This window comes from Heloderma suspectum, chromosome 1 (genome assembly GCF_057233095.1).
Source record: "Heloderma suspectum isolate Gila_16-S chromosome 1, 16-S_ref, whole genome shotgun sequence".
Taxonomy (NCBI): domain Eukaryota; kingdom Metazoa; phylum Chordata; class Lepidosauria; order Squamata; family Helodermatidae; genus Heloderma; species Heloderma suspectum.
In genome coordinates this window covers 415,993,026-416,137,204 of record NC_139458.1, presented here as the reverse complement: position 1 = coordinate 416,137,204, position 144,179 = coordinate 415,993,026, and the positions used below count along the sequence as shown (strand labels likewise).

At 44.8% G+C, this 144,179-nt stretch overlaps 2 protein-coding genes across 2 annotated transcripts; one reads left to right on the top strand and one right to left on the bottom strand.

The window, feature by feature from the left end:
* Window positions 1-6,568: 6,568 nt before the first annotated feature.
* On the top strand, window positions 6,569-68,905 carry MRPS5 (mitochondrial ribosomal protein S5). Its single transcript, XM_084829089.1, has 11 exons — window positions 6,569-6,660; window positions 22,457-22,594; window positions 26,043-26,168; window positions 30,116-30,349; window positions 34,777-34,811; window positions 53,277-53,367; window positions 56,393-56,439; window positions 57,327-57,384; window positions 58,941-59,003; window positions 66,102-66,238; window positions 68,348-68,905. Exons 1-11 carry the CDS (start codon window positions 6,588-6,590, stop codon window positions 68,570-68,572), a joined length of 1,227 nt encoding a protein of 408 aa, XP_084685215.1. The 5' UTR covers window positions 6,569-6,587; the 3' UTR covers window positions 68,573-68,905.
* Window positions 68,906-92,331: 23,426 nt separating this feature from the next.
* MAL (mal, T cell differentiation protein (MAL blood group)) lies at window positions 92,332-131,111 on the bottom strand. Its single transcript, XM_084829115.1, has 4 exons — window positions 130,950-131,111; window positions 99,433-99,600; window positions 95,060-95,185; window positions 92,332-93,303 (listed from the first exon to the last, which is right to left on the bottom strand). Exons 1-4 carry the CDS (start codon window positions 131,034-131,036, stop codon window positions 93,229-93,231), a joined length of 456 nt encoding a protein of 151 aa, XP_084685241.1. The 5' UTR covers window positions 131,037-131,111; the 3' UTR covers window positions 92,332-93,228.
* Between the last annotated feature and the right edge of the window lie 13,068 nt (window positions 131,112-144,179).

Below are 144,179 nucleotides of genomic sequence, written 5' to 3'. Positions count from 1 at the left end.
CAGGGTGGCCATTGGCTCTCCTTGACAGGAAGGGCTATAACAACTTCCTCTTTAGGCTGGGACTTCGCTAGGGCAGCCACTTGCACATCACTAAAATAGAGGACAAAAGTGGACACTGATTTGCATAAAATTTGCATGTGATAATTTAGAAGTATAGATATAAATTTAGAATAATTACTACCTCACTGTAGTGGGGGAGGCTGTGACTACATGAGCTGTGTGCCTGCTTAGTCTGCCATTCCGGTGCTAACTATCGACGGCGGGGCAACTTCAAGGCCCTGGTGATCTCCCTTCTTTTGTTTCTCTGTCTTTCAGCCAGGCCTAGACTGGATACAGCCCTTCAAATATGGGACACCTTCAAACAGAGGCCTGTCCTCTGTAAAGTAGGACACATGGCCACTCTAGTGTTGCCTGAAAAGGATGGTCTTTCCTGGCTTGACAGCTGCTTGTGCTTCACTCAGGCGACTAGGGGCTTCTCCACATTTAGTGGAAATTGCGCAGCCTTACCGGAGCGTTGTTTTCCGGAATCTTCATGGGTTTAACAATCAGCAAGACCCACGCCCGCCCCCACACTCTTGTTTTTGCCAGTTCCCCTCCATACGTTTCATTGATACTGCCAGCAGATGGTACTGTTTTATCGCATGGTTTAGGTTTATTGCCGCATTTAAGGTGATTTTTAAAATGGTGGAATGCAGTTGTTTAGAATGATGATGGGAGGGGGAGATAATTTTCAGTCTTCCAGTACTGCTTTAGAATCCACTTTCTTTGTTCTTGACTCAAGTTCGCTGCCATCATTCACAATATCAGTAAAAAAACATAACAAAAAAAGTAAACAACTGTATACCTACTTAAGGGCCTCACTCCCCTCACTCTCTACACTTAACTGATTTAACTGTCACTCCCTGTCACTCACTCTTCCCAACTGTCATTCTGACTCCACCCACACATCTTCTACTCACACATTCTCTCCCCCTCCCATCAACATTCTAAACAACTGTATACCTACTTTTGGGGCACTCTGTAGAGGAGGGACTGTAGCTCAGTGGCAGAATTCCAGATTTACATGCAGAAGGTCCCAGGTTCAACCTCTGTCATCTCCATTTCAAAGGGTCAGGTAGTACATGATGGGAAAGGCCTTTGTCTGAGAACCTGGAAAGCCTCTATCAGTCTGGGTACAAAATACTACGGATGTCAGAGAAATCCGCTGCGGATTCAAATGAGGCCGGATTCTTTGAAATCCGGCCTCAGGAATCCGCAGTGGATCGGGACCACTTACCTCCACTTCAGAGGACTGGAGGCGGAACAGCACTCGGCTGCTTCTTGCCAGCCAGAGCCATTCGCCTCCTCCCTGTCCCTGCCGATTGCCGTGTCTTTTTTAAAAAAAATGGCGATAGGGAGGATGTGCCCATAGACTTATATGCAAATAGAATCATGAAACTTGCGTATAAGTCTATGTGTCCATAGGCTTATACGCAAGATTTACCGCTCTATTTTGCATATATGTCTATGGGCACATGCGATCAGCAGGATGTGCCCATAGACTTATACACAAAATAGAGCTGTGAATCTTGTGTATAAGCCTATGGACACATAGACTTATACACAAGATTCATGACTTTATTTGCATATAAGTCTATGGGTACATCCTCCCAATAGCTTTTTTTTTTTTTTTTAAGACATGGGAATCGGTGGGGACAGGGAGGAGGCAAACAGCTCTGGCTGGCAGGAGGGAAGCGCCCCCAAGCCAGTCCCGTCCCCCCCGGAATCTGAGCGGAGTAGAACTGCTCTGGAGGATTACGGGGGAGGGGGAACAGATCGCCTCCCCCCACCCACGGATTCCCCACCGGAACAGACGGTGGGGAATCTGTACACCCCTACAAAATACTGAACTAGATGGGCAAATAGTCTGGCCCAATATAAGGCAGCTTCCTATATTCCTATATCATCTGCAAAAGAGTCTTCCCTGTGGTGGCACCCTGACTTAGGAATACCCTCCCATGGAAGGTAGGCCTGGTGCTAATATTGTACTCTTTTCAGCACTGGGTTAAAATTTTAATAATTTGTCCTGGCATTTTAAATTTGTATTTTTAGCTGGTTGAAAAGAGTGCCTCTCAATTTTACTGTATTATGCTTTATACTGTTTTTATCGTAATGGTCATCCAATTGTTACGTGTACCACCCTGAAATCCTCTTTTGGATGAAGGAGTGCTCTATAGACTTAAAAAATAAATAAATGGATTGTCTGAGCAAATACAACATCTTTTAATTTGGCTTCACATTTCTTCTTTAATCTCACAACAACACTGAGAGACAATAATCAAGTCCCTGGGCATGGTCTGAAGGCACACAATGCAGTAATTTCTTTGAAGCTCAGCGGGTCTGGGCCTGCTCAGTATCTGGATGGGACCCCATTTGACAATGCCACCTTCAGGCTTTGGAAGGCCGTGGGGCAAGGTTCCTCAGTGGGCCCCCTCCCACAATGAGCCCACCTTCTCACCACCAGCGTCGCCAGCTGCTATTGCTTCTCATTCTCTTTCTCATCATTGCTACCGCTTGCTTGCTTGCTTGCTTGAGAGGCAGAGAGCCCGCGAGCAAGTAGGCAGTGGCATCTACCGCTCTTCCTTCTCACCATCACCATTGTCTGGGCCAGGGCAAGAAGCAACTGAATAAGCAGGTTGCAATGGTGAGGAGGAGGGGCAACTCCAGGGGGCTCTTGTCAATGGGCCCCTGCTGGGCTGTGGGCCCTCGGCAGGTGCCCAACCATGCCTACCCTTGGCGCCAGCCCTGCATACTATAACTCTCAAACCACTTTACTCTGCAGAAGTGTTGCAGAGTGTTTATACTGGTTGTGTGGTGTGTATATCACCTGGGGAGGGGCCATAGCTCAGGATGACAGAGCACCTGCTTTGTATGCAGACGGTCCCAGGTTCGATCTCCTGCTTCTCCAGGTAGGGCGAGGAAAGAATCCTGCCTGGAACCCTGGAGAGCCATTGCTGCCGGTCAGTGTTGACAATACTGGGCTAGATGGGCCAAGATGGTCTGACTCAGTATAAGGCAGCTACCTATGTTCCTATATCCACATGTGATCATTTCTTGCTCTTGAGTCCTGGTGTTTTTTTTCCAGGCTGTAAATTGATAGAAGAGAAGGGGGTGGGGACTGAATAGATGGTCATGCTGAGCAACATTCAAGCAGTCGTTTCGATTTTAAATTTTTCAAATGTTAAAGTATTTAGGGTGCAATCCTATGGCCACAAGACAGCAACTAGACGGCCATAGGATATGCCGTTTTCTGAGAACCGACTTCCCCCCACATCCGCGCTGCCTTGCAAGAGGAGTGTGGAGCGGCTGAAAAGGGCTGGGGGCGTTCCGGGGTGGGGAGAGTGGATCTGTGTGTACAACACATCCTATGTGTTGTACAGCAGCCTCCTCTCCCACTCGGCCCCCCTATGGCTAGACCGCAGAAATCGGCTGTCTAGCAGAAAAAACAGGGCAGGAGAGGAGCGGAGGGAACAATCCCCCCATGCTTCTCCTGCTCCCTTTGGATAGGCGGTCGCCTCCGAGTTCAGAGGCGGCCGCCTATCTAGAAAGGATTGCGCCCCTAGTTGAGTGAAGTTACAGAATGGAAGAAGTGCATTATGTGAATTATTACCAACCAGTGCCAGCTCCAAGTTTTTGAGGACCCTTGGATAAGGCTTCCTCAATGGGCCCTTCCCTCAGTGAATCCGCCTTCTCACCACCATTCTCATGCTGGCTGAGGCATGCTGGGAGCCTTTTTTCTGTCTAAACATGCATAGCATTGAGCCCTTAAACAGCCATTCTTACAGGCTGGGGTGGGGGTGTTATATAACTAGTTTGTAACAGTTACTGAATTCTGAACATCAAGCCGATTTCCCCACAGGTTGCCAGTTATGTCTATCAGAGCGGAAGCTTAATTAGATTTGTATAATGTAAGACTGCTTATCTGAACTGAATAATTGAGGGTGTGCAACAAAAGCAGGAAAAAATATCTGGATATAATTTGTGATGGGCAAATTGGTTTTTATAATCACCTTGCACTGCAGGAGTTAGATACATTTTAGCACTGGCACTGAGGTTATTGCAGCATAGATAAATTCGAAGGGTCCAGGACAAGGAAGATAACCTCAGGTCTCCCATCAGTTTTCTGACAAAAGAAATGTTATCTAACAGAAGGAACAGAGAACATTGTAGGGCAATGTAAAGGTAATGAAAGACAGGATTTGGGGAGTACCGCTCAACTCAGTAGAGCAGGGAAGAGACTCAGGGCTGTTACTTGTGACCCAACTTCCCCTGAGTGGTGAGGAGTTCTGGGGATGCAGTATTGGGTAGTTACAGTATGCCGTCAGGACCAAAACAGGAATGTTTCCATAAGAATGCCCCATCTATAAAGTAATACTGCAAGAGTGCAAGTAACTTTTGTATATAATACAGATATTATATAGAGTGTTTCCAAATGCAGCTTTTAATGTGCAGTCACGCTGCCTCATCCACGGAATTTTTCAGGAGCTCCAGGCAATTGTAGCCTTCTATTCGTAACCCTCCCATGTTTTCCCATCACTTCTTCTTCTTCTTCTTCACCATGGAAAATTCATTAGTTAGGAAAATAGCTGCACAATGCCTTCTGATTACTGGGGCTAGGACCCCCACTGACTGGAAGCACCTTCTGCAGTAAGAGAAAACACAGGAAGAAGTTGTGGGAAAACACGGGAGGATTACAAGTGGAAGATGTCACTGTCTGGACACACACATGGACACACACACAGACATAAAATCCTGTGAATGAGGCAGGGCAATGGTGCCATAAAAGCCTCCCCTGGAAGCAAAATCTGCACTAGGAACCCTCCATCTCGAAGTAGAATCGTAGAATCATAGAACAGTAGAGTTGGAAGGGGCCTATAAGACCATCGAGTCCAACAAAGTACAGTCTTTGTTTCGTATAGGTTTACTCTGAAGTAACACCTTGGGAGCATACTTTGGAGGTCTTGAACATCTAGGGCAGGGGTAGGCAAGCTAGTGCCCTCCAGATGTTTTGGACTACAACTCCCCTAACCCCTGGCTATTGGCCATTTTGGCTCAGGCTGATGGGAGTTGTAAACCAAAACATCTGGAGGACAACAAGCTGCCTACCCGATCTAGGAGCTTTTCTACATGACACATTTATTGTGTGCTGTCATTCCCTACTCATGGTTTTATAAGGGTTATTTAGATGACATCATGACCCTCCAGTTTCCTTTCTGTTTGTAAACAGCACCTTCTGTGAATGTTTTTAAAGCAGGAAAAGTGCAGTAGTATTTCTGAAAGCAAAAGAAAACGCTGTTTCCACTTTTGTGCCTGCTATTCCGCTATACTGCACTGTTAGCTAGAGGTTATGTAGTGAAAAAGCAGGAAAGGAATTGCAGCTTGTGGAGTGCTGGGATCTCAATTCTGGAATGCAACCAAAAGTACAGTGGATTAACAGCCTCATGTAGAAAAACCCTATGTGTTAAAGTAATTTTAGCCCGCCTAAGGAGGAAAACAAAAGCACCCACTACTGTCCTATGAAATAGGAACAGGAGTGGGCAGCAGGGAGTGGGGGTGGGGTGGAGTGAAGACAACATCAGACATCTGCTCCTGGTCAACTGGTTTTGCTTTCAGTCAGTGTATACTTTTTACTGTATCCATTGTGTTGCATACGTTTTGTTTGCCGCTATGAAGACTGCAGTCAAAAAGCGGAATAGAAACATACTAAGGAGATAGAGCTCTCCCCTGGTATTGGTAAAGGAGAGCATGACGCTGTACAAGCATTACTGTGAAAGTTGGCCTCTAGCTCAGGGGTGGGGAACGTGTGGCCCTCCAGATGTTGTTGGACTGCAACTCTCATCATCCCTCACCGTTGGCCATAATGGCTAGGGCTGATGGGAGCTGCAGTCCAACAAGTATCTGGAGGACCACACGTTTCCCCACTCTTGCGGTCCAGCTCTATGATCTATGTATTAATTAAAGAAGCAATTTGATGCATGTTTAGACAGAAAAGAGCCCTACAACTCCCAGCATTCCCCAGCCAGCATGGCTGGCTGCCCTAAATAAAAAAAGCAAATTGGTATCCTCTTACGCTTTTTTTAAATTATTTTTTGGTGATGCATAAGTGGTTTTGCTAGTTGTTCTCTTAAGGTGTACTTTTTTCTGTCTAAACATGCACAGGATTGCGCCCTAACTTGGATTTTCTACATTACTTTCCGAGCTCAGAGCCCTACGCGTGAGGGGCGGGGACTGCCTCGGTGCTTTCAAATCGAACCCGGAAGTGACACCAAAACCGCATGGGACTGTAACCCTTTGAGTGGATCCTAGCGCCTGGATTGCCTTTGCTGTGCAGGCAGCGGAGTTTGGGTCCTAACGGGAAGCCCCCCCCCCCCCCGCCGCGGGAAGGAGAGTCTGTCTTCAGCACTGCCTGTCGCGCTGACCGACTCGCGCGGCGCGTCGAGACGTTTTCGTCTCCGTTGATCTGACGGCCGCCGCTGCCCGGGAGATCCTTCAGGGGCGGGGAGAGGCGGCGGCACGAAGTACGGCGGCCGAGAAGGGACGGTGCAAACATGGCGGCGGCCATAGCGGCGGCGGCGGCCCAAAGAGCCTGCAGCGCCGGAGCCCTCAGAGCCGCGTGGAGAGGTGAAGCGCCCGCTCTTCCGTCGTGCTGCTGCGGCGGGGCCGGAGAGCTCTCGGCGCAGCTCCACACGGGAGGCCGCCCCGCGCTCCTCGGCCCTTCGCTCCTCCCGCCGTTCGGGGGTCTGCCTTCGCCGCCCCGTGTGCTCCTTTGCCCGGGCCCTTGACCCCCTGCTACCGCCCGTCCGCTGGTGCCCTGCGTGCGGTTCTAGGCGTAGCCCAGATGGTTGTTGTTGTTCAGTCGTGTCCGACTCTTCGTGACCCCATGGACCATAGCACGCCAGGCCTTCCTGTCCTGCGCTCTCTCCCGGACCGTGCTCAAGTTCATATTCATTGCATCGGTGATGCTTTCCAGCCATCTCATCCTCTGCCGTCCCCTTCTCCTTTTGCCTTCAGTCTTTCCCAGCATCAGGGTCTTTTCCAGGGAGTTTTCTCTTCGCATTAGGCGGCCAAAATATTTGAGCTTCAGCTTCAGTATCTGTCCTTCCAATGAGCACTCAGGGCTGATTTCCTTTAAGATGGACTGATTTGACCTCCTTGCAGTCCAGGGAACTCGTAAGAGTCTTCTCCAGCACCACAGTTCGAAAGCATCAATTCTTCGGCGCTCACCCTTCCTTATAGTCCACCTCTCACAGCCATACATTTGTTGTTCAGTTGTTCAGTCGTGTCCGACTCTTCGTGACCCCATGGACCATAGCACGCAAGGCCTTCCTGTCCTGCGCTCTCTCCCGGAGCGTGCTCAAGTTCATATTCATTGCATCCGTGATGCTATCTAGCCATCTCATCCTCTGCCGTCCCCTTCTCCTTTTGCCTTCAGTCTTTCCCAGCATCAGGGTCTTTTCCAGGGAGTTTTCTCTTCGCATTAGGTGGCCAAAATATTGGAGCTTCAGCTTCAGTATCTGTCCTTCCAATGAGCACTCAGGGTTGATTTCCTTTAGGATGGACTGATTTGACCTCCTTGCAGTCCAGGGCACTCGTAAGAGTCTTCTCCAGCACCACAGTTCGAAAGCATCAATTCTTCGGCGCTCAGCCTTCCTTATAGTCCAGCTCTCACAGCCATACATTACTACTGGGAAAACCATAGCTTTGATTAGACGGACCTTTGTCGGCAAGGTGATGTCTCTGCTTCTTACTATGCTGTCTAGGTTGGCCATAGCTTTCCTCCCAAGGAGCAAGCTTCTTTTAATTTCATGGCTACAGTCACCGTCTGCGGTGATCTTGGAGCCCAAGAAAGTAAAATCTGTCACTGCTTCCATTTCTTCCCCTTCTCTATGCCAGGAAGTGATAGGGCCAGATGACATGATCTTAGTTTTTTTAATGTTGAGTTTCAAACCAGCTTTTGCACTCTCCGCTTTCACCCTCAACAAGAGGCTCTTGAGATCCTCTTCGCTTTCTGCCATTAGGGTGGTATCGTCTGGTATCTGAGGTTGTTGATAATTCTCCCGGCAATCTTAATTCTGACCTGTGATTCATCCAACCTGGCGTTTCTCATGATATACTCTGCATAGAAGTTAAATAAGCAGGGTGACAATATGCAGCCTTGTACTCCTTTCCCAATTTTGAACCACTCGGTTGTTCCATGTCTGATTCTTACTGTTGCTGCTTGAGCCTCGTACAGGTTTCTCAGGAGACAGGTAAGGTGGTCTGGTACTCCCATCACTTTAAGAATTTGCCAGAGTTTGTTGTGATCCACACAATCAAAGGCTTTAGCATAGTCAATGAAGCAGAAATAGACGTTTTTCTGGAATTCTCTTGCTTTCTCCATGATCCAGCGAACGTTGACGATTTGATCTCTAGTTCCTCTGCCTCTTTGAAACCCCGCTTGTACTTCCGGTAGTTCTCGGTTCGCATACTGCTGAAGCCTAGCTTGTAGGATTTTGAGCATCACCTTGCTGGCATGTGAAAGGAGTGCAATTGTGCGGTAGTTTGAACACTCTTTGGCATTGCCCTTCTTTGGAATTGGAATGTAAACTGACCTTTTCCAGTCTTATTATTATTATTATTTACATTTCTATACCGCCCAATAGCTGGAGCTCTCTGGGTGGTTTACAAAGATTAAAAACATTAAAAATACAATATACAGAGATTAAAAACCATTTACATAAAAAAACACATGAACAGACAATATACACAAAAGAAACATATACCTAAAACTACTTCAAAACAAACAATCTCAAAAACAAACAACCATTGCCATAAGACATTCCAGTATCAATTAAACACTTATCACATACTGTCGAATGCCTGGGAGAAGAGAAAGGTCTTAACCTGGTGCTGAAAAGATAACAATGTTGGCGCCAGGCGGCCCCTGTTGGGGTGATCATTCCATAATTTGGGGGCCACCACTGAAAAGGCCCTCTCCTTTGTTGCTGTCTTCCAAGCTTCCCTCAATGTAGGCAGCTGGAGGAGGGCCTTCGATGCTGAGCATAGTATACAGGTAGGTTTGTGTCAGGAGAGGCGCTCCATCGGGTATTGTGGTCCCAAGCCGTGAGTGTTGAGTGTTCCAAATTTGTTGGCATATTGAATGCAGCACTTTAACAGCATCATCTTTTAGGATTTTAAATAGCTCAGCTGGAATACTGTCATCTCCGCTAGCTTTGTTGTTACTAATGCTTCCTAAGGCCCACTTGACTTCACTCTCTAGGATGTCCGGCTCAAGTTCAGTGACCGCACTATCATGGCTATCAGGGACATTCAGATCTTTCCTGTATAGTTCTTCTGTGTATTCTTGCCACCTCTTCTTAATCTCATCTGCTTCTGTTAGGTCCCAGCCTTCTTTGTCCTTTATCATGCCCGTCTTTGCACAAAACGTTCCCTTGAGATCTCCAATTTTCTTGAAGAGATCTCTAGGCTTTCCCATTCTGTTGTTTTCCTCGATTTCTTTGCATTGTTCATTTAAGAAGGCCTTCTTGTCTCTCCTTGCTATTCTCTGGAACTCTGCATTCAGTTGGATATCTCTTTCCCTTTCTCCCTTGCTTTTCGCTTCCCTTCTTTCCTCAGCTACTTGTAAAGCCTCATCAGACAGCCCCTTTGCTTTCTTGCATTTCTTTTTCTTTGGGATGGATTGAGTTGCTGCCTCCTGAACAATGTTATGGACCTCCGTCCATAGTTCCTCAGGCACTCTGTCTATCAGGTCTAATCCCTGAAATCTATTCCTCACCTCCACTGTATATTCATAAGGGATATGATTTCGGTCATACCTGAATGGTTTAGTGGTTTTCCCTACGTTCTTCAATTTAAGCTGAAATTTTGCAAGAAGCAGCTCATGATCTGAGCCACAGTCAGCTCCAGGTCTTGTTTTTACTGACTGTATAGAGCTTCTCCACCTTTGACTGCAAAGAACATAATCAATCTGATTTCGATATTGACCATCTGGTGATGTCCATGTGTAGAGTCGTCTCTTGTGCTGTTGGAAAAGAGTGTTTGCTATGATCAGCGTGTTCTCTTGGCAAAACTCAATTAGCTTTTGTCCTGCTTCATTTTGTACACCAAGGCCATGCCTGCCTGTTAACCCGGTGATTTCTTGACTTCCTACTTTAGCATTCCAATCCCCTATGATGAAGAGGACATCTTTTTTTGGTGTTAGTTCTAGAAGGTGTTGTAGGTCTTCATAGAATCGATCAACCTCAGCTTCTTCGGCATCAGTGGTTAGGGCATAGACTTGAATTACTGTGATGTTGAATGGTTTGCCTTGGATTCGTACTGAGATCATTCTATCATTTTTAAGATTGTACCCCAGTACTGCTTTTCCCACCCTTTTGTTGACTATGAGTGCTACTCCATTTCTTCTAAGGGATTCTTGCCCACAGTAGTAGATATGATGGTCACCTGAATTAAATTCGTCCATGCCTGTCCATTTTAGTTCGCTGATTCCCAAGATGTCGATGTTCAGTCTTGCCATCTCATGTTTGACCACCTCCAGCTTACCTTGATTCATTGATCTGACATTCCAGGTTCCTAAACAATATTGTTCTTTACAGCATCGGATTTTCTTTTCACCACCAGACACATCCACAGCTGAGTGTCCTTTCGGCTTTGGCCCAGCCGCTTCACTCTTTCTGGTGCTACTTGGAAATACCCTCTGCTCTTCCCCAGTAGTATATTGGACACCTTCCGACCTGAGGGGCTCATCTTCCGGCGTCATCTCTTTTAGCCTTGTGATACGTTCCATGGGGTTTTCTTGGCAAGAATACTGGAGTGGGTTGCCATTTCCTTCTCCAGTGGACCACATTTTGTCAGAACTCTCCACCATGACCTGTCCGTCTTGGGTGGCCCTGCATGGCATAGCTTATGGCTTCACTGAGTTACGCAAGCCCCTTCGCCACATCAAGGCAGTGATCCATGAAGGGGGTAGCCCAGATGCTAGCAGCTAAATCGGAAAGGCTGTGGAGAAGATGGACAAGGAGGCATTCTTCTCCCGCTCCCATAACGCTAGAACCTAATGGGGTCACCCCGTGAAGCTGATCGGTGGGAGATTCGGGACAGATAAAAGGAAGGACTTCTTCGCACAGCACAGGGCTGCCCTATAGGATTTGTTACTACAGGGCGTGATGGTGGCCGCCAATTTGGATGGCTTTAAAAGGGGATTGGACAGAAGGCTATCAATGGTCACTAGTCCTGATGGCTCTGTGCTACCTGCAGTATCAGAGGCAATATGCCTATGTACACTAGTTGCTGGGGAACATGGGTGGGAGGGTGCTGTTGCACTGATGCCCTGCTTGTGGGTTTCTTGTGGGCAGCTGGTTGGCCACTGTGAGAACAGAATGCTGGACCAGATGCGCTCTTGGTCTAATCCAGCAGGGCGTTTCTTATATTCTTATGTCATGTTCGGAAGTCTGTCATGCAGAGTGGGGCTTTATGTATGTAACAGTGGCAAATTGTAGGGTACTTAACCCACAATTTGTCACGATGCATGCCTGGTGCATGCCGCCACAATTTTGAATAGGCAGCCTCTATTTGGAGGTTACATATTCAAAAAGGTGGCAGCACAAAACCCCAGCAAATCCCACCACCCCTGACACTGAGTTGTCTGGTTTGAACCAGCAGAGACCCAATGTTTATGTAGTTCTGTTCAGTGATGTGGGTTTTCTGGAAAATTTTCCAATGCATCTTAGGTTGTTTTGCATAGGGTCATTTGAATAGGAAATCTTTCTGTTTGTATCAGAAAATGTTCTGCTGCCCTAGGGAGATCTAATTTAGCATGTTTATTTAACTTGTATTTAGTAAACTAAGCTAAAATAAAGGACGCCAGGTTAATTTTTTGACCCAATACACTGCAAGTATTTGACCTGAAATATTTGAGGGGGGGAAATGAAAGCACACTTAGGATGCAATCCTATAGGTTGCGCCCTTGTTAGATGGAAGCCTCCAATCTCGGAGACTTCAGCGCCTTTCTGGGCTGCAGCTAGTAGGGTGGGAGGAATGACAGAGGCGATTCTCATCTCTCCGTCCTATTGTTTGTACATTTTCCTCTAGACGGGCCTCTGAGTCTATCTAGAGTAGCCATGGGGGTGGGGCTGGGACAAGGGAAGCCATAGAAAACATCATATCTTGGCCTTTCCCCTCCCCACGCACCGAAATGCCCCCTTTCACACTTCTTGGAGTCCCCCTGAGACTGGTTTTGCGAGCTTGGAAAGTAGCCAGCGGTTTTTTTAGGCATCAGCTGCAAGGTGAGGGATCGGATCCTGGAGTCCCCCTTCCAAGGTCAGAGCAGTGTGTATGGCCTGGAAGGGCGGGACTCCAAAGAATCCAATGGTCCCTGGGGTGCTCTCCTTGGACCATTGCTCTCTTAATGTTTATTAAATGTTATATTATGTTAAAAAAAATATTGGAATACTGGTAAAAATTTAAAAACAATAGCATATACTTCTCTTACATTGTTTAAATGTAAAACACACATGCAATGGTACTGAAAACTGTTGACACATTAATTAATTTTAGCAACCCAAGGAAATGTGCATGATATCCTAGCAACCATTCATCTACGTATATCAACAGAGTTCAGCTTACTTCCACTAAGGTTGTTGAGGCATCTTCAGTTTTGCTGTGACTATTTATTTGTTCCATTTCACTCTGAGACATATATGTATTTCAGGGCGCAATCCTATTCAGATATGTCATACAAGCATTTCCGCCCTCCCCACCCCAGAATGCCCCCAGGCACACCCCTTTTCAGCCACTCCATGCTCCTCTTGCAAGTGTGGTGGATGGGGCTGTTCTGCGCTGCCTCTGGGGCAGCGTGGAAGTAGGGGGAGGTCGGTTCTCTTGGGAACCAACCTCGGAGCACGGGCTCTGAGGTCGGTTCCTGGAAAACCAGATATCTTATGGCCGTCTAGCCGCTGTCTAGCGGCCATAGGATTGCTCCCTCAGTGATATATATGTATTGTCTCACATACATGCTAAGGATAATCACCTGAAAAACAATAATTACAACTTTGAAACTACCAAGCTTGCCTAATATTGTATTTACCATTGACATACATTCATTTTTACTAATGAACTTGTGAAATGGTAACATGTCAGCAGAAAAACAAAGCACTGGAAAATTTTCCACCCCACATCAGTAGGCCCAGTGTGTCGGATGCATTGCACCCTCCCCTGGCTAGTCCTCCGTACTTCCTGCCTACCATAATGAAGGGCATTTTCCTGGTTTATTACAGAGGTGTGACTTAAATTTTCCTTTTTAGAAACTACGTTTTTAGCCAGACACTAATTGGGAACTTCATTATATTAAATGCAAGGAAGTATTTTGGCTTTCATGTAGGGGTAATTCATACTTTGATGTAGCATTAATAATAATAATAATATTTAATGCATATTAAGTACCTAAACAATTAGGCTGTATGGGCAATAGTACAATGATCTCAAAGTCTGAGCTGCCTTCCCTTGGCCAACCTAACCCCTAAAGGGCATCCTTCAACTATATGAACCAACCCGCCCATTCATTGTCATCATATGAGGCCCTGCTCCAGCCCCTGAAGCTAGCTAAGACAGCATTCTTGGAAGGAACCCATTTATGGAATATGTTCTCCCCAAAGAAATTTGTTTGGCTTCTATCTCATCGTTTAGGTGCCAAGTTAAAATCATTTTATCCCCTTAAGCTTTTGAAGAGTAATACTTCATTGCCTTTTCATTTTGTTGCATCAAGTGCTGTTGCTCTCTTATGTATCTTTATTCGTTCAGCTTTTTTAATTTATGTGGATTTTATTTGACATTATTTTATTCATATTTATTTTTTAATATTTATTCTTACTGTTTTTATTAGTAGTTTAAAAGGTGCAGAAAAGGGCAAACAAAATGAGCAAGGGCTGGAGCAACTCCCCTGTGAGGAAAGATTGCAATGTCTGGGATTGTTTAGTTTAGAAAAATGGTAAGTATGGGGAGACATGATAGAAGTGTACAAAATTATGCTTGGTGTGGAGAAAGTGGATAATAGTAGAATCTGCAGTCATCCCATGGAGCTGAATGGCAGGAGATTGAGAACAGATAAAAGGAAGTATTTCTTCACACGGTGCATATTTAAATTATGGAATTTGCTACCACAAGAGTTAGTGATGGCCACTAACTTGGATGGCTTTCCAACGGGCTCACACAAATTCATGGAGGAGAAGGCTGTCAGCGGCTACTGGTCATGATGGGTAGATGTTACTTCCAGGATCAGAGGTAATATGCCTCTCAGCACCAGTTCGTAGCGAATGGGGGCGGGGAGGTGCTACTGCACTCATGTCATGCTTGTGGGGCTCCCACAGGCAGCTGGTCGGCCACTGTGTGAACAGAATGCTGGATGAGGTAAGGCTTTGATCTGATTTAGTATGGCTCTTATGTTAACATCCAAGTAGTCCATCTGAGACATGTACATTTTTATTTTGGATTGGAAGCTGCCTTTTGGTGGAAAGATTGGATAGAAGTGTTTTAAATAAATATACAAACAGGTGTGCATGCCACCTCTTGTGTACATTATTACAAAATGGGCCAAAAGACTCCTGGCTGGCAGGTGATTGCTTAACAGGGGCCATGTTTTGAAATGAGCAATGGATGAAGGGCAGGCAACATTGGCTTAGTGCACAGGCTCCTGTGTGAACCGGTACAGATAATTATATACATGGCCACTCAGAAGTCCCATTGCATTCAGTGGGGTTTTCTCCCAGGTATGTGTAGGATTGCAGCCTTAAGCTCCCTTTTCCCACTCCAGCCCTGCACCCTGTTGTGAACAGAGGCTTTGAGCATCTCAGTCACTCGCTCCAGGACACATGCAAAGTCCTCTTAGGCTGAAATTGCAGGTGAATTTCAAAGTGCTCTAGTCACTTGGGAGTCTTCCTCCACTTTGGTTAACACACATTACCAGCATTCACAAGTTATGCTATTCCCTCCAGCTAGGGTTGGAGAAGGCACGCCCCACCTGCCTACATCAGCATCTATTTAATTGTCAAGGCTTTCTTCCAGCCTTTTCAGGAAACTGACATTGGTGAAAGAAATGCTTTCCTAGTCCCCACAGCAGAGGTAGGCAACTTGTGGCCCTCCAGATGTTTCAGGCTACAACTCCCATCATCCCTCACCAACCAAAACATTGGGGGGACTGCAGTTAGCCCACCCCTTCACTGCAGGGGAAGAAGCTCTATCAGATGGCCGTCTTCTTTTTGAGACTATTGTTAGGAAGAAGTTGCTGATGAAAGAATCCTGGTTTTCAACAGACTCAGTGTGTAGCCCAATATAGCTTAGCTGCCTCTGTGCTATAGACTTCAGTATACTTAACCTACAGGGAAGAGAGATTAATGTGAGGAAAAAAGCCATTCCCAAATGTGTACAACCCTGTGGGAAACAAGTGGTGTGTGGAGGATTATAGATTTGCTTGAATGCATCTGTTTACAAGTGGCACAAATAATCCAGGAAAGTTGGAATACAGTTGAAAATCCACCTTCCTGCATAAGCAGATCAGGTTAAAAACCTGGTAGAAGAACATTTAAAAATGCATTTGTATCATTTGCACATGCATAACCAAAAGTGGGAGAGGGGCTCAAAAGCCCTTTAACTTAGACAGTGAACTGTGCACTAGAAAGTATCTTGTGTACTTGGTAAAAATGGGGGCTTGTTGTTAGGACTTGAACCTATGCTGGCAGCTGGATTAGACCTGAGGCTGTCCCTATAGCTGGAAAACTGCCTGCCTTAGAACATAAGAGCCATTCTGGCTCAGACCAAGGGTCCATCTAGTCCAGCATTCTGTTCATAAAGTGGCCAACCAGCTGTTGACCAGGAACCCACAAGTAGGGCATGAGTGCAACAGCACCCTCCCACCCATGTTCCCCAGCAACTGGTGTACGTAGGCTCACTGCCTCTGGTACTGAATGTAGCACATAGCCATCAAGACTAGTAGCCATTTATAGCCTTCTCCTCCAGGAATTTGTCCAACCCTCTTTTAAAGCCATCCAAATTGATGGCCATCAGTACATCCTGTGGTAGCAAATTCCATAGTTTAACTATGCATTGCGTGAAGAAGTACTTCCTTTTATCAGTCCTGAATCTCCCACCAATCAGCTTCGTATGATAACCCTGGGTTCTAGTATTTTGAGAGAGAGAGAGAGAGAGAGAAATGTCTCCCCATCCACTTTCTCCACACCATGCATAATTTTGTCGACCTCTATCGTGTCTTCCCTTAGCCTCCTTTTTTCCAAGCTAAACAGGCCCAGCTGTTGTAACCTTCTCTCATAGGGGAGATGCTCCAGCCCTTAGATCATTTTAGTTGCCCTTATCTGCACTTTTTCCAGCTCTACAATATCGTTTTTTAGGTGTGGTGACCAGAACTGTGCCTTGCTTTAGCTAGCAACCTTTGCCAAAGAATGTTAAACCACGTGGAGAGGCTTGACTTCTTTCTTAGAGTGACCTGCTATCAAACTCTGAGGCATCTCTAAGCTAGGATTTTCTAAAAATAAAGGACACCCATTATGTTGTAAGGTGCTGTCATATTTTGAATTAAGGGGTATTTGAGCAATTGTGTCCCTGAAATGAGGTAACATTTTGAAGCAAATGCAGAGTTGTGATTAACCGGACCGGACAGTTCCTGAGGGTCTTGTTTAATGCATGTGTTCTCTTTTGGAATACAATTCACTTTTTCCTGTTTGGTTTCTGTTCAGATACAAGATAAGAAAATGTAAGGTGAAGGAATTTGTTGCCTACTAGAAGATAGAATTAATAGGTCTGGATGTTTTTAGAGCTGCAGTCTTGCAGCTTAATCAACTTCCTGTATACATTAACTTTCTGGGAACATTGTAGCTATTTCAGCCCAGGGTTTTCCATCCAAAATCCTAGCAAAAGGATTTAGGGATGGGCAGAGGGAGTGTGTGTGTGTGCCCCTCGTATGATTATTCATGAGCCGTAACTATTTCCTTGGCCACCTCACTAGTCCTACATATCGACTTGGTTCGCACCTGACAACAACCCTGAGTATGGGTTGTTGTTGAATTGTGGGTTGTCGTTATGTGCGAACCCTGCACTTAAGTTTAACTATGGGTTGTTAACCACAAACAACCCTGAATTCACAACCCAACAACAAACCTGGGTTCTTTGTGGTTAATAAAACCATAGTTAAACCATAGTTAAACTTCACACGTAATCACAGCCCATACGAACCAGGCCATACTCAACCCTGAATCAGCCTGTGCTCTGGATTGTCATTACATGTGAACCAGGTCTTTGAGGGGCTGTTGATATAAACCAGTGGTTTTCAGTTGTGTTTCAAAGAATCCCAAGGTTTCTTGGGTGCTTAGCCATACTGCCTCCAATGAGAAGGTCAGCAATGACAGGCATACTTCCCTCAGTGATAGGACAAGAGGCAAGCATATCAATAACATCTTGAAAATGTTGAGAATATGGATCCTGTCACTGAAAACACTTCATGGTGCCAGTTTAAGAACAGTTCATAGTTTTCTGTATTAAACTTATACATAGACTTACTTCACACGTAACGACAACCCAGAGTATGGGTTGAGTATGCATTGTCATTGAATTGTGGGTTGTTGTTGAATCATGGATTGTCATTACATGCGAACCCCACGTTGTAGTTTAACTGTGGGTTGTTAACCATAAATCTAGAGTTCACAATCCAATAACAAACCATGGTTTCTCTTTCTCAAGGGTTACGTGTGAACCAGGTTATAGTCTATGTTGTCAGTACATGTGAACCAGGCCATAGTCTTCCATAAAACTGCTGCCAATGTGCTGGGGTGAGGATGTTTCTAATCCTGCCAAGTAAGAATGCTGAGGGGGGTCGATTACTGTGTATTATGAGGCTTACAGCCCAATCCCATGCAGAATTAGGCATGCCTGACCCCACTGAAAACAATGGGCTTAAGTATAGGATCGCCTGTTAGCATGAACCCATTGAAAATGGCACCTAGATTGAGGTTATGGTGATATGAACATGCTTGTAATTGGACTGGCAAGTTAAAAGGTCAGAGCTTGATTAACAACCATTCTTTAATTGGTTGACAACACTAGTTAAGACTAATGATGATGATGACAACTGTGGTTATTGGTTGTGTAAACAGCTCTGAAAGTAGGTACCTACTAGTGTTATAACTCTTGTGTTTATCGTCTAGCAATCGCTTTTCCTTCTAATTGGCTTTATATGCACTTGCCCATTCTCATCCAGTTGAAATCAATTTCTGTATTGAACAGCTTTTGTGCACAGTTGTCTTCACTTTCTGTTTGCTGTTCTGATATTGAACTCTTTCTTGGAATCAATTTCTTCTTCTCCTTCATGATAATTCTCTTGAAATAGTTTTCACCAAATCCTGGTTTCCCTCTGTTAGGTCCCAGTAAGGGTCATGTTCCAGGTAGCATGCAGATATTTTCTTGATAATAAAGACAACTGTAGTCTATCCCTCCCTGCTGCTTTCCTGTACTAGATATGTGGGAGCCCCAGTGTCAGATTATCATTCATCCATAGAGCACATTGGATGGCCTTGGGCAAGTAACTATCCCTTATCTAACCCATCTTCCAGGATTATCATGGGAAAGTTTCAGAATTTGAAAACATCTCGGCCAGACAATAATTTCTAGGGTTCATTCACATCAAATAGAAGCCTGCATTGTGTTTTCCCTAGATGCCATCAGAATTTGTTATGTTATTAGGTGTATTGGTGACCTGATACATTCCAGATATGGGTGACTGTGATAAGAATAGCAAAAGTCTTGGTTTAACTGGAACATGGGAAACCAGGTCTGACTATTGTCCATTTAGGCCAGTACTGCGTAAGCTGACTATGATCTAGCTGAGCTCCTTTTTTATATGGAGATGCCAAAGATTGCACCTGGGACCTTTTGCATGCAAAGCCACTGAACTATGGCCCCTCCCCTAATAGAGCTACAGAAATGATAACTCTATTGGAACGTGGACCTTTCATTTTGCATAGATTATGACCACCAGGAGACCTTATCAGCCTCCCTCAGTGGAAGGGTGAAGGGCGGGGTAGGAAAGGACCCTGATTGCTATGGTTGGAAAGCCCCAGAGCATCAGGCTGCAGAGACTTAGAAACAGTTAATTATTTTAAATACATGAACCTTAAAAACGTAGATCTGGAAAGAGGTGAGGTTCACTGGGAAGGAAGAACATGGTCCTTCTAGAAGGAAAGTGGGAAAATGTTTTCTCTTGCCTGCAGCCAGTGCCCTTCCTCGGTCAGAGGTATAATGGGCCAGGACCTTCAGATACAAGAAGAACATAGCCCAAGACATTCATGGAGAGCCTCCACAGGTACAGGAGGCTCTCCAGACTGTTGCCCTACACGAGTACAAGGCGATTGAAACATGTGAGGAGGACTCTTGAGCACTCCTCCTCACCTGTTGATTCTACACAGAATAAGAATGGCTGAACAGGGCTAAGGTAGCCATTCTCATCTGAACAGCGAATTCGCTTTAATCACCCTAGCGAACAATGGCAACTAGTCGTGGTGTCTATATCCTAACTCCAGGATCAGAGGCAGCATACCTCTGAATGGCAGGTCCTGAGGAACAACAGAAGAAGGGGGCCATTGCCCCCTTGTCCTGCTAGTGGGCTTCCCAAAGGCCTCTGGTTGGCCGCTGTGGGAAACATATCACTGGACTAGGAAGGTCTTTTGTCTGATCTGCACAACTCTTCTTAAGTGCTTTAACTCCTGTGGTGCTCTCACTGAGAGAGGACTTGAAGGAAGGAAGGAAGGAAGGAAGGAAGGAAGGAGCTGGAATATTGACTCCTAGTTCTCGCCGTCAGGGCTGAAGTAGACAGTTGCGTGCAACTTTCCCTTTCCTTCAACAAAATTAAGCGGCAAAATGGTAAGAGGAGGAGAGCGGCTTAATTGTTTTTTTTGCCCTCCAGCTGTTTTTCTGCTGAAAATCACCTTCTGCTGAAAATCACCTCTGCCATCCCCTTCTCCTTTTGCCTTCGATCTTTCCCAGCATCAGGGTCTTTTCCAGTGACGTTTCTCTTCTCATTAGGTGGCCAAAATATTTGAGCTTCAGCTTCAGTATCTGTCCTTCCAATGAGCACTCAGGGTTAATTTCCTTTAGGATGGACTGATTTGACCTCCTTGCAGTCCAGGGGACTCGTAAGAGTCTTCTCCAGCACCACAGTTCAAAAGCATCAATTCTTCGGCGCTCAGCCTTCCTTATAGTCCAGCTCTCACAGCCATACATTACTACTGGGAAAACCATAGCTTTGATTAGACGGACCTTTGTTGGAAAGGTGATGTCTCTGCTTCTTACTATGCTGTCTAGGTTTGCCATAGCTTTCCTCCCAAGGAGCAAGCATCTTTTAATTTCATGGCTACAGTCACCGTCTGCGGTGATCTTGGAGCCCAAGAAAGTAAAATCTGTCACTGCTTCCATTTCTTCCCCTTCTATATGCCAAGAAGTGATGGGGCCAGATGCCATGATCTTCGTTTTTTTAATGTTGAGTTTCAAACCAGCTTTTGCACTCTCCACTTTCACCCTCAACAAGAGGCTCTTGAGATCCTCTTCGCTTTCTGCCATTAGGGTGGCATCATCTGCATATCTGAGGTTGTTGATAATTCTCCCGGCAATCTTAATTGCGACCTGTGATTCATCCAACCTGGCGTTTCTCATGATGTACTCTGCATATAAGTTAAATAAGCAGGGCGACAATATGCAGCCTTGTCGTACTCCTTTCCCAATTTTGAACCAATCGGTTGTTCCATGTCCGGTTCTTACTGTTGCTTCTTGACCCTCGTACAGGTTTCTCAGGAGACAGGTAAGGTGGTCTTGTACTCCCATCTCTTTAAGAAGTTGCCAGAGTTTGTTGTGATCCACACAATCAAAGGCTTTAGCATAGTCAGTGAAGCAGAAATAGACGTTTTTCTGGAATTCTCTTGCTTTCTCCATGATGCAGCGAATGTTGGTAATTTGATCTCTAGTTCCTCTGCCTCTTCAAAACCCAGCTTGTACTTCCAGTAGTTCTCGGTTTGCATACTGCTGAAGCCTAGCTTGTAGGATTTTGAGCATCACCTTGCTGGCATTCGAAATGAGCGCAATTTTCCGGTAGTTTGAACACTTTTTAGCATTGCCCTTCTTTGGAATTGGAATGTAAACTGACCTTTTCCAGTCTTGCGGCCATTGTTGAGTGTTCCAAATTTGTTGGCATATTGAATGCAGCACTTTAACAGCATCATCTTGTAGGATTTTAAATAGCTCAGCTGGAATACTGTCATCTCCGCTAGCTTTGTTGTTAGTAATGCTTCCTAAGGCCCATTTGACTTCACTCTCTAGGATGTCCGGCTCAAGTTCAATGACCGCACTCTCGTGGCTATCAGGGACATTCAGATCTTTCCTGTATAGTTCTTCTGTGTATTCTTTCCACCTCTTCTTAATCTCATCTGCTTCTGTTAGGTCCCTGCCTTCTTGGTCCTTTATCATGCCCATCTTTGCACAAAATGTTCCCTTGATATCGCCGATTTTCTTGAAGAGATCTCTAGTCTTTCCCATTCTGTTGTTTTCCTCGATTTCTTTGCATTGTTCATTTAAGAAGGCCTTCTTGTCTCTCCTTGCTATTCTCTGGAACTCTGCATTCAGTTGGATATATCTTCCCCTTTCTCCCTTGCTTTTTGCTTTCTTGCATTTCTTTTTCTTTGGGATGGATTTAGTTGCTGCCTCCTGTGTGCTTAAAATCTGTTAATTGACTAAAAAGATACCCCTGATTCATCAGACGCTTAAATAATATTAATTGTTTTTAATACAAGAACCTTAAAATGTAGATCACATCTGCAGAACTGTATGTAGGGTGGGCGGGAGGGGAGCAGTTGCCTCCAACCAGGCCCTCCACAGGCTGGATGACATCAGTGGATGTGGCCACACGTATTCGCATTAATCTCCCACCCATTTTAACTTTTCTCCATGGAGAAACGGACTTGGTTGGCACACAGATAAATGGATTCGGTCCTGGCTTTGCCTGGTATCCCCGTGGGGTTACCACACAAAGTGACTCAGCCAGCGCTCATGTCCCCACTGTTATCTCCAATTTCCAGGGGGCTCAGTGGGCTGGATTGGGGAGCCCAGCAGGCTGGATTATGTTCATGGTCTGAGAGTTCTGCATCCCTAATATAGATCGTCTTCTAAAAGAGTAATTTCCCCTTCTCTCACTCATAAGGAAATGGTTTTTATTAGAATGTATGTACACACTTCATCCAGAACGCAAGCAAAGTATGTTTTCTCTTCAGAAGTATTGCCATTCATCTAATTTAACCAATTAATCCACTAACATTTCTGCAGTTGAGTGGCAGCCCTATTTGTTAGGATAATAATGCTGTCTGTTTGTCCACAGGTTGCACCTCGATTCTGGGGTACGGAATCAATTGCCAGTATGCTACCTTGGCATGTGCTTTACAGAAACATTGCTTTGTTTCTGCACGTTGTGATATGATGGTTCAGCAGTGCAGGCAAAGCAGCTTTTTGAACAAATGTAAGTCTTTGTGAACAATAGATGAACCCTGCAGCTTAAAACTTGAAGCAAAGTTTGTGTGGCTTTCCCCTCTCTTGGGCTACAACAAAGAACAGGATGTCACCTCCAATTCCATGTACTGCTTTGTTTCATGCAGCCAAATGTCTTGGGCTAGCCCTGTACTGACACCCTTGAACTGAGCCATAAATAACTTGGTACAGAACTAATTTCAGCAGGACACCTGTGGTTGAATTGTACCTGATGAACATTTCCTTCTTCCTGGAACTCAAGTCCTGATTTTATCTTGCTTTTTAATCATTGTGGTCCAAAACGTCTGGAGGCCACCAGATTGGGGAAGGCTGCACTACAGGGTGCCTGGTTGAGGGCTGGGTGCGGGAGGGCCCCATAATGGACTTCAAGCTACAAGAGAGGATGGATTAGGCCCTCCATTTAAAATCAGTGAATCAACATATTAACACACATGGGGCAGTATCAAACGGAGCCGTTGCGCACTGGACTCGGGAGGGACCACTTGCACAAATAGGACCCACCGCTTGTGCAACAGATTTAACGCAGAGCTTTCTGGGAAGCTCCAAAACAAGTGGAAACACTCATTTCTGGATTTGGACAGTTTGGCGGGCCTCCCTTATGTGAGTTCCACAGACCTGCCCCGTTCCAGAAATGCATGCTTCTGATTGCTCCCGGAATTTCCATTGCACAAATGGTGAGCCTTGCTTATGCTGCAGAATTGGCGGGGACGCAGTGGAATTGGTGGAGGCGCAGCACTCCTGTTGGATATTGTCCAAGTAAGCCTAGCGGGTTCAGTTTACTATGTTTATATACCACATTCCTGCCCATGCAGTCAAGGTGGTTCAAAATTTAAAACAATAGCTTACAATTTAATGGACACAATACAAAAGTGAAAAGGGACAGGAGGAGAGGAAGGAAGTGAGTAAACTGAGATGCCATGGCCTTTGTGTGAGACAGATCTGGGAGAGGATGAGCCAAATAGCAGCTGAGTCCCGGCTGAGCCAGTGGAGGAGGGCTTGCTGAAGCAGCCAAGTGAATCACTGGGACTTGTTTCCAAGTAAACACGCTTAGGATCAAGTTGTCTGTCTTTGTTATAATCCTGGTGTACTTTTACTTGTTGTATTAACTGTAAGGAGTCAAGTGCCTCGTGCGTGTTTTGGTTTCCGTGATAAACGTTCAAGAGCTCTCTGCTGTGCCTGTAGCTAGTTAAAGAGCTCCAAGCTCAGATTTTTGGGAAATGACATGAAATGATCGATTGATGCTGGCTACACGCTGTCACGGCATGGGGTGCTGCAGGAGACTGCAAGTAGCACTTAGCAGTATTGTCACCACAAACTGTGAATTGATTCTCTCCTCTTCCACCTTGACTGTGGAAGAGGGCGGGTGGGCAGTTACTGCCTTTTTAGAAGGGATGATTCATGTGGTTGATGGGAGTGCAAGGAAAGAAGCTAAATATAGAATACAGAATTCCAGGGGAGATGCAAGAGGAAAATTAGAGGGCCTGGGTAGGTTGGGATCGAGAAGGAAATGGGAGATGCCTGTAGCTGAAAAGGAAGCGGAGAAATGAAATTTGTCAACCCATTCACAAGTCATTTTTGCCATGGACTAGTCTCAACATGATCAACCTCAGGCCACATATGTGTCCCCAGTCCCACAGAGAAAGTCCTGTGTGGATCTGGCCTAAGTCAATCATGCTGTAGTCCAGGTTAGATCACTACACAGTTGGGGAACCTATTGTCCTCCAGAAGTTATTGAGCTCCAATTCCTATCAGCCCCAGCTAACCTGGCCAGTGGTAAGAGATGATGAGAGTAGTTGTTCATCAGTGTCTGGAGGGCCACAGGTTCCCCAGCCTGGATTACGGTGACCCACTCTTTGTGGCACTGCCCTGGAAGACAGTTCAGATTGGGTTCTGATTGGGGCTGGTTGATTGAATCATATTAGGCTGATTTTATACCAGCTACACTGTTTGCCAGTCTGCTTCGGGGCTCAGTTCAAAGTGCTGATCTTGACCTTTCAAGTCCTAAATGGTCTTGGATTAGAATATCTCAAGAATCGCCTCCCCACACATGAGACTACCTGGAAACTTCATTCCACTTCTGAGGCCCTGCTCCGATCCCATTCCTCACCCATCCTGGGGTGTGGAGTTTTTTAGAGTATTGTACTTCTTAATATAAAATGCTGCTGCTTCCTTTTAAAATCTTTTTAAAAATCTGTTTTAGCTTGTGTGCATGTAATTTTTCTTGTAATCTTTGCTTGATTGTTGTGTATTGTTTAATTTCTTACTGTGAGCCGCATACTTCTTATATTAAATAGTAAGTACATGGGTGACTTTGGATCAATTTTTGCAATGGTGGGCAGTCCTTTTTGGTGCTACCTTGATGCAGAAATATACCTATCTACTTCTGGTTTACACTTTCTCCATGTAATCATGTGTAGGGGGATGCCTTGCATGCAGAAAAGAGAGTTGAAAAGAATGTCTAGCAACCTAAAGAAAGGGACAAAGACTGGCATGTTTAATAGGACTGGAAGGAAAGGAACAAGAATGAGTGCGGGCATGGAGAGGTGAGGAACAGGGCTGGCCCAAGACATTTTGCTGCCTGAAAAAGAACAAGATGGCACCCCCTCCCATTCCATGTACAAAAGCCAAGTGGTTTGGCAGTTGAATGGCTGTAAGACAGTGTCCTCCAGTGCACCTGAAGGCAGCAGCCTGGCTTAGGGGTGCAGGTCAAACCACACAGGAAAGAGCTCTCCCCTCCAATGCTTTGCTGCCATCTCTCAGCATCTGCTGCCTGAGGCAACTGCCTCCATCTGCCTAATGGTAGGACCAGCCCTGGTGAGCAATAACCTGCACAGCCACTCTTTAGATACACAACTAAATACACAACTCTACTTCCAGGATTTGGGGAAGTAGAGGAGAGACAAGTGAGAGTCCCTGAAGGAGGGAGGGAGGGAGAGGTGAGGAGCAGAAAATAGGGCAAAGCCTGCTAGGAAGGGGTGTTGGTGCTGGTAGCCACCCTATTACTCAACTGCATCCTAACTATCTTTATAACAGCATTTCCATACGCTCTTGCAATTTGGAGGCATTTGGCAAGTGATGATGATAATGACTGTTCAGTATTGTTGGGGGGATTGATGCGACGTGCATGTATGTATATCTGTAAAAAATTGTCCAGAGCCCTAATAGATAAGGCTGCACACACATAAGCTTGTGAACTTGGTTTTGATCCCAGTAAAAGGTCTCCATGCAAAGCAAATGAAATGCAAACTGGTCTCGGCAGTGCTTTGACACTTTCTTCAGACCCAGTTGAGTTGACAAACCTCAGATTAAATGACACCTGAACATGTTATCCCCCACCCCACCCCTCAGCCACCACTTGAACTACTGTTAATAAGAATTATCATTTCAATGAATTATGCATGAAATCTATTTTCTCACAGTGACAGCTGATGAACTCTGGAAAGGAGTTTTGGCAGAAACTGGTGCGGGTGGAAGAAAAGGAAGAGGGAAGAGGACCAAGAGAAGGCTCAAGAAGGATCTCAATAGAGGCCAAATCATTGGTGAAGGTAAATTCATGAAATGAGCAAGCGTCCATAGGTATTTATCAGTCTTTCTAATAATGAACTTGGGACGTGAGTGCTGATACGACTGGAGCAAAAACAGGTCCACTGAGATGTAAGAAGGTGGTATTAGCATGTTCAGAGGAACCCTGGGGCTTGCAGAAATACCCTCCCCCCCAAAAAAACCCTATAAAATCTGAATGGGTTAAAAAAACACACCCCCAAAAGCTCTAAGAGGAGTGAGCATGCACTGTTCCATGGAAAGCTGAGTGTCAACTGGAAAACAAAATGGGAGAGAGTCTGTGGAATGTTTTGCTTGGAAGAAATGGCTAGCTGGAACCCAGAGCAGGAGGTGAGGATACACTGCAACATCTTGCAAGTTCCTCCACTGAGAGGAAGTAAAATTACTCTTCCCCACTGCCCCCATAGTGCTGGCTGTGTGAGGCTACTGTCACAGAACAGGTCAGAGAAACAGGAAGAGCAGATGATACGGATTTTACAAAGGATGAGAAATAGCCTAATGGGATGTGATCGCCAAAATTTACCTCACGAAATTTGGTACCTGATTGAATAACGTTAATTGTGGGTGAAAAACAGCCATTTCTAAAAATGTGATGGCACCGTTTTTTTACCCTTCAGACCTGAAAGTTCTAGAAGTTCGGATTCCTGTCACACCCACCCCAAATTCCCTAATATAACTCTTGAAAGTTTTGGTCATCCAAAATTGCCTTGAGGTTTGTTATAATTTGATTATATTATCTTTTCCCACTAAATAAAAAGCCTAAGATAAATGAGCCAGTTCATACATAGCCGCTTCTGTGATCATAGAATCATAGAATAGTAGGGCTGGAAGGGGCCTACAAGGCCATCGCGTCCAACCCCCTGCTCAATGCAGGAATCCAAGTCAGGAATCCAAGTCATCATGATGATGATCATGATGTCATGATACCTTTTGTCCATGGTTCTGGAGATACTGGCTTGGATGTAAGTTTTGTTGATTTTCATTAGGACTTATTTCAATGTGAATACATTGATTGGGTGTACTAGACATATTTCATTAATTGCCTGATCCTCTCCCCCTGTTTTAGCTAGTGTGGAGCGGACAGAGTTTAGCCACAGGTAAAGATGCATTCTGTCTTGTTGTCAGAGCCAAGCCATGCTGACCCATGGACCTGCCATACTGTGCCTACACTTTGATGCAAAGGGGAAGGGTCTCTACAGTGGCCTTTAGGATGTGATGTAGGGCAACCCCAAAAGCCTTCCTCCCTCTCCACTCCTTCCCTACTCCACTCATCCCCAAAATTCCCTCATAGTGCTTCAGTGCTGGAAGGCAGGTTTCAGTTTGGGCTGTTAACATACTTTAATGACATTCGAACTAGCAAAACCGCCATTTGCTGTGACAGGCCATTTGTGGAGAGATTAACATTATATACAGCAGGGGTAGGCAACCTGGTGCCCTCCAAATACTTTGGACTATAACTCCCAGGATCCCTGATCATTGGCCATACTGGCTGGGCTTCATGGGAGCTCCACATGCCCCGACCCTAAAATCATCTTCAGCTGTCCTTCTCCAGTAGCCCCTGTCAATGGAATTGAGGTGGGTGGCTACTAAGAAGAGGACCTTTTCTGCTGTGGCACTCTGGTAGTGGAATGAACTTCCCATAGAGGCTTGCCTGGCACCTACGCTGTGCTCATTTCAGTGCCAGGTGAAGACCTTTTTATTTTCCCAGGCATTTTAGTTTTTCAGTTTCTGTTTTAAATCTGGTACTATATTTTAAATCTTTTGCACTGCTGCTACGTTCTATTTGGATATTTTTATTTTTTATACTGTAGTTTTAAACTTCTAAATTTTTATATTGTTGTGAACCGCCCAGAGAGCTTCAGCTGTTGGGTGGTATAGAAGTGAAATAAATAAATAAACCATTGTCCAAAACATTTGGAAGGCACCAGGTTGCTTACCCCGAGATACAGGATCGCGATGCTCTGATGCTGTCCCCCTCCTGAGGGATCCTTATCTGCGAGGGCCGGGCCTGCCAGTGTTTTCTCCTCACCACAGCAGTATATTCTTTTCTCCACAGGAATGGAAGGCAGCCATTCACTTATAGAAGAGCCAGTGTGGGATAGAGAGTTGGTCTAAGATTGAGGAGTCCCAGGTTCAAGTCTGCACTCAGTCATGAAGCTCACTGGGTGATCTTGGGGCAGCCTCGCTCTCTCTCTCAGCCTAACTTAGCTCATAGGGTTATCGTGAGGTGAAAATGGGGAGAACCACATATGTCGCCTTGGAGGTAGGATATAAATCCAATAAAACAGTTTTCCCCAACCTGGTGCCCTCCAGATGTTTTGGACCACAACTCCCAGCATTCCTGACCATTAGCCAAGCTAACTGGGCCTGATGAGAGTTGAAGTCCAAAACATTTGGAGGGCATCAGGCTAGGGAAAGCTGCAATAAAAGAACTATAAAATATATTGGGGAAAGTGCCAGGGTGCACTCTGTCCAGTGCTAAACTGCCGGGCCTGCTTCCAGTCAAACAAAGAAGTCTATCTCTTAGTAGATAGCCTCTGTTATGCAAATCAGTCACATCAATGGCATTTCAGGTTACAGACTTCCTCAGCCTCCAGAAGCCTAGAGCTAAGATTTTTACCTAGCTTTGCACAATACTACATAGACTACCCGAAGATCCCTTTGTCGGATGCACTATTCCTGTGAAAGTTGCAATGAAACTGGCACCAGCCTATATGAAACCTAAGTGGCTTTTCTAGTCCCACCCTCAGGGAGGGCTTCCACAAGAGACCTCTTTTGGTGGGCCAAGAACGCCTTACTTCCCAAAGTTGTTCCTCCCTCTTGACCCGAGGTCTCGTTCTGTCATCCGTCACTCCCAACTCCTCCCTCCCTGTAAGGGCTTGTATTCCCATAGATGGAGAACTTTCTGTTTGCCTTTGAACGAACTGATTAATTGGCCTCTGGACAGATTCCTCTCTTCCCCCATCTCCCTGCTCTATCTCCTGAAACCTTGATAACTCCCCCACTGCTTCACCCTCTTCCTTATCAGACTCTTGAGTCAGTTCCCATGCTGTCTCGAGATGCTTCTGCAGAGGTGCTGCGCCAATCCCTTACACACCCAGCCAGCGAGCGAAGCTTGTTCCATGCTTCTGCTGATCCCCATCATTATGAATGAAGTTTTCCTAATTCTCCTCCCTCATTTATATTCCATCCCTTATCTGATGGGCTCATGGTAGCACACATGGGAACTGCCCATTTTATTAACAACCCTGTGAGGTAGGTTAGACTGAGAGAGAGTGGTTGTCCTGAGGTAAGCGTCATGGGTGTGCAGCAATTGGAACCCAGGTCTCTCTCATTTATGTAGCCCCATCCTGGATTCTTTGTCTTGGATACTTGAGAGTGGAATTCCCCAGTCTGATGCCCTCCAGATGTGTTGGACGTTAAATAGTTTTCTCCCATGCTTTGGTATGGTTTATGAGATCCTTTGAATAGATTTAAGCTGCTGTTTTATCTCCCAGCTCTGCTTTTTATTTTGTGGTTTTGCTGCTGTGTCATACTGTATTTTTATTATTGTTACTAGTACTGTAAGTCGCATGGAAGCTGCTTGTGGCAAAGGGCAGGAGATAAATTATATAAACTTGGATTTTTTAAAAATGGTATCCTGTCTCTCAGTCCCAAAATAGGACCTTAACGTCGGCTAAATCATTCTTTATAACTAGAGAGTTTTGGCTCTGGGGCGGTATAGAAATGCAGTTAATGAAATGAATGAACTTTGTGCATGCTCTTTTGCTTAATTGTAGTTTAACAGTGAAGAAGGGGGAGCTCCTTTCTGGAAAGCTGTTGGCTTTGAACATCAGAATGTTCATTTTATGGTTTCTGCCCATTTCACTGTTAGACCTGTAACCTGGAGGTATGCCACGTGATAGGTATTCTTGTGTTCTGATCCCCTTAGGACATTCTGGTTTCCTTTGGCCTGGCCTCAATGCCCCAGTGATGAAATCGGGAATGACTGGGACAATTACTCAAAGAGACAAAGAAGAGCAGGAGAAGCTGATGGCTGAAAGAATCCGCCAGCGGGAAGAATGGGACAAGAAAAGAAAAATAAAAGTGAAGAGGGAGAGAGGATGGACCGGAGGCTCCTGGGGGGGTGTCAGCATAGGGCCCCCTGATCCAGGCCCCAATGGAGGTAAGATAATTAGGGAGGGAGAAACTAGTTTAATGGAGGAAAGAAGCTTCATATTCAGTTGCTATATTAATGAATGAATGAATTCATTTTATTAAAATATTTATATGCTGCTAACACCAAGCTATATACATAAATGGAAGGCTGATTTAGGAGAATGGATATCACAAAATGATGGGCTGGCTTTGGAAAAACAATGATAAAAGCCTTGTTAAATATTGTCTTAAGACAAAGTTTCTCTAAGGGCGCAATCCTGTGGCCGCTAGTCCCTGAGAACCGACCTCCACTTCTTCCCACACTGCTTCATAGGCAGCGTGGAGTGGCCCTGCACTTGGAAAAGGAGCGCAAAGTGGCAAAAATGGGGCATTCCTGGGGGCGTGTCAGGGCAGAGAAGTCGGAAATGCCAGTACGACACATCCTATATGTCATCTGGCTGCTGCTTCCTGCGCTCTGAGGTCCCATGGCTAGATAACCAAAATCGGCTGTCTAGCTGTAAATGCAGGGCAGCTGAAGCATAGAGGGGATGATCCCCTCCGCGCTTCTCCTGCCCTGCATTGGATAGGTGGTCACCTCCACATTTGGAGGCAGCCGCCTATCCCGATAGGAGTGTGCCCTAAGTTACAATTTAGATCAGCCTTCTCCAGCCTGGTGCCCTCCAGAGCCATTGGACTACAACTCCCATAATCCCACAGCGAGGCGACAGTGGAATTATGGGAGTTGTAGTTCAACACATCTGCAGAGCAGAAGGTTGGGAGAAGGCTAGTTTCTGTGGAAGTTTCTGTGGAATTTCTGTGGAGAGCCAGTGTGGTGTAGTGGCAAGAGTGTTGGACTAGGAGCTGGGAGATCCGGGTTCTAGTCCCCACTCGGCCATGGAAACTCACTGGGTGACTTTGGGCCAGTCACAGACTCTCAGCCCAACCCACCTCACAGGGTTGTTGTTGTGAGGATAAAATGGAGAGGGAGGAGGATAATGTAAGCAGCCTTGGGTTCCTTGCAAGAGGAAAAAAGGCGGGGTATAAATGTAATCAATAATAAATAAATAATATTGATAACATGCTAGACCACCCTTCCCCAACCTGGTGCCCTCCAGATGTGTTGGACAGCAACTCCCATAATCCCCAGCCAGCATGGCCAGTAAAGGCACACTAGGGTTTTGTTGGGTTGTTAGTATCTATCTGCAGATTTGTGACATATGTTTTGGTCATGTCCAATAACACTTTTTTTGGAGAAGCTTATAAATATAGCAGGATACGTCAGCCTTCCCAAACCTGGTGCCCTTCAGATGTTTTCAGCTATGACACCCATCATTCCTGACCATTGGCCATACTGGCTGGGCTGATGGGAGTTGTAGTCCAAAACATCTGGAGGGTACCAGGTTGGGGGAGGCTGGGATACGTGTTGCCCTGAACACCAAAGATGGTGTTTTGTTATCGAAAAGCTTTTGATCAAGATCTAGACTTAATTAATTGTTTATTGATGGCTCCTACCACTTGCAAAATAGCTGTTTGAAAATCTGTTAATTCTCCATCTTTGGCTGACTGATACTCTCAAATTTAGGTAATCTAAGCTTACACATTACACAGGATCAAAAGAACGACAATTTTATTGAATGAAGGAGTTTATTACTTATTGGAATATTGCATTTTTTAATAATGTGCAACCTTATAATTATTCTCTTGTGAACTGTCAATTGGACATATATTTCGTATATTAAAGGTGAATGATATATCACTTTTTTGGTGTTGCTCAAACCAGTTTGCAACAGATAATTTAAAAATACAGATAAAACAAAGAACAGAGAGAAAATCTAATAATCAATCTAAACAGACACAGGAGGCTTTCCATTGACTCAGCCCATCGATCTGTTTAGCCCAGTGCATCTGCTCTGGCTGGCAGTGACTCCCTGGGGCAGCCTTCCCCAGCCTGGTGCCCTCCAGACGTTTTGAGCTACAACTCTCGGCATGCCCCAGCCAGCTTGGCTAGTGCTCAGGAATGATGGGAGATGTAGTTGAGCAATATGGATATCACCAGGGTCTCAAGCACTGGTCTTTCCTAGTCCAGCATCTGCTTTTAACTGGAAGTGTGGGGACGCAAGAGAGGGCCTTCTTGGTAGCCACTCCCAGGCTGTAGTACTCCCTCCTGGGGGCAGGGGGGCTCCTTCTCTGCTGTCCTTCTGCCAGCAGGCAAAGATGTTGTTATCCAGACAGGCCTTTGTCATGTAAGCTGCTCTGTTGCTGAAGGAGGTGTTAAGTTGGGTGCTGTCTACTTTTGTATTTTTAATTGTGTTTCACTGGATCTGTTTTTATGTTACATTTTAATTACGTTTTCATTTAAATCTTTATATTATTAGCCACGTTGAGCACCATTTTTGGCAGAAAGGCGGGATAGAAATTAAATACATACATAATTTTATTATATTTATATTAAGGCTGTTAACTGCCTGAAGTACCATGTGGTGGAAAGGCAGGATACAATTTCAACTAATAATAATAACAATAATAACTCCACCCCAGTTAAGAGAGCAATCCTATGGCCATCAGACAGCATCTGGGGCAGCATAGAATAATTTGGTTCCCTGGCTCCAAGCTTGGAGACAGAGCTCAGAGCCAGGAAACTGTGCTCCCCACCCTCTCCCCATCCCCTTCGTAGCTGGTGCGGAGAGAACCGTGACATCTTCCTCTCCGCACTCGGAAAACGGAGCACAGAGACAGGGAAAGAGGGGCGTTCCTGGGGGAGGGGAGGAGACAACACGGTTGCATTACACTGTTTCCTATGGCCGCCCAGTCTCCTTCCCTAACCTTCGGAGGCGCTGCTGCTAGACGGACAAAATCTCCCTTCTAGCAGAAATGCAGGGCAGTTGGAGCACAGACTCTCCTCCCACCCTGCATTAGATACTCCGCAGCCTCCAAGCTCAGAGGCTGCCGACAGTCTGGATAGAATTTCAGCCTAACTGCATCCTAGTAATTTTTGCAGTGCAGTGATGGCATGGCTAAATATTAAATGCTGTCTGAAGTATTTTAGTTCAGTGTTATTTCTTTAACTCTTGAGACACGCTGCAATGGTTGCAGTTGACTGATTACATAGATTTTTTTACCTGGCAGCCTTTTAAATTGAAATTCAGCACAAGATGGCTATTATGACCGATTTGAAGTGGCTGGGGCGGGTGTTTTTCCCCATTCCCCCAGTAATTGTAGAGGCACATGCACCAAATAAGTCTTGCTTCTGTTTGTTTGTTTGTTTGTTTGCTTGCTTGCTTGCTTGCTTTGAATCACTGCAAACTGTTTGATAGTTTGTCGTCCAAGATATTCATTAATGAAATAAGACCCTATTGTGGTGTTGGTATGGTATTGGTGAGCCATTTATACCCAGGCTGCTCCTCTTAATGTTAAAACACTCTCTGATCTATGCATGATTGCTCAGCCAGCTTACAACCTTCCTTTGGCCAGCGATGCGTGTAGGGCAGCTCAAAATTCAGCCCACAATGTCATCATCTGCACATCATCTGCTTCATAACATGGCATGCCCATTTAAATATATTTCAGACTTTCTAGAAATGAAAAGGGCCAAAAGAAGTAACATTTGGATCTGGTCCCTCTCTCCACTCTTCCATTTGAGTTTCAAAATCTGCCTCCCTTCTTTGTTGCACTTGCCTCTCCCATTGTTCCCTTCTTCCTGTTCTCTGCTGCCACCTCCGTTGAAATTCAAATTATAAATGTTAGGGGCAGAGGCCTCTCTTTTTCACTGATATTGCTTTAAGGCTGGAAATAGAAGATTGGGAGAGGCCCCTATCTGTGTTAGTTAGGGGTGGGGCCATCCTGGCTTCCCAAACCAGCCCTCCAGGGTACCCCCCCAATGGCCACGCCCCTTCCCTGGCCCCATCTCTTCCCCCCAACCATCAGTCGTTCAGTGGTTTCCTGGCTTTTGTGCAGCTTTCCCCCATTTTAAAACGTTTGCCTCTCCCAAGGCATAGCTAGTGGCAGTAAGAGCTTTAAGCTACAATATGCTGATTTTTTTGTATTTTTGGACCTGCCCCCTTTGCCTGCCATCCCACGCACCACTGGAATGCAGCCCCTAAGAGCTTCTCCAGAATTGAAATCAGCCCTTTGGTGTGGGTGTTCCATATGACCACCGTCTTATTTTTTTGCTGCTTGGGTTGGCTCTTACATGTGCCATGTTAGAACACCAGTAGCATATTCACCTGTGACACAGGTCATTGGTGTGCTGATGGATGCAAGTGACCCAAGGCAAGTGACCGTTTAAAAGAGCAAACAGCTCCTTAGAACATCTGCTTGGGTATGTGCACTCCATGAGGCTTGATCACAATTAAAACAGGCCTAAGTAAGGTAAGGTTTGGTGCAGCTTTTGGAAAGCAGTGTACAAATGTACCTGTACAAATGTACATCACTGACACTCATCTCTTTAACCAACAGAAACATATGACGATTTCGACTCCAGAGTGATTGAGGTAAGTGTTGCAAAAGAAAAAGAAAAAATCTCCAAGGATGTATGTTTTTAAATATAAAAGGAAATACTCCACTTCTAGTCTTCTTATTTTCCTTTGATAACAGCTCTGTAGAAATGGGAACTAGGGAGGCCAAGGGGATTCTGAAATAGTGTTGTATTCCAACTGTCCAGTAAAAAGTGCTGCTCTTTTCACTCTCCACCCCCTGCTGCGCCACAGCATTAGACTCAAAAGAAGCTGTGGTTGATGTTGAAAAGCAACACTTGGTTATAATTTAAGGAGAGCGTTTTGAGAGAGAGAAAGGGAGAGGAATACTTCTGTTCCATTATCAAGAGGCATGGACTGTTAAAAGAGGGGGTGGGGGAGAGAGAGACTTTTTGCAAATGCTTTTTCATTTCTTCTACATTCTTCTTCCCCAGTCATGAAGCTATGTTTCTAAATAAAACAACTTTGTCTCCCAGCTCTTGGACAAAACAATAAGCACGTTGGGGTTTTTTATCTTAATAGGCCCCTCCCATTCCACCTTTCTTTTTGGCTTTTTCTTGTGTAGATATATTAGATGGGACAGCTCTCTTCCAGTGGACACATGCATGTGATCTCTGTTTTGGGTTTGACAAAGCACCTTACTTACTGCTCTCTCTTTTGCCCTCCTCTCTTTTTTCTTACTTTGCTCCTATATTCATCATCTAGATACCTATAGCTCACACCCCCTTCACATCATTCTCTGTCAGAATGCAGAATTGTACTTGGAAGGAGGCCACTGTCTGGCAGATTTGTGAGGGTGCTGAGCTCCTCTTCTAACCTTCAAGCATCAATCAGCCATGTGGAAGTGGCAATACCACTCTTCCCTTTCCAGCTGTCCCTGATCTTGGGAGAGTCCAGAGCTCTGATTATCTATAGCAGCCTTACACAACCTCAGTGGCCTCCAGATATGTCAGACTGCAATTCCCATCAGTCAGCATGCCAATTGGCTTGCTGGCTGGGGATTATGGCAGTTGCAGTCTGATACATCTGGAGGGCACCAGGCTGGGGAAGGCTGGTTTTATAGGCTTATTACAAATCACACGTGCAGAATTGTTAGCATTTCCCTTGCTGATGCCTTGCACATCTCTATGGGACCCACCTTACACTTCAATAAATGCTGGTCTAATACAATTTTAGAACTTTCAACAATTAAACATCTAAGTGAACGATTGCTTGCCCTGTTTGTCCCTCTGCTTTGGATGACAAAATATAAATATGGGGCATTTCATATGTTTACTCCAGATGTACAAGTAAACATATGAAATATGCATGTGATCAGTAGGAAGCTGCAGAGCTGGTTCCAACTCCTGTATGTATGTATGTATTTATTTCATTTCTATACCGCCCAATAGCCGAAGTTCTCTGGGCGGTTGTATGATGTACATGTTTGCAAACTTTGTAGGTGTACACCTAAAAATATAAGGTGTGAAGTGTTTCTGTTACCAGCATCTCTTTATTTAGTGTTAGGCGTACTTACAGATCAGGTTTGAGATTTCCTAAAATATTTTCCAGCCTTTCTGCATCTGCTTTCTTTTTAGTTGTTTCTCTGAAATGTACGTTAAGACTTTTTTTTCTCGCCTCCACCCAGAGCAACCCAAATTTGCACGCTGTACACAGTTAACTGTGTATTGAAGTCTGAAAATTGCTGAATCCAATGTTAGAGCATTTCCACTTGGATGTCGGTTTTGGTTTATTGTTACTGGGAGAAGGTAGAGATACGCATTGAATGTGCTTAGCAACAAACTAAATTACAATTCCATGTGGGCTAAAATTTGAATTTTAAAACAGCACTGGTTGTTTTTCAATGGCACTTTTACCTGTTTCTGAGAAAGACAGATGCAGGAATTGCAATGAATGTTAAAGCTGGGTGCTAAAGAGGACTTAACATCTTAATTGAGGTTTCTGTTCTGCAACTAACAGGGAATATTTTAACATGGTTCATGTTAGGGCTGCCAGCTGATAGACAGAATCTGACTGACCTCCAGTCTGTCGTCAGCACCCTCATCACCCTGACTGTTTGTCTGACAGCCAGGAGCAACACAGATAAGAGATGGAAGCTGGAACAGGTTCAGAAAAGGGCAACCAAAAAGATAAAGGGGTTGGAGCAACTCCCCTGTGAGGAAAAGATACAACATTCGGGGCTTTTTAGTTTACAAAAAAAACAAGTCAGGGGGAACATGATAGAGGACTACAAAATAAGGCATGGTGTGGACAAAGTAGATAGGGAAAAGTTTTTCTCCCCTTTTTATAATACTAGAACTTGAAGTCATCCAGTGAAGCTGAATGGTGGGAGGTTTAGGACAGATAAAAGAAGAGAGTGTAGTGTAGAAGTTAGAGTGTTGGATTGCGAATCGGGAGACCTGGGTTCTAGTCCCCACTCTGCCATGAGGTTCACTGGGTGACTTTGGGCCAGTCATTGATTCTCAGCCTAACCTACCTCATAGGTTGTTTTGAGGATAAAATGGAGAGGAGGAGGATCATGTACGCCACCTTGGGCTCCTTGGAAGAAAAGCAGGACAGAAATGTAACAAATAAATAAGTACTTCACAAAGCGCATCATTAAACTATGAAATTCGTGGCCACAAGATGTAGTGATGGTTACCAGTTTGGATGGCTTTAAAGGGGGATTAGACATTCATGGAAGATAAGGCTATCAATGGCTACTAGTCCTGATGGCTGTATATATCCTCCAGTATCAGAGGCAGTATACTAGCTTCCAGGGGACACAAGTGGAAGCCTGGTGTTGCACTGATGTCCCGCTTGAGAACATCTCATAGACATCCAACTGGCCATGCAAACAGAATGCTGGGCTGGATAGGACTATGGTCTGATCCACCACAGCTCTCCTTATGTTCTTAAGAAGCACAAGGGCAAGAGGAGGGAAATCACCTCCTTGCTCTTGCACAGCTATTTCCCTTCTTTCTTTCATTCCAAGCTGTTGTCTCAGGGCAATGAGAGGGAAAGAGCCTGGAGTGTATGGGTGACGTGGAGCACACAGGCACAAAGAGAGAATCGACGGCATACACCAGCATGCTGCTTGTTCTCAGTAAGCCCAGGATAAGCCAGGAATCCTGGCTGAGCGTTATGAGTGAATGCAATAATTCCACTGCCTCAGACATGCTTTTGAAGGCCAGCTCAGTGCATACTAGAGCGAATAGCTTGCCCCTCTGGAGCCTCAATCCAGTGGGATGGTGAGAGGCAAGGAACAACCTAGATATGGGAGTTTGTCTTATGACAACTGGAAGGGCAGAGAGAAAATACTCTTAGGGCCCAACCCTGCACATGTTTAGACAGAAAAAAAAGGCCTACAACTCCCAGCATGCCCCAGGGAGTTGTAGGCCTTTTTTTCTGTCTAAACATGCACAGGATTGTGCCTTAACTGTTGCATTGCTTTCTGCTTGCAGTATGAATTTAACACTTTCTCAGCCTTCTCTCATACGGCAAATAGCCTTTAATGTAACGCAGTCTTTACATTATCGAGCCCTACCATTGCCTACCAGCACGTTTATCTGGAAATTGTTACATGCTGCAAGGCTAAATCAAATGCTCCTGTGTGCCCTTGAGTTGAATCTATACAAGCAAATGGAGCTCTCTTCTATTGAGTCAGATGACTGGCCGTCTAGTCCAGTAGCATGTAATCAGAGAGGCCAAGGATTAAACCTAGGGCCTTCTGAATGCAAAGCACGTGCTCTACCACTGAGCTGTGTGCAAGCCACATACACAGCAGCGCAGCACATGCATGCACACAAAAAATAGGCAGCTGCAGACACTGTGCATCAGCAGAAGTATAACTTGAGGAAGCTAGATATTTGGACTGCGAACAGAGAAGAGGCACAGGCCATAGTGAACTATGCTTCTATCTTTCAAGACTCTCTTGATGATCCTAAGGCGAGGGTGCCCAACTTTTTTAGCCCCAAGAGCCACGTGTGATGCTGGCTTGGGGTTCAAGAGCTGTACTCACATGCGCATTCATGCGCGTGTGTATGCTCACACACACATCCCAGCAGTCCTCGTGCAGATTGCTCTTTCCTGACTGGTAGAAGTGATAGGAAAAGAGCAGTCTGTATGCAGATCTCTGGGAGAGGGAGTGGAGAGCTTTCTTTCAATGTCCCACCCCAACAATCCTGGTGCAGATTGCTCACTCCCCTAGAGATCCTCATACAGATTGCTCTTTCTTCGCTGGAAAGAGCAATCTATATCGCAGGTGACAATGGTTCCATTAACAGGAAATGCGGGGGGAGGCGTCAACAGCAGTAGGGGGGTCAGGGCACTCAGGGGCCACAGTTAAGGCCTTAAGGGACTACATGTGGCTCCTGGGCCAGAAGTTGGGGACCACTGTCATAAGGCCTAGAAGATGTTAAGAGATGAAAGCTGGGATCGTTGGGAGAGTGACTGAAGAGCTGATCCCACAAAGTGCTTCAGCTCCTGATTTGGGACCCACTGGGTGAGCATGTCCCCAGCCCAAGAGCGGGAGCAGAGTTTTAAAGAAGCTGCTTTTGCATTGGTGGGGGCTTCAGGAAACCATGGCTAACAACGTCATGTTTAGTCCTTAATGCCAGACACCACTAAGCAAGCTGTTATATTTCCTCCCTACCCCACCCACACCGCTTCCCAAAGGTTTTAGAATACCAAGAAGCTCACAGCGAAGCAGTGCTATGCTGACCAGGCTGCTCAAGGCCATTAGCCAAACATGGTTTATTGCAGACCTATGTTAACGAAGCCACTTGGAATTTTACTTTGAGACCTAATTAGCTGTGATGGACAGTGAAACTTAATTTTGTTTGAAAGTGCGTAAGTGTAGAGAATCACATGTTTTGCCGCAACTTGGATTTTATTTTCCAACATAAGAAATTAAGTATAAGTGATGCTTTAGTTTTAAGATGACTGCATGTTTCACTCCAAGCAATAAAGAGTGGTTAATAATGGAAAGTGACAGATTCCCAAATACAATGTGAGTGAACAGCTGCTTGCAGCAATGCATAGTTCTAGGCACATGTATTCATGTTGCTTTTTATATTATTGCGTTTTTGCTTTGTTCCAAATATTCTACCAATCTGAGTGGTATAGCACCTGCTTTGCATGCGGAGGGTTCAGTCCCTGGGATCTCCAGGTAGGGCTGGAAAAACTCCTGCCTGAAACCCTGGAGAGCCGTTGCTGCCGGTCAGTTTCAGCAGTACTGGGCTACATGGTCCAGTGGTCTGATTCTGTACAAAGCAACTTCCTGTGTTCCTATGGAGATCTCTCAGACGTTCACGATATTAAAATACAATATTAAAAACGCAGCATTAAAAATACATCCAACTACTGTAAAAAATCAAGGAGCAGTAAAATGGAGCAGCATAACTCATTTACTTACAGCCCAGGGAAAGCCTGAGTGAACAAGTGTGTTTTCGGGGGGAGGGGGGGAGATGTCACGTTTTCTGCCTCCTGAACTGCACAGGGGAGGGTTTTCCTGAGGGTGGGTGCCACTACAGAGAAGGCCCGCCATCTGGGTATTTCACAGCGACATCCCTTTCATTTTGGAATGACCAGCAAGGCCTCCTCTGCTGATCTTAAAAGGTTGCCTGGGTATGCATAAGGGAAGGGGGTCTGCTAGGTATCCTGGTCCCAGGTTGTTTAGGGCTTTGTATGGCAATAACATAACCTTGTACGTGGCTCGGTAGCAAATAGGCCACCAGTGTGTTTTTAATATCTGTGTTGTTTTAATCAAGGGGAAAATTCCAAGGCTTTATTTAGAGAGGCACTGAATATTTTCCAGTTCTGATTTTTGAGCAGAAGCTAGCAATTTTGGCAAGGCAGAAATGTTCTCCAGCAAAATAGACTGTGTGAATATTTAGCAGTTTCAGTCCTGTTCAGTGCCAAGTGTTCCCATGGTGGTGGTGCTGCCATTGCAGTAGCACCACTTTCCCACTGGCCATTTTGCTTCTTCTCAGCAAGGAGTCATTCTCATTGTGATTGAGAGACCATTCTTCAGAACAGAAGAAGAGCCCTGCTAGATCAGACCAAAGACCCGTCTAGTCCAGCATTCTGTTTGCGCTGTGGCCAACCAGATGCCTGTGGAAAGCTGACAAGCAGGACATCAGTACAATAGCACTCACCTGCTTGTGTTCCCCAGCAACTGGTATTCAGAAGCATACTGCCTCTGATACTGGAGGTAATAGATAGCTGTCATGAGTAGCAGCCATTGATAGCCTTATCCTCCAGGGTTCCGGGAGGTGGGGCTAGGATAAACCCATTTTAAAAAGAAAGAAAAATAAATCCTCAACAGAGCAAATTTCTCATGCATCTCTAGTTGTGCCACGTTGGAGTTCTAGCAAGGATTCTCATTACTGAGCAAGCAGCAGTTTGCTTGAGTAGCAGTCCTTGCAAGCAGCAAGTCAGATATGCAGAAGCTGAAAAGCAATTAATGATCGCGACACATAGGGTTGGATCCAGACCTAAGTCATGCTTAGACTAGACAGGCTATGACAAAAACTGCATCCAACCCACTGTCAATAAGTAAGCTAATTAGGGAAACTACCCTTCTTGTTCTCACCCAGCCCTGGTTTTGGCTAAAGGGACCGCAAGTAATCTGCCACACTCTTATGCCTGCTGGGTAATTCTGTGCTCATCCGAAATGGGCCTGGAGGGAAATACAGGCTCTGTTCTCCCTTTTCTTTCGAAGTGTCTGTGCAGCTGCCATTCTTGGTGAATCAGGCATAGCCCCCATGGGAGGACAGGGGGACAATGTTAGGGCCATTTGCTTTTTCCCTGCTATCTTTATCACTCGCACACTCTCAGCAGTCTACCATTCTTTGATGATGACGTTGATGATTTACTGTATTTTTATCCAGATTTTCAGAGAATTATTATCTCCCAAAGTGGCTCACAGCAATCAGGAGGGGGGGGGGCGGGGGGAAGGAGGGAGGGAGGGGGAGGGAGAGACAGACAGAGACAGAGAGAAGTGCAGCCATCAGACTTACACACTAAAAAGACAAGGCACACAAGGGAAGGGGAGTGGAAGGAAAAGGAAGAGGAGGGGGATCAGTTTTTCAAGGCCAGTACAAGGTGGTGAGCTGTAAGTTGGCATTGAAATGCACTTCAGGCCAGGCTGATCTCGCCTTGCCAGTGTCCTTGCCCGAATAGCCATTGGTGGCTCTTCGTCCTTTGGCCAATGGATGGGGCCAGCGCATTTCCTCCCCTTTCTTCTGCAGTCCCAGGGCAACTGTCAGTTGGAGCCGAGTGTTCTTTGTGGCAGGGAGGGGGAAGCAATTTCCCTGCAACTGCTCCTGCGCTGTGCAACAGATGGGCCCGGTTGGCCTCACCCTCGACCTATTCCTGGGAAGCTGGCGGTGCAGCTGTGGCCTCCTCCCTGTGGCCCTGTGTCACCTGGCTGATGGCAGAAGCCAGAGAGTGCTTCTCTTCCGCTGGCCAGTCCCAGGACAACTACTGTGAAACGCTGTGCTCCTCCAGAATGGTCCCAAAATAATCTATACTGTCGGTGTTTCTAGGAATCGAAGCATCTGTTCAGCTACTGGTCCAAGGGTGGGAAAACAGTGAAGTTTCCACAGAGGTGGGGGGATAATGTTAAGTCCTCTTCCTTCTCCCACTGTCTCCTCTGCCGACCCGTTTTGGGTTTATGATGTTGTAGCATATGCCTGTTACAGTGCTGTATGTGCTTATATTGTTTTATATAACCCAGGCAAAGAGGGTTAATAGAGTGTTGGGGATTGAGTGAAAGGTGGGAGGGGCTTGTGTGTGTGAGGAGACTGAGTTTATAAGAGGCAGGAGCAGACGGTTGGCTGGCCACATTTGGAGGTAGAGATAGGGTTTTAGGGTTTGATAAAGCAATGTCTAGTTAGTGGGGTTTGTGTGTAGGTTTTAGAAGGGATAGATTAGGCAGGGTAAGACCGAGAACTGACTGATTGATTATATACCATATCTTGTATTAAATAAACTTCAATTTGTTTTTAAATTATAAAATTCCACGTCTTGTTCATCTTTGTGCAGAATTGATACTGTTCCTATTTCCTGGGTACTTCTCCCGGTAGGGTAAATGCTGGCATACTGCGTGTCTCTTTTACCTGGGGAACTTAGGGGCTGAAGTTTGTGGAACAGCGGGTAGGTACAGTTGATCCAAAGCGGAGGCAGACAGACCTGAGGGAGGGTTACATCACAATGTCTTCATTGTTTTGTAAATTTGGATTGCACAGCTACTTGTATGCATTTTCTGAGGGCAAACATGTTTTAAATACATAAACTATTGGGAAAGAGACTAGCCAAGCATACCTTGTCAGAATATCCTTAAGGGGGTTTCAGTTCAGATCAAGAGGACACATCTATGTTACACATTTCAAGCAGTTTGATACTGGTTTAACCACCATTGCATCCTCCTAAGAACCAAGCAAATTGTAGTGTGAGGAGGATTGTGAGAATGTTGTGTTAAGAAATGCCCAGATCCTTCATAGAACTACAATCCCCAGATTATCTGGATTGGGAGCCATTGCAGTTAAACCAGTTTGAAACTTGATTAGACTTATAGTGTAGGCATACCCTAAGCAGAAACTTGAAGGACAATATGGAGCAACATACACACATTTCTTTTTGCCGAGCTTCCATCAGTGGGAGATGAATATGGTTTTGATAGGAAAACCTTGTGACAAATTACACAAGTAACTGTTATTTTTCAGCTCTTAACGAGTCGTAAAGTGTACCCGTGAGAGTGCTTGCTTCATCTTCACGCACAGCTCGGAACTGAGCTTTTAAGTTTACTTTTTCTCAATGAAGAAGCTATTAGATTATATTAAGCAATAAAGACGGCTGTATTGTACTGCACTGTGCCCCCTGGATATGGTGCTTTATGGTACTTTCATTAGACTGAAATAAGTGCAGGGCTCTTAAGAGCAGCAGGAGGCAGGTGATTTTCCTTGGCTTTTTACAGTATTGAAGAGCAAATTTTTTTTCAAATGCCTTATTACTAACAAGAAGCTAGCTACAAGCTGTAGCAAATAATTAGGAATCCTTGTGATGTATGTGATAGGCTTCTGAAATACCTATTATTCTAGTCTAGTTCAGCCTTCCCCAACCTGGTGCCCCCCAGATGTGTTGGACTACAATTCCCATCATTGGCCTTGCTGTCGGGTTGCTGGGAATTGTAGTCTAGCACACCTGGAGGGCAACAGGCTGGGGAAGGCTGGTCTAGTTAATGGAGGGGGTGGCTGAATGTGAGTGTGTATGTGTATTTTTGTTTTCATTTCAGTTAGCAAGGAAAAGGGTCGCATAAGAGTGCTTGAATTTTGACCTACGCTAATAAGCATTTCCCTGAAAATTAATTATACTGTAGAAGGAAAACCCCTTTGTGAACATAGATGCCAAAGCAGCACTACTAGTGTTTTATGAACAATGAATCCTAATGCTCTCCTTCTGTAAACACTGATTAACATGTCTTGCTGATGCAACAAGGTATTAATAACTGTGTGTAGGGCTCTTGTATTTTTTAATAGCTATACTAATTCTTCCATCAGACTTTTCTTTATGTACAGATAGTCTGTGGCAAAGAGGACTTGGTCTGCCCTTGAGTCCCTAAAATATGTCTTTCCTAGAGATGTTGTTCTGACCCCCATGCTTGTGCCATAAAAGCGGTGTATAATGGAGGTGTGCAAAATTGGAGAGCTAGCTATTTAAACACCAGCCGAATGAGAGAACAAGACTTAATGAATAGTAAGGAAACCAGTGCGGTATGACACCTTGTAACAAGTCCCTCAGGATTTTGTTCAAAGGCAAATGAAGGGTGTTTCCTAAAGATGCGGTGTGTGCTTTATTATTAAATGACTGTCCTTTCACCAATGGGAAACATGAAGCGAACATTCCGTAGCACTCAAGGTTCCTCTGATGTTCCATAAAAACATGGAACATGGCACTTCCACTCTTGTAGCCTTGTTTTGAGATTGCAGGTCTTCTCTTTAATGAAAGTTCATTTATACTGAGCATCTTGTACGTTTCTGCATGCATTTTCATAGAATCATAGAATAGTAGGGTTGGAAGGGGCCTACAAGGCCATCGAGTCCAACCCCCTGCTCAGTGCAGGAATCCAAGTCAGAGCATCCCCGACAGATGGCTGTTCAGCCTCGTCTTGAATACCTCCAGTGTGGGAGAGCCCTTTTTCTTTGATTCCACTGCATTCTTGGAGGGTCACGGCTGGTGGCAACATTTTAAGGGCAGAATTCTATGTTACAGGAGATTGGGAACGATGGCGAAAAGGGCATCTCTGTGCTGAGTACCTCCCCAGTCCTCTAACATGTTGTATCACTTAACCACCTTGCCTTCAGCCACATTCGCACATATTGCGAAGCTCAGGTCAAAACATAGCCTCAGTTAAAGATGAGTTGCCAGCTAGCATTCTGTGCCATTGGCTTTGGGAGTTGTGTTTTGGGGATTGGAGCCAAACAAATCCATAATGCAAAATAGCATAGCCTGCAGTGTCTTCCTAATTTACAGTTTGCCCTGTCAAAGTAGAAATGAAATAATTTCTATCTCTTTCCTTTTTGGTTGGCAGGTGCAGTGTGATTAAGTGTCAGTATGAAGTGTCAGTATTAATATGTTTTGTATCTGTTTTTGCTGCTATTGCTCTTGCCAAAGGAAAGTAATCCAGAAAGGAAATAGTTTGTTTTTCCTTTTATTGACAGACTGTAGGGCAGTTTTGATGTAACTAGTGCACATGTAATCCCCCCCCCCATTTAAATCATAATTTACACACCTACAGCAGTCATGATGTAGAAAATCTTAACTGCTTTGTGAGACATGTACATCCCTATTGGCTTGGTTGGTGGTAGTGTGTAAACATACTCCTACACAAAATCTACTGCAAAAGTACCAGTCATGAGTGAGTTCTATGGAACAAGTTGCAACTAAGTTTAAGTCCCATGGCTTTCAAAGGGACTTGACTGCAACCAAGAGGTTGTAGCCAAAGATTCTGTTCCTCCAGAGGAAGCTCCTTCCATCAGAGGAAGAGATCCCATGTGTGCAATCTGTGGAGCTCATCTGATGGCGAAGGAGTGCATCAGTATTGGCCCACGTTTCTGTAGGTAGGCATAAGCGGTGAGAGATATCAACACAGGTATTTGAACAGGAATTTCAAGTACACTTCTGCATGCAGAACTATGGGGAAAAGAATTCACAATGCACAGGGACAAAATACAAAATATATGGTTCTGAATTCAGGATTTGAGTTATTAAAGGCCAAACCAGACATGATCTTGGGAGACCTGTGTCTGGATATCCAGTGTTTGTTCTTTTATTGTTGTTGTTGTCGTTGTTGTTGTTGTTGTTATTATTATTATTATTGATGAAGATGATTGTGGTGATGTAAAAGCAGCCCAAATTGGACTGAGGCTGTGCCACTAGAGTTGGTGGGAGGGATTTTAACCTACCTTTGTTTTTAACTACTCACCTGGTCACCATAGGTGACTAAGAATTTCACCCACGTGACTGAGTGTGCTGCCAGAAAAGAGACAGAGTGCTCAGCCCCTTCTCCAGCAGCTCACTGAGTCTGTGCTGCATGTGGAGGAGGGATGGACCGCTTGGCCTTTCCCTCAGCAGCCCACTATGTTTCTACACAGGGCAGGAGGGAGAGGAAGCCGCCTTCACCCAACTTAGAAACCAGTGGGTTGTTGATGGAAGCTCAGAAAATTTCATCCCCACTTCAGCAGCCCACTGTGTTCCCAACCTCTTGCAGGTCTACCGAAGAAACACAGTGGGCTGGTGGCAAGGGACAGAGTGAACCGCACCTCTGCCGCCAGCCTGCCGCATTTCTTTACTGGTCGTGTAGGAAGGAACGTTGCCTCCTCCGGAGCTAGCGCAGAAAGCCATGGGCTGGAGCAGTCCGTGGCTGTGTTGTCAACCGGCTTAGTTTCTGTGGTGGACGCACCGAGCAGGGCTTTGCCTCCAGAATGTCTAGTATAGAAACTGAAAGGGCTGCCAGAGGAGGCTGGGGGCACCCCAAGGACTGCATCCGAGCAGGCCGCTTAGCAAACACTGATTCCATTCCGCTGAGTCCATTCTGCAAGCGGCATCTGCTGCTGAGTCCGTTCCGCAAGCAGCACCCACCGCTTGTGCAACAGGGATTTAGCGCTTCCTTTAGGAAGCCCCAAAATGAGTAGAAGCACTCGTTTGTGGGTTGGGTCAGATCGGTGGAGCTCCCTTCTACGAGCTCGGCCAACCTACCCCATTCCAGAAATGAATGTTTCTGCTCATTTCCAGTGCTTAGAAGAAGCACTAAATCCCTGTTGCCCAAATGGTGGGCACTGCTTGCAGAACGGAACTGGTGGTGGCCCCTGCTTGTGCAGTGGCCTACTTGGATCCTGGCCCATGCTGGCTGCCTCCCGCTCCGCTCTGCAATTCTAGCCTGCAAAACAGCTTGCTTGTTACTCATAGGGGGGGCTGGCAATGGAGGGGCAGAGCACTCTGCCCTGTTCATCCGCCACCAGCCCCTCTTCAGAGTAAAAAGGAGGCAAGTAAAAATGTTTGCAGGCTAGTAACTGGGGGGGGGGGAGTTAAATTACAAGGCTGTTTTAACTTGTACAAGTTAAAACAGCCCTTCCCCACCCATCCTATTCTCCTGATTTCAGTCACACTCACTTCCAAACTACTACTTGCCTGTGCAGTTCCCATGGGACTGATAACGGCTGGGAGAGTAATTTAAATTGGGGGAAGTGGTTAAATGCCTTCTCTCCTCTCCCCCCCCCCCCCCGCTTTTACCTTGTGAAAAACAAAGCAAGAGATCTGATCATGGCTCTCTTCTCGTCGTGTCAGTTTTGGCCCTTTAATTGTTTTAAATATTTGTCCAAGAGCAGCATGATGGCATGAATGAAGAGAAGATACAAGTAAGTGGTGAGCACCAATATATGTATATGTTATGGAGAAACTGACAGGAAGCCGATGTGACACGCAGAGGTCACACAAGAAGTTCCTCCCCTGAACATGAGAGCGCCCTGCAGATCTCCCCTGCATGGTTTCAATCTTATCCACAAACATGCCTTGAGATTTGCTCTTTTCCCCTTAAATGTAAGCTGCATGCCTCCGCTAGGGTCTGCTGCACACTCTGTGCCTAAGTAAGATACCATTTCCTTAGCTCTGTATTTCAAGCTGTTTCCCCTCTGTCCTCAGGGCCACAACCTTAAACTGATTTGCCAAGTACTGAGCGTCTTACTTCTGAGTAAATAGATTTAGGATCGAGCTGCCTGCATTCTCAAGTATGGGTTTAAAATGGGTAGCACTGAATTATAAAGTAAAATTTGTAAATTCTGTATTGCTTTGCAAGGCAATTATGCATGTTAGCTGCTTTTTCTTACTCCAGAATGAGAGCGCGAGAGAGGAAATAACTGTCTGTGCCCAGTGGGTGAGGAAAAAACACATTGTTTGATGTCAGGACACTTGATGCAGTAACAGTCCATGGCTGCCAGTGCACATTATCAAGCTTGAAAGGATTTTACAGAGTTTTAAGAGAGATGTTATAGCTCTGATTGCGATGGGTGACTGGGCACATTTCCCTTCAGAGCCACACAGAAACAGCTGACATGGGTAGTTTTGTTTTTTTCTTGGATCGGCTCTCCTCGACTGTCTTGTTTCCATATACTGTGGTTGCCACCTTCTGGAAAAAGGAGAAGGAAGCCTCCATTCCCTACCAGTCCCATCACCTTGGCATTCGGGGGGGGGGGGGGCAGGGGCTTGCTTCTCTCTGCTTGCTACAAACGCAGTGCTTAACCCATGATCAAAAGCAGGCATGCAATCAGGTGCTCCTAACCTCCTCTATAGCATGAATTATTCCTCATCTGCCTTAACTATGGTTAATAGTAGCCAGTCCTCTTAACCTTCAGATCCTGATTTAAGTGAGAAAGCTGGGTGAGCATTAGCCATGGTTAACACTGATGTAACTCTAAACTGAGGTTAAGGTGGGGGGAGATTTGTGCTGTGGACCACATGATGCTGTGGACTCCTCCCAGTGTCTTACAAGTGCAGTCCTGTGGAAGTCTACTCAGAAGTCCCATTGAGTTCAATGGGGCTCACTCCCAGATACATGTGTATAGGGTTGCGGCCTTAGCCATGGTTAAAACATTTGAGAGCATTATGTTTTTGCACTGACCCAAGTGCGTGTTTGTAGAAGGCAAGGAGTAGTTTTTAAAGAGCACCTTTTCTGGTCTTCGGGGACTGTTTTCCTCCCATAAATCAGCATATGAACTTTGGATACCTACTAGTGAACTCTGGCAAATAAAGGGAAAAAGCTTTAGGAGTAATAAAAGCCAGACTTCTCATGGATCTAGGTTGTACAGATAGCTTATCAGAGAAAACTGAATTCATTCTCTGCAGTAGTACAGTATTTGTTGACTCAGCTGTGCTGCTGTTTGAAACAACAGTGATTTTACAGTGGACTCCACTGGTAAAGGTTAGCTGATAATTTCTGCTGAAATCCTCCCTCATGTTGATCTTTTCTTTTAAAAGGCTCCCTCCCTTCTTTTTTTAAAAATGCAAATATAACCTATTTTATATCCTTACATACATTTAGGGATTGTGCAATGTTTTGGTGCCTGCTAAGCAACACAGAATCCTAGAAACAGAGCATTATAGAACACTTGCGGTGGGGGAGTAGGGGGGACTTATGGATATGGTTGCTGCAGTATGAAACTGGAAGTTTGACCAGTTTAATTCAATCTGGAAATACACCTATTTAATCTGATTGATTCAGAAATGTACATATTTCTTTCTGTTCCTATGGATAGACTTTGGTCTTAGCAATTGGGCATTGCTGGTGATGGATTATGATTTCTGCCATAGAAGAACATGGCATTCAGGTCTGGATGAAGTGGGGCTTGCCTTGCATTTGAAAACAGATGAGAGAGACATTTTTAAAAGCCTCAAGACATTATTTCTTTGTTTGTTTGTTTACAATATTTATATACCACTCCACAGCAAGGATTTTGGAGCGGTGAACAACAGATAAAAGAACAAAACACAATATAAAACAATTAAAACATTTTAAAAGAAACAAATTATCTCCAGATATGTTGCGCTGCAGCTCCCAGCATTGCCAAGCCAGCATTTCTTTAAAGAAAAAAAAAGTCTCAAGGCAGCTTACAGTAGAATTGGATTGCATGTGGATGCATGTGAAAGAGACTGTGGTGCATCGAGCCTTGGGAAGATTCCCATAACAGAAACATGTCGCCTCCAGGGAAGTCAGCTGAACTATTTGTGACAGCGGGCACACTTGTAGTGGTGATCTTGCAGAAAGACCCATTGCCATCCGCATGATTTGGGAACAGCTCCCTGGGTTTTTTTTCAGCCTTCCTATCTGAGATACCACGGTCTGAAGCAAGGAGTTTATTCATGTGAAGCCAGGCCCGCTGTCAGCTCCTGGCACCTTCAGCCAGCAGCTGTAGGCTTACCTGGCAGTGGTGGGTGACAATTTAAACTTAAATTAAATTTAAATGAAATTAATTTCTCACAGTGCCCCAGGATAGTGCTGTGTTGGGGGCATCTTAGGCAGTTTCACTCACTTCCTCCTGCTACTGGGAAAGCCAGGTAAGCTGGGAGCCCACCACAGGGCATTCTGCCAGTGCCCCCCCCCAAAACCTGGAGCCAACCCTGTGTGAAGTGGGCACTTCAGTGGGGACACATGGCTCAGCTTCTGCCCCTTTCTTATTCCTCCACATTCAAGCCCTTCCTTTCAGCAGTCAACAGTGGCATTTCAGGCATACAAAAATAGGGCAAGGTGGAGGGGAACAGAAGAGAATTGCCCACTTTGAAGAAAATTGGTCATATTCTTGGGGATGTTATCATATTGCCATCCTGCTAACAACATGCTTGAGGAAGTCATGGTGATAGCACTGACGCTTTGGAGCGACTTTGCCACCACATCTTGGTAGGGGTATATCTAATTTTGCCCTTTCAAACCACGATGTGAACCAAAACTCAGTTATCCCTCAAAATTCACAGTTCTCCAAATTTTGCAGTGCAGTCAAAAAATACATATGGAACTGTAAAACTACATCTTTGTTAAAATAACATTTTAAAGTACTTTATACGAAGAAGATTGCTTGCAGTAAAATATGTACTTAACAAGCACATGTCTTAATCAGCAAGGTTCTGTGACTAGGCACTGAATTAATCTTAGAAATCAAAGACAATGCCTGCCTGATTGCCCTTACTTGTGGGTGCCTAAAAAAACCAGAAGATTTCTCTACCCATATAATACTGAAACAAGAAAAGGTGAATTCTGCAACTCATATGGAAATCAATCTGTTTGTCTCTGTGAACAAGGAGTATGTGGACATAGAGGCAGTATGGGAGGTGAGTGCACAGAGAAGCAGTGGTAGAGCCCCAGAGATCTTAATTCATTTATTCATTCATTAGTTTATTTTTATGCTACTATTCCACAAGACTGTGTTCCAAGTGGCTTGTAATATATCAGATGAACAACAGCAATGTCTTGGGAGCCTGTGACACACCGAGCTTTTTGTCGTTAGGTGGCTTGTCCAAATTACATTTTCTTATATTTACTAACTTGAAAGAGGACTTCCAAACTTGGATGCAAGCAGACTACAATGGGAAACAGAACTAAAAGTGAATGTCACACCTATTCTGTAGCATATGGCCTTAGCCACAATAAAGATCTATGCTTAATTTAAGACCTTTGTCTTATCCAGCAAAAACTTATCCTGAGGTCATATTGGACCCCAACCTCTTTTTGTGCACTATTGGAGGTGCGAATCCCCAGAAGCCCACTTAACACTGCCAAGTCACTATCACTTTGGAGGAAGAAATCATTTGTCGAGTGAATATAAGTCCTTCTCATTTGAAGGGGGTCCACAAGTTGAAACTTTCCACTAGGTATATACGAGTATTTCATTTTTGCTCGCAAAATATGCGAGCGTGCCCTGTTCAATGCCCCGAGCACCGAAATCTGTCAAAAATGTTTGCAGATTGTCAGACACATGCTCTTGTTCAATTTGTGCAACTTCCCCAGTTAGTTTTTGGGCAAATTTCCCCCTGCTGACTGAAAGCTCTGCTTTAGTCTAAGGGGGGAAAGTTGGGGAAATTTGCACAGATTTCATGTTCGATTGCTGCTTGATTTGCACATTTGCACAGACCGAGCCATGATCGCAACCCCAAAAAGGAACTGGGCATGAGTTGAGCAACGAGACAACATTTGGAGAATTGTGGCGATCTCGAACATTGCTCATTCTCCCATCCCTGCATTCCACCCAACCAAAAGGCATGGCTTTTGTGGGCATTTATAGTTGCAAAATGCGTAATTGTGCACCACTAGAGAAGCAAACCTAAACCACAGCATGAGAAATGGGTGGTGGAGATGCTGGAGCAGCCCCTTGGAACATTTGGCCTTTGTCAGATTGGGGCACCCAGATTAATTCAAAGGTGCATGAGGCAAGTTTCCGGAGTTATATATGGATTAGATACACTCTGGATCAGGGATGTAGAACCACTTTCAGCCTGAGGGTGGGCCATATTTGGACCCCAGACCTGAGGTTCTGCCCCGCTGCTCTAGGTTGTGCTTAAAGAAACTCTGTTCATATGGGTAAATGCTTGAGTACAAGTAAGGGCAAGATGGCTGTGATACATGCATTCTAATTATTTAGTAATCCACAATTCCCCATCTCTTTTTGTATGTTCACCTTCTTTCCCTTTCTGGGTATCCAAGACTGACTGAACGTTGGAGGGGAAAGGGGTCATTAAGAGGGGGCAACTGATTTTTTCATGACACTCGCCATGTATGAATTATATAGTTTATTGTTGACTTTTATGATTGGACCTAGTAATAACTGTATTTCAGGGTAGGATGGAGGGAGGAGGAGGAGGCAGGGAAGAGGAGACTGGGGAAAGGCCTATTTGTATAAAATGAAGAAACCCCTTTAGTAAAACCTTCTTCATTCATTATTAACAGAAAGCAATGCAACACATAATATGAACAATTACAAACATCAACATAGAGCAGATATGTCAATACATAGTATCAATATCAGTTAATCTCAGTATAACTAAAGTGCCCACATAATTCTATAGAAATAAACCAAACTAATCCAGTATCTTTAACCCAATCAGGAGAGAGGACAAAGCCTGATGCAGAATAAAATACAATGCATACAAGGCTAAATAGATCTCCATTCCACTCTAAGAAAACACTGTAGGGGTCTCCCAAACATTTGCCCCCAAACATTTACTGTGTTCCCCCCCCCACACACACACACACACCAAAAAACCCCTTCCAACAACTTTTCTAGGCTGAGAGAACTGAAAAATTGTGAATATGGATGCTGCCATTTTTCAAATCAGTCAGAACATTCTTCTCACAAAAAGTTCAAATTTAGTCTAATGAAATGGCACTTTCTGTCCTTTTCTTAAAAACAACAAAAAAGTAGCAATGACTCTTAGTTTTCCTATTGTTTTCTCTTTCAGTTGAAAAGTGTGTTTAACATGACAGCAAAGGAAGGAAGAAAAAGATCTGTTAGTGCCCTGGTGGTTGTTGGGAATGGAAAAGGGACTGCTGGTAAGTGAATTTGCTCCGGGGGGGTAGGAGTTAGAACCAGAGGGTGAAGATTGCAAGGAAGCAGGTCTGGGTGAAACATTCAGAGAAACGTCCAAATGATAAGAACTGTTTAACGGTGAAAAAGACTGCTGTGGGACATGGTGACCTTTCCTTTGCTTGGAGGTATTTAAACAGAGGCTGGACAGCCAACTGTGAGGGATGCAGCAGTTTCAAGATTCCTACATTTTGAGCAGGGGGCTGAAGTAGATAAGGGGTGAGCAGAAGGTAGATCTCCAGATGAGTTTGATTTCAACTCCCAGAACCCCCTACCAGCATTGCCAGGGGTCAGGAATGCTGGGAGCTGAAGTCCAAAACATCTGGAGATCTCCGTTTGGCCCTGGACTAGATTACCTCTAAGATTCCTTCCAACTCTAAATTGCTGTGATTCTACGTATTCTTAGGGAGCAGCTGGACACAGATTTCTCACCTTAATACCAAAGACCTGCTGTAGCGTCACAGAACTTTGTTTGCAATATGGGGGTAATAGTGTTGACCTACATTGCTGTAAGGCTTACTAAGACAGCGGGTGGGTTCGCATGTAACGAGAAGCCACTATGGGGGAAGCCCCCGGGGCTTTTCATCGCCTTTTTGAATATTCAGGCCCCGGCGGGGGCACATCGTAGCTTGTTGTTACGTGCAAACCCATGGGCTGTTTTAGGGTTGCTGGTGGCTTGTCAAGCACCCCAACAACCCACCCTCACCAGGTTCGTACATAACGACAAACAGCTTGAATATTCAAAATGGCAGCCACCACAGCAACGAAAAAACCCATGGGGAAATTCCCCCATAGTGACTTCTTATTAGGTGCAAACCCAGCCACTCTCTGTTAAATGCTTTGAACACTGGAGATGTAAATGCTGTGTTGTTATTTGGTAGGCCCTGTCCCCTCCAGAGGCTTCCCTAGCCTCTGCTGATCTCTTATTCTAGCCAGCGTGGTCCCAGTCCAGTTTTCGACCCTTCTGCAAGCCATTAGGGCATGTGCACCAGTCCTGTTAGCCCAGCTTTCCACACATGGAAGGGCTGATGATGGGGAAAGGGAGTTGGAGGCAGGGAACATCCACATGCAAAGCATGTGCAGCATGTGCAGAACAGTCACGGAGGGGCTGCTAATGTTGACTGGATCAGGCCCTGTGTTTTTTAATGTTGCAATGCATATGTAGGTGTGCAAGTTTTTAAAGTAATTTCTATGGGTTTATTGTCTGACGTTAGCCATTTTTAACAGTGTTGAATATGCACATGTTCCATATTTTTAAAATAGCCATCAAGAACAGCCTTCCCCAACGTGGGGCCCTCCAGGTGAGTTGGCTGGCTGGGGGAGGCTGGGCGTTGTAGTCCAACTCACCTGGAGGCCCCCAGGTTGGGGAAGGCTGGCCTAGAAAGAGGGCAGTCAGGTGGCTATTACTGTGTGCAAGGTGCTGTAAAGCAGGAGCGTGGGCCAAATGGCTGGTGTGTCTGATCTGGTTCCCAAGACCCCATACTGAGGTTCTCAATGAGTGGATGTGTTGCAGTAGTGTGGCAGGTGCACTTGAGTGGGAGCCCACAGCGTTAAGCGTCTGTGCTGCCATGGCCCCCTCACCACTGAAGACAGGCTTCTGGAGGGAAGGTGGAGATTCACCCAGGGCCTGCACTGATGCTGCCGCCCTGCACCAGCTGAATGATGCCTTTGTGCCTGTTGAATGGGCTTGCCTCACAGCTGACTTCAGCTCACAGCAAGGGTGGTGGAGGTGCTGGGTAAGAAGACACTGGGGCATTTTGCACCACGTCCACGTAATTGCACTCTATTAAAATCCCCACTTCTTACATAAGGATGCACTGAAAGGGGATAAAAAGGGACCCTTTGACAGCTCTCATTGTGACTGTATCAGACCGGATGACACTGTTAAGGAGTAACTGATCTGGTTACTTGTTCTTAAGTATGCTCTGTGCTTGTTTTTCCAGGAATACTCCTTTTTTTCCAGGAATTCTTGAGCTTCCATCCCAACTGCATGTTTGATTCCTTTAGTTGTGTCTCCATCTGGTCTTAGTCCTTTGTGCTTACTGTTGCCTGGTTTCGGTCTGTACGGGCCATAGCAGCTGAGTGTGTCATCTGGTCTCTTGCCTTCCATATTTCGAGTTCAAGTTATTTTAGATGTCCATTACCCAAGGGATAGAAGAGGGAGGTTCTCTACAAGGACGGAAATAGAAAGAGGAACACAGCATTGCCTAAAGCTGGGAAAGACCAAGGAAGCAGCAAAGAGAGATGCATTTGCCCCTACGTGCAAGACTGATTCTTGTCCTCTGACTCGAAAGGACACTTTGGCTTTTGTGACACGCAAAGTTTGACTAGCCCTGTTTGAAACGTTTGCTGATAAGGTGGCTTTTTCTTCACTGTCAGCAATTTACTTGGAAATACTTTTAAGTTAGCAAGGAAAGGCACATCTCTTGCAGCTGGAATGTAACACAACTTCCTAGACTCTGCATCAGACACCAATTTATTTTTCTTCAGCGTAAAAATCTAATACCATTGCTGAGATTAGAACACAGCCAGAAAGCCAACACCATGAGCTGAAATCTCAGGGTATGTTCTAATATAGGTTTCTTTGCCTTTAATTACTCTGTGGTTGCCGACTGCACTCTGTTAGATGAAAACAAGACCTTGTGCCATTTAGACTTTTGTTGAACAGAAAGTGGTCTTTGGATTAATAAAGGAGCACATTTAGTGATCCTTCCTTTTGTGGAAAACTGGCAAGTCTTTCCATGGAGAGAAGGGAGAGGTACAGGAATTTCACATGTGCCTTCTACTTCCTTTGGGTACATCTGCAGTTTTGACAGCAGTAGCAACATTGGCGGAAACCAAGCTGAATATGGAAGAACACCTCAGTACTACACTTGCAAATGGTGTAGGTGAGCGGAGACACGGAGATATAAGGAGGGCTCCTTTTTTGCCAGGTTTGCAAGTTTCCATTTGTGGCCTTTGTGTACTAACTGATCTGCTTGCATCCATCAGGTTTTGCGTTGGGGAAAGCATCTGACAGGATGATTGCATTAAGAAAAGTATGTAGTCTGAAAAGTAAACATAATCTATTGTAATTAGTCTGGGAGTCCTTACCTGATTTTGATACATAAAATGTACAGTTTTGTGGTTCTCTCTTTGTGTGAGAACATTTTTTCCTTTTAAGCCCCCCCTTTTTTAAAAAAAGGCTTTGTGAAAAGAATTGTAGATTGCCAGTCAATTCATCTAGTGCTCAGATGTTTCAGCTAAATATAGTGTTTTATTTTCAAAATCATAATTGCCTTCTACTCTCTCTTGGGAGTTCTTGGCCTGAAACACCACATTTTCCTTCAGTTCAAACCTGATGTTCCAGTTCCCCCACTGAAATAATGTTGATCAAATAAGTCTAATTGTCTATTGTTGCTGGATTTAGCCAGGCGCTGTGAATAGCCCTCACCTGGTCACCTGTGGTGAGGAGAGCATTGTATGTAGATGACCACAGGGAGGAGCCATGGCTCGTGCTTTGCATGCAGAAGGATCAGAGGTTCAGTCTCCAGGAAGGAGTGGAAAAACAGCTGCCTGAAACCCTGGAAAACAGCAGCCTATCAGTGTCAACAATACAGGGCTAGGTGGACTCCGCATAAGGCAACTTCCTGTGTTTCGCTCAAGAAAGCCCTACAAAACCTGTTTCTTAATGCCTAACATAGCATGTGTGGCAGACATGCTGGTAACTTTTCTTAAACATACTTAGGTGGTACTTCATAATGTCATTTTTATCCCTTTTTAATTTAGTGAGCTAATTTGATTTCAGTGCAATACATAATTTGCAGAATGGTTTTCTATCAATGCTTCTTCTTCTATGTAATTTGATTTAGCTGTAAAATCGAAATAGTATATTTATGTAATCATTTCTTAATAAAAAAATAATTTTCCTGTCCTTTACCCCCAGGCAAAGAACAGAGCTATTCAGTATTTGCACTATATTGAAAGATATGAAGATCACACAAGTAAGTGTTAGAATTTTAGACTCTTTTCTTTAAAAGCTGGTTATATTACTACTCCATATATTAATTCATTTCTCATTCCTTCAGGCTGTGCATCCTTCACGTCCAAAAATTTGGATCGACATGAGAAATTGACCCAGTTCAGACGTAACGGGAAACCATGGTTTTCTGCTACATGAATGACCACTCCCTCTTTCACACCTGTGAGAAGCAGATTAGAAGCTTCTGATTTTAAACTAACCACAGTTCCCCATGACAACCAAACTTGGAGTACTGAAGTTTGCTTAAACTATGTACAGGCCAGAAACCAAAATGCAGTTTCCAATCCTGGCTTGTTTTCAAACCATCATTTAAACAAATCACAGTTCCATGAGTTCAGATGTCACTAGGAAATATAGTTAGTTTAAAATTGAAAGAAAAAGCTTCTGATCTCACAAATGTGAAAGAGGAGGAAGGCGAAGTTTGCAAGCCCGAGACTCATCACTGCTCATTTGCATACCATGTTTTCCTGTTGTGTCTGAACTGGACCATTGGAACCCCTTGCCAATTATTTTATAAAAGCCAATTGTCGTTGCTGAGGGTTGGTTCACACATGCATGTCCATTTGCTTATTATGTTTATATCCTGCTGTTCTCCCATGATGGAATTCAGTCAATTATAACTTAAATTGAAGAGCAAAATAAATCTGAGAGACCCAATGTCAAAAACATGTTAAAGCTATGTATCAATTTTGATCATCACCTATACAGTCTATTAGCTCATTATTCACAATTTGTAATCAGATCTTATCTGCAGCCATTGCAAATAATCCTTTATCAGTCACCATCCTATTAGTGTCATTTGACAACAAAACCACAAAAAACAATCTATTTAAATAGTGCTGGCCATCCGTCCATTTTAAACAGGCACACCCCCAAATAGTACCTCTCGTGGGACTTTGCTTGGTACTTGATAGCTGCCTGCTGCCTGTGTGATTGAGCCATCTCAGATAAAAGATGACAGATAGCATTTTCATATCACCTTAGACAGAGGTAACGGTGGGAGAGAAGGCCGCCTTGGTTGTGGCACCCCGTTTATGGAACTCTCTCTCCTGGTGCCTGCAGTAATGTCCTTTAGACTCCAAGCAAGACCTTTATATTTTCCCAGGCCTTTTAACCTGATATATTTGTGCTGGTTTATTATTAATAACAATAATAATAATAATAATAATAATAATAATAATTCTGCTCTTTTATTGATTCAGAGGCACAGTGGCTGCAAACTGGAGGACACTTACTATATTTTAGCTTATTTAAAAAAAATGAAATGCATATATCACTATGTATAAGCCGCTTTTCGAAAGGTTTCAAAGTGGTGTATGGTAACAAGTGAAAATGCATCTAGCTCCTACTCTGAAGTACTTTCCATGTAGGAAATTTATAATGTGTAAGTCATAAGTGTGCTTAAGTTATATTGAAATTGGTGGGTTTTCAGCGTGCTTAATTTTTTCTAGGTACACCTAGTGATGATTGAGCTCAAAGTATCCTATTTAACACCTATGTTCTATTTTTTCCTCCTAGTTTATCACGATATTGCAACCTATTTTAAGAAAACTACTCTGCGAATGAAGAAGCAAAACAGGGGTAGGTAAAAGATGTAACTGATGTAGAATTTTGAAGTATTCTCTTCCAAATCAATGTGGCCAGTATTCTTAACATCATATTCCATGTAATGTGAAATGGAGTGCTAATATTCAAATTCATTTCATCTGGATTGCAGTTCAACATGCACAGCTAAGCAGATTTAACTTCCCATTAAGTTAAATGGGCAGAAGTCCACACTGAATGCACTGAACTTCGATCAGTCTTCTGCAGTTGCAAATTGACAAATGGATGAATTCCCATTTATGAACGTAAGAAGAGCCCTACTGGATCAGATGAAGGGTCCATCTAGTTCAGCATTCTGTTCACACAGTGGTCAACCAACTACCCACGAGAAGCCCCACAAACAGAACATAAGTGCAACAGCACCCTCCTGCCCATGTTCCCCAGCAGCTGGTGTATATAGGCATACTGCCTCTGGTACTGGAGGTAGTACATAGCCATCAGGACTAATAGCCACTGATAGCCTTCTCCCCCATGAATTTGTCCAATCCCCTTTGAAAGCCATCCAAATTGGTGGCCATCACTACCTCTTGTGGAACTGAATTCCATAGTTTAACTATGCACTGTGTGAAGAAGTCCTTTGTTTCATCTGTCCTGAATCTCCCACTAATGAGCTTCATGGGATATCCCCAGCTTCTAGTGTTATGAGAGAGGGAGAAAAATGTCTCCTTATCCACTTTCTCCACACCACTCATAATTTTGTACACCTCTGTCATGTCTTGCCTCTTTTCTAAGCTGAACAGTCCTAGATGTTGTGACCTTTCCTCATAGGGGAGTTGCACCAGCCCCTTGATCGTTTTAGTTGCCCTTTTCTGCACTTTTTGCAACTCTACAATATCGTTTCTTAGGTGCTATGACCAGAACGGTACACAGTATCCCATGTGTGGCCACACCTTAGATTTGTATAAGAGGAGTATTGATGGGGCACTGGTGGAAGTGGTGGTGTACATCAGTATAGGTAGTATTACTGATGTCAGGGGCATTGTTCGGTAGGCTGAGCACACCGTGCAGTGAGGTGCATATCATCCACTGAGGCCCCTTGAGCACCCAGTTAATAATGGTGAAGGGTGATTCAGAAGAAGGAAAGATGGGAGGGCACCAAATGCAAGAATGTGAAGAATCAACTTGAGCAATGTACCAAGGACAGTCTGTTGGCCTGGTTCATCTCAAGTCTGTATACTCTTCCTTGGGGGCAACTGATTTAGCTCTTTCAGAAAATGACCCAAAATATCTTCCACACCTTCTCAAAAGGAGGAGGGTCACACAGGTGGATAGCCACACAGAGCTTACCTGTTTGACATTGATTGTGAAGGTAACACACCAGTAACACACACACTCTCCTGACATAATGAAACAGTATGCAAAATCTGGCATATGGGAGGAGGGAATCCCTTTAATGCAGCAGTAATACTTTGAAAAGACTGCAGAAAACCTTGCAGTAGCCAAAGATGTTCCTATTTTCAAGGCTGTATATACATCGCGATTTTGTGGGAGAGTAAAGGAAAATGCAGACTGTGGCATTGGCTGAAGAATCCAGCTTCCTGAGTCTGTTTTCTTTCTTTTTCTTTTGATAAAACGAAGCAAGATTCTAACCCTAGACAGTGAAGACAGATTTGAAAGCATGTGAGCACTGCCTGCAGAAATCTCAGAATCGAGAGAGGCGGTAAACCAGCTTTTCAGTGGTTGGGGTGGGCAGATTGCAACGCCCATGCTCTTACCCGTGACTAGCAAAAGAAGAATAAATCATGCAAAATAAGAGAATATGCAGATTGTTCAATTTGCATTATTTATACAGGCTACAGAGTTCTGGTTTTCTTGGCACAAAATTTGGATTGCCTGGGTGAGGGTTTTTCACTTCTTAAGTAAAGAGGACATTGAGTTCTACCATCTTCAGGGTTAAATGCAAAAGGAGCTAGCAAAACTGAGCTATGCTTGAACAGGTTGGGTTTTAAGAGAGACTGCAAGTCCCCTTTCTTCCCAGAATATTATATTGGTTTTTGATGCAGAGTTACCATCTTTTACTCTTTAAATGAAAATATTTTACTAGGGCTTTTACTTAGAATGAAATTGTCCTCTTAAGTTGCCCAACGAACACTTGCTTCATGTGACTCAGGCCTATAAATCTTCTAAAAACCCAAGTGTGATCTAATGCATTTTTATTTAAAAGCCATTAAGACAGCTCTTTGAGATTATTCCAATCTGCAGTGCAAGCTTGGCACTCGGCAAATGGAGGAAAGGAAATCTATTAGCAGGCCACAAGATTTGCCGTGCTAATATTTCCCCTTTCTACCCCCCCTAATTGAAAAACAAGTGATGGCCATCTCAAGCCATTTGTTCTGCCATTTTGAGAAAGTATCGATTTCATGCTTGGAGACAGAATCAGGTTTTCGACATAATTACGTCTGACTGATCTCCAAAAAGGCTATTTATCAAGAGTTTCATTTGGTAGCAGCCCCCGATATGCCACGTTGGAAGCGCCAGTTTTCCCGCCTCAACTCCAACCCTGAATTTCTGCAGGTTATTTCTAACAGATGGGTGTCATTCAGTTTGCATGGGAAACAATCATCCGCTGTCCCGGATTTCTTTGAGATGTGAACTGAGTGAAAACGTTGCCCCCACCCAGAGATGGAAATGTGGTTAGAGGTTCCAGGAAGATCTTCTTTCCATGCCACCAGAGACAGATAATAGTGGCTTCAGGGCACCATTTTTATTTGTTTGTTTGTTTGTTTGTTTGTTTGTTAAATTTATTAATCGCCCATCTCGCTGGTCACCCAGCCACTTTGGGCGATGTACAAAATATATAATAAAACAGTTTAAAACAATAAAAACACCATGAACCATTTTGTGCAGATTGAGGCTTCTCTGTTTTGTGCTCCCTTCCCCAGCACAGGGCGAGCTCCCCCACCCCAAGAGCTGTGTCCACCCTTTCCTCTGAGGGGTGTGTAACATAATTCACATCTGCATGTTATGAAAGTGGATCCATGCAGCCTTCGGCAAGTTCAAGAGGCATGAAAGTGGCCTTTCGATGCTTCAGCACCTGCTTAGCTTCCACTCTGGCCTGCTTTTGCCATTTTGCTCTTGATGCTTTTGCAGTGCCATGGTAAAGGTGGGCTAAGTTGGGCACTTGTCAAAGGTTTTTGCCCCTTCAACTTAGGGAGACTCAGCCGCAGCATTCTTAAAAAGAGTACTGACTGAAGCATTCATGAAATGGAGGAAGCAAGTGGGTGGCCAGCAACAAAATTTAGCCGTGTGGAGTACTCTTATAACGGAAACACCATTCCATTCCTCCTCCCAAATCACCACCACCACCACCAAACAGCGGGTCAGCATTCTGTGCCTACTGAACATGCTCAGTCCCCATAGGGCTGTTTTTTTAGGGGGAGTGGGGATGTCCCTTTAAGTATTTTGTACTTCTGCAAATGCTGAGGTTCCTCCAAGCATGCTGACGCCTCCCTCTTGTACAAGGGCGGCGCCATTTTTGCACTTCACTAATCACGATCGCCAATGGTATTTACAAGGATGTGTTACAGTTTGGTTTTCCATTCATTCATTGATTACATTTCTGTACCACCCAATAGCCAAAGGTCTCTGGGCGGTTCACAGCATGATAGAACATAATATAAAACATTTAACATTTAAAAATGTAAAACAGCTTAAAAGCAAGTTTAAAACAATTCACAATAAAACTACCAGGTCCTGATGAAAAAACTAAAATGCCCCATCATATGCTGTCAAACACTTGGGAGTAGAGAAAAGTCTTGACCTGGCACCAGAAAGATGACAGTGTTAGTGCCAAGCAGACAGCAGTGGGGAGAGCATTTCACAATCAGGGAGCTACCGGCGAGAAGGCCCTTCTCCTTGTTGCTATCCTCTGAACCTCACTCGGAGGAGGGCCTCAGATGTTGATTGTAGTGCATGGTTAGGTATTGCAGTCTCACACTGTGTGAGGCTTTATAGGTCAAGACCTTAAATTGGGCTCAGAATGACCTTGAATTGGGCTTGCAAATGTACAGACAGCCAGTGCATCGGGCCAGAATCTTTTTTATATGCTCAGACCTTCTGGTCCCCACTATCAGTCTGTTTTGGTTTTTGTTGCTGATTCAGTGGCTGAAGGAGAAACTGAGCATCATGAATGATGTTTTATTCTACCCTGCTCTTCCTTTGGTAATCTCAGGGCAGTTTGTATATATAAATCTTTGCAATCTCTCATTCAGGACACTTTGACAACACTACAGCATCAGATGCGGCTGGACCATTCAGTCCTGTATGATTGTGGGATTCCTGTTCCTCTGCCTTGAGAAGCAGTCTTCATACTGCCACTATTATGGTGCCTAGCCCACACTATATGAATGTTAAATAGCAATAGCGTTCTAGAAAATAGAGCATCAGTTGTCTCGCTCTGATGGCTTTAAAGTGACCAGGAAGCTCCTTTCGTTGCAAAGGATGGAAATGAGTAGCCAAAGGACCCAGGTCTAATGGCAGTCCCTGCAGCCTGCCCCTTTATGGGTACCACTTGGACCGTTTTTGCAGAATACGAGAGCTTTGAGCAAGTGGCGTATCTAAACGGCAAAAGAAAGCAACGATGGGGTTTGCTTAGCAACAGAGCAGTGACCAATCCTTTCAAGACGAGGCAGCCTTGTTTGCGTAACAAGCACGTACCTCTCTCTCTGTCTCTCTCTCACACACACACACACCCCTCCAGAAATGTGTGTGCCATTCAAATCCTGCCCCTTTTGCAGTGATTTCATAGCAAGTGTTCCTTTTAGCTTCCTGAAAGCACTGTGACCCTTCTTAGTCATACTTCCAAGAGTCTCAAGCACGGCTGTTGTTCTATTCAGGTTCTTACGGAGAACAGCTTAATGGGGGGCGGGGGGAGTTTCTACCAGAGCACAGTTATTTCAAAAGGGCAAAGCTCCCTTTGGATTTGTGGCTGATAGCTTTAAGTAGTGCCCTTCATCAGGGATCTGTAAAACCTCACTGTGAATCTCAAGTTCTGCCATTGGTATAAATTGCATGGAGAGGGGAGAGATAGTTCCATGCATTTCATCTCCATCCTTGGCAATATTTGCGTGGGATTTCTCCCAAATCTGGGATCTTTCAGCATAGCATCCTACATCCCTTTGAATAACAATCTAACTCAAAGGCACCAAGGTGCACCATTGCCTTCTGGAGGGCAAGAAATACGTTCTGGAGGCATGAATTCAAACTGGAACAGGCATTAAGGAAGAGTAGATAAGTTCTCAGCTCTTCTTTTTTCCTATGTCAGATCTGTTCAGCATTACAGCGCAGGGGCTGCATTCATGTCTGACATCTGTTAGATCCTCTGAATTGCAGGAAGGGAACTTTACAAACCATCTGGGGATTGGTTTGGTATGACCTCAGGTTGTAAATTAAGGGTGCTTTAGGGCGCAATCCCATGCATGTTTAGACAGGAAAAGGTCCTACAACTCCCAGCATCCCCCAGCCAACGTGGGACTTTTTTCTGTCTAAACATGCATAGGATTGTGCCTTTACTTGCTGATGATATGGTCAGTAGTTTGAATACTTGCACAGAAGAGTAGCATTAGAGAAGCTTTTGAAGTGTGTGCGTGCATGTGTGTGTGTGTGTGTGTGTGTGTAATATATATAAGGGGCAGTATGCAGCGCTGGCAGCAGCCACCCCTAGCGCAACAGGTGAAGAACGTGGTCTCGGGGTGGGGGCCTCTACCCTAGGGCAAACCCACCCCTTTGATCACCCCTCTCCACTGGGTAATCCCTCCCTTCACTTCCGCTGCCACCATTCAGCTACACCCCTTTATCTAACGCAAGCTTTCTTTCCTAAGATAGTAGTTCCTTAAGCAACTGGAAACTAGCAGAAGCAGTCATGGACATGGGCCATGGGAGAAGGACTAAGCACAGTTTCCCCACCCCTGGTGTAAAGCATCTTTGCAGGTGGGAATAGTCGAAGGACCTGGCAGATAAGGAGGAGTAGGGAGTGCTTAGCTGGACCTTGAGGCTGGACAAGTAGATAGGAGGTTGAGTGGGCAGAACTGGGCATGGAGTTATGAGCACTGCAGATTTGGCATGTGGGACACCAGCTGTCTCTGTGCAGGTGCGCATTCGAATCACTACCCTGGTGGCTAGAAGTTAATTAAAATATTACTTCACAGTCTCTTAGTTCAGAAGGTTTCTGATTTTTAAAAAACCTCTTTGTCAGCAACTAGATAACTTAGGAAGTTGCCTTATGCTAATTCGGACTCCTTGTCCACCCGGCCTGCAACCTGATGCCTTCCAGATGTTTTGGACTATAGCACCCATAATCCCTGACCATTGGCCATGCTGGCTGGGGCTAATGGGAGTTGTAGTCCCAAACATCTGGAAGGCACCAGGATTGCCTACCGCCTGATCTGGCCCAAATATTGCATCTCTGACTGGCAGCCTCTCTCCTGGATCTCTGTCTGAGATGTCTTTCCTATCCCTTGCTTCCTGAACCTTTGAAACGGAGGTGCCAGGGACTGAACCCCAGACCTCCTGCATGCAAAGTATGGCCTCTACCACAGTGTCATGAACTCTCCCAAAACTGGTTTTACAGAAGGCACTTTGAAGAAGGTATGGAAGGTGGTGAGCCAGGCCTTTCATCCCCCAAAGGGGTCCCCCAATCATTGCCAGTGCCACCACTCCCCCCACTCTTCTATTGCTTCTTCAGCCAGCCAATACTTCCCATGGGGACTGATCTTGCCCCAGGGCCTCCAGTTGCTGATCTCTATTCTAGAGTAGCCTTATTAGAATAGTTGTAGGAGCAAATACCCTCACTGGCTTCAAGACAGCTGAATTAATGTAATAAGGATACTTAATTGTTATCTGGTGTCTCAAGTGACCCATCCTCGACAGGTGGGACACCCCTCATGCAAGGTATTCATCAAATATTGGAGCCTTTGACAAAGCTGTGCCTATTCAGTGCTCAGGTGTAGGCACCGCTAAACAGTCCAAAATTGCTTTCCCTGAGATTTGTAGTGTATTATTCCATGCTAATAGCAATTGCTTACAATAATGAGTTTACTAAATTCCTTTTTAACACAAATCAACTACTTTTCCCAGGATATGGTCTCCACTGTCACCGAGCTATCATTACCATCTGCAAACTGATTGGGATTAAAGACATGTACGCCAAGCGTTATGGGTCCAGGAATTTACTGAATCTCACTAAAGCCCTCTTCAGGGGATTATCAAATCAGGTAAAACATAGAGTGGGTGATTTAAGACTTGTTTACTGGTACATGAGATTTGGTTTTATCCAACGATCCATACTTTTAGTTACTTTACATTTTGTAAATGTACATTCTGCCAAAATGGGGGGGGGGGGAATGTTAAAATATTTTTTAAAATCCACACCATAAAATAAAAGACAGTTTCTTGATTAGGAGGAAGAGGAAAGCAATATAAACACAATGCTTCCAGTCTCTTAACCATATTTAAGGTATCATGAATGGGCTGTGAGATTATGCATCTCTTCCATCCAGATTCACCCAACCTTCCCATCACTGGCTATAACCGTGGTTCAAAAGTACATTAACCATAGTTAAAACCCAGGCTTTGAACCTGGCTTCCAAAGCCTGGTTAACAGCAAATATTAATTAGCATGAATCATGTTTAAGGTTGATACCAGTCGAAGCCATAACAGTGAGAATGTCTGCGCTGGAGAATAGGGTGGTGCACTGCTTCGGTCTGAATCCGAAGCAGATCGGGGTGATTCTGGAGCAGGTCAGGATCGGGCCTAAGCAGTCCAAAGCGGGTCGGATCGATCCGAAGCGCTTTGGACTGCTTCGGCCCAGTCCGGACAGCCACACACCCAACTGCACGAGCCCCCTGCTCCTTACTGGACCCGTGGGGAGCACCCGCAACTGTCACCATCTTCAAGGGAGTTGCCATTTTCTTTTAAAATGGCGACTCTTCTTCTTCCGGTAACTAAATGTTGTGTAGATTGCAGCTGTAAAGGGGCCATCTACACAACATTACAAGTATGTTGTAATCCAGCTCTGTTTGTCCATCTAGCCCAAGGGTGAGCAACTTCAGGGGGGTCCAGGGGCTGCAGAATCTGTGGGGGCGGAGGGTCAGCAGCTGGTTGCTAAAATTAGGTGGCAAACCACAACAGCTCATAGTGGTTCTCAAGCTAAATTTGACCCTTTTAGCGCTCCATAGCCCCTATGGTCTGTTGTAAATATAAATAGAACCTGGAACCTTCTGCATGCAAAGCAGGTACTCTGCCACGGAGCTATGGGCCCTCCCTCCCTTTCTAATCCAACGGCATTTAAAGAAGCCATAAAGTAGATCAAGTATAAGCTTGCTTATATTTCCCCGTTTTCCTCAACGTGGCTCTGCATAGCCGGCATATGGAATGGATTGTTTGCTTTCATCATCAGTATTCCTAACATGCCTGAGAAACAGGCTAATCTTCATCTGACCTACTATCCAGTTTGTATTCGAGGAGTCTTGTGATGGTGGGAAGGGTGTCGTATCGTTTCTGCTAGGGCTGTGCAGGGACCCCCCAACCCACTTCAGAGGCCAGTTTGGCGCTTCTGAATCAGCCCTGACCTTTGACCTGATTCAGACCCATTCCGGCCCTCTTCAGACTCCAGAGCCAAAGTGGGATTCAGACATCTGAATGGGGCAGAGGGGGGGCAACCATGTGAGTCCCTTGCTCCTTATCTGGACCCATGGGGAGCGCCCACAGCTGTCACCATGGGAGTTGCCATTTTCTTTTACAATGGCAACTCTGCTTCTTCTGGTAATTAAATGTTGCATCATTTGCAGCTGTAAATGAGCCATCTACGCAACATTACAGGCATAAATGGGCCATTTACGCTATTAATGTCTCCCATCTCATTATTCTGTGCTGTTCTACCATCCCCTCAAAGTCATGGGACTTGAAAAACCAAAATGCGATTATTTTGAGTTTCTTTGCTTACTCTCAGGGTTCGTAGCACTTGCTCATTTTTAAGTTTACCCTTGCATCCGTGAGGACTAGCAACATGTATTATATCTGTCTGTTGTTAAGTATTTTATATTTATTGCAGTAATGCATTTTATCTTGGACACTGCCTTAAAGGTGGCCTAAAATATTTAAAATAAATAAACACATTTTAAAACCTGGGATTATCACAGTTTTAGCTGGTGCCTACTCTACAAAAGTGTTCTGTGAGTCATAAAAAAGATGTTTAGAAAAATGACATCTCTGTCTTGCCATTTGTTCTAAAGCCTGGAGCTGAGTGTGGAAGGTGGGCTTGAAATAAGATAAACTGGATTTCTTGTGGCTTAGAACCCTCTCCCTTTCCTTTCCCAAACAGGAAACTCACCAAGACTTAGCAAATAAGAAAAGGCTCTACGTAGTAGAATTTCGCGAGGAATGTGGCCCATATCCCATCATCATTGCAAAGCCCCATGGGACGCTCAGAGAAGATCCTGAGCCTGTGGATGAAGTTCCTGATGTCAAACTGGAGTGGAATGAAGTGAAGGCAGCACAAGGAATGAAGAAGGCTGCCTGGGCACATGTCAAAAGAGCTGTTTGGTAGTCTGGCTCAGTATTTAGATGTACAGTACCAAGGAAGATCCAGCATAATCACATGATACCGAAATATTTAAGTGAAGCAGGTGAAGATCCTACTGATGTTTGCAGCCATTGTAACTTTAGGGGCTCAAAACAACTTGGCCATCTGTCTTCAGCTGACAATTCTGTTCTGAATGCAAGTGGCTGATGTTGCCACAGGCTGCGAAGTGGAAATTGTTTTCTTTCACAAATCCGTCTACTCTGTTGCTGTTGGGGGAATCTCTAATCAGCAGGTCTTTTTCACAAATAACTTGGGGAAACTATCAAGCAATGTGGCAGAAATAAAGTTGTAATCTGATGTTGTTTTGCCTAGCTTCCTTTTGTATAGGTTCGTGTTTGAAACTCCTTCTTACGATCGCCAAGAAAGGGGTTTGCTTGCATGGCAAACTGACTTTAGTTAGCACTTGGCCAGGCTTATGCCAGAAGGCACATTCACATGGTTAATATGCAAGGGAGAAAATAATGTATGAATATAGCTGGAAGAGATACGTGGGAGGACCACCTGGCAAGACCAGAACATTTTGGGGGAGCCCCCATATGGGAGGGGCCATGGCTCATTGGTAGGAAACACACTTTGTATGCTGATGGTCTCATGTTCAGTTTCTGGCATCTACAGTTTGAAAGAATCACAGATAGCTGGGCTCAGAAAGACCCTGAAATGTTGCTAAGTAGATAATACCAGGTTAGGTGGACAACTAGTTTGACCTCATATAAAGCTGCTTCATACATGTTGCCAATTCAGGCAGCCTCGGCATGCAGTCTTGAGATGTGCATCCCAAGATCCCTTTCAACACATTGCAAATGAACACAGGGTGCAGCCCGACTTGCATGAAATAATAGGATCCAACCACTACACCTTAGTATGTTCTGTAAGAGTGCAGGTGATCCAAGTTGTGCCTCTCAGATCATACACTCAGCCGCGTCATTGTACGCCCTTAAAAACCACCACCCAGACAATTGTTTGGAATACTTAGGTGGCTGGGCCAGCATTTGGGAGAGGTGTAGCCAGTTTAAGAGGGAGTGGGGAGAGTGAATTTATATATGATTTTAAAAATAGGGTAAGACAAAGAACACTGTATCTGTCCCAACAAAAGTCTTCAGCTTTCTGCAATTCTACAAAAAAAGGCACACAGAGCACACCTTTAATTCCAAACTTCTACCATTAATAGGTGCTGATCAATTTTCAAATCTTTTGTTTTTCCATTAAGAAACCATCTCCATCCCTTTCTACAGATGACATTTCTGTTGCCCATAACTTAGGTAATATTGTTATTTTCTGTCTAGTGTATAACAGAAGTGTGAGATGTATGGGTAAAGCTAGCTTCAAAATGAGATTCAAGAATTATACCCAGCAGGATGCAGAAATTTCAATCTAGTTTTCTGCACAATCTCCCTGTGTTCAACGTTTTTTAATTCAGAAGAACACTGATGCATTTAACAGACTCATATCATTCCCTGAAGGAATTTCAAATACTTGGTTAGCCGTTTAGTACAACAGAACCGTGGCTCCCACTGTGTGGCCACTTAGGGATCAGTGAATTTTTAAAAACTGCAATAAAAATACATTTTCTGATTAAGGAAGATCTATTCAGAGCATATTCAAGAGATAATGATTCAGCATCAGCTACCATTCTGTTGGTGTTCTAATATGTAGTATTACAACACGTTGCTTTAAAATCTTTTTGCATAATGTAATCTATATGTTGGACACCAGATCTCAATTCTGTCACACCCTAGTGTGGCCAAGGGAAAGAACCCAGGAGAGGTCCATGAATTTGAAAGGAAGGGCTTGATTCTCAGTGGCTGGGATCAGAAAGCAGGTTTAGCCTGCCACCCTATGGGTATCTTTGAGTGTACCTTTTTGTTTGTTCTATATGCATGAGTCATTTATGGGGAGGGTCTATAGCTCAGTGGTAAGGCTCCAAGTTCTGTTCCAAGTATCTATATGGACCAATGATCTGACTCGGTATAAGGTACCCTCATATGTTCATTGCCTTTTACGTATATGGGGGGAAAGTTTTGCAATTGCACACAGTGTTCTAAGGAGGGCATTCATGGCACTAGGTAGCCAGGTCCTCACAGGGATCTCTTGGAGCAGGAGTGGGAAACTTGTGGCCCTCCAGATGTTGTGGCATACAACTCCCATCATCCCTCACTATTGGCTATGCTGGCTAGGGCTGTTGGGAGTTGTGGCTCTCCAGATGTTTTGGCCTACAAGTTGCCCACCCCTGTCTTAGAGCAAAAGATCTCTGGGCATACAGGATTGAAACATACATACCTTCACACACACCTTGCTGTCATAATGGCTGGCATGTTGTTAGTGTATTATAAGGATGTGATTATAACACAAATGAATTCAGACAGAGGAACAAATTGATTTGGTTCATTTAAATCTTTTTCTCCATCATGGAATTCAAAGTGATATATGCAGGGGATCCTAGGAGGTCTTCCATCCCAGCACTGACCTGACCCAGACCTGCTTAGCTTCAGCAAGATACATCATCTATCTTCAAAATAGGAAAGAGCTGCTAGTCACAATAGCTGTATGCTATTGAAGTTGGTCCACCATCAGATGAGAAGCCAATGGAAGGAGTTCAGTGTTGCTGCAAGAAGCTGGGCACAGCTTCAATTCCTTGGCAGAGCCAGATTTATGGCTCCTATAATACCTGCTGTGCTGTCATCCAGGCAAATGGGTCCTAGCTACTTCATCATGGATATGTGCCCTGAGATACATTTTGTTGTTCAACTGTATGATCTCCGGCTGGCAAATAAGTATTCGCTGTAAGATACGTTTGGCGCATTGATCATGACATCTAATATTGTAGTTATTATTTGTTTTTTGAAAAGTGGACTTGGGAGGCTAAAAGAAAAGTGACCTGCCCAAGAACCTAACTGCAAGGTAGCGGTGGAATCTGAGCTCCAAAACACAAAACCATTCTTTTGAACCCTGGAGGGCATCCCTTTGGTTTGTAGCATACTAGCCTGCCAGGATTTTTATTTATTTATTTTATATATACATACATACATACATACATACATATATATATATCTCTCCTAAAAATAGAATAAAAATTAAGAGGGGCAGGGAGCCTGGCAGGCACTAAGAGAGGTGTCTGGGGGCACATTGGTGCCATATTGGAGACCCCAGATGATACTGCGTTCATTTCAACTTCAGGTGGGAAAAGCACCATTGCATGTTCCAAAAAACCACGTGGTATAGCATTTTCTGGACTGTTCTGAATGCTTTCCCTGCCCTGCACAGATTGCTAACTTCAGAACCCCAACCCACGGCCTTAGAGAAAGCCAAGGTCACAGGTGAGCCATGTATATCCAACTCGATAGCCTTTGCTGTCCTTCAGGAGCAAGATCCTTGTCAGGGTGGAAATGAGCCGATAGAACCCCACACCAGTTCTGATTCTGAGGAGGAACAGCAATCCGTGGGAAAGGAGCTCGCTCATCTCTCACAAGCACAGCAGCTGGCAGAGATTCCTGCTGCCAGCATTCCTGGGATAGATAGTGACCCTGGGAGTGAGAGAGTGCAGGAGGGGGGCTTGCTGGACGCTCAGCGCAGACGCAGGGAGTGAGACAGATGGAGGGCACGGAAAGGAGGCGCAGCACTCGTTTGGCGCACAAGCAACGGTTGCGTCCCGAGGACCCAAGGAAAAGAGGGAGGATCTCTCCCTAGCCCATAAGTTCAGGGTCTTCCCGTGATTCTCCTTCAAACAGGGATCAACTGCCTAACCTGGAGCCTAGGCTACTCTGCTATCTTTTCCCCAGTGCTGTTCCTTGCTTAGTGGCTGGTGATTAGCATCTGAAAGAGTCATTAAGTTGTAAAAAGATTAAAGCGTTGAAAAGAATCCTTTCGTCTGTGTCTTGAGTTAGCTATTGGAGTAGACTGAAAGAGGCCGCCAGGGCGCTCCTGACAATCCTTTCCTCAAGCAAATAGGGATTTCGTTAAGAAGGCCCGGGAGCAAGGAGAAGAATGCCACCTGGTGGCTGCACTGGATTCTAAAGGGACCTCTGTGGTCATTGTGAACCAGGATTGCGTGGGGAGTACTCAAAGGATTGTATTCTTCTCGTTGTTAATTGGTCTACCAATACATCTGCTTCTGAAGGGATATATTACCAAGATGGGTTAACATGACATACGGTTTGTAGAAGGAAGTCTGTGGGCTCTTCAATAACCTCTCCCTTCTCCTGGTTGTTCAGTGAATTCAGTACCAGCTCCAGGTTTTGGAGGGTTCTTGGGCAACACACCCTCATGGGTGTCCTGTCCCCGCCCCCAGTAAGCCTGCTCCCTCACTGCCGCTTTTGCCAGCTCCCTCCTCATAATCTTTCTTCTACCTTGCTTGCTGTTTTGCCACACGTTTTGTCAATAGGCAATGGTTCTTTTGGGATATTCAGAGGCAATGAACACACCAATGCATGAAGGGAAGTGGACGGCAGAGGATGAGATGGCTAGATAGCATCACGGATGCAATGAATATGAACTTGAGCACGCTCCGGGAGAGAGTGCAGGACAGGAAGGCCTGGCGTGCTATGGTCCATGGGGTCACGAAGAGTCGGACACGACTGAACGACTGAACAACAACAACAACAACAAATAAAGCAAGAAAAAGCAAGACAATACGGTCAAAGCATAAAGCATATGTTCCTTCAGTCACCAGGAACCCCGTACTGTTATCTTAAGATCCGCAAATCATGCCAATTTTTTTTCTAACACACACATACACACAAAATATCACACACTAGCACACACACCTTTTATATGCTGTATAAATTGTGTTTTTTAAATTTTTATTAGGTATTAAACTCCTAGTTAGGCCTTTGTTGTAGATGTTCCATGTGCATATCAGTTATAGCCTTAAAAAGTATAATGAGTGAGTTACTTTGTTTCTTTAGTGATCTTGATTTATAATGTTTGTACTTTTTGTTGCCGTCATTTTATTAACTTTATTTCAAAATGAAATAATTTTTCATGACAGAACAAAAAAGAGAGGAAAAAAATAGGAGGCAGCCAGGCAGACAGGCACATGGTTACAGATGAAAAATGGCACATGGGCCCCTGTATTTGTTGATTTGGCCTTATTCAAAAAATATCCATGCCCCCAAACATCTACTTTTTATCACAAATGTGTACTTGACTATCCAGAGTTCATATCTTAGCCATTTAAGGTGCAATCCTATGCATGTTTAGACAGAAAAATGTCCTACATGCTGGCTAAGGAATGCTGGCAGTTGTAGGACATTTTGCTGTCTAAACATGCATAGGATCAGGCCCTTTAAACTCCCATGCTTGCATTTCTAGAAGAAGAAAAGAAAAGAGCAAGGGATAAAATGTTCATCCCAAAAGATGCTACAGACACAGCAGGCTGCTTTGCATACCAATCCCATCCTACTTTTGTCTGCATCCAAACTAATTTAAGTCAAACTGATGTATGATAAAATGAATTAAAGGATATAAATTACTGGGGTGGGGTGGGGTGGGGGAAGTATTTGCATAAATCAGTTTGCCAGGATGATTTCTCCCATTCAGTTAACACCCAGAGATTTTGCATAAACACAGGCAACCTGGGTATCATGTAAGAACCTAGGAGGTGGAACAGAACAAACTTTGTAATTGCTGTTGCATCGTTATGACTTACATCCTCAAGATGGTGCCATCCAAGTTGATGCCCATCGCCACTTCTTGTGGTAGCAAATTCTATAGTATAAGTATGCAGGGCTATCACGGGGAGCATCAAAAAATGGAAGTTGCCCGGGCCTCTCTCGACCTCTGAGAGGGCCTCTAACTATGTGCTGTATGAAGAAGTACTTCCTTTTTGTCTGTCCTGAATCTCCCACCATTCAGCTTCAAGCATCGGTATTATCTCCACATCGTGCATAATTTTTACACCTCTACCGTGTCCCCACTCCCTGCTGCCACCACCTTAGTTGCCTTATTTTTCTAAGCTACAAAGGCTTCAGGAAAGCTCAAAAGCAGTGCATGAAGGGACTGATGTTTTGCGGAACACAGTTGGAACACTTGCAAAAACTGCCCTTCTTACCAGGGACAGGATGGGAAGAACAGTGGTCCCATCACGGCAGGACTTTAGGGGAGAGATCCAGCGATCCACTTGTAGCATGGCTGACTTGCCACATTTTGAAATAAGTGAACCCATTCTTTTATTCATTCATTCATTCATTCATTCATTCATTTTTATTTATTTAATAGATTTATATACCGCTTACCATATTTAAAAATATCTCTAAGTGGTTAACAAGAGAATTAAAGTGCATTGTAACACACACTATAATATATAATAATTGCTAAACATTGATATAAAATATTGATAAAAACATTAAAACCAATACAACATCATAATCAACAAACTAGGCAGCACACTCACTCAGGGAAGGCCTGGGTGAAGAGATGGGTCTTATCTAACCGGCACCTAAGGGATGCTGCAGTTGGCACCTCCCATATACCAGGGCGGAGGGCATTCCATACAGTAGGTACCACCACAGAGAAGGCCCGCTTCCAGATTGCCGCAAGAATTAGGGATGGTGGAGAATTCCGCCACGGACTCCAATGAGGCCGCATTCTTAGAATCTGTCCCCCATGGAGTCTGTGGCGGAATGGACCACCCCACCCTGCCACCCCGCGAAGTCCAACCCGGCCAGATCCTACCTGGCACCGCCAGGTCCGGGTCCAGCTGGGTATGTCCGCTGCCCCTGTGCGGATGCAAAATGGCATCCGGCATAGCGGATGCCATTTGCGCCCTTCCCTTTTGCCGTGATAGGCTACGTAAATCTTTACGTAGATTTATGTAAAGACTGATAAAAACATTAAAACCAATACAATTTGTGTGCCTCCCTTTTGCCATGATAGGCTATGTAAAGATTTACGTAGCCTATCATGGCCAAAGGGAGGCACGCAAATGGCGTCTGCTATGCCGGACGCCATTTGTGTCCGTAGACCAGCCGCAGCCAGAAGTCCAGCAGCGGCTGGCCCGGCCAGCGGCTCTGCGGACTTGCCGCGGAGTGGAGCCGGCCAGGGAGGATTTGAGGGGGAGGACCGGATCGCCTCCCCTCCCCCCCCCCCCATGGACCTCCCAGCAGATGAAGTTGAGTGGGGTTCGTACACCCCTACGCAAGGTGGCAATCTCCAGGTCCGGGAGCAACGCCTCCTCCGATGATTTTAACGATCTCACCAGTCTGTATTGGGGAAGGCGATCTGACAGGTAGCCTGATCCCAAGCTGTTTAGCCAACAGCAAGAACTTGTACATGGCTCAGTAGCTAATACGTAACCACTTTAAAATAGGGGGCGGGGGCTGTAAGACCATTAACTCCAGAGCCTAAAATTACTTAACTCCACCGCTGAGTAGGAGGCTGCCAGACGGAGGGGAGAACAGGGGAGAACGTCCCTACCATGATGTGGAGCGAGGCAGCTGCCTCAGACAGCAGATTTAAAAGAGCAGCAAATTGTTAGCTATTCATTTTGTTGATACTGTATTTTTACTGCTAGAGATGAGGAAAGGCGCTTCTGGGATTTTCTGCCTCATGTGCCCAAATAACATGCCTCCTTTGTATCCTGTGCACCTTGACATGGGTGGCTGAGGGCAGCACTGGGGGAGAATATTAAGTGCAACCACCCTCAGCCCTTTATCGCCTATAATATTTTTGCTATTACATTCCCAATGGTTTTTATCATTGTTCTTTTGTTATCCCCAATTTATTACCTCTTCCCAAAAGAAAGGTGGAAAGAGTCGGGCTAGAATTCTGGATAGTCAAGATATATATTTCATGGTTTACAGTGTGATTTGATTAGGGGAGGGCGGGGTTGACCTAGCCCTACCTGCCTTGCTGAGCTTACCTGGCTGCTGCTCCAAAACTGGGCCAAGGAGTTATGTGGTCCTTGGCTGCACTAAGAGGTTATCTGTAATTTGTAAGAGGAAAGGGACTGTGCATGGGTTAATAGGCATGGGGGGGTGAGGTACTCAAAGAAGAAACGATTTTGTAACTTAAGCTGCACTCCAATGGACATTTACTTGAGAGTAAGAACCACTGAACTCAATGGGACTTACTACCAAATATTTATTTGTTTGTTTATCATATTTGTTACATGTATATCCTGCCTTTTTCTCCAAGGATCCCAAGGCAGCATACATGATCTTCCTCCTCTCCATTTTATCCTCACAACAACCCTGTGAGGTAGGCTAGACTGAGAGTCAGTGACGGGCCAAAAGTCACCCTGGGAGCTTCATGCTTCGGAAGGCAGCAATGAGGGAGAGGGCCTTTTCAGTGGTTGCCACCCATCTGTGCAACAAGCTCCCTGATGAGGTCTGCCTGGCGCCAGCATTATTATCTTTTTGGCGCCAGGTTAAGACCTATCTCTTTTCCCAGGCACTTGGCAGCACGTGATGAATTTTAATCGGTCCTGGATGCGTCTTTAGTTATGACTGATAGTTCAATGTTGTTTTTAGTTATATGTTGTTTGTGTATATTGTCTGTGTGCTTTTGTGTGCTTTTTTTAAAATGGCTTTTAAACTGTTTATATTGTATTTAATGTCCAATACGTTAACCATGACACAATGCTGGTTCTCCAGTATGCATAGGATTGCAGCACTACCCCTGGATCTTGGCTGCTGTCTTGAGTCTGAAGTTTCCTGGCAGCGCTAATTACATTTTGCATTTCCAGTAGTGCCTTGAACAAGGCAGAGTGATTCAAATTCTTTTTCATGGGGGTTCCACTTGCATATTTTCACATAAAATGATTCAAAACTTTGTTGCTAAGGTAGCCATGCGTCCTGCTTTACAGAGGTCAGCCCTCTACTGTATGGGCTGTCAGAGAAGAGTCCTCTGTTTGAAGGTGTCATCTATCTAAAGGGCTGACCAATAAGAACATCAGAAGAGCCCTGCTGGATCAGGCCAAGGGTCCATCTACTCCAGCATTCTGTTCACACAGTGGCCAACCAGCTGCCCATGGGAAGCCCCCGAGCAGGACATGAGTGCAACAGCACCTTCCCGCCCATGTTCCCCAGCAACTGGTGTACATCAGCATACTGCCTCTGATACTGGAAGCAGCATATAGCCATTAGGACTAGTAGCCATTGATAGCTTTATCCTCTATGAATTTGTCCAATCCCCTTTGAAAGCCATCCAAATCACTACCTGTTGTGGTAGCCAATTCCATAGTTTAACTGTGTGCTGTGTGAAGGAGGGCTTTCTTTTATGTGTCCTGAATCTCCCGCCAATCAGCTTCATGGGATGACCCCATTGGGTTCTAGTATTATGACAGAGGGAGAAAAATGTCTCTCTGTCCGCTTCCCCCACACTATGCATAACTTTGTACACCTCTATCATGTTACTCGCCTTTTTTTCTAAACCAAACAATCCCAGCTGTTGTAATCTTCCCTCATAGGGGAATTGCTTCAGCCTCTTGATCATTTTAGTTGCCCTTTTCTGCTCCTTTTCCAACTCTACCATATCTCTTTTTAGATGTGGTCCAAGTCCTCTTTAAAGGTACAGAACCCTAAAAAGGGAGAGCAGGTGCTATCAACAGCACCTGGACAGCAAACTGAGCGGCAGACACACACAGGTCACCTGGACACAGTTTTCTTCATTATAGTGAGAGGTACTGTATTTCTGTTTAAATTATAGCAATTATTTCTAAATTTGTATCTTCACTTATACGTTAGCATATGCAAATGTTATTCAAATATGCACGCTCTTTTGTCCTCTTTTTTGGCAATGGGTAAGTGGCCACTGTACTGATCAAGTCTGTTGTTGAGAATCCATTGAGAAGATGACTTGTAGCATGAAACAAGATTTCATGGAAATGATTCTGAATAGGATGAAATGCACAGTTAAAATACGCCACTTTTTAAAAGTACATGATTTTTTAAACCCCCAATATTGTACTCAGCTAATTACTTTTGACAAATTAGTGGTAAAGCGGAGTTTTAAATTTATTTTAATTTTCATAGCCGATGATTTTAAATGCTGCCCTCCCACACTCTGAGAAGAGATAATTTGATCTCAAGGAATAATTAATAAGAATGATCAGGGTAGGAGGTGTTCCTTTTTCAATTGGTATTTCTCCATTACTGGTTAGCTAGTTTCTTATTAAGACATTCAGAGATTTCTGCTTGAGGATTCTTGTATCAAACTACATATTTAACACTGGACCAAAAGTTTAAAATAAACAAAAATACAGCTCAGTTCATAACTGTCCTGAAAAAGTCATTCCGACAGCATGTAATAATGGCTACTAGCAAAAGTGGCTTTAAAAATAGATAACCACAGGGAGGATAACACATCTGGTGACGTCTGCTAGCTCCAATAGCTAGAAATGCAATCTCCACATTCCAAGATAATATACCTTTCACTACCCATGAAAGTGATAAAGGAGATAAATATTTGCTGTTTACCATTCCAAAATCTTTTGATGTGGAGCAGTGTATAAATATTGTAAATAAATAAAATCCAATGTTGTGCTTATGGAAATCCACTAACATGACCGGACTTTGTCCTCTCTCCTCCCTCCTGCAGCCCTATGCACCACCCAAAAATCTGCTCTGGAGTTTTTGGGGCAGATCTGGGGGACACATAGGCCACTGTAGTAGGGATGGAGAATGACCCTGTCAGAGTTCCCCTTATGACCTGGACCCCCTGAGCAACTCCTTAAGGATCTCTTGCCTCCGTAAGAGTCCCACCTTCCTTCTTTTACCTTCCCCTTTTAAATAATGTAGGGTTTAGGCTATAGGTGTGGGGTGATTTGACACTCTAGACACAGGGTTTAACCACAACAGTTTACTGGTGAATTAAAGCAAGCAAATCACAACTAACGGTATTTACACAATAGAGGTGAGTGATACAAAAGGGCTTAAGAGAAAATAAAAGCTGCAAAATACAAGTTCCTTTACCCTAGCTGTACTCATTCCTGCTCCCTCTTCAGGATCTGGTCTCCCCAACTCCACTCTTACTGCTTTTACTTCTTTCTGACTCTCCCTTTTTATACCCTCCTCCCTCAAAACCAAAAGTACTGTTTCAAACCTGAAGAAGTGAAACTTAACTGGAGAAATGAAACTACTCCTCTCAGGGATGCCCCCTCCCAACAAAAAACTCCAGGGGTCTAGGCCTGACTTTTTCCTTTTCTTTGCCTCTGTAGGCCTCAGACCTTCACAGGCCCCCTCTTTCCTCCACTGACAAAACAGCTTCCGTCAGCAGGATGAAAGTGTTACAAAAATTGTGTTCTATCCCTGGTAGGCTCATCCAATTTGTTTACCAAGAACGAGAGGAGGCAGAGATCTGGTCCAACATGATTTTATTCTGCAGAATAAGGCAACCTTGGGGGCTAATGCACCAACAAAGATGGCAACCAAGTAATGTGAGCCAAAAGCTTATATACACAAAGTCTTTGGGGGTTGTCTTACGCCTGCTCTCTACGAACTTCTTTGTCTAGCTGGCACAAACAACGCCCCTCAACACTCAAGCATACGTAGAGAGACAGCAGAGAGATAGTCACGTACTCTTGCATACTACATTCTCGAGTCTCTGATAAGGCACTATACCTTTGCCAACAGGACAGTTTTATACAGAGGTAGAACACACACAAAAGTCTAGCTACATAGAACAGCTTAAGCTAAACTAGACGTATTAAAGCTGAGATTTCTATAACAAAAGTGTTGGATACCACCTAAGATTTTTTCCTTTTTTTACAATACTAGAGTCGGGGTCGTCGAATCAAACTGACGGCAGAAGATTCAGAACAGGCAACAGGAAGTGCTTCTTTACACAACGGATAACTAAGTGATGTAAGAACATTAGGAGAGCCATGCTGGATCAGGCCAAGGGTCTGTCTCGTCCAGTATTCTCTTCACACAGTAGCCAGCCAGCCGCCTGTGGGACAGCCACAAAGAGAACACAAGTGCAAGAGCACCTGCCCGCCCATGTTCCCCAGCAACTAGTGTACATAGGCATACTGCCTGTGATCCTGGAGGTAGCATATAGCCATCAGGACTAGTCGCCATTGACAGCCTTCTCCTTCAGGAATTTGTCTAATCCCCTTTGAAAGCCATCCAAATTGGTGGCCATCACTACATCTTGTGGAATTAAATGTAATTCATGGCCACTGGCTTAGGTGCCTTTAAAAGAAGATTAGACAAATTAATGGAGAATAGGTCTGTCAGTGGCTATTAATCATCATGGCTGCAAGGAACTTGCATATCCAAAGGCAGTGGCCAGGGGGCAACAGGAGGAGAGAGTGTTATTGCCCATGTCCTGCTTCCGGGCTTCCTAGAGCAGCATTGGCAAAAAAAAAAAAAAAAAAAATTGGCCTAAGGCACAATTTGGGGCTAAGGACAGTTGAAATTCTTGCCAATTTGGACATTTTCACACAAAATACAACTCAATTCTATGCCTGGGTACTCAGTGCAACATCTTTCGGACCTGCAAAGCACAGCTCAGTTCTAAGCCAGGTGACACAGGAGTACGTCCAGTGCCATGCCTTTCAGGCTGGTGGCTCCGATGTTAGTGGGGCGATAAATCCGCTCCGGGTTTCAGTCAGAACCAGACAGCACTCTAAGGGAGCTGTCTTGGATAGCTGCCTTAGAGTCCTGACCAGTTCTGACTGAAACCTGGAGCAGATCGACCTCCACACTAACATCAGAACCACCAGCCTCCACTGCTTTCAGACCTGAAAAAGCACAGCTCAGTTCTACTTCTACGCAATTGTACCCAGGAGGAAGCCTCAAGGTAGCAGCTCTCATGCCTGCAAAGCACAGCTCAATTACATGCAGGGCATTTCAAGTTTAATTGCCTTAAAATACCTTGTTATCTTCCATCACCAATTGGAGACAACAGCAGAAGAAGGTTGTGGGGAGAATGGAGAACCACCACCACCCCAGGAACCGCATCCAGCCCATGGATGGGATGTTCCCCATCCCTGCCCTAGAGGTATCTGGGAGGTCATTGTGGGAAGCACGATGTTGGACTAGGTTGGCCTTTGGTCAAATCCAACAGGGCTCTTCATATGAGGTGAGATTAATCCATACCAGCCTTCTCCACCCTGGTGTAAGCCATCTGTTTTGGATTACAACTCCCAGGATCCCTGACCATTGGCCATGCCAGCTGGGGCTGATGGAAGTTGAAGTCTAAAACATCAGCTGGGGCTGATGCGAGTTGAAGTCTAAAACGTCTGGTCATACGATGAGTGTATATTCTTCATTAGCCACATCATCAATATCAGCCTTTGTGGCTAGCCACTGTGAGGCAAATGTTCCCTATTTTGTCTTCAGCTGTCACCCACCTTCCTTTTTGCTGCATACCTAAAGAATGCGGGAACTTGCTATTTCATATTTGCCCTAGGCTTCATAAAAGTTTACTGAGCTGTTCTGGTATGTCCCTTGGGCTCTACAGTTATAACGGGGGGTGGGGTGGGGGTCGTCTGCTTGACAGCTAAGTGCCAGAACAAATTCCCCTTCAGGAACACAGTCTGTTTTTTCTTAGTCCAAGAACGGCCATGTCAAATATTTTATTTGAGAAATGTACAGAGACGAGCATCTTCCAAGCTCTCTCTCGCTCCGTACATCTGCTAGAGAAAGGGGGTGGGAATTAAGTTTAGCTCCCAGGGAGAGTCAGTACCACTGGTGAAAAAATCTAGACTGACACAAGAAGTGGAGGTTGCTAAACTGCAGGGTTTGGAAGGCACTGATGGGAGAGTTCAAACTGGCATTCTCAGAGGCTGAACAACACCCCAAAGCCCATGACAAAAGCATCTCGCTTCTCCAATCCATTTGAAATAAATGTTTGCATCATTTTTCTAAGGAATATGTGCAGCCTGGCCTCCATAAATCCACAGTGTTGACATGGAAAGTGACAGACAGACAGACAGATCCAGTCCGTTTCCAGGCACAATTCAAAGTGATCGTCATGTCCTATAATGCCCTATACGGCTTGGGTCCAGGTTATCTGAAAGACCGTATTCTCCCCTATGAGTCTACTTGTGCCCTGAGATCCTCAGGGGAGGCCCTTCTCGTTGTCCCTCCACCATCACAGGCACGTCTGGTGGGAACGCAGGAGAAGGCCTTCTCGGTGGCTGCCCCAAAGCTCTGTAACTCCCTTCCCAGAGAGGCGAGAGTGGCACCCTCCTTGATAGGCTTTTGCAGGCATGTAAAAACCTTTTTGTTCCACCAGGCCTTTGGGGATAGCTAGTCTGGACCTGTGAGAATATGACGGATGGATACTATGGTTATATTTCTTGTTGTCTTTTAACATTTTGATATTTTATACAATTTTAATACTATTGACGATTTAATTATATTTTTAACTTTTGTATATTTCTATTTATAGGTTTTAATTGTACAAGTGTTAATGTTGTGAAGCCGCCTTGAGTCCCAGTATTGGGGAAAAGGCAGGATATAAATAATATAATAATATAATAATAAATAAATAAATAAAATGCAAAACATATCCTTAATTTGCACAATTTGGACTTCCACTGTGGGGTAGCCCTTTTTTGTATGGTGACTTTTAAGAATCATAGAATAGTAGGGTTAGAAAGGGCCTATAAGACCATAGAGTCCAGCCCCCTGCTCAAGACAATGTGGCTAGGGTGTATTGCAAAAGGAGATTGCTAGAAACCTCTGGCATCTCCTACATGGTGTTATTTCCTGGCATATGTCTGAAGATCTACGTTGGTGAGAAGTCACGAGGGGACCAGCACTTGTTGTTTTTCAGTCATTCAGTCGTTCAGTCGTGTCCGACTCTTCATGACCCCATGGACCATAGCATGCCAGGCCTTCCTGTCCTGTGCTCTTTCCCGGAGGGTGCTCAAGTCCATATTCATTGTATCAGTGATGCTATCTAGTCATCTCATCCTCTGCTGTCCCATTCTCCTTTTGCCATCAATCTTTCCCAGCATCAGGGTCTTTTCCAGAGAGTTTTCTCTTCGCATTATGTAGCCAAAATATTTGAGCTTCAGCTTCAGTATCTGTCCTTCCAATGAGCAGTCAGGGTTGATTTCCTTTAGGATGGACTGATTTGACCTCCTTGCAGTCCAGGGGACTCGTAAGAGTCTTCTCCAGCATCACAGTTCAAAAGCATCAATTGTTCGGCGCTCAGCCTTCCTTATAGTCCAGCTCTCACAGCCATACGTTGCTACTGGGAAAACCATAGCTTTGATTATGCGGACCTTTGTCGGCAAGGTGATGTCTCTGCTTCTCACTATGCTGTCTAGGTTTGCCATAGCTTTCCTCCCAAGGAGCAAGCGTCTTTTAATTTCATGGCTACAGTCACCATCTGCGGTGATCTTGGAGCCCAAGAAAATAAAATCTGTCACTGCTTCCATTTCTTCCCCTTCCATATGCCAGGAAGTTATGGGGCCAGATGCCATGATCTTCGTTTTTCTTCGTTATCTGAGGTTGTTGATAATTCTCCCGGCAATCTTAATTCCGACCTGTGATTCATCCAACCCGGTGTTTCTCATGATTTACTCTGCATATAAGTTAAATAAGCAGGGCGACAATATGCAGCCTTGTCGTACTCCTTTCCCAATTTTGAACCAATCGGTTGTTCCATGTCTGGTTCTTACTGTTGCTTCTTGACCCTCGTACAGGTTTCTCAGGAGACAGGTAAGGTGGTCTGGTACCCCCATCTCTTTCAGAATTTGCCACAGTTTGTTGTGATCCACACAATCAAAGGCTTTAGCATAGTCAATGAAGCAGAAATAGACACTTTTCTGGAATTCTCTTGCTTTCTCCATGATCCAGCGAAAGTTGGCGATTTGATCTCTAGTTCCTCTGCCTCTTCGAAACCCAGCTTGTACTTCCGGTAGTTCTCGGTTTGCATACTGCTGAAGCCTAGCTTGTAGGATTTTGAGCATCACCTTGCTGGCATGTGAAATGAGTACAATTGTACGGTAGTTTGAGCACTCTTTGGCGTTGCCCTTCTTTGGAATCGGAATGTAAACTGACCTTTTCCAGTCTTGTGGCCACTGTTGAGTGTTCCAAATTTGTTGGCATATTGAGTGCAGCACTTTAACAGCATCATCTTTTAGGATTTTAAATAGCTCAGCTGGAATACTGTCATCTCCGCTAGCTTTGTTGTTAGTAATGCTTCCTAAGGCCCACTTGACTTCACTCTCTAGGATGTCCGGCTCAAGTTCAGTGACCGTACTATCATGGCTATCAGGGGCATTAAGATCTTTCCTGTATAGTTCTTCTGTGTATTCTTGCCACCAAAACATGAGGGAAGGGCCATGGCGCAGTGGTAAAGCACCTGTTTTGCATGCAGAAGCTCCCAACTTCAGTCCCCAGCATCTCTAGATAGGGCTGGAAAAATTACTGCCTAAAACTCCAGAGAGCTGTTGCCAGTCACTGTCAATAATACTGGGCTTGATGGAGCCATGGTCTGACTCAGTATAAGGCAGCTTTCTACACACAGAATTAAATAATTCTGAGCTTGGGAATTTGTTTCAAGTACCAGAATTGAACTGAGCTCACAGTCCTTCCACACAAAAATCCGCTCCTGGTTACCCACAGCTTTTTTCATTTTAGCAGTATAATTTAGGGCAGCGGGGGATAGGGATGTCAGAGAATTCTGCCACGGACTGAAATGGGATTGAATTCCCTTTAGTCTGTGCCACGGAATCCTCTGCAGAATGGCACAACGAGGTCCTGCAGAGCCAGCAGTCATGCGGCTTTTTTTTCGTTGTCTGCAAAGATTCGTGAAATTTTCATAAATAAAAATGCAGTGTAGTATATTCCAATAATAAATATGTAAGTTTAAAAAAAAAATGAATTGTGCTCACCACCTTGTTTGTGGGTGTTCTTTTTAAACTGAAATCCTTTTAAACCTGAAATGCTCCAGGACCAGCATGGTCATTTTAAAAGGTTTTTCCTTTCTTTAAAACAGCGTTGCTTTAAGCAAATAGTTTATCGCTCAGGCGCACCTAAGACAGCCGTCTTTTGGGAAGCCCCTAGGAAGAGCAAGTGTTTTGGCTGAAAGTAAACAGAGACGGAGGATTTCAATTAAAAAAACAAAACGTTAATATTTACAAAAAATAACAATTCTTACGGAAGTTATGCAGACTCACGGAGACAGCTGGGCACCGGAATTATGGTTGTTGGTACAGATTTATCTTCGTAATTTACAGAGCAGAAAAAAAAGAGGATAATTCTGGGGGCTTGTGAATGGCGGAATGGAGCAATGGCTACAAACTGCGGAAGTCAAGCAGCACGGAAGGCACACAATTCGTACATCCCTAGAGGGGGAGTCAATTTGTTGTTACAGTTAAACAATTGAGAGTCAGAAATCCTTGCTGATCTGCTGCATATCTCCCAGAGATCTACTAGTAGATCCAGACCTACCCTCTGCCCACCCCCACTCCACATGACTACACCACCTAAAAGCATTGGGGAGGGGAGAAATTGGTTTATTTTTATATATTATTTATTTTAAGGTGTTTAAAATATTTTATAGTAAGCCACCCCAATAATATATTTAAAGGGTAAGGTATACATTTTAGAAAGAAAAGAAAAGAAAAGAAAAGGGTTGTTTCAAAGCACAACCTCCATATCACAATATTCCTGGGCTACAAGCCTGCTTACTTGATGTGTGTGTTTGTGAGAGAGTATTCCATCCAGAGAGTTATTTTGCTCTTTCAACCAAGCTATAGCTTCCATATGACAGCTTCCCAGTCAAATACCTTCAGGTCATGGATGGCTTCCAAGCTGGTTGTGGCTCCATCCAGATCTACACCTCGTGTCATACAATCAATACGATCCCATCATCATGACGCTCTATCCCTCTTGCACATTTGTACCTCATAGCACACACAGTGACAACTGTTGTGGTATTTTGGATAAAGCGGAATAAAAAGCAGGAAATAACTCTAGAAAAGTGGTATACAGAAATCGTAATGTGCCCCAACAGTTATCAGTGCACTTCAATACCGATAAAAAGCACTAGCGTAGATCTAGCCGGGAAGGAGCATAAGACAGTGTCTGTTCCTGTTGGGCCTTGCTTGAGCAGGAAGCTCTTCCTGAACCCTGGTGTGGTCCTCTATTCTTGGTCCTTCTTTGGGCCTGCCTCCTGCCTCTTGGTTTGCACTGTGTTTCTAACCATCTTCGGTCCTGACTCCTGTCTTATTTATTACTCATTTATGTATCACTTGGTCTCGAAGCTCCTGCCTCACCTCAGAGACTGCTGCTGCCCTGACAAGGATTTCTACTGCCAGAGTTGGGGGAGATCTGAACCTGCAACCTTTGTTGCTGCCAGTAGCCAATAGAGATCTAAGTGGAACCCTAAGGCAGCTCCGGATATTCACCTTGGCTCTGTCAGGAACTCGGTAGGTGGCCTTCAGCAAGGCATTTTCACCCTTATCCCTGTACAGGGCTGGTGTCATGGGTAGGCATGGTTGGGCATCTGCCAAGGGCCCACACCCCAGCAGGGACCCACTGGCAAGAGCTTCCTGGATTTGCTCCTCTTCTTCACCATTGCAACCTGCTTGTTCACCTGCCTCTTGCTCTGGCTGAGACAACGGTGATGGTGAGAAGGAGGAGCAGTAGATGCTGCTGCCTACTTGCTACCCAGCTTTCTGCCTGTCAAGCAAACAAGTGATGATAGCAATGATGACAGAGAGAGGAGGAGGAGGAACCACAGCAGCTGGTGATAATGATGGTTGGAAGGTAGACTAAATCAGAAGGGGCCCATTGAGGTGTCCCACCCAAGAGCCCTCCAAAACCTGGAACCAGCACTGTCCCTGTATTGCAGATGACAGTGGACATTTACATGGGAAGTGTCCCTAAGGCTTCAGTCCAATACTTTGGCCACATCTGGAGCAGATTCCATTCAGGTAAGCTCAGGGTGCAGAATGAACACAGGGGATTCCTTCACTGAATACTAACCTACTCTACAGGATTGTTCTAATGAATACTGAGATAATGTATGTGAAACTCGTTAAACTGCCATGACTCAGGTGCTTGCCATTTGGTTTTCATTCCTGTGTTACACTGAAACACCAGAACAAAAGAAACACGCTCCTAAAACCATATCAGTGTGTTGCCCTTTGTCCACGGTAATTTCTTGGTGCAGTTTGTCATATTTGCCTCTAACATTTTGTTGTTTGATTCTGAGCCACTTTGATATGTTATATGACTCGTTCTGTAACTTTGTTTCTTGACCAGTCCACTCATAGCCTTCTGTTGAAAACCCCACAGCCTCCTGTTTGTTTCATACTGATTTTGAGTTTCATTATTACTGTGCTAAAATTATCTTTGTTATATGGAGAAATCTTTGTCTCAATTGGAGCTGGAAGGGGTACCAAAGCACCATTTAGTCCAACCCCCTGCCAATGCAGGAAATCTGCCTTTACAACATCCCTGATGGGCGGCCATCCAGCCTCTGCTTAAAAACCTCCACAGGAGGAGAATCCACCAGCTTCTGCTCATACCATCAGGAAGGTCTTCCTAACATTTCATTAGAAACCCCCCCCCCCTTGTCATTTCAACCCATTGATTTGGATCACGGGCAGGCATCCTGGTGCCCTCCAGATGCTTTGGAATACGACTCCCATCAACCCTGACCACTGGCCATGCTGGCTGGGGCTTGTTCTGGACTGCAACTCCCATAAGCCCACCCAATGATCAGGGGTGATGGGAGTTGTAGATCAAAGCATCTGGAGGGCACCAGATTGCCTACCCCTGCTCTGGAGCACCGGAAAACAAATTTGCTCCATCATCTATGTCGGGGATGCAGAGCTGTTTTGGGGTGGGAGGCTGGATTCCCCCCCCCTTCCTGCCCCCACAGGCCAGATGACATTGGGGGTGTAGCCCTGCCCTGATGTCATCCTCCCTTTTTCTCCTTTGCACTGGAAGGAGGCACTGTGCCTCTTCCCAGCATGGAGAAAAAGACCTAAGCCGCCCCATATTTCTGATCTGAGATCGGATATCCCAATGGGGAGGCGGGGCGGCCTGAGCATTCAGACTTGCCCATGCCCAGGAGAGTGGCTGGCTGTCAGGAGCGCCCTAGCTGCCTCTTACAGTCCCCTCCAATAGCCAACTCAAGTCACAGACGAAAAGGATTCTTTCCAACGCATTATTCCTTTACAATTTAATGACTCTTTCAGATGCTAATCACCAGCGACTAAGCAAGGAACTGCACCTGGGTAGTTAGCAGAGTAGCCTAAGCTCCAGGTAAGGCAGTTGGTCCCCGTTTGAAGGAGAAGGGCGGGAAGACTCTGAACTTATGGGCTATGGAGAGGTCCTCCCTCTTATCCTTGGGTCCTTGGGATGCGACTCTTGTTTTAGTGCCAAGCAAGTAGAGCGCCTCTTCTCGGCGCCCTCCATCTGGTGCCGCTCCCTGCGTCTGCGCCGAGCGTCCAGCAAGGCCCCCTCCCCTGCTCTCTCACTGCCAGGGTCACAATCTCTCTCAGGAATGCAGGCAGGAGGAATCTCTCCCTGCCGCTGTGCCTGTGAGAGATGAGAGAGGTCCTCTCCCACAGGTTGCTGCTCTTCCTCGGAATCAGAACTGCTCTGGGGCTCTATGGGCTCAGTTTCCACCCTGACACTGGTCTTCCCTGCATGGACAGGTCCCACTGCCTCTCCTCCTCACTGCTATCTCTGACCTGAGCCTAAACCCTGCCCACTGGAGGAACCCCAACAGGTTGCACAGGCCATATTGGGTAGCCCATGGGCCAGAGGTTCTGCACCCCTGTTCTGTGTATTAGCTCTTAAAGTATCTGAATAAAACTAATTAAATTATTATATTAAAATACTTTTTAAAATTAAGTACTATACAGCTACAATGTTGTATTAAATAGCAGTCCAGCCTAGTTTGGACTCAGCCAGTACATTCTTTCATTGCTCACTTCTTAGTTTGAACCAAATCCTTGTTTTATCTATATGAAGAGAGAACTTCAAAAGAATTGCATCTGTGCCAGTACAAACTGGCTCTTGACACAACTCACAGAGGAGACATCATTTGTGTTTTAATAACCTGCTGCTCCACAGGTATATGTCTGTATGCAACAGGTACGAGAGCCCAGAGCCAGACAAGGAATTTTCTCCCATAAGCAGTTTTGCCACATATTTCTCATTGTTTGCAAGAAGTGGGGCTAAAGTACACAGAATTTATTAGGCACTTGGGTTTGACTCTTAGCAAAAGAAGCTGTACATATAGGGATGCCCTCTCCTCACCTCTAGATACCTTATGATCCTTGTGTTCCACCTGTTCCGTAAGAATTTATTGCACAAACATGTGTTATCTATGCTTGATCAATGAGAACATGTCAAGTAAAGGCCCTTCCTTTCCAGGGCCATTAAAAGTTCAGTAATTCTGCATACTTATTGAGGGTGAGCCATTACTCTCAGCCAGTAGTCCCTAAAATGTGAGAGCCTTTCCCAGTATGGCAAACACTGGCATTTCATTGGCTACAGGCTGCCCAACAGAGAATTCTTCAAAATGCATGGCACTTTTGGGATCTAGCAGAAGAATCTCCCAAACCCGAGTAGTATGTTGGACTGTACAAAGAGAATATATTCTCAAGTGCCTGAAAAAAACATGTATTATGCCCAACGCATTTCGGAAAGGACTTTCCTTCCTCAGGGGCCACTTACTTTTCTCCAAATGTGTTGCAAAGAATCCTTCCAATTGGAAGATTGCAATTGTAAGGATTCTTTGCGACACATTTGGAGAAAGATAAGCAGCCCCTAAGGAAGGAAAGCCCTTTCCAAAACACATTGGGTGCAATAAATGCTTCTTCAGGCACCTGAGAATATTTCCTCTTCTGTTTTGGGACACATTAGTGCCTTCCCCTCTTGCCATTTCCCAGGGGCTGTCTTCACGAGCAATTTAGTGTAAAGTTAGAGCAGTCCGAATTCCTTTGCGACAGATGACACATCACCAATCTGCTGCCAACCAGGCGCTTCCCTCTTGAAAAGCTGCATTTTCTGAAACTCCAACTTTTTTTTTTTTTTTACTGAAAGCAGCTCCCTGGCAGTTTTACCACAGGGTGCCATGTCCTCCCTGCATTAAATCCTGGGTGTGCCTCTGTGACCTGGCAGTGACGTGGTCAAGGGTGTGGGACACCCCATTCCCTCTTGTTTCCCCAATGGCAGTAGTTTTTCCCATTGAGAAAATCCCCAGGACCACAGCAGTGACACCTCACATTACAGCTGTAGTGGGGACACTCATTCACCTTAGGTAGCCTACTTATCACTCTTCTGTTCATGTTTACTCAGAAGTAAGAAATAAATCTCGCTCCCTTGCATTGAAAGGATTAAAGGCTAACTTTAGTAATTCGTCCTAAAGCGCTCTTTCACTTCTCTAATGCTCTCTTAAATCACTATTGAATGCTGTGCTTCTTTGATGTTCTGTCCTTTCTCTGATGTAAAGTTGTTTCTCTGATGTTATGTGAAGTCCCTTCTCTGCTTTATCACAGTAAGGATGATCTTTTGGGTTTACAGGAGCTTCTCACTGTGAGCAGGGAGAAGGAGAAAAGATGAGTGTGGAAGCAACAGGCAAAAGTGCACACATGGGGAAAAACGGGGTGGGAGCAGTAACTCCACGCCAGATTGCTGGAATGCGGCAAAATTGGGGTGAGGGGAAGCTCTCAGGGGGAGCCTTCAGATGCTGCACTGGAGAGCTGGGATTTTGGCTTCTTTGGGGAAATCTGCACACATGGGGAAAATTAGTTGCTCTCCATTCATAATAATGTAGTGGCAGGGGGGAGCCTAGACAGGGGTGGGAAACAAGCCTCTCTCATTGTTTAAGCAACCCCTGACAGTTTGATGATGTTCAATTCTACTCTCCCCACTCCACCCAGAAATATGTTCCTTTCAAGCACTGTGTGACCCCTGAAAACCAAATTTTAAAGGTATGGTACACTTGGCTTATCTTGCTTCACGTGTCCCTGACGGACCAAAGCCGATTCTATGAAAATCCGGGTGATACTCCAACGCACTTCTCATTCTGTTGTCGTGAAGATCCCACCCTGAATTGTAGAAAGGAGACATCTAACCAGAAGATAAAAATGCCTAAATATGGACAGTTGACAAGGGCCTGTCCCACATTTCTAGTGCCTAGTATTCCTAGCATATTGCTATAGTTCAGGGGTAGGCAACGGGGCATCCATGGGCACCAATGCACCCCCAGACACCATTCTTGGTGCCCACTAAGGTACCAACCCCTCCCACTTTTTAAAATTAATTCATTTTCTTACCAGAAGCTGGGATTGCTGTGAAATAGGTTCCTGTTGATGTTTGAAACAGCTGTTTAGTGTGTTGGGGCTCAGATCACCACTTTTGTCTTGTACTCCATCTTTCGGGCAAATTACTTGTCCTTTGCCATTATGTGTAAGTGCTCAGGACAGTTTCTCAAGTTGCCAAATATGCCCACAGCCCAAAAAAGTTGCCTATCCCTACTGTAGTTGGTCACCAGACCATGAAAAGGATATTGTAGAGTTAGGCAAAGTGCAGAAAGGGGCAACTAAAATGATCAAGGGGCTGGAGCAACTCCACTATGAGGAAAGGTTACAATGCCTGGGACTGTTTAGCTTAGAAAGGTGAATAAGGGGAGACATGATAGAGGTGTACAAAACTATGCATGGTGTGGAGAAAGTGGATGGGGAGATATTTTTCTCCCCCTTTCATAATACTAGTGTTCTTATGTTCTACTTCGGTGTTTCCCACAGGCAGCTGGTTAGCCACTGTATGAACAGAATGCTGGACTAGATGGACCCTTGGCGTGATTCAGGGTTTAGCAAGGAATTCCCTTTTAAAACAATGCAGCAATATGTCAAAATTTTTAAAGAAAGTTTATTTCAGGGTGGTAGAAGGGGGGGAAATGACAAAGAAGGCACCAAGTCACATACTCAGAACTTATACCGACAATTTACCAACAATTTAATACGGACAATTTAACAAATGGTCCACTGGCAAAGAATCCCACCCTCCCAGTTCAGTAACAGATGTTCATTTACCCAGCCTTCCCCAACCAGTTGCCCTCCATATGTGTTGAACTGCAATTCCCATCATTCCCAGCCGCCAAGGTTAATGACTGGGAATGATGGGAGATGCAGTTCAGCACATCTGGAGGGCAACAGGCTGGGGAAGGGTGATTTACCCAATTTGCAGAGTTCCTTTTGGACCTCTTCACAATCGAGTTTGTTGTCCTTGTTGTTGGTGTTTGCTACCACAAACAACTGGTTGTGGTCTGCAAACCTTCCTACCACACTGTGCATGTTGGAGTTATATTCCAGTGAAGAAAGTGTAAAACAGAACAGTCAATAGGTCCCAGCCAATAAGTTTATGTGAAGCTTTTTACTTTATAAATTTGACCTCCCTCTACATAAAAGGGATTTTAATACAAATATGTGAAAGAGAGATCCCCAGTTTCCTCCATTCCACAAACTATCTGACCAAAACTGTGTGTATGCAGGGGCGGGAGGAGGAGGAGGAGGCAGAGAAGGAGAGAGATTAAGCTAAAAATAGATACTCAAAGATTTTCCTGTTAAAATACAATAAGGCACACTGTTGTGTATACAAAATCTCCAAAGAAAAACAGTCCTTAGACACGTATAGAAAGTAACAGACCAAATACGCCTGCAAAATCCATTTTAAAAAGAACGTTAGAGGGTTTTAAGAGGATTTCCATCTCAGTAGCGAGAACACCATATGGATCACATATGTCAGCGTGACTGCAAAGGCAAAAACCTAGAAGAGAAATGAAGGAAGTTTAGCACATGGATTTGGCAAGTCTAGTTGATGTGCACCTGGGCTGCCATTTCCTCTCCATGTGGTCATTTTCCAGTTTGCTCCCTGATTATTCCTCATGTCCAGATTTCCTGCCTGTGCTGTGCATCTTCTTTCAACCCTCTCATTTTCTTGCCTTTAACACAGAGCTTTTCTACACAAGGCTGTTAATCGACTATTAATCCGTTTTATCTAGCACCAGTTGGGTGGTATATAAATTTAACAAACAAATAAAAGATGGGCCTGTGACCCAAGAGGCTAATCTAACTTTAGTACAGCAGAGAAAGAGGAAAGACTTGTAAGGGATAGGCAAGAAAAGCCAGCATCATTTGACTTGATGAAGGCTAAGGGCTTTTCTACATGAGGCATTTATCGTTTGCTTAGCGTTCCTTACTCATGGTTGTTTATGGATTCCTTAGACAATGTTGTGACCCTCCAATTTCACTTCTGTGTCTAATGAGCACTCTTGGCAAGTTTTTGAACTTTTCTACATAAGGCTGTTAACTGCTGTATCTATTTTCGGTTTCATCACACAACTGAGATCTGAGCTCTACACAAAGAATGTTTCCTGTTTTTCCACCACATAGCCTCTAGGTGGTGCTGTGCTATAATGGAATATCACAATTACACAAATAGTAAAATACCTTTTCTTTCATTTTCAAAATAATGCTCCATTTTCACACTCTAAAAAAATCCCTGGAAAGTGCTCTTAAAAAACAGAAGCGAAACTGGAGGATCACAACATAGTCTAAAGAACCTGTAAGCAACCATGAGTAAAGAATCATGAGTGCTCAATAAATTCCTTGTGTAGAAAAGCTCTTTTTAAGGCAGGGAAAATTCAGCATTTAATTGTGAAAGCAAAAGAAACCACTTTTTCCACTTTTGCATTTGCACTATTCCTCTCTACCACAGTGCCACCTAGAGGTTATGTAGCAGAAAAGCAGGAAAGGAAATGCTCCTTGTGTAGTGCTTGGATCTCAATTCTGCAATGAAACCAAAAGTAGATACAGTGGATTAACAGCCTTGTGTTCCTCAACATCTCAGCACTTGGAATTGCTCATCAATATTAAGCAGGGCTATCATCCAATAAGAGAAATCTGAGGGGGCTTCCAGACAAGGCTTTTATTGCGCAATTGCACTGCCACATTCACAGATTTTATAGGAGGTCCAGATGACGTCATCTTCCATTGATAGTCCTCCTGTGTTTTCCTACCGGTTCTTCCATCTTTTTCTTATCACAGAAAATCCATTAATGAAGAAAAGATGGGATAACTGTACAATGCTTTTTGATTGTTAGCGCTAGGAGCCCTCCATCTAGAAGCACCCTTAGTTAGTCAATTGAGTCCATCAGCGAAATATGCATACAAACAGAAACAGTAGCTCAGAAGCAAAAAAAACATATATTGTTTCTAGATTATACATGCACACATGTGTCATACCAAGGATCTTGGAAGAGGCATTCCATCCTGTGCGAGGCAAAGAAGCACCCTTCCCCTTGCATTTTCACATGATGGAATGCCTCTTCTTTAAGATGTCACTTGTCATCTGAAGATTTTGTAAGTACCTCTTTTTAAAAAATCATCATCATCATGATCTGCTCCCTGATTAATCAGGGTAACTCGGTAGCTAAAGTTTTTTTTTTAAAAAAAATAAAAATTAAATTAATCAAACTTATTAAACATTCCAGCCCTAGTTGTAAGATACGCTGCATACTCACCACTGCTGCAATATCAATTTGGTAGTATTTGTACGGGTTAAGGCCTCGCATCTTGTAGGTAGCGTAGGCTTGCAAAACTGCTGCACTCAAGTAAAATATAGAAGCAATGACCTGATAGAATGCATCCTGGAAAAGAAGCCACCACAAAAGATCCTAAGAACACTGTTAGAGGAGGGATTCCTAGGAAGGCCGGCACCCCCCGCCCCATCCTTGCGCCACAGTAAAGATTGGATGCCAGCAGGACGTTAGTTTTGCATTAGTTTTCAATACTGCCAGTTTTATAGGATGCTCTTGCCATGAGTAAAGGATTCAGTGAACATCTACAGGAGATGCACATTGTTTTCTAAGAGCATAGTAGAAAATGGGATGCTCCTCTGCGAGTAGATACTTGGGGCTTATGGGAGGCTTTAATTTATTTCTCATGGCACACAAAGCCCCGGTTCAGATGTAATGGGAGTGGGAAACCAGGGTTTCCCACTATGTATGTGGACTACAGTGAGCTTCGGGTTCACACGCTCCCCCTCCTTGCTCTACTTTTTTCATAGCCATAAAGAGGATTAAATAAAGCATTGTTTCCTATTATGTCTGAGCTTGGGAAATGTTGGTTTGTTAAAACTCATATTCAGCCTTGCATTTAACTACTTACCTGATTGCCATAGGTACCTAGGAATTCCATGCAGGCAAGTGCATGAAAATCTGTCCAGATGAGTCAGTGGGCTGGGTTGTTCCATGCCTCCTCTGCCAGTGTGCTTATCTTCTTCCATGCTAGACACAGAGGAAGTGAAACTCCTTCCACTCTAACCAGTGTGGAAAGACAGTGGACTGACTGCTCCATTCTTCCTCTGCTAACCCACTGCATTTTCATGCTGCCTACGGATGAAGGCTAGTCCTTTCTTCCACATCCTTCATGGAAATACAGCAGGCTGGTGGAATAGAGATGTGGCAATCCATCCCTCCTCTGCCAGTCCCCTTGGTAGAAGGTCAAGAAATTTTTTACTACCCTACTAGTCTCTTAGCAGGTTGGCAAATAAATAAATAAATTCTCAGGCTAGTAAGTTCTCTGGCCTTCTACACAAGGCTGCTCTAGTTCGTTCACTAAGGAGGAACAGAATCCATTGTCTGATCCTAGTTTGTTTGAACTAGGTAGGGTTTAAACAAACCACAGTTCCCAAGTTCAAGCATTCAGAGTCCAGCTTACCTCAGCATCAAAGAGCAACTCAGCTCCTTTGTGATGGTGAATATGATACAAAACCCTGCTACAAATTCCATGCAGTAAATACACATCCTAAGCAGACCAGGCTCTAAATCTTCTGAAGGTTGTTGGCCACATTGCCCCCCTGGGCCCCACCGGCAGGCACCCACCTACCCCCTACTGCGCTGCTGAATTTTGGCAGCACATTTGGCAGTGTGGCTGTGGTCTGGGAGGCGGTAGGTGTTATTAAAATGGCCAGGGAGGGGCCACTAATATGGCCTGCAGGCCACGTGTTGCTGCCCACCCCTGTTCTAAGAAGAGGAGACCCAGACAGCCAATGAAAGAACTCAGCATTATTTCGCATTGCCGAAATGTGGGGATGTGTTAATACATTGTGGCGAAGTAGGACATAGCCTTGTGTGTGTGCTTGTGAATAAAAAACTATGGAAAGAGCTGTGGTGAGAGGCCTAGGCAGGTGGTTGCAGAGGACGCTGAGGAGAACCAACCCTAACAGGAGTCGCAGTAAGAACAAACAAGGGGCCGTCTGCTCCAGCACTCTGCTTCCAAAAGCAGCCAGCCAGTTACTTTTAGACACTCACAAGGCATGAAGTCAACAGCTATCCCTGTTTGCCCCCAGCATCCGGGACCGGGAGACAGATTCCATTTGGCTCTCAAGGCTGAGAGAACTTTAAGGATAGATCTACACTAGTGCTTTTTATCGGTATTGTAGTGCACTGATAACTGTTGGGGCACATTACACATTCTGTATACTACTTTTCTGGCATTATTTCCTGCTTTCTATTCCATATTATACAAAATGCCGCAACAGGTATCGCTGTGTGTCCTGTGAGGCATAAAAATGCGCAAGAGGGATATTGCTTTACCATTATGGGATCGTATCAATATGACATGAGGTATAGATCTGGCCCAAGTTGCCACAGCTCTAGAGGTGGACTTCTTATAAATATCTGTGCAAGTCCTACCTCCCCGTCATCCTGCAGTTGAGTCTGCATCATTTGAAGCCATTTGCATCAACACCTTTGCGATGCACCTTCCCTTTGCATATCTCACCAGTTAATCTGGCCCTTCTCCGAGTACCATCAATGGGAGATATATATTATGTTTGCACAAAGGAGAGAGCCTTCTCTGTGGTGGTGGCTCAACTCTGGAATGCTCTTCCAAAGGAGATCCGATTGGTGCCAACTGCCATTCCTTTTCAACACCAAGTTAAAACAGTTCATTTTGCCCAGGCATTTTAACGTCTGATTATTTTATAATTTTTTTAAAAAAAACAAGTTTTAGTTATTTTAAACTGAATTGATCATTGTTTGGTGTGCTGTTTGAAGAGCTGTTGTCTAATTTGCTTTTTAGTATGCAATTGTGTGGTTTTTATATTGGACTTGTTGTCTGTTTTTGAGGGTATGTACACTACCTTGGGATCCTGTGGACAAAGTGCAGTTTATACATTTAAATAATAAATAAAATAATAAATACTAGTCGTGAGTTTTCCTGGAGGAGTTGCCATTGGTGCAACTCGAGGGCGTTGACAAGGTGCTTGCACAAGGTTTGTGCAGCCATTTCCATACTGGGTCCTTGTCCTTCTTGGCTTATAAAAACTGGCAGGGAAGGAATAGCTGCTGGGTTAGGGAGGTGATTAATGCCTCCTTGTGAAAAGGAGCAGTCCCGGGCTGCCTGAAAGAGGTGGTGGTGAGACCACTCCTGAATAAACCCTCCCTGGATCCAGAAAATCTTAATTAATTGAGGCCAGTGGCAAATGTCCCTTTCCTGGGCAAGGCCCTTGAGCAGGTAGTTGCCAACCAGCTCCAGACACTCTGATTATCTAGATCCATTTCAGTCGGGGTTCAGGCCAGGTTTGGGCATGGAAACAGCCTTGGTCGCCCTGTATGACCTATGTCAGGAGAGACACTGGGAGAATGTGACCTTGTTGATTCTCCTTGATCTCTCAGTGGCTTTCAGCACCATTGATCATGGTATCCTTCTGAGACAATTGTCTAAGCTAGGAGTGGGAGGCACTGCATTGCAGAGGTTTCACTCCTACTTGGTTGATCAGCTCCAGAAGGTGGTGCTTGGGGAATACGGCTCAGCCCAGTGGATTCTCCAGTATGGGGTTCCGCAGGAGTCAGTTTTGTCCCCCATGCTATTCACCATCTAACATGAAACCACTGAGTACGGTCATCTGGTAGTTCTTCTGACAGGATGGAGGGTGCTCAACCTGTTCTGGATGGGGTTGAACTCTCCCTGAAGGAGCAGGTTCATAACTTGGGGGTCCTCCTGGAGCTCTCTTTGTCACTTGAGTCTCAGGTGACCTCAGTGGCAAGAAGTGCCTTCTAACAACTTCAGTGGGTGGCCCAGCTACAGCCCTATCTGGACAGGGATAACCTGGCTTCAGTTGTCTATGCTCTGATAACTTCCAAGTTAGATTACTGCAATGCACTCTACATGGGGCTGCCTTTGAAGATGGTTCAGAAACTCTAGCTTGTGCAAAATGTGGCAGCCAGATTGATAACCGGGTCAAGAAGGTCCAAACATATAACACTGATTCTGGCCCACTTGCACTGGCTGCCTGTATGTTTCTGAGCCCAATTCAAGGTGCTGATTATGACTTATAAAACCTTACACAGCTTGGGACCACAATACCTGATGGAGCACCTCTCCCAGCATGAACCACCTGGGTGCCTCCTCCAAGGGATGCTTGGAAGGTAGCAACAAGGGAGAGGGCCTTCTCTGTGGTGGCCCCCCAATTGTAGGATGTTCTGGAATGTTCTCCCCAATGAGGTCCATGCGGCACCAACATTGTTATCTTTTTGGCCTCAGGTTGAAAGCGTCCTTTTCTCTCAGGCATTTGGCAGCATATGACAAGTTATATAATCAGGTCCTGGATTGCCTCATGGTTGATTGTTTAAAATTGTTTTTAGTTTTATGTTGTCTGTGTATGTGCTGTTTGTAAATGGTTTTATATTTTGTATAAAGTATTTTTAATGGTTTTTAATCTTTGTAAACCAGCCAGAAAGCTTTGCTGTGGGGTGGTATAGTAGTGTAATAAATGACTGACTGAAATGGATGAGGAGCAGGGGGACAACTGGTGCATGTACGTGTGGCCCTGCATTTTAGCTGGGTGGGAGGAATTTAATGGTGTTTCAATCCCTCTCAAAAAACTTACCACAGCGACCCAAGCAGGTTTCTCACAGTGAGCTCCACACATATATAGGAACAAAAGCAATGTTGAAATTACGAAGCAAAACACCGAGACGAACATCACCCAGCCTTGACTCATGTTGTCATGAACTTTAGTAGAAGCCACCAGGATCCAAACCAGGCCACCAAAAACCTACAAGAAAGGGCAAAAGTAGTCTGTCACTAGGAAAGCACCACATAAAATCCTTACAAGACTGAACCAGATTTCATCTGGAAGACTACTCTTTTTTAAATATTTCATTTATTACATTTATATCCCACCTCTTCTGCAAGAGCATGTACATGGTGTGTGTCACACCACTTTTATCATCACAATAACCCTGTAAGGTAGATCAGACTGAGAGAGAGCAACTGGCCCCAAGGTCAACCAGTGAGTTTCACAGCTAAGTGGGGATTTGAACTTTGGTCTCCGCAGTTCTAGTCCAACACTATGCACCACTGATTCACACTTACCTAAGAGCAAAACCATCATCAGACATATAGATATGAACAAAGATTTTTCAGCTTTTGAAAAGACAGATGTCTTGGATAGACAAAAAGGGTTGCAAGCCCAAATATAGAGTATTTTGCAAAGGGAAATAATACCCTAAGACAGTTGTGGCAGAGGGTATTTAATGTTAATATTTCTGATACAGAATGGCAATGTCTCTGTATTAAACCAGTAAGAACTACATTAGATGTACCAAAAAGAGAGAATTTTTGCAAGATGCTACATATGTTGTATTACACCACAGTCAAAACTGCAAAATGTTTCTGGATGTATCAGATTCTTCTGGTGGTGTCATAGAGGAAGAGGTAATTTTGCTTACTTATGGTGGCAATGCAAGTCTGTTAAACAATATTGGTGGGACATTTTTCAAGCTATAAAGGATGTGATAGCATATAAGATCCAACTATCCCACTGAAAGCATTTGGGGCTATTTCATGAACCAGGTTAGGAAGAGGCCGTCAAGTAATGGCAAAGGAATGGAGAACAGCTGCTGTGCCTAGCTGGAATGTAAAGGAGGAGAGTGTGGGAAATGCTTGCGAACAACATCATTTGCTGTAAAAATAATATAGAAAGGGAGAAGTGATTCAACAGAGATTTTTTCCAGAGAAATTGGTCAACATTTATCCAGTAGTGGAATCAATATAAACTGGAGATGTTAGCAACACAGATATCCTAACTCTGGATTAAATTAATATGACATTTTATTTATTTAATTATAATACTTTTATACCTCTTAGTATAATAAAATCTCTAAGCAGCTCACACTAAAATGCATATATACACACAATATAAAAATGATATGAATATGTAGGAATATAAAGGAATAGGATACATATTTATTATTTTCCTTCATGCACTATTTAGATTATTTGATTTTATGCCGTATAATAATGAAGCAGAGAATTATAAATAATCTGTATATGTATGAGGATCAAAAAAAAAAAAATTAAAACACAGTTACCTAAGAGCAGTTTACAGTGGCTGCTGGAGCTGTCCTTTGGTAGCACTGATCAGACTGTGGCTTGAAGTTTACAGTCAAAATTATTTTGTGTGTCTCTGATTAGCATGATGCACACTGGAGTTGTGGCTTGTATGGATCAAAGACCCCAAAGCCGCCATACCCCACCAACGCCACCCTGAAGAAAAACAGTATTTTAGAGCAGCCTTGTCCAACCTGGGGCCCTCTAGATGTGTTGGACTCTAGCTTATTTATTTATTTATTTATTTATTTATTAAGTTTATTACTTGCCCATCTGGCTGGTCACCCAGCCACTCTGGGTGATGTACAATAATAGAAACATTTCAAAGCAATAAAATTCTACATTAAAACCATCATATTTCTAAAAATACCCTAACCCATCCGAAATGCCTGCCTAAACAATCACGTTTTTAATGCGTGGCGGAAGCTTCCATCATCCCCAGCCAGCATATCCATTGGCAGTGCTATCTGGGATGATGGGAGTTACAGTCCAACACATCTGGAAGGAACCAGGTGTCAGGGTGGACACTGAGCCCATAGAATCCCAGAGTAGTTTTGATTCTGAGGAAGAGGAGTCGCTCCTGGGAGAGGAGCACGCTCCTCTTTCTCAGGGCTAACAGCTGACGGCGATTCCTCCCACTAGCATTCCTAGCTTAGATAGCAGTCCTGGGAGTGACAGAGTGCGGGAAGCAGACTTGATGGACGTGCGACACTGACGCAGAGAGCAGCGCCAAATGGAGGGCGCGGAAAGGAGGCGTAGTGCCCGGTTGGCGCGCAAATAATGGCTGCACCTAGAGGATCTAAGGGAAAAGGGGAGGAACTCTCCCTAGTCCTTAAGTTCAGGGGTCTGCCAGTGATTCCCTTTCAAACAGGGACCAACTGTTCCAACGTAGGCCATAGGTACTCTGCTGCTCATATCTAGTTGCTAACAGTAGAGTTGTTAAGTTGTAAAAGAGGAATAAAGCTTTGAAAAGAATCCATTTGTCTGTGTCTGGACTTGGCTACTGGATTAGACTAAGAGAGGCCTCCAAGGAGCCCTTGACACCAGGTTGAGGAAGGCTGGTTTAGTAGATGTCAATCCAAGGAGTATATAAGCATGCTGCTATGATCTTCTACAGAGACCTTTGTTTGGGTGCTCCACCTTCAGAGGAGACGTGGGTAGCAACTAAGAACAGGACCTAGAGCTTTTCTACACAAGGCTGTTAATCACTTTATGTACTTTCGGTTTCATCACAGAATTGAGATCCAAGCTCTATACAAAGAGCTTTGCCTTTCCTGCTTTTCCACTACATAACCTCTAGGTGGCACAGTGCTATAGCAAAATAGTGCAATTATGCAAGTAGGAAAATACCTTTTCTTTCGCTTTCAGAAATAATAGTTCATTTTTTCTGCTCTAAAAAAATCCAGGAAAGTGCTCTTAAAAAACAGAAGCGAAAGTGGAGGATCATGACATCATCTAAAGAACTCATAAACAACCATGAATAAGGAATCACGAGTGCACAATAAATGCCTTATGTAGAAAAGCTCCTACTCTACAAAATCAGACAGGGGCTAGACACTATTATTTCTTTATTAATTAAATGAATCCTTATGGATACCAGGGCAGTGTACAATAAGTATGACTATAACTAGTCGTATAAATACAAAATATGAGAAAGGGTTGGATCCAAACTTAAGCTAGTTTAACTGTGCTGGCGGAAGTTGACTTCCCTGCCCCCTCCTTCCCATGGCAGCCCCTCTAGCCCCCTGAAAATGCTACACAGTGTCAGGAGACCCTGCTGAATGGGGTATGCTGTGGGGAGGAGGAGGAGATCCCCAAAACTTGCGCCAAGGGACTGTCTGCAAAAGGAGCCCATCCTCTTGTGGAAATCCCTTCCTCTCATGGAAGGCAGGTCCTAGATCCAACTCAAAAACATACAATCCGCAAACAATCGAGAGACAGCAAATAGAAGAGAAACGATCCAAGTTAAAATGCTCGGGCAAACAGAACACTTTTAACCTGGCATTGGAAAGATTGCAGTGTCAGTGACAGGCGTGCCTCTAAAGCGAGGGTGTTCTACAATTCGGGCTCCATAACAGAGAAGGCCCTCTCCCTCATTGTCACTTCATGTATTGAGGTTATTGGTGGTATAGAAATGAAACAGCCTCCCCTGCAGATCTTAAAGCATGGGCAAGGTGATTTAGGGAAAGGCATTCTGTCAGATATTTGGCTCCCAAGCCAAATTAAAAATTGATGAGGTACATGTATGATGCACCACCATCACTCTTACACAGGACAGAATTTCTCTTCTAAGATGGTGCCTGCCAGCTACAGTTTATTTCATTTTCATTTCATTTCAATACCACCCAATAGCCGAAGCTCTCTTGTCAGTTCAGAACAATTCACAAGATAAAATACAGCATCAAAAATTAAATATACAACACTTACAAACCATTTAAACAGCTAAAAACAATGTTAATAAAATACAAGACGTGTTCAAACAGCTGGCATAAATGCCCCATCATATGCCATTAAATGCCTGGGAGTAGAGGCCAGTCTTAACCTGGCACCGAAAAGATGACAGTGTTGGTGCCAGGCAGACCTCAGTGGGGAGATCATTCCAGAATTAAGAGACCACCACTGAAAAGGCCTTCATAATGGGGTGGGGGGTTAGTGTGCTGCCCACATAGGAATGCTTTTTAAGGCAATCTTAACAGGTTCTAACTGATTCATCTTAAGCCCTCATAGGTTGCCACTGTATTTTGACCACATCAACTATTGATACAGCCCCCCCTCATTACCCTCACTATATACTATGCCAGCCTTCCCCAAACTGGCACACTTCAGATGTGTTGGGCCATAAGTCCCAGCATCCTCAATAAGAATTGCTGTTCTGGTTTTGGATTATGGGATCTGTAGTCCAACACATCTGGAGGGCACCGGGCTATGGAAGGCTGTTCTGTGCCAGTGACACATGAACTTTTGTTACAGGTTGTTCCTGTAGATTAGCTGCTCCTTGGTTGCGTATTAATGGCCCAAACTAGCTGCAAATCAGTGTTTCCCAACCTGGCTCCCCAGATGTTCCCAAACGACAATTCCCATCATTCCCAGCCAGCATGTCCAATGGTCATGTATATTGGGAGTAGTAGTCCAACAACACTTGGGGACCCAAGTTTGAGATACATAACATTAGATCAGAGGTGGTCAACTTGTGGCCCTCCAGATGTTTTAGCCTACAACTCCCATGAACCTGCACCATTGGCTATGTTGGCTAGGGCTGATGGGAACTGTAGGCTGTGAAAAAATCCTGTGTATGTTATTCTGTAAGGTTTACTATGTGTGGCCTCTATGAAGCTACAATGTAAATGAGTAGGCGTGAGGCCTTCTTTTGTTACGGTCAAAGCCCTGTGCAGTGGTTGCTTAGCGCCATTCTGAAGGAAGAGAGACAATTGCTTTGAGAATTGTTAGATGGGGCCTGGATCAGGTCAATGCAGTTTTGTTTATTTACAATATTTATATACCATTCCAGATCAAAACATTTTGGAGCGGTGAACAACGAAGATAAAAGAATAAAACGCCATATTGAAACAATTAAAACATTTTAAAAGAAACACATTCTGAACTTAATAAACCATGGCTGGTCGCTCAAGGAAGGCCTCTCGAAATAGCAATTTTTGATTGGCTGGGGATTGTAGCTAGGTGCAGTTGGGAAGTTAAGGGTTGACAGTAGATAGGAGTAGGGCTAGTCTGTGGAGAGGGAGGGACTAGGAGAAAGCCGGTTGGTTTAGTCTTAAACAAGGACTAGGAGAAAGCTGAGGAGAAAGTGCAGGCTTGACTATTAAGCTATTCTTTCTCTGGGGGAATACCCATAAATGGCTGGTAAAGATCAGGAGTAGGGAGCAGGTGGCTGTGTTATGCTAGGAGGCTGCCCTAAGCTCTTGCCAGATTATACAGGCAGGCAGGCAGTAAAAACCCAAATAAACCATCCATGTAGTCAGTAATACAACAGGAGGAGCTTGGGTGTCAGAGCAAGACTGTACCCTGAAGCTGGTTGTTGTAAGGGTATTTGGCTGAGGGTGGAGGGTTAGGGAATTTGGCCTGAGATTTAAAAAAAAAAGAAGAAGCCCTTAGAGGCTTGTAACAGCAACAGTGTCTCTTGAGTCCTAAAGAATTGTCAATAAGCAGTCTTTTGAAAATCCCGGAGTAAATATTAGTAATCCCTTCTGTACAAAATATCCCTTTAATAAATTACTTGCTTAATACTTATTTAATTTTATTTTTATTTTATTATTAATACTTCATCTTGTCTCTAGTGTTGGTGCCCGTCTCACACCTAAGCCTCTCATACCAGCTACTAGGAGTTTTTAAAGCATTCTAACATAACTGGTGGCAGCAGGAAAGGGTCAGCTTGTGGAACTCTGAGTTATAGTGGCAGAGAGTTTGTTAGGCCCAAATGCAACATAAGCATTTGCTATAAATAAGAAACTCCATAGGTGGGACTGCCCAGTGAAAGAGCAGTTTTCCGATTTTTGTTGTTGTTCAGTCGTGTCTGACTCTTCGTCACCCCATGGACCATAGCACGCCAGGCCTTCCTGTCCTGCGCTCTCTCCCGGAGTGTGCTCAAGTCCATATTCATTGCATCGGTGAGTTTTCCGATAGGTGGCGGGAAATCCCCCATATAGGCCAAAACAGCTGGAGGGCCAGCATTAGATGAAGATGTAATTGACCTCGAATACAGCAAGGGCAAGGGTGCTTTTACAGTGGGGGTGCAAAGCCTTCACTAAGGTGTGGAACTATCAGCAACATTGAGAGGCCTGAGGAAGTATTGGGAGTGCAATGTTTTACTGGACAAATGCTCGCCCTTTAAAAAACTTTATTCTGGATGCGTACAAAATGCCAAAAGCTTTTCTTCAGGCGCAGATGTTTACACTCAAGAGTAGCTGTTCCTACATACCAAGGTGGGTTATTCAGAGTGGTGCCAAGATCAATAGATCCGCAGAGGAATCAGTGGTCGTGCTGAGCAATAGGTGCCTTGACAAAGAGCCACTGTGCTCTGGTTGCATCATTGTTCCTAAAATATTCACATTCTCTGGCACTCCCTGAGTAAAGGAGGGACTTTCACAGAGCACATGCTCTGCCTGCAAAAGTTCCCATATCTGAGAACTTGAAGAGCTATTGCCAGTCACAGTAGATTATATTGGGCTAGATGGACAAATAGACTGACCTGGCTAAGGCAGCTTCCTATGCTCCCATGTAAAGACTCTGCTAAACCAGTCCAACTCCTAGGAGGTGGCGGGACCTTTGCTGTCAGGTCAACAAGACAATGAGTTACTAAATCTGGATATACATGGATCCATGGGTCAAGATAAAGAGCCACCTTGAGCTGTTCCAAATTTCAGGGGCTAATCCACACAATAGATTCAGTCTCCAGTCTTTCAATGGGTGAAATGGAGTGACTGGACAAGGCAACTGCTATGTTTGCAGCAACTGGAAGAAGTGTCAGTATGAGCATGGATTGCTGCTAGCTAGTTAAGCCATGCTTGTATAAACCTCCCGACTAATATGTGCTTGTGTAAAGGCAATGATGTCCCTGATACCTCGCTGCAGGGAGCTCAGAGAAGCTTACATATAGGTCATCAATATAGTGGCAGCTCCAGGTTTCTGAGGACCCTTGGGTGAGACACCCTCAATGGGTGCCCTCCCACAGTGACCGTACCTTCTCATTGCCATTGTCACCAGCTGCTATTTGTCCTCCTCTTTCTCATGATTGCTACCACTTGCTTGCTTGGTAGGCAAAGAGAGAGCCAGCGAGCAAGTAGGCAGTGGCATCTGCTGCTCCTTCTTTTTACCACCACTATTATCTGGGCCAGAGCAAGAGGTAAGTGAACAAGCAGGTTGCAACAGTGAAGAGGAGGAGCAAGTTCAGGGGTTCTTGTCAGTGGGCCCCTGCTGGGTGAGAGCCCTCAGCAGGTGCCCAACCATACCTACCCTCGATGCTGGCCCTGATCCAACTCCTCTCACTCCCTGGCATACACAGCTGAAGTAATAATGCCCTTATGGGAATTCAGATACTAAATGGTGTTGAACCATTTGCCCAGCTGGCATGAAGCCAACCTTAGTGACATGGCACTGTTAAAATATTTGCTATCCAGTACCTTGCTCACACCAACATTCCTTTGAAACGTCAGTTTCTTACAGCATTTTCCTTCCCACCCTTGCAAGGAAAGTAAGTAGAACTGAAGTTCTACTACTAAGAAGTGCTTTATTGTTGGTGTGTGTATGTGTAGGTTTGGTTTTTTAAAAAATCAAAGTACACTTGCACTGATAGATCCACACTTCCCTGGAGAACTCAGGACAACCATATACCCAATTTCACCTAAAAGTAGCTGGAATTGCTTAGGAGAATTGGAAGGGAATGCCAAAGGACATGAAATGTTGTAGGAATAATGATGCCTCAGTAATTAAATATCTGAGGGAAGGTAGAAGCAGATGCATCTTTCCCAAAGGGCACATAAATATAAATGGGCACCAAATGCTAGTGTGCTACTTTCATTCCAGTTCTCTCCATAATTGCCCGTCTGGATGCATTTTGCCTTCCAGTTATTCTATCATAAGGATGACCAGATTCATTCTAAGTTCTTTTTATTAAGCACATATTTGTTTATTTGGCCCAGTTCACATGATCACTGCAGCCCACCGTGGCTTATATAAGCCATGCTGGGTTGTGGTGCATGCCAGTGGCCATTTTGAATATTCAAGCCGCAGCAGAAGGGCACCATGGCTTATTGTGTTGTCCAAGCCTGGTTAGGATGGGTTGTTGACATGCCTAACAAACCACCCACAACCCTAAAACTGCCCATCAACATAAGCTGTTTGCATAAAGTGGTAGAAGAAACATTTAAAGCACAAAAATACAGCTGCAACTCTTCCCCCTTGGTGAATTAGAGGCAAGCAAAACAGACAGTATTGCTGAACACAGCAAGGGCCCTTGATCATATTGGCTGGCACAAAGTCTATCAGCCATGTAGACTTCTTAGATCCTACCTCTTCACTCACCTCCCCCAGGTTTATATTCTCCTAACTGACATGGTTATGCCACACAAATCAAAAGCCCGTTTTTAAAAAAAAATAGGGGTGGCACATCCTCATCTAGTCTTGCCCTGTGCGGCTGTAGTCGTAGGATAAAGTTCAGGGCCAAACTGGCCATGACACACCAACACATCACTTGGAATCACAACTGCACTTTTAAGTGGGGGAAGCAGCAGGCACAGGAGGAGGAATGGTTTTCATCAGGAATGCTGCACACAGGAAGGGGAGGTTTAACCCTTTTTTCTCCCACCATAGTCCCAACAAAAATCAACCTCCCCACCCCCAGGAATCTTAGAAGGAAAGCTCCCATTGTTGCAGGTTTCCACTGGGACCATGGTGGAAGAGGAAAAGGGTAGAGCTATGCAATGAAAATCCTGTCCCCTCCCCACCAGCCATGCTCGTTACTAACTTTTTTTTATTAAAAAGAATGCCTGCAAGATTCCAGGCGGAACATGTTTAGCCTTACATCTAGTTTGGCCCTAAGCTAGTGAAGAGAGAGGGCAGCAACAGACAGCAGGAAAAGCAAGTGGATGATGAGACTAACCAGGCTTGACATTCTGAAAGAGGAGACAGACCGGGGGGAGGGGGGCAGGTTTGCAACAGGCTTAAAAGGTAAAAAGGTAAAGGTGTCCCCAACCAGTCGTGTCCGACTCTAGGGTGCGGTGCTCATCCCTGTTTCTAAGCCGAAGAGCCAGCGCTGTCCGAAGACGCTTCCATGGTCATGTGGCCGGCATGACTGAACACCGAGGTGCACGGAACGCTGTTACCTTTCCCGCCAAGGCGGTACCTATTTATCTACTTGCAATTTCTTGCTTTCGAACTGCTAGGTTGGCAGGAGCTGGGACTGAAGACGGGAGCTCACTCCGTCATGCAGCGCCAGGGTCTCGAACTGCTGACCTGCTGACCTTCCATTCTGCAGTTCAGCGTCTTAACCACTAAGCCACCGCGGCCCTTGACAAATGTTGCAGCCAGCTGGATCATACCCTCGCACTCTATGTTGGTTTCTCAATAGCCACCAACCCATCTGCGCAGACAATCACTAGCACGAATTCTACCATAGACAGGCAGCACAGGTCTAAGTAGGCCAAGAGTAACAAACTCATTTTAGGCAATCTCAGGTGTGCACTATTGAGCAAACAGAGGCTGCTAACTAAAGTAGAAACTGAATGAAGTTTCACAAGGCTCAGATTGAGATAGAGTAGCCAGGCATCACGGGTAGACATGGTTGGGCACCTGCCAAGGGCCCACACCCCAGCAGGAGCTCACTGAAAAAGCTCCGCCCTGCCCCACTCCTCTTCTTGACCATTTCAACTTGCATGATCACTTGCCTCTCTCTCCGACTGAGACAATGGTGGTGGTGGTGGTGAGGAGGAGCAGCAGATGCAGCTGCCTTTTTTCCTGTCAAGCAAGCAAGAGGTAGTAATGATGAGAAACAATAGCAGCTGGTATCAATGGCAGTGATGAGGCCCACTGTGGGCATCTTGCCCAAGGACCCTCCTGGACTCAGCACTGAGAGTAGCCCCCATGACAAATGTAAGGTGTATATTCAGAGGTCTTGAGCGAAGATAGCTAGCCAGGCATCATATATATAGCATGCACTGCATGACTTTTCAGCAGATAGTAGGGTTGCTGAATGACCAGATGTGATCCTTTGCGTTTAACAGGTTAATCTGCAAGGGGAGGGGGGAAGGGGAATAGATGATGCTCCTCATAAAATGGAGATAAGCAACAGCATCTGGAAACATCTTGCTGCACAGGAGCCAGGAAGAAGATGACCATCCTGGATGGTACAAATCTTGCCAGCCTCACACAATAATAAAAGGTGGGCTTTAATTCAGCCTTCCCCAACCTGGTGCCTTCCAGATGTGTTGGAATGCACATCATTACTAGAGGGCACCAGGTTGGGGAAGGCTGCTTTCATTGCTATTTCAACCAGGTAGTGGTTTACAACACAGTACCTGTCTACTCAGAAGGAAGCCCCACTGAGTTCAATGGGACTTACTCCCAAGTGTATAGGATTTTGCGGCATTAATGGATTAAAATATCAGCCCTGGTTAATCAGTGCATCTGTTGGGGGGGGGGAGTTGGGAGTGCACTCTCCACCTGACCCACATTCCAGCGTTGCTACAAGGCTAAACATGATTATGGCTGTATTTTAACTCACCCCAAGATCATGAAAGAAATGAATAGTTGTCTAAGAAATGCCATGTCAACAACTAGTGTTGCCAACTGACCAGAACCAACAGTTTGGTCAGGTTTTTGCTTTCTGGATGGTTATCAGTAAGGTAGAAAAACACTTTTTTTAAAAAAAAGGCTTCTGGTGGTATGTTTTTAAAATCTTTTATTTAAATTCTCTTTGTGCAGGCATGTATATTGCAGAGAATGTCACTGTTCTGTCTGGATAGGCAAGCCAGAAACCTACGAAACTGCCATATACTGAGTCAGATCTGCAGTTCATCTAGCTCAGTATTGTCTGCATCAGACTTCTCCCAGCTGGTACCCCCAAGATGTTTTGGACATCAATTCCTATATGCCCCAGCCAGCATAGGCAATGGCCAGAAATGTCATCTAAAACATCTGGAGGACATCAAGTTGGGGAAGACTGGCAGCAGCTAAGAGCATAAGAAGAGCCCTGCAGGCCTGTATGGTCCAGCATTTTTTTCATAGAGTGGCCAACCAGATGCCCACAGGAAGTCCACAAGCAAGACATAAGTGCCATAGCACCTTCCTGCTCATGTTCCCCAGCAACTGTTATAGAAAGGCATACCACCTCCTGTACTGAGTGCTGTTTTCTTGCTGGAAAGGTGAGGTACCAATCAGATCAAATCAATAAATAGTATATTGCCAACATAACTAGTAGCCACTGAAAGCCTTATCCTCCATTGAAGCTCTCTAGGGTTTCAGATGGGGGTCTTTCCCAGCTGGAGATGGAGCCTGAGGACTTCATACAAAGCATGTGCTCTACCACTGAGCCCCTCTGGTTCTTTTCATAATGTTCTGGGGTTCCAACCAGGGCCAGCTGTCTCAGGACAATGAGTGGAAGACAGCCTCATCAACCAGATAACCTGATGTGCAGGAAGACTGGACTTCCCAGCAAAGCTACTGCGAGATAACACAAAATGGCAAATGTACTCACAGAGATTCAAATGGCCTAACCAATGGCTCTCTTTCCCCCCTGCCCCCAACCACCCCATGGCTTCAGCCCCCCATTCACATGCAATAAATGGCAGGCAGCCGTTCTGGGGGCTCAGTCCTGGGGTGGCAAGCAATGCAGCTTTTGGGCCCAGACTCCAAGTTGCGGCACTTGCAGCTGGCTACCAAAGCTCCTTTGCAATTCAGGCTTGGGGTGAGCACTGCTATGAGGAGCTGATGTGTAACTAGGCTGAAAGGAAGGGCTGTTGCTGCTGAGAGACTATATGAAAATGAAGATGGGGGGGGGGGTTCCTGAGAGACTATATGAAAATGAAGATGAGCAGGCTTCCTGTTCCCATAATGCATCTTGCCACATGTATGCAATATGTGCCATCATATGTGGCCATGGGTGTCCTGTGCCAGAGACAAAGGTTGTGTATATGGTGCATTTTTGTGTGGTCGCACTGTCTGATTATTGTAGTGCATCTCTTGTACATATAGACTAGGCCGACCTGTAGTCTGTAGGCTGGCCAATGCATCACCAAAGAAGAAGGCAAAAGAGGATACAGATTTGCATAGAATTTGCGTGTGTGTGTGTGTGTGTGTGTGTGTGCGTGCGTGCAGACACGCAAATCTAGAAATAATTACTGTAATTACAATGATTCAAACAGAAATACAATATATCTCACCTTTACAGTGACCAGGTGACTTGTGCACCCCCTCAACTGCTGTCCATAAGAACATAAGAAGAGCCCTGCTGGATCAGACCAAGGATCCACCTAGTCCAGCATTCTGTTCACACAGTGGCCAACCCGTTGTCGACCAGGAACCCACAAGCAGGACACAAGTGCAACAGCAGCCTCCCACCCACGTTCCCCAGCAACTGGTGTACATAAGCTTATTGCCTCTGGTAATGGAGGTGCTCACTGCTGAAGGGCAACTTCAAGGCCCAATATTTCCTTTCTTTATCTTTAAAAGACAGGTCTTCACATTTATTTATTCATTCCATTTCATTTCTATACTGCCCAATAACTGAAGGTCTCTGGGCGGTTCACAAAAACTAAAACCACAAAACGCAGCATAAAACAATATAAAATATGAAAGCTTAAAACCACAAAATAACAGTATAACCAGAATAAAATCTAGAGATGGTCTTCTGACACCCCTTCAAGTGGGGGACTGTCCTCTGTATAGTAAGACACATGGCAACCCAAGGTCTGTCCTGTGGCTAATTGCAACTGTGTCATCATAAGCAGATAAACTGTAGTCTTGATGGTGTAGTGAGCTATGCAGGGCCCCAATACTATGTGTGGACTGGATGGCTAGGTAGAGCCTGTCAGAGGAGAGCAGTAAAATCATGCAATAGGTCCGCAGTTTTGCAGTTGGCCCTGTCCCACACATAGGAACAGAGGAAATTGCCTTATACCTAACCCTTATACCAAGTAAAGCCATTGGGCTATCTATCCATTAATGTCAACACTGATTGGCCTCAGCTTTCCAGGATTTCAGGCAGCCCTATCTGGAGATGCCGGCGATTGTACCTGGGACCTTCTGCATGTAGAGAAAGGCTCAGCCACAAAGCCAAGGTCCACAACATGAATCCAGACCCCACCCAAGTACCAGAATTTTCATTTCAAGACTTGGCAACCCTAGTGAAACCTCAAGCAGCTTGCTTGTTTGGGCAGAAAAATAAGTTGGCTCATTACTCCTCAACTGAAGCCAGACACAGCAGCCCCAGGCAATGCAAGTTTTAACTTTCCTTCCCAGTAAAGTCATTTGCTTTAAAGCAACATACTTTATTAGTACTGTTAACAGGTACTTTGCTGGCCCTTGCCCTCTGTGCTACCCAACCAGCCCTTGAACTAAACTATCTCTACCAGCTTCAACTACCTGGAGGTTTGTGGTCTACTATTTCAAGGATTTCACTATAGGGTTGCATAGCCCTGGGTGCAGAGCTACTTAAGGAGGTACAAACACTATTTTTTCCTTTCCATTTTCTTGATATTGTTACATTTACCTTACTTCTCCAAGTGGCAAGATGTCTTGGGACAGAGCACTTACCTGGGTTTTGTTCCCTTTGGAGAACAGCTCAAGGCTTATTGGGTTTTGTAATATTTGCATTTGTTTACAAATATACTGGCCAGGCATAGATGGAGGCACAGCTGAAAGGCTCCAACAATAGCCAAAGACTAGCACTCCCACACCAGATCTCTAAAGCCATAGCTAACCAACACCATAAGATGCTTACGGAACCCAAACTCTCTCGCTCTGTGTGTGTATGTGTGCGTGCTTCCAGATGAGGTTTTATTGTGAAATCTAATTCTCATCCAAACACTTTCATGGGGGTCCAGACGACATCATCTTCCGCTGCAACCCTCCCATGCTTTCCCACTGCTTCTTCCATCTATTTTTTTTTTCTTTCCCCAAAAGAATATGTTAAGGAGGGAAAGATGGAATAGCTGCATGATGTCTTTTGATTGGTAGCAGTAGGAGCCATCCTTCTGGAAACTCCCTCCCTCTCAAACTACAGTTTGTCTTTGCACACAACACCTGCATTACAACAATCTGAGCTGGAAAGGGCTGTCTCTTGCCCCCTTTTGCTCTAGACTTTCAGGAAAGTGGCTTAACAATTAGTTCCCATGGGAACACATTGCCAGACTATTCATACTCTAATCAAATCCAGGTATTGCCTCAGAGCAACTCACACCAATACAAAAGCTGCTTTGCTACACTACCAGAAGGTTATGTTTCTATGTGTTATTCTTAATTGAAAGGAAGAGATCTATCATCCTACCTGTGTCTGCTGAGTACTGGTGAGAGAGCAGAATCAATAGGGGTGTACAATCCTGGAGAAGTAATCCACCCCTGGGATCCATAGGCAGAGAGCAAATAATCTGGTGCATCCAGAAAATAAATCTTGCTGAGCATGCTCAAACTGCATGTAATTTAGAGATCCACGGTGAAAAAAAATGCTACCATCAGTTTATTAACCCACTACTTGAGAAGCCAGTATGAAGCAGTCTATTGAAGAGTTAATTAATAAGAGACAATAGACTCTTAATACTTAAGATTTAATTAATACTTCAGGGAGAAAGCAGGCTTCAGCAGTGTGCAATAGTTGGGGGAGGGGTCATTCAGGCAGATCCTTGGTGTGGAAATTGGGTTGTTGCAAATAGGGATGGGTGAGAATTTCGGTTAAGTTCGTTTAGATAAGAATTTCCCAAAATTAGCAAGTTTCTCCATAGTCAGAACAAAAACAACATGAGATTAATCAGATTCAAATGTGGGAGAAACTGAAATGGAGAAATTTGTCCCTCCAGGCCCAGGGCTTTGAGTGCTTAGGTCTTAAAAGTCTGGGTTTGGATCTCTATGTATTCAACCATGGTAGTGCTGAATTAGGGCTCTTTTTTCTGACAGGCTCCTCATCTTTAACAGCTACATAGCAGACAGGTATTTCATGGTCCTCTCCATCCTGGGAATAGCTGTACCTATTGAATTTGGCCGGTACACAAGGGTGAGAATTTGGCCGCTGCAGATGGGTAAGAATTTCATTTCAGTTCGTTCTCAATAAGAATTTACCAAAATTCTCAAAGTTCTTCATATTCAGGAGAGAACTTGAAACTTTAAAAAAACTCAAGTGCAGAAGAAAGTGAAAAGAACAAGTTCACCCATCCCTAGTTATAAATAGAGATGTTGCAAAAATTGTTCCTGTTTTCCTCTATGAGATGCTGAAAATATCACTGCAATCCAGGACTATGCTTGCAGGGCTGCCCCAAGACAGTTTGCTGGCCCAGCTTAGGTGACCAATGGCACCCACCCACCTCTCTCAAATTTGTAAGGATTGGCCAAGTCATTTTGTTACCTGAGGTAGAAAATCTCACAAGCACTTCTCTCTGAAAATAAAAATTAAGCAATAATAAATTAAATAGCTAATAATTTGCTGCCTTTTCATGACACTCAAGATCAACTGTATGTAGTGGCTGTTACACTGTCTGCCTGATAGCAAGGCCAATCCTCTGGCAGTACATATCTCCCTGCCCCAGTGCATTGGCTGCTACTTGCAGGGAAGCTGTCTTCAGCACATCACACCTCTTGTTTATTCATTGTTACCAGAAGAGGAAGATACTGGAATGCTGGGCATTATTTTAAGCATTTTGGAAAATGTTAGTTCCATCCTCCATGTGCCATTTGTTGTAGGACCATCCAGAAACATATCAAATTGGTGGCAAGGTTATGACAAAGACAAGATGAAATGGGGTAAGGTGATGAGATGGAAGGGGAGTTATTGTTTTTAAAAGGCTTTTAAGCAGACATGGTCGGCAAGGGCTCACATCCCAGCAGGGGCCCACTGATAAGAGCCCCCTGGAGTTACTCCTCCTACTCACCATTGCAGCCTGCTTCTTCGCCTGCCTCTTGCTTTCACCCAGATAATGCAAAGGAGTGAGCAATAGATGCCGCTGCCTACTTGCTCACTGGCTCTCCAGCTGCCACGCAAGAGTTAGCAATGGTGAGAAAGAGGATGAGGAGCAATAGCAACTGGTGATAATGGCTATGAGAAGGTTGAGTCAGTGAGGGAGGGGGGCCATTGAGGGTGTCTTGCCCAGGGGTCAGCAAAACCCTGGCACCACTTTTAAGTTGCAACAGGTTTTAAGGATGAAGCTCCCAGTGGGGTAGTCAAGCTTGTTGTTTTTACTGCAACAAACTAGGAGTCCTGTAGACTCATAAATGGCTAACCTATCTATTATGGCATAAGCTTTCATGGCCTAGTCCACCATCAGATGCTGCCAATGCTCCTGTATCTGATGTTGGGTCTAGTCCACAAAAGAGTAAGCCGTAATACATTAATTAGACTTTAAGATGCTACAGGACTCATTGATAATACAGATGGTCCCTGTTACAGCTTGGATTGTATCCAGAACTTACTTACAGCCAGAGCCTCTTCTTAGGCAAGACAGTGCTATGACTTCACACACAAACTGGACTAGACTGCTTTTCGCCAGCCATGTACTGCATTTTGAAACCTCCGAGTGACTTAACATGACAAAAATAATGGATGTTGAACACAGGGACAACTTTCTGGGGTATAGGGGAAAGAGCAATTTCAAAATACCTGTCGCAGGGCAGGTGGCCAGACCATGTGCAAGGGCATTTGTCTTGCTATCGCTGAATGCTTGACACAGGTATACCAAGTTCCCTTTGAGATGGTCCTAGGCTGCTTGACACATTCTTCCCCAACGTAGGCATGTGGCCAAATCAGCTCATTCACTGGCTGTCTGGGATATGCCATATATGTCACAAGCAAAACTGGAAGGGGGAAAGGGAGAATCAGGACAGAACGACATTGCAAGAGGCCAAGAGGGGTTTCCCAAACATGTGTTTGGCTGGTAATGCTAAGGCGGGAGGGAAGAATCAGTGAACGGGAGGGTGTGCTTAAATCTTCCCTGCCACCACCGCTGTCCCTCCCCCAAGCCATTTGGTCAAACATCCCCCCCACCAATAACTAGGCTACAAGACTAGAAATGATACTTCCCAGGCAATTCCCCTCCCCCCCCCACACACACACCCCTCTGCTGAAGCACCTCCCCTCCCCTTCCACACTCAAATTCTTAACAGACCACATTAAACCAGAGCCCCATAACAGCATTAAGAACATAAGAGGAGCCCTGCTGGATCAGACCAAATGTCCATGTAGTCCAGCAACCTGTTTCCCACAGTGGCTAACCAGAAGCCCATGGGAAGCCCATAAGCAAGACATGATTGCAGTAGCCCTATCACACTCCCCAGGGAGTGATATACAGAAGCATGCTACCCCCTGATCCTGGAAGCAGTATATATATATAGCCATCATGACAAGTAGCTGTTGATAGTAGCCTCAGCATCCATAAATTTGTCTAATCCCCATTTAAAGCCATCCAAGTTGGTGGCCATCACTACATCTCGTGGTAGTAAATTCCATAGTTTATCTCTGCCACCCTTTCTCAACCTGGTGCCCTCCAGATGTTTCGGGCTTTAACTCCTATCAGCCCCAGCCAGTATGGTCAATGGTCAGGAATCCTGGGAACTGTAGTCCAAAACACTTGGAGGACACCAGTTTGAGGAAAGCTGAACTATGTGCCGTGTAAAGAAATGCTTCCTTTGCTCTGTCCTGACTCTCCCACTATTCAGCTTCACTAAAATTCCTGAGTTCTAGTATTATGAGAGAGGGAGAAAAATGTCTCTCTATCTACTTTCTCCACACCATGCATAACTGTATAAACCTCTGTCCCCTTACTTGCCATTGTTTTCTAAACTAAAGAGACCCAAACATAACCTTTCCTCACAGAGGAATTGCTCTGGTCTCCTGATCATTTTGATCACCCTTGTCTGTGCCTTTTCCAGTTCTGCAATAGCCCACCTCTGTCGTTATGTATTAAGAGAGAAATTCGAAGTCATGTAGCAGGAGCAAGAAAGTCTGAAATGGGCTTCTACACGCATTGGACTTAATGTGCTTAGACTCTTCCCTGTGATCTGGTGGCCTGTTTTATCGGGGTTCCTACTTGTGCAGAGGCCTCTAAGTGCATTTTGTTGAATGTTCACAGAAACCCACTTCAGACTTTCCTGCTCGAGGAAGGCAGGAGGGGAGAGGGCAGGGCTGGCATCCACATATACAAATCTATGGTGCGACCACACTTGGAATACTGTGTACAGCTCTGGTCAGTGCACCTAAAAGAGGATATTGTACAGTTGGAGAAAGTGCAGAAAAAGGCAACTAAAATGATGAAGGAAGGGGCTGGAGCATCTCCCCTGTGAAGAAAGGTCACAACAGTTGGGATTGTTTGGCTTAGAAAAAAGGCAAGTAAGGGGAGACATGACAGACGTGTACAAAATTATGCATGGTATGGTGAAAGTGGATGGGGAGATACTTTTCTCACACACGCATAATACTAAACCCAGGGACATCCCATGAAGCTGATTGGTAGGAGATTCAGGACAGATAAAAGGAAGTACGTCTTCATACAACGCAGAGTTAAACTATGGAATTCATTACCACAAGATGTAGTAAGGTCAACCACTTTGGATGGCTTTAAAAGGGGGTTAGACAAATTCCTGGAAGAGAAGTCTATCAATGGCTACTAGTCCTGATGGCTCCATGCTACCTCCAGTACCACAGGCAGTATGCCTATATATGCCAGTTGTTGGGGAGCATGGGCCAGAGGGTGCTGTTGCACTTATGTGCTGTTTGTTGGGTTTCCCGTGGGCAGCTGGTTAGCCACTGTGTAAACAGATTGCTGGACTAGATGCACCCTTTGTCTTATCCAGCATGGCTCTTCTTATGGTCTTAATGTGCTTTTTATATAGTTACTACATACCAGATGGGCATTTTCATTAAGCCATCGAAACAACCCCATTGCTGGTCAGCCCCAACATTATATAGGTGATGTTAGGATTTCTTTGCCCAATGTGCATCAATTTTGACTTGCTTACATTGAACCGTGTTTTCCCATTCACCCATTTTGAAGAAATCCTTTTGGATTCTCTCTCTCTCTCTGTCTTTTTACCACCCTGATTAAATTTGATGTCATCAGCAAATTTGACCATCTCACAGCTCAGCCCTAATTCTAGGTCAAGTGTGGGCAGCTTGTGGTCCTCCAGATGTTTTGGCCTATAACAGATGATGGGAGTTGTAGGCCAAAAGGGCTGGAGGGCCACAAGTTGCCCACCACCACTCTAGGTCATTTATGAACCAGTTTAAATCACTGGTCCTCTCCCAATGCAGATCCTTGTGGCATGGGGCCCAACTCCTAACATCCCTCTACATTCAAGACACACGAAAGCAGTAGTTGGGGTGGGGTCAAGAACAGCATCATGACAGCACACACCACCCTCAACCTATGTGCCCCTGAACTTACAGCTATAAACACAGCTGTGTGATCAGGACCCCTGGAAAAGAAGGGTTCAAAATCAGTACATACAGGGAACTCTCTACAAATATTCTCATGAAGAGATAGGCAATCTAGTGTCCTCTGGATATAAGAACATAAGAAGAGCCATGCTGGATCAGACCAAGGGTCCGTCTCGTCCAGCATTCTGTTCATACAGTGGCCAACCAGCTGTCGACCAGGAACCCACAAGCAGGGCATGAGTGCAACAGCACCCTCCCACCCATGTTCCCCAGCAACTGGTGTACATAGGCTCACTGCCTCTGGTACTGGGGGTAGCACATAGTCATCTGGAGTAGTAGCCTTTGATAGCCTTTTCCTCCAGGAATTTGTCCAACCCCCTTTTAAAGCCATCCAAATTGGTGGCCATCACTACATCCTGTGGTAGCAAATTCCATAGTTGAACTATGCACTGTGTGAAGAAGCACTTCCTTTTATCTGTCCTGAATCTCCCACCAGTCAGCTTCATAGGATGACCCTGGGTTCTAGTATTTTGAGAGAGGGAGAAAAATGTATCTCTATCCACATTCTCCACACCATGCATAATTTTGTAGACCATTTTTAGAATACAACTCCCATAAGCCTCAGGCAGCATAGCCATTGGTAAGGGATTGTGGGAGTTGTAGTCTAAAACATCTGGAGGGTACCAGGTTGCCTACCTTTGCTCTAATCCATACACATAAGATCAAGGGATGGAGCTTGTTGCCACGATGCCATTCCCCGCATGTTCTTTAGAACTGGGGTGTAGAATCTCAGACCCAAGGGCCACATCTGGCCCTCCAGGATTTTCCAGATGACCCCACCTCCTTTTGCCCCAGCCACCCATCGTTTGACAATTTCCTGGGGGGGGGGATCAGTTTTCCTCCCATTCTAAAAAGTTGAAATGCCTCTCTGAGGGCTTAGTTACTGGCAATAACAGCTTCCAGCTAAAATATACTGGTATTTTGTTATTTTGGCCCTGTTGCCTTTGGCCCTGCCCACCACTAGAATGTAGCCTCCCAAAACTTCTCTGCAATGAATTTTGGCCCTCAGGCTGAAAGAGGTTCTGTACCCCTGCTTTAGAATGTTGGAATGCAGACTGGGTGCCTGAGATTTCACCAGGGAGGCAGTCAACAGTCTCCAGTGGCAGTACGAATTTTGTAAGGGGAAAAGGACAGTGATCTGGGAGGAAGGGCAGCTATGTTAGGGGTAAGTTAGGGACAAATCCCCAAATCCCTGTCCACAGCTCTCCAAATGCTTCCAAGAAAGGCTGTATGCGTCTTCTTTTTTGCAAACTGCACAAGGTGCTGGAGTCTTCATTCCTTAGCAGACAGCCTGGTTTAACAGGTTTCTAGCAGTTGCCACACACAACTATGATCAAATGGGCCATTAATCCTTCTTCCCCCTCCCCTCCCCATAGCTCTGGAGCCACTGGTTTCTGCCCCCTCTCTGGTCTTGCCACCACCCTCTGCTTAATCTTTGCTCACTATCAAATTCTCTGCTATTGTATCAACTGGGTGGGAAGTTGATTTTAAGCTGTCGAGCTCTGCACCCATTCTCTAATCTTTCATTGGGTGGACACCACCTGTGCCAGCTTTAGTTCTTGCTATCTGCACAGCAGGTCTCCAACATATTATCAGTTTGCTTAAAGAAGGAAAACAGACTGGGCGGGCTAGAACCTTTGGGCTGTTGCAGCAGGTACAAAGTTTGGTCATCCCTTTGCCACTACTTTCAAGCAGGTCTCTGGCATGGATGTTAGTATAATGTCTTTAGCTCCATTCACTGTATGTTTGCCCAACTACCATCACCATTTCAGGGAAAGGTGTGGCAAAGGCAGGCAGATTTTACAGAACAGTGGGATCTCAGCCATGTTGCACCATATATGAGATTGCAACACAACCAGCCATCTCTAGTTTTCCATGAGTTTATGCTAAGATAGGGATGGAGGATGTAGGCTCATGCACTGCAACAGAGAGAACAGCTCTAATAGCGCCCAATAATAGTCTTCAGACACATGTAGGAAGAAAGCCAGACTATGAAGCACATGGTCTTCGATATCTATATACTAATGCCCAGAATATGGGAAACAAACAGAACAAACTTGAACTCTTAATACAAGAGGGAAATTATGACTTGATAGGTGTAACTGAGACTTGGTGGGATGACTCTCATGACTGGAATACAGCAATTGAAGGATATCACTTGTTCAAGAAGAACAGGAGGAACAGAAAGGGAGGTGGGGTTGCACTGTATGTGAAAAATACATATCTCTGCACAGAAATACAAGAGGATGAGCTTGGTAGCCCCGTCGAGAGCATCTGGATCAAAATAAATGGAGCAAAGAATAAAAGAAACCTGGTGGTTGGAGTCTACTACCGGCCACCCAATCAAGGAGAAGATGAGGATGAAACTTTTGAAAAGCAAATAGCCAATGTTTCAAGGAAGCATGATGTAGTTGTAATGGGGGACTTGAATTTCCCCGATATTTGTTGGGAGACAAATTCTGCAAAACATGGCCCCTCCAGGAAATTCCTGACTTGTGTTGTGGATAACTTCCTCCTACAGAAAGTAGAGGAAGGAACTAGAGGATTGGCTATCCTTGACTTGATCCTAACCAACCAACAGAGATGACTTAGTGGATAAAGTAGCAGTTACAGAAACTCTGGGGGAAAGCGACCATGTTGTACTTGAGCTCTTGGTTCTAAGGGAAGCAAAAGCTCAGTGTAGTCAAACGCATACCCTGGATTTTAGGAAAGCTGATTTTAATAAACTCAGAACAATGATCAGTAAGGTCCCATGGCAAGCAACTCTAACAAGAAAAGGAGTCCAAGATGGGTGGGAGCTTTTAAAAAAGGAAATTCTCAAGACACAATTACAAACAATTCCAACAAGAAGAAAAGGTGGAAGACATCAGAAGAAGCCAATATGGCTTCACAAAAAGTGTAGATATGACCTGAAAACAAAAAAGGACACACATAGGAAGTGGAAAGAAGGCCAAGAAACAAAGGAAGAGTACAGGCAGGTAGCACAGAATTGCAGGGATGGCGTCAGGAAGGATACAGCTGAGAACAAGCTGAGGTTAGCGAAGGATGCTAAAAGCAACAAAAAGGCTTTCTTCAGCTATGTGCATAGTAAAAGGCAGAGGAAATAAATGGTTGTTCAGCTATTAAATAAGGATGGCAAAACGATAACAGATGACAAAGAAAAGGCAGAGGTGCTCAATTCCTACTTTGGCTCAGTCTTCTCCCCAAAGAGGGTCTATGACCCCCCTGGCAAAGGTGAAGTATAGGCTGAAGGGGCAGGATTGCAGCTTGAGATCGATAGGCATACGGTCAAGGAACACCTAATTACGTTGAATGACTTCAAATCTCCAGGGCCAGATGAACTCCATCCTAGAGTCATAAAGGAACTGGCAGAAGAACACTCAGAACCACTGTCTATTCTCTTTGAGAAATCATGGAGGACGGGTGAAGTGGCAGATGACTGGAGGAGGACTAATGTTGTCCCTATCTGCAAAAAGGGTAAAAAGGAGGAACCTGGGAACTACAGACCAGTCAGTCTGACATCAATCCCTGGGAAAATTCTGGAACAGATGATAAAGCCAGTGTAGTGTAGTGGTGAGAGTGACGGACTGGGAGCCGGGAGATCCGGGTTCTAGTCCCCACTTGGCCATGGAAGCTCACTGGGTGACTTTGGGCCAGTCACAGACTCTCAGCCCAACCTACCTCACAGGGTTGTTGTTGTGAGGATACAACGGTGAGGAGGAGGATAATGTAAGCCGCCTTGAGTTCCTTGCGAGAGGGAGAAAGGCGGGGTATAAATGCAGTAAATAAATAAATAAATAAATAAAGCAATCCATCTGGAAGCACCTTGAAAACAATGCAGTGATTACTCAAAGCCAACATGGATCTGTCAAGAACAAATCCTGCCAGACGAATATGATCTCATTTTTTGATCAAGTCACCTCCCTTGTGGACCATAGGAATGCTGTAGACATCATATACCTCGACTTCAAGCAAAGCTTTCGACAAAGTGCCCCATGATCTCCTGATGAGCAAACTAGCTCAAAGTGGGCTAGATGAAACAACGATCCGGTGGATCCACAGGTGGCTACAGAATCGGACTCGAAGAGTGCTGATCAATGGGACCTTCTCAAACTGGGGAGAGGTAACGAACAGGGTACCGCAGGGCTCAGTCCTGGGCCCAGTGCTCTTCAACATTTTTATTAATGACTTGAAGGAGGAGGTGCAGGGAATGCTGATCAAATTTGCAGATGACACAAAATTGGGTGGGATAGCTAATACTTTGGAAGACAGAAACAAAATTCAAAGTGATCTGGATAGACTGGAGCGCTGGGCAGAAAACAACAGAATGACATTTAATAGGGATAAGTGCCAAGTTCTGCACCTAGGAAAAAGAAACCAAATGCACAGTTACAAGATGGAGGATACGTGGCTCAACAACACTACAAGTGAGAAGGATCTTGGAATTGTTGTCGATCACAAGCTGAATATGAGCCAGCAATGTGATGTGGCTGCAAAAAAGGCAAATGCTCTTTTGGGCTGCATTAATAGAAGCATAGCTTCCAAATCCTGGGAAGTACTAGTTTCCCTCTACTCAGCACTGGTTAGGCCTCATCTGGAGTACTGTGTCCAGTTCTGGGCACCACACTTTAAGAAGGATGCAGACAAATTGGAGAGGGTTCAGAGGACGGCAACAAAGATGATCAGGGGACTAGAAACAAAGCCCTATGAGGAAAGACTGAAAGAACTGGATATGTTTAGCCTTGAGAAGAGAAGACTGAGGGCAGATAGGATAGCACTCTTCAAGTACTTGAAAGGTTGTCACAGAGAGAAAGGCCAGGATCTCTTCTCGATCATCCCAGAGTGCAGGACATGGAATACTGGGCTCAAGTTACAGGAAGCCAGATTCTGGCTGAACATCAGGAGGAACATCCTGACTGTTAGAGCAATACGACAATGGAACCAATTCCCTAGGGAGGTGGTGGGCTCTCCCACACTGGAGGCATTCAAGACGAGGCTGGACAGCCACTTGTCAGGGATGCTCTGACTTGGATTCCTGCAGGGGGTAGGACTCGATGGTCTTAGAGGCCCCTTCCAAGCCCTTCCAACAGCCACTGGTGGAGCCTCTCCCATAAGCAGGTACTACAAGTATGGGTCCAATTTCTGGAGCAAATGGGGAATGTTTTAGAGCACAGGGTTGGTAAGCCCTGACCCTGCCAACAGTTCACCTCCCAGAGTTTGTTGCTCCAACTGTTTTTTTTCCTCAGCTGCATTTCGATACCTGAAGCTGCCCCTTGGCTGCGGGATAAATGAGTCACTTGAATTTGCATGTTCTTGTTTTTACTGTTAGCTTCAGGCAGAGCTAGGGTGGCCAGGTGTCCTACTTACAGACAATAGTCTTCTATTTGTAGGCATCCTCTGTTTGAAGGGCTATCCATCCCAGTCCAGTTTAAAGATTAAGAAACATCAAAAGGGAGGAGCTGTGCCTTGAAGTTGCCCATCCGGTGAGCACTTGGGACTGTAGGCTGTGACCAGGGGACCTCCTGTGTTCCTGCTTAGTTTCCTCCACTATGGTGAGACACACTGAATTTCTGTTCAGGGGTGGACAATTTGTGGCCCAGATGTTTGGGCCTATAACTCCCATGATCCCTCACCGTTGGCTATGCTTGTAGGCCTGAGGGGAGTTGTAGGCCAAAACACCTGGAAGGCCACAAGTTGCCCACACCTGATTTAAATGATACAGTCATTATCTCTTAATTTTCATCTACACATTAGATTAGTATCCTCTTTTGTCCTCTTCTTTTGGTGATGCCTAAGCAGCCACTCTGTCCGCAGGACCTAATCAGGATCAGGACCCAAGCACATGGGCTGGGGGAGAGGTTAACGCTGTCCTCTACTGCCACAACCTCAATGAAAATCACACATTTCCCTTCCTGAAGCTGGAAGGGAAGCCAAGAGGTAAGCCCCATTCGTGAATAACCTGCTTCCACATAATGAGGTCTGCACAGAAATTAAATAGGCCCCTGCTCTCCAAGAGTCACATTCTAATGTAATCAATCAATAAATTATAGGCCAAGACACCAACAATGATACTGGCAGTAGTAGCCCAACACAGTGCCAGCTCCATGTTTCGGAGGGCCCTTGGACAAGACACCCCCAACGGGGCCCCTCCCTCAGTGAGTCTACTGTCTCATTGCCATTGTCACCAGCTGCTACTGCTCCTCATTCCCTTTCTCATCATTGCCAAGCAAGCAAGCAAGCAAGCGGTAGCAAAGGGAGAGCCAAGGAGCAAGTAGGCAGTGGCATCCACTGCTCCTCCTTCTCAACACCACTGCTATCTAGGCCAGAGCAAGAGGTCCTTTAAGCATGCTTAAGAGGTCCTTGATCCTTTAAGCATGGTTAAAGGAACTGGTTGAAGGGCCATTTCTCCTCCTGTATTAAAAAGGCCAGCACCCTTTTTAGAAAAGGCAACCCTGTTTGCTTATCACGCCCACAATATCCTATAAAGAAACCCTAGAGTTTGTTTTCAGCTTCGCTTATTTGCCTTTCTCTGTGGACAGCATGGGACTATCATCCAATAAAACCATTTAAATGCTATTAAAACAGATTTATGGGCTATCCCAAATTATTGCTGGTTTGTTTTTCCCACCAGAAATGTGCCATGACCTAAGAAGAGCCATGCTGGATCAGACCAGGGGCCTTTCTTCATGGGTGATTTGCTGCAGATGGAGACCGTTTGGAGGTCCTTTGCGGCACATGACATCGTGGCCAGTCTGCAGCCACCCTGGAGTTTACCTGTGGGGAAGCTGCATTTTTGCAGAGTTCTTTTACTCCATTTTTTTTCTTTAATTCGGCTCCCCTGCGGTTCAGCTGCTGTGTGCCCATCCCTTCACTTTAAATTCAGTATTTAAATTCAGGCATTCCTAGGGCTGTGTCTTTCACCTGGCCATGACTTTGGTAACCTAGGTAACTAGAGTATTTAGCCTGCCTTTCAAACTCATCAAAGCACTGGAGCACTCTTCCATGCCTACAGAATCATGCTGTACTTCCTTTTCGCCAGTGGGAGTAAGTAGCCTCCATTCCCAGCCCAGCCCGGTTGAGAATTGTGATTATGTGCCTCTCTGATGCTTGTGTTACTTTGCTGCTTCTCTGCATGGAGGGAAAGGGCTTGCTGGAGTTGCCTCCCTCTGCTGGCTGGCTGCCTCCTCTCCTGTATTCTTTAGTTTTCTCTGTATCACCTATTGATACAGCAAAATACCAGGGCTGCAGGCTCCTGCTCCTGGCCGTCACCTCTCGCTAGTACTTGAAACAGCATGTCTCCAATTTTCTCAGTGGGAAAAAAGGCGCTACAGATTCTCAACGGGGGGAAAGTAGGCAACAGAGGCTGCAGACTGAGAATGGGTGATCCAGCTAGATCACTGTGTTTACTCCCTGGAAGTGCGCAACTGGGGTTTTATGACTGGGCAACATAGCTGCAGACTCTCAATGGCTGAAGCATCAAGGCAGATCCCTGTATTTACTCCCTGGAAAAGGAAAAGGGAGCTCTAACTCCCTGACTGTTGACTGGAATGGGGCGAAATTGCACTAGTGGGGTGCTCTCATGGGGAGCCTTCAGATGCTTTCAGGGATAATACTGTGGTAGCTGGTAGAGTCTGGACAGGGGCAGGAAACAAGCCTCTCTCACTGGTTGAGCAGAACCTGCTGGGTTGATGATGTTCTGTTCTACTCCCCCCACCCAACCTGAATGTACGTTGCTTTCAAGCGCTGTGTGACCTGTTGCTTTTAAAAGCTGTGTGACTCAGATTTTTAAAGTATGGTACCCTCAGCTTTTCTTGTTTCATGTGTCCCTGATGGACCAAAGCCAATTCCATGAAAATCCAGATAATACTCCAACACGCTTTTCATTCCATTGTCGTGAAGATCCAACCCCCCCAAGGTCCATCTAGTCCAGCATTCTGTTCACACAGTAAGCTGTTGACTAGGAACCCACAAGCAGGGCATGGGTGCAATAGCACCCTTCCACCCATGTTCCCCAGCAACTGGTGTACATAGGCATACTGCCTCTGATACTGGAGGTAGCACATAGTCATCAGGACTAGTAGCCACTGATAGCCTTCTCCTCCAGACATTTGTCTAACTCCCTTTCAAAGCCATCCAAATTGGTGGCCATCACTACATCTTGTGGTTGTGAATTCCATGCACTGTGCATTTATGTTCTTTTCCCATCTTCCTGCACATAACAGCAATAAAACAGAAGTAATGAAGTCTACTGCATAGAAGGTGCAATCCTGGTCCTTCTAACCAAAGGAATATTGAGTTGTATCCAGTGGTGGCTTTGCCTTAGCAGAAAGTGCTTCTGCTCATGTTCCCACCCCCCATTTCAGCAGATCTCCCCACCATCACGCACTCCAGCCCTCTGCACCATATCTCGTTCTACTCCCGAGGGTCCCCAAACCCTCAGGAGCAGCTTTTCAGAGGGGACAGGGGGGTTGGGGAGGCATTGAGAAAAACTGCAGAGCTGGAGATGGGATAGGTAGGACTAGTGGTGCCATCTGGCCAGGACTTGGGGGTAGAAGTACAGGGCTGCACTCAGCAGAATGAGCAGGAAGGCCCCCAAACACAGCAGAACTGGCTTTACACCAGTTAAGTGAAGTAATATACATTGCCAGTGGAAGCTGATGGCTCTGATGTCAGTGGGGCGGTGAATCCCCTCTGGGTTTTAGTCAGAACCAAGATAGCTCCTTTAGAGGTCTGACTGGTTCTGACTGAAACCCAGAGCGGATTCACCACCCCACTGACATCAGAGCCACCAGCCTCCACTGCACATTACCCTCTGAAGACAGGCGGGGGCATAGGACCACTAAGGCCAGAGTCTAAACTACCTAAGCGTGCTACTGATTGTGTGCTCCATCTTGTGCAAGCCGAAGCACTTTCCACTATAGCAAAGCCACCGTTGGTCAGGCAACCTATTGATTTTAATAGCAAGATTGCAACCCAAAGCCGTTGCTAGGGGCTTTGTAAGATTTCTCCTCTCTCCTTAAATTCGTAGAGCATAGCTGGGGATTAGGGTTGCCCTTTTTCTAAAGTGGAAGAAGTTCTGTTCCTTTAACAACTGTGTAACGCAGACCAAAAAAAGCAAGCGGAGTTCTCCCAATATCATAAGACACCTTCCAGTCTGAAAAGACGTCACCACACATCTTTTCTGCACATCCTCCAGCAGTTGAAGGCACAGGCACTGTCGACAGAGGTGGCAACCTTGATTGGCTGCTGAAATAGCCTGGCCCAACTCCCTAGTACACAAGCAGTAGTACTTGCAAAGGTTTTGGAATTTCCCCAGAGTTCAACCGGTTATTGCAATAACCAAGCAGGTCCAGGCCGGCTGCTGGGGATCTCCCTAGTGGTGGGAATAAGTGGACACAGCTGGTGTAGTGGCGTAGCTTGAGTGTTCAGGCCAAACTAGACATGACATGGGAGTTCCGTGAGTGGAACTACCATCAACTTTTTCTGTCTCCCAAAGTAGCTACCTTCAACCCCTAGCCTCAGTACAAAAATATCTCTACACACACACCTGCTACTGGCTGCAGAATGGAAAAAAGTTCTACCTGATTTTCCCTCTGTTACCAATAACAGGTTTAGAGCCAAAATAGACATGACAGTAATCAGGCATGACAATAATCAGTCAACTGGCAGTTGTGTCATTATTGTAACATCACATCTGGCCCTACAGGTGCTTCCAAACGGAGGGCACCTAGTGTTACCACCCCAAAGACATTGTGCAGCTATTCCATCTTTTCCTCCTTAATGGTTTTTTGGTGGAGAGAAAAAAGGATGGAAGAACTGGTAGGAAAACATGGGAGGGTTACAAGTAGAAGATGGTGTCATCTGGACACACACACACACCTCTAAAATTCCATAAAAGCACAATAAAAACCTCATCCTAAATCACCCTACACTGAGGAATCAGCATGAGAGCAAAGGGTCATGCCATGACCCTGGTCCAAACCGCACACATACCCCAGCTGCAACAGAGGCAGGCAGATTTCTACCCTCCCCCTTGATGCGATATTCATGACCATCAAATCAGTTGTCCAGTGCTAGGACCATTGCTGTTGTTTTAGAAGGAATAGAAGACCATCTGGTATTCACAGTCCTGTGGGGACAATATGTGCCTGACACACCCATTAGAGAGCGATGCTGCAATCCAGCGCACACAGCTATGCATGTTTAAATCTGATTGACTGTGATGGAATTTCAGCATATGCAACCACCCCCCTGTATTGCAGCCAGACTGTTAAATGCTATATGCACTCATTGACAGCAAAATCGCTGATTTAGTCCCCAGAAGTACAGAAGTTGAAAGAGGATGTGTTCTCATTGCGGAAGGGTTCTGTGGAACAGGTGTTGGAAACAACACCTGTTGAATTTCTACCTATGCTATAGCTGCTCAAGCCATAAGTAAAACCCTAATGTTCTACTGTATCCTTTCCCAACCTGGCGACCCCTGGGTGCTTTTGACTACAAGTCCTATCAGCCCCAGCCAGCATAGCAAATTGTTGGGGATGATGGGAGTTGAAGTCAAGACATCTGGAGGGCTCCAGGCGCAGGAAGGCTGTTCTACTGTAATGATTGGAGTGTTGGAATCTTAGCTTCAAAGCTTCACTCAGCTGTGAAGCTCACTTGGTGACCTTGGGACCAGTCACACACCTTCAGCCTGATCCACCTCACAGGGTTGTTGTGAGGATAAGTGGGAGAGAGAGAGCTATGAGTATGCCCCTGAGGGAAGAGCTACATAAAAGTGTAAAAAATAATTGCATGGCATGGAAATAAAGTGATGGATGAAAGCATCATCCACAAAATTAGATCAGACCAGCTACTGGAAAAGAACTCAGGGGCAGGGTCTGTAAAGATGTTGTCAGTCCGACTTCCCCCTTACAATCTTTACATTTCCTGTAGTTTTTCTATCCATACACTTCTCAGGCCATTGCAATTTGCGCTACAGGCTTTATATACATTAAAGCAGCCGAGTACCTGCCCATTCTTCATATCAGAGAGCAACCAGCCATGCTTGTCTAGTGAGCTGCATGCTCAGTAGTCCTTGCAGATTTGCTTTAGTACTATATAGGCCACCAGTTCAGCTGGATAATTAGCTGCCTGAATAGTACACACACCTGCACGAGGCACGGCTGTTTTGTGCATGAATTAGCAGCTGAGCATAACCTTGAGGGTCAACTAACTTCACATGCTCTGGGAATAAAAAATTACTATGCAAGAGGTTCAGAAACAGAGTTTAAACCCCCCAAATCCCATGAGCATCAGAGAGAAAGGGGGCAAACCCCCCTCTTTCCCTAGTCTGCACGCTCGCTCTCTCTCTCTCTCTCTCTCTCTCTATATATATATATATATATGAAGTTACTGTTTATTCCAGAAAAGACATTTCTGAGGTGTGTGTGGGGGGGGGGAATATAAGAAAATTGGAAGACTTAGAAACTTTACTGAGAAAAAGTGCTTCCAGACAGAGGGCTCCTTGTATGCCAATTGTACAGCTTTTCCATCTTTCCCTTCTTAATGGATTTTTTGTGGTAGGAAAAAAAGAGGGAAGAAGTGGTGGAGAAACATGGGTGGGTTAGAAGTGGAAGATGACTTTGTCTGGACTCCCTGTAAAATTCTGTGGATGAGGCCAGGGATTGCATGCTCATACACACAAAACACCTTGTCTGGAAGCATCCAAAGTCCCTAAGGATCTGAGGCTGCAAATCCTAGGGCACACTTATTACGGAGTAAGCCACTTTGGACACAGTGGAAACTTCTTCTGAATAATCATGCACATGTGTCCACCGGAGTGCCGCCCAGTAACTGAACTACTTTGTAAAAGCAAAGAAGGGTATACTTACAAATTCAGGGAGGACGAGAATATCAGGGAAAGAAACCAAGACTTTGATGCCACTGGGTAAGGTAGCACTGGCAGTTGCTGAAGACATCTTTCTGGTTGCGTTCCAAAACTCACCACACTCATACAAGTCCTCACGTTGCAAAGCCAAAGTCTTTCTTCCTTCCCTCTTCTTGGGCAGGGGAGTTCTTAACTGTTCAGCTATGTTAATGCTGCCCGCCCTCAGGGGAAGGAGCTCAGCAGCATAGGTGTGGCCAACCAACCGGAGGTAATTGCCTTGTGTGTTTATGTGCCATGGAAGGAGTAAAGGGACAGCTCGAAAGAGTGGCATCTTTTCATTGTCTCACAATATTGCATGCTCCTTTATTATCATCCTATCTGGAGGGCAGGTGAAGTAATTGTAATTTAAAACCCAAGGTACTTTTGGCTCACAGACTGAACAGCTCTAAATCTTAAGCTTCTAGGGGACAGCTCCTGGATGGGGTGTAACACTGATAGCACCAGTGGAGTTATGCTACCTAATTACTACTGTGAGTGTTGCTATGGACTTGGGTTGAAAAGCTGTCAGCCTGAGCAGTGGATTCCATAGAAACACCTATAAAGGACTTCAGATATTTTGAAGGTGAGGAAAAAGATGACTGAAGGCCCAAAACCACAATGAGAGGCCAACAAAGGAAATGCCTGAACATCTTCTGACTAATGGATAATGAAAGGATCGCCATACAGTAGAATCCTACTCTTGTGCTCCCCATTAACTCTGCCAGAAAAATCAACATGCTTGTCCCATGGTTTTACACTCACAATCTATAATGGGGCTGGGGGGGGGGTCACTCTGCCCGCAGTGCCTACATTGCAATGGGTTGAGAGAGTTGTGGAAATGATCCTTTAGAGCCTTTCTAAACAAAGCTTTTATTGTGCACTTGTGATTCCTCACTCACAGTAGTTTGCGGGTCCTTTACACAATGTCATCATCCTTCAGAGCCTCTCCTGTGCTTGCAATCATTATCACAAGAGGAAAGTCTGGTATTTTTGTGAATGGCTTTACTGAATCCATGTATTTCTGCAATTCTGCTATGCCACAGCAACACCTAGTGGTTGTGTAATGGCATATAAAAGGGCAGAGAAAGAAAACCCCGGGGGGGGGGGGGAACATGTGTAAAGGAGCCGATCTTAATGCCAGAAAGAATCCAGAAGCAGAAGCTTTGGTAAATATGCGAGTTAAAAGCCTCATGTAGAAAAGCCCTTAATGACTACTATTAGTGTGAAGGAGGAAACAAGTAACGTGTATTAAGTGGTCTTTAGGATGGCCAAGCATAGTTTTAAACAGTACAATTTAAACAGTACAATTTAAACAGTATCGTACAATTGCGCTCATTTCACATGCCAGCAAGGTGATGCTCAAAATCCTACAAGCTAGGCTTCAGCAGTATGTGAACCAAGAACTACCGGAAGTACAAGCTGGGTTTCGAAGAGGCAGAGGAACTAGAGATCAAATCGCCAACATTCTCTGGATTATAGAGAAAGCAAGAGAATTCCAGAAAAACGTCTATTCCTGCTTCATTGACTACACTAAAGCCTTTGATTGCGTGGATCACAACAAACTGTGGCAAATTCTTAAAGTGATGGGAGTACCAGACCACCTTACCTGTCTCCTGAGAAACCTGTACGAGGGTCAAGAAGCAACAGTAAGAACTGGACATGGAACAACCGATTGGTTCCAAATTGGGCAAGGAGTATGACAAGGCTGTATATTGTCGCCCTGCTTATTTAACTTATATGCAGAGTACATCATGAGAAACGCCGGGTTGGATGAATCACAGGTCGGAATTAAGATTGCCGGGAGAATTATCAACAACCTCAGATACGCAGACGATACCACCCTAATGGCAGAAAGTGAAGAGGATCTAAAGAGCCTGTTGTTGAGGGTGAAAGTGGAGAGTGCAAAAGCTGGTTTGAAACTCAACATTAAAAAAGCTAAGATCATGGCATCTGGCCCCATCACTTCCTGGTATATAGAAGGGGAAGAAATGGAAGCAGTGACAGATTTTACTTTCTTGGGCTCCAAGATCACCACAGACGGTGACAGTAGCCATGAAATTAAAAGACGCTTGCTCCTTGGGAGGAAAGCTATGGCAAACTTAGACAGCATAGTAAGAAGCAGAGACATCACCTTGCCGACAAAGGTTCGTATAATCAAAGCTATGGTTTTCCCAGTAGTAACGTATGGCTGTGAGAGCTGTACTATAAGGAAGGCTGAGCGCCGAAAAATCGATGCTTTCGAACTGTGGTGCTGGAGAAGATTCTTACAAGTCCCCTGGACTGCAAGGAGGTCAAATCAGTCCATCCTGAAGGAAATCAACCCTGAGTGCTCATTGGAAGGACAGATACTGAAGCTGAAGCTCAAATATTTTGGCCACCTAACGCGAAGAGAAAGCTCACTAGAAAAGACCCTGATGCTGGGAAAGATTGAAGGCAAAAGGAGAAGATGACGGCAGAGGATGAGATGGCTAGATAGCATCACCAATGCAACGAATATGGACTTGAGCACACTCCAGGAGAGAGCGGAGGACAGGAAGGCCTGGCGTGCTATGGTCCATGGGGTCACGAAGAGTCGGACACGACTTAACGACTGAACAACAACAACAGGATGGCCAAGTGTAGCTTTAAACAGGGATGCAGAACCTGTGGCCTGCGGAGGTTCCCCTTCAGCCTGCGGAGCCTCTTTGGCTTTGTCTGCCCACTGCTATGTCTGATCTCAGAGCAGAAATAAGAACAGGGACTCAGCTGGCAGAGAGAGGAGGGGCCACTCTTCCCAGCACCAGCTGAGTCTATTCCCATGGTGTACATCGACTCTGTTGGCTGGGGTTGATGGGAGTTATAGGGCAACATACCTGGAGGGCACCAGACTGGGGAAGGCTGCTCTAACCCACACACAATTTATCTAAACTAAAAAAAACCCAAAGAGTTTAGTCTTTCTTTGTACAGAAGATTTTCCAACCCTGCCCCCCACCATAACTTTGATTCAGTGTTTTTTTCCCAGTTATTAATATTATTGTAGGGGGCATCAAATATTGTAGGTCAAATTTTTGGGGTGCGGGGTGAGAGCCTTCACTCCTGGTGAAAGTGAACTTAGGCTGTATGGCACCATAATAAAGAATGAAAAATTGTTCACAGCCATTACAGCTAATTTCAGTTTTAATTTATAGTTAGCTAATTTATAGTCTTCTGGCTTGCTTCTTGTAATTTTGCACAACTCTGTTAATGAGATTCTTGAATGTGGTACATTGACTTTGAGTGTGTGACTGGTCTTTCCCGTGTGTCTGTCTGGTCCTTCAACTGATAAACCTATCAATTCAATCACATGATCAGGCAGAAAGAGACCTCTTTCAAAACGTAACATTCAATTCATTGATGAAAAAGAATATTAGGTTGGATCCAGACTTGGTCATATTCAGACCAGACCCATTGAAATCAATGGTACTTACATTAGTCTTGACTAACTGAAGTCCCATTGATTTCAATATGTCTGCTCTAAGTATGACTAATTTTGGATCAACCCACTGAACTGTATAGTTGTTTGGAAATAGCTTGAGATAAATTTCTACTTCCTTAATTCCAGTAAACATAGCTCCAAGATTGGGTAAGAATGAGAGGGGGCAAGGAAGTGTGAACAAGGATCTACAGAGATTAACTATCCTCTACTGTTGGCATGGAGATCGCCTAGGCGGAATGCAAACATGGGCATTCTGATGCCATGCATGATGTCACAAGCAGGATAACTTTAAAGTCTTGGCACAGTGGGGGACAGTTAACAGACTGTGTCTGAACTCTGGCAAGATGGATCTATGCAGCATGAAGGTGATGAATTTATTTCAGGGCTGTATTAACTTTTACCATAGGGGAAGAGTTTGGTAATTAAGAGGTCTCTTGAGCCCCACCTAGTTAATAAAATAATTTGGGGAATAAAATAATAAAATAATGACCTCTACATAAAAAGGAAGAGGCAGAGAAGAATGAAGAACAATCCACAGATGCTGAACGTTTCAAAATGGTTTTAATATTCTAACTTTTAAAATGGCATAAAAAGCTGGAAAGGAGAGGGTTTATGGAGATGAATTTGTTTACAGCAAAGGTTGCTGATAATAAAGGATTAATTGGTAAAGATTCTGGATCAAGTAAATAGCAGAAGCAGGTTTTCAGGTTACACATAACTTCTTATCAGATTTAAGTTAGCAAAAAGAGACCTCAAATTTGCTGCACAGGTAGGTTGATGATTACCTAACTGTAGAGGTTTATTGGCCAGTGCCGTTGTCATGGAGATAGCCTAGGCTGAATGTAAACATGATATTCTGATGTCATTCATGACATCACAAGTAGAATAAGCTCAAAAGTCTTGTCATGCTGAGAGACAGTTAACAGAACATGCCTGAACTCTGGCAAGATGGATCTTTGTGACAGGTGACAAAGGGCGGGCAGGGGGGAGGGGAGAGATAATAACTTTTATTTATTTATTTATTTATTTATTGCATTTATGCCCCGCCTTTTTTCCTCTTGCAAGGAACCCAAGGCGGCTTACATGATCCTCCTCCTCTCCCTTTTATCCTCACAACAACAACCCTGTGAGGTAGGTTGGGCTGAGAGTCTGTGACTGGCCCAAAGTCACCCAGTGAGCTTCCATGTTTAGGCCAACCAATGCTCTTTCTGAACACCTTGCCAATCAGATTCAACCTTGCAAGATGTGAGTATTAGAGCGGATTCACACCACCACGTTGGAGATGTAAATCCATCATGATGTGACTTTTCCATTCTGGTCCCAAGTGATATCACTTTTTCTAGCCTTTTACAGGACATGGTAAGCAACTGACACAGACTAGAAATAGACGGATCTATCAATCCCTAATTCCCAGTCCTTTCTGCCACTGTTCAACTACAGCACGAAGCACAAACTTGCCACTGAATTATTCCTGTAAGAAGAGCAATCAGCATTAATTGCACTGCATTTCCAGAAGATGAACTTATTTGTTTGGAAAAGTTTATTCTGCCTTCTGGAGATAAGCACCATCTATAAATCATTTTCAAATTATCAGCTTGTAAGTTTTAAAAAATACATTTTTTTAAACACTCAGGTGTCTACCCAAAGAGCTTCCAAAATATTGACCCTCCGTCCCTAAACTCAGCATGCTTGTAATAATCTTGCTTGATATCTATTTCAGAAATGAATTTGTATACTAATGGAAGTGTTGCTTTATGTGCCAACTTCCCAATAAGCTCTGACCTTTCCCCCTGTCAATAATAGTAAATTTCACGAATTGCCTAAATTTGCATATACAAAATGCCTCAACCATCTCTCTTTCTGGGAGCAAAATATACCGCAATGTATCAGGTCCTTATACCAATATAGGTTGTTCTGCTTCCAACTGAAAACAATCCAAGAAGTTAAAATTTAAATTAGATATAATGCATTGTAGAGGGGGACTCAAGGGACTGCTGTTACTCTGGTATTTATCACATGACTGGAATAAATAGCTGGGAATAACTTCTATCCAATTATCTCTTTCCTAGCAGATGTTTCTGAACAAAAGATATCATTCAGTCCCCAAGCTGTGGAACTCCCTCCCAAGGGAGGCTAAGTTCGCTCCCTCTCTGCTATCCTCAATGGCAGGCAAAGACCGCTTTATTCAAGAAGGCATTTGGCCTGTAAGGGGGTCTGTGGTTTGGGTGCTATTTTCATTCTGTAATTGTTATGTTTTATTGTGTATTAATGTGTTTTATTGTTTTAATTTATTAAATTGTTTTTGTAAGCCAACTTGAGTGCCATTTTTGGTAGAAAGGCAGGGTATAAATCAAATTATTGTTATTACTCCTATTGATAATTCAGATGTATGAAAGATATCAAAATATGAGCTTGTTCTAACTTCTTGTAGTTGACATTATTTTCATCTCAGGCAAACCACTGTGTTAACCATTTCAGGCTACAAAATTTATTTGGGGCACTCTTGTTTTATGTCAGGTCTCATTTTCCTTTTTCATGTTTAAATATTTTGTACAAATATTTTGCATCCTCTTAAACAGGGTTGTGCTAAAATATTAAAGTAAAATCCTTCCCTGCCACTCCAGTGCCCCCTCTCTCAACGTGGCATGCTCCAGATGTGTTGGATTACAGCTCTCATAATTCCCAGTTAGCATGGCCATTGGGAAATTATGGGAGTTGCAGTCCAACACATCTGGAAAATGCCAGGTTGGGGGAGGCTGGCTCAGGATAAACAAAAGCTGGCCTTCTTCCAAGCCCATTTGACTCAAATTGGATCTTGTCAGAGCTTCAATCAGGGGTGCAACAATCCCTTCCCCAACTATCCCTTGAGCCTCTAATCCCCCTCCCAAATATATCCCTATGAGTTTGAAGGTTTTTCTGCACAAGGCTGTTAATCTGATGCATCTACTTTTGGTTTCGTCACAGAACTGAGATCTATGCACTGCACGAGGAGTGTTTCCTTTCCTGCTTTCTGCTACATAACCTCGAGGTGGCACTGTGGTATAGTGGAATAGCGCAGTACACAAGAGGAAATTGTGCTTTCTTTTGCCATCAGAAATAATACCCCATTTTCTCTGCTCTAAAAAAAACTCACAGAAAGTGCTGTTTATAAACAGAAGCAAAACTGAAAAACAGCAAAGTGAGTGAGAGGATTAGTGGGTTGTAAGGAAGGGGGTTAGAGTCTTGTAGGTGAATGATGGGTGGGATTACAGACTTGGAAGTGGATTGGAAGAGGAAGGGTTGTTTGAAGACCCATGGGTGGGAAGAAGGAGCTGACTTCTTCTCTGGCTCGGATTGAAACCCAAGCCAAAGAAGGAACTGGGGGTCATAAAGCTTCCCTTATGTTTGAGGTGAGCATTACAAGTCACCAAGCCTTGTGTCCCAAGCCAAGGAATTATGAAGCTTGGCAACAGTACTTCTGACACATCTCACCCCGACAGCCAGAACCAGCTAAGTGGGGGTGAATGGGAATGAGGAGCAACCCGTCCCCCTCCTACCTGTTCTCGGTTTCAAATGGCAAAACAGGGCTGCATGATGATGAGCATGCCAAATTTGTATTTCAAACCTGGGAATTAAGAGCCTCAACAACATCAGTCCTCATACACTGCCCTGGCAACTGGAATGCTGCTATGGCCAGGGAGGGAGGAGAAGAAAAGAAGAGAGTGAAAGAAAGATAGAGGAAGAGGAGAAAGAGAAAGGGGGAAGGCCTTCTTCCCTCTTTCTTGTCTCCACAGAGGCCAGTCACTACTAGGTGGGAGCAGGTTGGAAGAGCAACCCTTCTCCCCCAGTGTTTCTTTGACCCGGATGGTAATCCAAGCCGGAGAAGAACCGTGGTGTCAGTGGTTACCAGATTATATTCCTAACCTGGTAATTGCAAGGTTGCCTCTAACACTGGAAACAATTGGGAGGGTGGGGTAGAAATAGGGGGCAATAAATATGGGGAGGGAAGCCTCTCTTCCTCCTTGCCTTTACTGTCACTGCAGCTGGAGCTACATATGTGGGTGGGAGGGGAAGCAACCCATTTCCCCCCATAGATCTCAGATCGTAATCTGTGATGAAGGAGAACTATGAGGGGATTGGGCCTGGTTCATAGTATAGGTATGAGGCAATATCCAGTGCTGCCCATCCGCAAGCAGGGTCCACCACCGCTTCTGTTCTATGAGCAGCCAACCCCCCAATTCCATTGCTCAAGCAGTGCCCACCGCTTGCAGAAGGGAGATGTAGTGCTTCTGGGGGCAAGCCCCTGAATGAGCAGAAATACTCATTTCAGGAATGGGCCACGTGTTATCTACCCCTGGCTTAGACAATGTGCAGAGACCCTTCCCTCTCTTTCTGCACTGTCTCAATGCCCATGAATCCCTTGCCCTCAGCACAGCGCTGGAATATAGGAAGAGTCACCAAGCTGCTACCCAATCTAAGGGACCCTCTGCTCTCTCCCTGAGCCACAATGCACTGCTGGAAGAGAGTCACCTGGTTCTATACTGAGTTGACTCTTCCTTTCTTCCCATCTTTGTTTCACCCACAGTGACCAGCCAGATGCTTCCAGGAAATCCACAAGCAAGCCATAATGGCAATAGCCCTTCTCCACTGTTGCCATCCCAGCACCCAGTAAGTTATTACTTATTTTATTATTTCATTTATATCCTTCCTTTTTTCCTCTTGCAAGGAACCCAAGGCAGCTTACATCGTCCTACTCCTCCTCTCCATTTTATCCTCTTCGTTTTATCCTGGGCCAAAGTCACCCAATGAGCTTCGTGGCCGAGTGGACACTAGAACTCAGATATCCCGAGTCCCAGTCCAACACTCTAACCACTACTCTCTCTGTGGTATACTGCCTCTAAACATGGAGTTTCTATTAGGCCCACATGGGTGTGATGCAGGAGTGACAGACAGATGCCGGGAAAAGCTTCACATCCTAAATCAGGTTGCTGTTCAAGAGTAGGGGCAGGTGTTTTTTTGTTTTGTTTTTTTAAAGATGGCAACCCCTCAAAATTGCTATCCTGAGGTTGAGATATTACTAATGTGTGGCTGTATTGATGTCTGAACTGAAGTCTGAGGCCATCGTTCCATCCCCTAGACTACAATTCCCATTCAGTTCCCTCCAAGGGAACCTGGTGCCTTTACATGTTCCATCCAAAGCTCAGTGGTAGAGCGCAGGTTGCCCTCTACCTGGTATCTCCAGGTAGGGCTAGGAAGGAATCTTGCCTATAACCTTGGAGAGCTGCCGCCAATCAGTGCTGCTGACAGTACTGGGCTAGAAGGACCCATGGTCTGTCTCAGCATAAGGCAGCTCCTTTTGCTCCTACATATCTTGTTCCATACATTCTGCTGTAATCTGATTTGACATAGTCATTATCTCTCTCCTGATATTGTCACTAAGACCAACCAATGTGTGTTTGGTTAAAACAAGTCTTTTAGGTACGCATGTAGTCATAGAACGGCTTTAGACTGGGACATTTGAGCTGTTTCCCTTTGCACATTGCTCTGTACTACACCACACAAGAGAGATACATGCGCAAAACGGCTGTTCACTTTTCTGTGAAACCTACCTTAACCCATCCATCCTCCTCCCCAACTGAAATTAAGTCTAAGGCTGCAGTTTTATACCCACTTAGCTAAGAGTCAACCCCACTGAACTCAATGGGACTTGCTCCTGAATATACATGTATAGCATTGTGCTATGAGTACATGCTTGCATTAATTCCTTTTAACCTTGCCTCTCCCTCCCCTCTTCTCTCTCTGTTGTCTCCCACCCTGTCCAAATTTAGGGAGTAAGCTCCTTTGGGCAGAGACCTCTCTCCCTGGCTTAGGTTACCCTGAGAATGGACACACTGCTGGTGCTATATAAATAAATACCAAGTTGGATCCAGAATCTGTCTTCGGTCTCCATTCTTCTATGAGAAGCTTCTGGTCCAGAGTAGGTTTTTCAGAGTTAGGTATGGTTTCCTTTTCTTTCTTTTGTGCAATTATTTGCTTCTCATATCTTCATAATGGCTACAAAATGTATTCTGTGAAGGATACTCTTGTGTCACAATTAATTGTGCTCCCCTTTCTTCTGAGCCCCCAACCTCCCTCACTCACTGAGTCACTTTTCTTCTGGTCAGTTGGCAATCCTACACACACACACATACACACACTTCCTCCTGCAAATTAAGAAACACTTGAGGGTGAGCACACACTCTTGAGGCCAAACTGGATAAGTTTCCCCAAATAGGATAAAAAGCCCTGCAAACTAAAAATAGCAGCCACAGTCCCGATCGTAACCATCCCCACCCCACCCCCCACCCTGCTACAATGCTGTTTACAAACTGTTAAGAAGAGATGGGAGATCAGATCACAGTTCTGAAAGAACATGTCTAGCATGGCCATTCGTTGTTGTCATCTGGCCAGGGTTGCACGGGTCATTTTGTATGCCTATTTTGCATTTTTAGTACATAAAAGCTGCTCTGATAACATAGTTCCTGATAGACATCTTGTTCCGGACTGGGATACTTTTATATATATGTGAAATAAAATGTGATGAGAAATAACTACAGACACAGATTTAGGATGGCAGCCTTCATGTAAACCCTAACTGGCAACATAGCCTTGAAGAACAAAGATGTACTCCCCCACTCTCTTCAGACAGTTCAATCTGTTGTTGTTTTTATATTGTGCTCCCTTTGAGCTCCAGTGTGTGCTCTTTCTTTAAACTGATTTCTTTCCTATTCAGCCATTGCCATTAAGTGCTCAGTAATTAGCTTCCCCCTCCTGGTGCTTTGGGCTATATCACTTTCATCTACATAGTTTAAGTACTTTTAGTAGGTTTTACCGGGTCAACCACATTCCCTAGAAAAGGAGGGGAGGGGTTCAGACTATGGCCACATCCAGTAATAAGGTTGCCAGTAAACCAGGAAAAACAGACAGCCTGGCCTGCTCCAGACATGATCACCTGCTAATTGCCATTCATCAAAATGCTGCTAAGGACAAGCTACAATGGATGGTCCAGAAGTTGGCAACCAGACCCAGATAGATTGCACTCTTTCTTTTTCCCCTGTTGGCTCCTGTCTCTTGGCCAACCTGTTAGCTAAGGAACTTGACAAGGCTTCTTTTTTTAGAGCTTAAAAGCAGTATGTGGAATAAAAGACCTGCACCAATAACAACCAGAACATACTATGTCACACAAGCCAATAACAACTATGTCCTTTCCCTTTCGTTTCCTCTTCTCTTTTTCCCTCCCCTGTCTCTTTACCTTTCCTTTCTCTGTGACTCTCCTCCACCCTTCTCCTTTTCCCATAAGAATTGAATTGCAACCAGTAATGTGGGTATAAAACAAAGAAGGCAGGGACCTAACAGAAGCAGATGAGATTAAGAAGAGGTGGCAAGAATACACAGAAGAACTATACAGGAAAGATCTGAATGTCCCTGATAGCCATGATAGTGCGGTCACTGAACTTGAGCCGGACATCCTAGAGAGTGAAGTCAAGTGGGCCTTAGGAAGCATTAGTAACAACAAAGCTAGTGGAGATGACAGTATTCCAGCCGAGCTATTTAAAATCCTAAAAGATGATGCTGTTAAAGTGCTGCATTCAATATGCCAACAAATCTGGAACACTCAACAGTGGCCACAAGACTGGAAAAGGTCAGTTTACATTCCAATTCCAAAGAAGGGCAACGCCAAAGAGTGTTCAAACTACCGCACAATTGCGCTCATTTCACATGCCAGCAAGGTGATGCTCAAAATCCTACAAGCTAGGCTTCAGCAGTATGCGAACCGAGAACTACCGGAAGTACAAGCTGGGTTTAGAAGAGGCAGAGGAACTAGAGATCAAATCGCCAACATTCGCTGCATCATGGAGAAAGCAAGAGAATTCCAGAAAAACGTCTATTCCTGCTTCATTGACTGCTAAAGCCTTTGATTGTGTGGATCACAACAAACTGTGGCAAATTCTGAAAGTGATGGGAGTACCAGACCACCTTACCTGTCTCCTGAGAAACCTGTACGAGGGTCAAGAAGCAACAGTAAGAACCAGAGATGGAACAACCGATTGGTTCAAAATTGGGAAAGGAGTACGACAAGGCTGCGTATTGTCACCCTGCTTATTTAACTTATATGCAGAGTACATCATGAGAAATGCCGGGTTGGATGAATCACAGGTCGGAATTAAGATTGCTGGGAGAATTATCAACAACCTCCGATATGCAGACGATACCACCCTAATGGCAGAAAGCGAAGAGGATCTCAAGAGCCTCTTGTTGAGGGTGAAAGAGGAGAGTGCAAAAGCTGGTTTGAAACTCAACATTAAAAAAAACTAAGATCATGTCATCTGGCCCTATCACTTCCTGGCATATAGAAGGGGAAGAAATGGAAGCAGTGACAGATTTTACTTTCTTGGGCTCCAAGATCACCGCAGATGGTGACTGTAGCCATGAAATTAAAAGACGCTTGCTCCTTGGGAGGAAAGCTATGGCCAACCTAGACAGCATAGTAAGAAGCAGAGACATCACCTTGCCGACAAAGGTCCATCTAATCAAAGCTATGGTTTTCCCAGTAGTAATGTATGGCTGTGAGAGCTGTACTATAAGGAAGGCTGAGCGCCGAAGAATTGATGCTTTCGAACTGTGGTGCTGGAGAAAACTCTTACGAGTCCCCTGGACTGCAAGGAGGTCCAATCAGTCCATCCTAAAGGAAACCAACCCTGAGTGCTCATTGGAAGGACAGATAATGAAGCTGAAGCTCCAATATTTTGGCCACCTAATGCGAAGAGAAAACTCCCTGGAAAAGACCCTGATGCTGGGAAAGACTGAAGGCAAAAGGAGAAGGGGACGGCAGAGGATGAGATGGCTAGATAGCATCACGGATGCAATGAATATGAACTTGAGCACGCTCCGGGAAAGAGCGCAGGACAGGAAGGCCTGGCGTGCTATGGTCCATGGGGTCACGAAGAGTCGGACACGACTGAACGACTGAACAACAACAATGTGCACCAAGTGAAAATGGTCAGTTTCCACATTTACCAGGCATCCATTTATGCACTGATGGAATTTCTGGCACCCTGCAACAATGGCAAATAGTTCCTTTTCAATCTGGGCATAATTCTCCTGAGCAGATGGGTTAGTGCTCTTGAGGCATATGCTACAGGGTGCCCTTAGTGCCAACAGTGCCCCCCCCCCACCACTTGTGAGTAGGGATGTACGAAATTCACTTACCTTTTAGCAGCTTGGCTTCGCGGTGGGGGGGAGGCGCTTCGCTTCTCCCCCCGAAGTTCAGGCGAGGGGGGGAGGCATCCCGCCTCGCCCGGCCGAAATTCAGGCCGGGGGGGGAGGCGCCCTGCCTCGCCCGGCCGAAATTCAGGCCGGGGAGAAGCGCCCCGTCTCCCCGACCGCGAAACAAAAAGTAAAAAAAAATTTTTTACTAGATTTCCAAAGTCAGCCGTGATAGGCTACGTAAATCGTCACGTAGCCTATCACGGGTGACTTTGGGGGGGGGGAAAGCGCGTACGCAAATGGGGTATTTGGGGTACCCATGGGGCGCCGCCATTTGCATTCCTTATTTTGGCACGTCTAGTCTACATAAAGATTTACGTAGACTACGGCGAAAATCCCCTTCATGGATCACTGCCTTGTTGTGGTGAAGGGGCTTGTGTAACTCAGTGAAGCCATAAGCTATGCCGTGCAGGGCCACCCAAGATGGACAGGTCATGGCAGAGAGTTCTGACAAAA

Bases quoted from the DNA above. Each gene is read 5' to 3' on its own strand.
- MRPS5 (XM_084829089.1), top strand. From the start codon at position 6,588: ATGGCGGCGGCCATAGCGGCGGCGGCGGCCCAAAGAGCCTGCAGCGCC. The intron at 6,661-22,456 runs GTGAAGCGCCCG...GTTTGTCCACAG, and splicing joins CCTCAGAGCCGCGTGGAGAG to GTTGCACCTCGATTCTGGGG. The intron at 53,368-56,392 runs GTAAGTGAATTT...TGCATCCATCAG, and splicing joins GAATGGAAAAGGGACTGCTG to GTTTTGCGTTGGGGAAAGCA.
- MAL (XM_084829115.1), bottom strand. From the start codon at position 131,036: ATGTCTTCAGCAACTGCCAGTGCTACCTTACCCAGTGGCATCAAAGTC. The intron at 95,186-99,432 runs GTAAGTTTTTTG...CTTCTTTTCCAG, and splicing joins AACCTGCTTGGGTCGCTGTG to GATGCATTCTATCAGGTCAT. The intron at 93,304-95,059 runs GTGAGTATGCAG...TTTCTCTTCTAG, and splicing joins AAATTGATATTGCAGCAGTG to GTTTTTGCCTTTGCAGTCAC.